This window comes from Pungitius pungitius, chromosome 16 (genome assembly GCF_949316345.1).
Source record: "Pungitius pungitius chromosome 16, fPunPun2.1, whole genome shotgun sequence".
Taxonomy (NCBI): domain Eukaryota; kingdom Metazoa; phylum Chordata; class Actinopteri; order Perciformes; family Gasterosteidae; genus Pungitius; species Pungitius pungitius.
Window position 1 is genome coordinate 14,170,466 of NC_084915.1, and position 140,982 is coordinate 14,311,447.

General features: G+C 44.9%; 3 protein-coding genes and 1 long non-coding RNA gene across 4 annotated transcripts; 2 read left to right on the forward strand and 2 right to left on the reverse strand.

Annotated features, from left to right (window-relative positions):
• Nucleotides 1–21,690: 21,690 nt before the first annotated feature.
• On the reverse strand, nucleotides 21,691–75,523 carry kctd16b (potassium channel tetramerization domain containing 16b). The gene is made up of 2 exons (XM_037467134.2): nucleotides 74,284–75,523; nucleotides 21,691–23,078 (listed from the first exon to the last, which is right to left on the reverse strand). The coding sequence occupies exons 1-2, from the start codon at nucleotides 75,119–75,121 to the stop codon at nucleotides 22,621–22,623; spliced, it is 1,296 nt and encodes a 431-aa protein (XP_037323031.1). The 5' UTR covers nucleotides 75,122–75,523; the 3' UTR covers nucleotides 21,691–22,620.
• Nucleotides 75,524–84,636: 9,113 nt separating this feature from the next.
• yipf5 (Yip1 domain family, member 5) lies at nucleotides 84,637–88,729 on the forward strand. The gene is made up of 6 exons (XM_037468145.2): nucleotides 84,637–84,769; nucleotides 85,601–85,706; nucleotides 86,013–86,188; nucleotides 87,147–87,292; nucleotides 87,400–87,581; nucleotides 87,779–88,729. Exons 2-6 carry the CDS (start codon nucleotides 85,609–85,611, stop codon nucleotides 87,939–87,941), a joined length of 765 nt encoding a protein of 254 aa, XP_037324042.1. The 5' UTR covers nucleotides 84,637–84,769; nucleotides 85,601–85,608; the 3' UTR covers nucleotides 87,942–88,729.
• A 14,877-nt stretch (nucleotides 88,730–103,606) lies between these two features.
• LOC119215710 (uncharacterized) lies at nucleotides 103,607–106,636 on the reverse strand. Its single transcript, XR_005120058.2, has 3 exons — nucleotides 106,381–106,636; nucleotides 104,548–104,784; nucleotides 103,607–103,931 (listed from the first exon to the last, which is right to left on the reverse strand). It is a non-coding gene; the product is annotated as an uncharacterized LOC119215710 (long non-coding RNA).
• A 320-nt stretch (nucleotides 106,637–106,956) lies between these two features.
• LOC119215708 (glucocorticoid receptor-like) lies at nucleotides 106,957–140,366 on the forward strand. The gene is made up of 8 exons (XM_062558207.1): nucleotides 106,957–107,737; nucleotides 108,383–109,617; nucleotides 131,355–131,524; nucleotides 132,310–132,336; nucleotides 135,903–136,019; nucleotides 137,709–137,951; nucleotides 138,707–138,851; nucleotides 140,129–140,366. The coding sequence occupies exons 2-8, from the start codon at nucleotides 108,392–108,394 to the stop codon at nucleotides 140,364–140,366; spliced, it is 2,166 nt and encodes a 721-aa protein (XP_062414191.1). The 5' UTR covers nucleotides 106,957–107,737; nucleotides 108,383–108,391.
• The last annotated feature ends 616 nt before the right edge of the window (nucleotides 140,367–140,982 follow it).

The following is a 140,982-nucleotide window of genomic DNA, read 5'->3' on the forward strand; positions in this document are numbered from 1 at the left end:
TGATTAACGATTCAGGAAAGGGTTGAATGCCTTAAAAAAGATGGAAGGAAAGACATGTTTACTGGATGAATGCCTCCCTCCTGTTTTTCAGACTCTGTTCTTACACACTCCCTGGTTATCTTTAAGCCACTAAATATTTCATCTATTCTTACAGGAAGTAAATTACTGTAAAAGGTTTTTCTTTCACATCTAAATGTGAGCCAACACTTGTATTACGTTTGTTTTTCTCTCAGTTATGGTCTATCACACACCTTTTGACCATTCTCAGCGGAGGGAATGGAGTCCACCCGGATCTTATATTTCTACAACAATAAATCAACATTGAGGTATTACATTTTCTATACATAAGCCACAAGCAAATTCGGAGTCACTTGAACGCTTACTAAAATGAGATGAGGGGAAATGAGACGGAGAGAGAATGGTCTACCGTATGATTAATTGTGGCATATGGACTCCGGACGTGTGCACAACTCCTTCAAATCAGGAGGAAGAGAACACACAACAGAGACAGAATATATAGTAATGGAGGGACATCTGTCTTTGGAAGGGAAACACTAGGTGTAAGACAAAGGTAGACGGTCTTGAAGAGCAATCCGCTGGTCGAGTAAATGGCTCAAAGACAAATTTCCGGTCAAGGGGTCAAGTAAACAGCAATTTGGTGTCATACATCTCATGGTGATATTTAGATTTTAGAGGTGGAGATATCTACCAAACCACTACCTTCGTTTCCTTTAGAGTAGTCCTTCTTTTCCTCTGGCATTTTTATTCCAAAGAGAACCACTTACAGCTCGGTGGCCAGAAACTACCACGTTATGAAGTCTCTAATATTAGGCAATCTATCACTAACATTCGTGGGATGCCAACTCCCAGAGGAAAATGATCCGGATACTATTAAACATTATATTCGTTCTGCTTGTTTAAGTATTCTTGGGATAAATTGCAACAGCAAATGATAAAATCTCCATTTACTCTATCCATTAAAGTCTCCAGTCGCACCGAATGAACACGCTGTTACGTCGACGACGTAAGGCTGAGATTTATTACACTACCTCTGTTTTGAAGCAACACAGTCAATGTCCACGCAGATTTGAACCCCTCTTACTAACTTTAATTTTTTTTGTTGAATTTCCAAATATATTTGGCTGAACTGCAGGAACAGCCACTACTCGCATAACACCTTGGGAGCACTGCGATCGCACCGTGGTTGCAGGCTTTGTTCTACACCAGGCATTTTTACAAATTTGGTTCATCTGTCTCTTTCTCTCAAGGGTGTAAGCATCATCTTTGGCACCCAACTTTCACTGGATGAGAAATGAGAGATTTATTTGAAGAAATACAAATAAACTGAAAACAAATTACTTTTCCCAGTGTGATATTGTAATATAACAGTAATATATAGTAATATAAGCTGTATGAGAGCGCAAGACCAGCGGGGACGAAGCAGAGAAAGAGAGAGGACCAGAGAGAAAACCCCCGAAAATGAAATAATCTAATAAATCATGTTGGAAAAGTATGATTCAGACTGATCGCAAATGTGATTCTTTGGCGTTTTGAAGTTTCAAAAACAATTCAGGGACAAAAGATGAGAGAAGAGACGTGACCAGAGAGAAAAACGTAGCGTATTCACGCTGAGGTGGCGCCGTTGTCTCTTCAGCAATCCCATCTGACTGAAGAATCTATCCAGGCCAAACCTGACTAATCAAAAGAGACATGAAAGCGTTGCTCCTTTTTGAACCGAGGGGGTCGTTAGCAGCAGGCACCTCGGGGCCCTCGGGGGCCTCGGTGGGATCGCGGGTGCATTTAACCCGAATCCACACCAGTCCACACCAGTCCGGTTTTGATCCAGAGCTCTATGTGGCTCTCTGCTAAGACAGAGGTGCTTTTTTTCAGGAGGGGGAATTCAATGGCACAGATGAAGTGGAATTATTCAAATGGAAGATAAAAAGGAATAATAAATACAATTCTTCCGACAACAAAAAACGTAGTCGTTAGGCTTCAAGCGGCATCGTTATGAATGAGCTACGGCTGAGAGTTTGTTGATGAAAAAACCTGAGAATGGCCCATTTGCATTAGTCATCACTAACTGAGCCGAGCCAGCTGGCATTGAAAACGCAGATTTGATCAGTTAAACATGAATTCCGATTCCATCCTCACCTAAATCTGCTGTTGCGTGTGACTCATCTCCAATCTGGGCCTACAACAGCTTCCTCTAAGACGGGCTTCAACGCAAGTCTGTTTCAAACCTCAGGCCACCTCGCTCGTCTTCCGCACCCTCACTGTTGTTCAGACACGGGGGGGGGGGGTTAGGAAACTAGTAGCTGTGTGTCTGCACAACCTTGACCTCCTCTGTGGTTTCCCACTGCCGGGCTCCTTGCTTCTTCACGGATGGTCGTAATTGGGCACGTGCCCTTCATTTCCCAAAGATCAACTTTTTCATCCACCATTAATCGGTGCAGACGTTCCTTCCAGTGAGACTTCTGTCCAATTAGTCACAAAGGATTTGTATAATTTGTCATTATGCCTTTTGCCTTCCACCTGTTACTGGCCCTTCAGATGGAAATCATTTTCGCACCATTTTCACCAGGTCAAGTGGGTTCGTGTGATTATGGAAATCCCTTTTGGCAGGGTTTGAATCGGGAGTTGATGCTGCTCAGTAGGTCAGACGGATCATGTGTACTGTAATAGTCAGATTTCGTGATTTTTTTACTATTACAGCGAGTGATGAAATTGGTATTTCTGCATCAAGGAAAGTACCATTTTAGTCATGTTTAAAATGCACCGTGTTCAGGTACTGTCGAATCGTTGTGGAAGGGAGAACGGAAAAATATCTGCACTGTGTTGAACTCCATTTAGTTGGTCTGCTTCTCAAGTTTTTGTATCTTACCTTTGAGTTGCACAAATTAAAAGTTTCAACTTTTAAAACTGTGTAACTGTCACCGTCCAAGTGGAACAAATAGTGAAAATAGAATATGAGATTTTCGCAGATTTTTATGCTTAAATAAAACTGGAGGTTCATTTTAATGGGAGGACATCCTGATAAAAAGGGTTTGAAGTGCCTGAAAAATGTGGAAAGCCACTTTAGGAAAGTCCCTAAATCATTTCCCTGTCTACTAGGAAACGGCTGACGTGTCAGGCTTCGATTCTGGTTCATTAGTTGAAAATAACCCCTTTGCACCCAGAGCATCAGTCAAGCTTTATCCTGACCTACACGGCTTCAATGTTCCGTTAATTGGAAATCCCACTGCTTACTAAAAGAAGAAGCGGGAACCTGATGATGATGATGGGAAAAAGCTTTGAGATGGTGATATCATGCGGAGCGCATTATCGGTTCATTCCAAAACTATCATCCCACTAGTATACGCAGGCGTAGGGTCTCAATGGAAACTACCTGGAGCAATCAGACACCTAAAACTAAATTGTCTTTTTGTTTACCGCAACAGAGCAATTCATAGCTACACGGCGTGCAGGTCCTCCGTGTACCGCGCGTCACTCCCAGTCCACACAAAGCGTACGTGGGAGCTTTGAAGTAAAACAGCACTGTAGCAGTGGCACGGATAAAAAAAAAAGAGAAACTGATTGTGTTTTATCCTTATTATAGGTCATGGATCAATGAACCAATCCAGTCCCGGTTAAAATGATAGAAAATGACTGGTTTCTCTTCCTTGCAGCGACGAGCCAGCCATTGTCTTGATTGTCTCATCTGAATCCTCGAGATATGAAATGAAAACCAGTCTTTTTCTCTCGCGTTCCTTCACCATTCCAAGGAAATGACGGTACTTTCTACCCACATGCATCTATTGTTTCCATGACCACGCATGTACAGTACACAGTTTATTTCCTTCCTCATTTCAACCCGAGACATGTGAGATATTACAAGACAGCTCTTGATTGTTTATCCCAAAAAGCTAGAGAGATGTCACAGGTCGGCTCCATTTATTTTACACCAGGTATCAGATTCTTGAGGTGGCGGCTGTTTTCTATTCCCAATGGAGGACAGGAACAGGAAAGAAGAAACAGATCAGAAAGAAAAAGAAAGAGAAGAGAGGTGGGGGATAAAGGGAGAAAACAAAATCAGGCGATCAACGAGAGGAATTTAGAGCTGAAGGCAAAAAAAGGGGAAACAAGGAGAAAGAGAGGAAGGTCGACGTGCAGATGCAGAGAATGGGGGACACAATGAAAGGAGAGTTGATGGATGGAAGGACTGGAAGGGGTCGGGAAGGATTTCTCCGTGTTAACAGAATACCTCGTCACGTCTTGTTTGTCCGAGGGTTAAGACCAATCACGCGTCCAATCCTTCATCAGCTGAAGAAATGACCATCAATTCTGCCCCAGCTGATGGCAGTCCAGTGTTTAGGTAAATCAAGGTCACAGTGAACATGGGAGAAGAAGTAGGAAAAATGTCAACAGGTCTCTATTTGCACAGCATGGCACAGGTCCTTCTGCCTCCTCAAAGCTGCTCTTTTAGTACTCAACGTTGGGGAATATTGCTTGTTGAGACATTGTTGAAACAGTACGTCTTTTTCTACAAAAAGTACCAAAAGAAAAAGCTTGATCATTGTGTTGCAGCGCGGCTTCTGCAGGAATTACAGGCAAATTGCTATGAACCACAATGTTTCATTAGTCATAACATATTGGTGGATTTAATGATCTTACATGGTATAGAAGCACCTAACAGCATAATGTTTTGCATTTTTGCCAAATTAGCTTAATAAAAGCTCTATACAGTAGGACCTAAACGTTACCTCAATGTACAGAAATATCAAACCAGGTCTTCCCTTTTAAATAGTATAATATCATCCACCGTCAATCACACCCATTCACATTCCCTTAAAGCAATTAATGTCACTAGTTCCATCACTGCAGACATTCCTTATTCCGAACACGACCCGGCTCCAATGCGACCAAAGGTGTGTGTGTGTGTGTCCGCAGCCCTAAAGCAAACTTCTAAAAGCAGCTAATTACAGCCTAGATGAAGGCCCAGCGGGGAACGAGCCAAGGTTAGGCCCCACCTGGCCCCGTTTCACACAGATAACGCATGCGGTGGGTGTTTGAGTCTCGACTAAAGACGGCTCTGAAGTACGCACACGGCCCTAACATCAGTGGCATTCATCACATGCCACACAAATGGTCGTGATGGTTGCTTTGCTTCCTGTTTGCTCCCAAATAGCTGATCGAAGGAGCCACAGACATTATACAAGTTTACAAAAATGATGGTGGAATATGGAACCCATACTTCTGCTTCCACACGTCTTCCATATCTGAATCCTCTCTACGAAGGGACAGTGTAGAGAAAGACTCACATACACACTGGCATCCTAGACTGAAGACTTACCAAAGCACTGCAGAGATTGGAGAGCTTTTATCTGAAAATTACAGTAGCGCTCTATAAATACTTGTCGGGCCGGGAGGAGTAAATCAAGCCAGACTGGCCATTTGACTGGCAGGCTGGAATAAAAGAAGACAGAAAAATAAAAAAATAAATCCCTGAGACAGCGTCCAAGTGACCATGACAAATACGCAATCTGTAAAACAAGAACAGCGGCGGTTTTTATGCCGGTTGTTTGAACGGGGCGGCGGGGGGGGGGGGGGGGGGGGGGGAACACATTTGTGCTCCTGCCAGAAGGAGCTGGAGTTCTCTCTCGCAGCCAGATGGCTGGCGCCGTCTTGATTTGTCTTTCCCGGGCAGCTAAAACAGATAATTACACACCTTGGTGCCAGAAACTGGCCGCACGCCGCGCATCACTTGAAGTGGCTGAGTACTGTATTGGAAGTGAACCGAGTGACATGTCTGGCTCGAGTGTTTTTTCAAGTAAGCGTGCGTTTTAGCCCATTGCCAAACATTCCGTGACCACCACCGGGTCCGTCGTTATTCACATTACAGATACAGAGCATTCCAAATGTCCAAGGGTCACGCGACGTGTTCGGCTGCTCATAATTCGAGGTTCTAATTTGAGGTGACTAGTATGTGGCGGATGAAATCCACAATGTCTCATCGACCGACCGTGTCACCTCTCCGTATGACCTCCCTTCAACAGAGGCAAACGTTCACACTGCATTTCCCTTCGGGAAGAAGTGAACAACTGCCGAGCCGTTAGACAGCACGTTGCAGGGGTCCTCACTCATCACGCAACATCAGCGCATGAAAACCACAGGATGATGCTGTTTTCTTATTTAGCCACGATGAGCTGGAGATCAGGTGCTTGGCTCACTTTCCCAGTGGGGGGGGGGGGACTGAGGAGAGCTTCATAAAAAAAGACCCCCCGTTCGCCAAATGAGGGAAAAAAAGGGGAAGGAGCAAGGAGAAAAGCCACGGAGTTCACACGAAGAGATCGCCATTCTATTCATTTCGATCCCGAGTCGCAGAGAGCACACATCAGTCATCGGCTCGGCGGCACAACAGGTCCAAGTTTGGTTTCCCCCCCCGCTCGCGCAAGCGAGGCAGCGTCTGACACGTCGCCGTTATGAAAACATCTCAGACGTGAAGTCGGCAGAAGGGGGACGAAAGGCTTCCAGCGCTCACCGGGGTCGTCTGTCTCGCCGGGTTTGGCTCACGATGATTTATTTCATGCCTCACACTGGGAAATAACTCGGCTAATGTGTGAGGCCTTCGAGTTTAAGCCCTTTGTACATTCTAAAGATGGCAAAGATGCATTTGAACCCATTAGAAACCCTACTTACATGCTTTTTATTAAAGCTTTAGCAGGTGAATTTAAGGAGGATTCCTGCATTTGCTTCTGAAGGCATCTGAATCGGAGCTCAGTTTGATGTGCTCTGGTACACTTTTTTGTTTCAGGTTTATTATTGTGTCTAATGAATCTCTATTAATGATAACGGGTATATGCAGAGTGGTATAATTACCACACGTTTTGCATGAATCTAGCTTCCACAAATTGACTCACATTTCGGTTATTTGCACTTATTTGGACAAAACAAAACTAAAGTTCTAAATTGAACGTCCACTCACTTGTGTCCTGCACAGCTGTCCCCCGGCGCGGCTGACTGGAGTCATACAGCCCGCCACCACGTTGTGCTCCGGCATCAGCCTCAAGCAAAACTTTGTTTTTGTGAAGGAATGAACTCAGAGCCGTGCTGTAGACTTGCCCCCCCCCAAACGCCAAACGTATCCGTGACACCTCTAATTCACGTACCCCGTGGTGGTCTCCCCGAGGACGTCTCACTTTCTCTCTTTTATTGATATTTATGGCGCCCGGTGCGGGGACTGTGACGGCTCACTCTCTGAAGCAGCACTTGATTGTTTGCTGCTGCGCGCAAAGCAATAACGTATTTGTCACCCGCCGCCAAGCGCCACGCTCACCGCCGTTCATCTTTTTCCCCGCCCATCCACCGAGAAAGAAATATGTCCTACTGTCTAATGGCAGCTAGGCGGATATATGGCATTCTGAAATCAGATTTCTTTTTTTTAGGAAAAAACTGCAAGCCATTATAGCAGAAATAATTGCCTCAGTAGGGCGCTCCTGAACGAACTGGGACGGGACAGAGCGCTGCGATGCTCCTGGAAAAAGACGTCCTGCGGCGGCGGCGCCAACAAGCAGCCACAGAACAAACTATATTCCAGCGGCTAATCTCTGGATTAGACCCCCCCCCCCCCCCCCCCCCGACTAACCGACTGACTGAACTCAAAGTGACAAAAAGTATGAGGCCCACGGTGCTTCAAGGCATAACTTCACTCCTACTGTCTCAGTCCAAGTCCCCTCCTCCATCCGTCATCTGGGAATCGGCAAACGAGGGACGAGAGATGAAACCATGAGGGCGAGAGCGGTCCCCCCCCCGTGGCCGGCTATCCCGACTCCCGCCGCTTGTCGCAGAGCTAATCTTCAAGGTCCAAAAGCAGATCCGTCCGACTCGGTTTGAAAGAGTAAGGGTGAATCTCATTTCTCTGTCTTACCCCTTCCCCTTACCCCTCCCCCTCGGTTTTGCGCGTTCATGTGAGGGGAAGTGGTGTCTCGATTCTCATTTTGATTAAGGGGTAGGGCCAAGGCGTAGGGCTACATAGCCCTTGAAACGAAGTTTGCGGAGGACCACACTTGAAACAGAGGGGTAACTTAACAACGTAGGAATTTCTCAAAAGTGCCGGCATGGCTGAACGTCGAACTGTGAAGGAGTCGCACAAATGTAAGTATTTTCAGCGGTTTAATTGATATTATAATTATGACACTCGTGTTTTATGATCCTTTTAATAAAATGTTCAAGTGGTTTTAATTGTAATGTTTTTTTTTTGAATCGGTAGTAAACCGCTAGCTATGCGCAATCGATATCACGACCTGAGACGACGGCATCTTCGTTTATGTCAACACTTGTCGCCTCTGTTGACGTAGCAGCCAGCTAGTGGCAAGGGATGATGACGCAACCAGTTATCGAGTGGTGTCTCATTTCTTAGAGGAACGTTCTCACCCCTACCCCCTTTCTCTCGGTATCGAGGGGCAAGGGGAAGACACAGACGAAGGGGTAGGGGAAGGGGAAGGGGTAAGACAGAGAAATGAGATTCACCCTAAGTCTGAGGGCGAAACCCTATGCGCCGTTTCCCCAGCAAGCGACTTCACAACAGCATCAACTTTGCAAGTCAATGACTTGCCACAAAAAATCGGAAGACTACTCTACCAGTTGTGGGAGACATATCCAAGGTCTATATAACCTGCACATGCAGCCGTAGCTGAGGCCAAGAAGGTGGGCCGTGTTGATGTCAGACAACGACGTAAATCTATGAGATCCTGGAGAGTTTAAATAGAGGCTTATTTATAGAGATAGCCATAAGAGGGCTATTCTCTCTTCTGTGTGGCGTGCTGCGTTAGCCTCTAACAATAGTTGAAAGCAGTAGATTTGCCGGAGCAGAAAGACTTGGGGCTCCCTGTGTGTGTGTGTGTGTGTGTGTGTGTGTGTGTGTGTGTGTGTGTGTGTGTGTGTGTGTGTGTGATGGCTTGAAATGGAGTCAGAGCAGTTACCCAGGCGTTCAGATGGAGATCAGAGGGTTGCGCCTTGTTAGAATATTTCTCCCCCCTAAAAAAAAAAAACAGACGCCCTGTCAACAGAAGTGCCAGGCCCGTCCCCCGCCATCTCTTTAGGGTACAGCTCTAATCACTGAATATATTATATGTGAGTGGCTGGGTTTTGTGGCGATGCGTCTAACCCCTATTACTTCTCATTCCTGTAATGACTGTGCCAATTAAATTGGATGGATGAAAGCAAGATCTTTGCCACAGTAAACTGAGCTTTTACGTCCTATTTGTCAGCCAGTAGCAGCATGAGCGCATCGCGCGTTGAACGGGCCTGAGGTCGCTAAAAGGCTTTCTTTTTTATCCAGCTTTCTCCGTGAAATTATTAAGGGGAAAGGACATAATTGGGGGATTAGAGGGCAGAACTGTGCTGCACCGTAGAGATCCACATTTATCTAAATTCAAATCGGAAGACAATTTCATATTATATGCCAAAAAAGTTCCGTTCTTGTCTGAAATGATTAAAAGTCAAAAAAAACACTAAAGCAGTTAATCTGTTGACTTCTTCTCTGTTGTGCTTTTTTGAACACAAACCACTCAATTTAACAACTAATGAGTGCCCCTTTCTTTCTGGAATGAAACGTTTTTCCACTTTCAGTTCCAGGTAGTCTGAGCGTGGGTCTTTTATGTGACATTTTAGAGTCAGAATGTAGTGTGTAAAATACATTTTCACTCTTCTGCTATTTTTTTTTCGTTGGCTGCTAATACCTTTTTGGGTATGTAATATGTTATAATATGAATATAAGACCGCCATCTCAAAGCAATCCTTAAGACTTATTGTTTATTTTAACACAAGTGCAGAAGTAGACACACTGCAAAGAGTTAGGTGAAGGTTTGGATTGTGCACGATGACAAATCAAATGCTACAGTATATGGTTGACAGAAGCAATTAGGACATGTCATATGTGCCCAGGTAAAAAAAAAAAAAAGTGTTGTTGTCAAGGCGCGGGGTCGAGGGCAAGGAGGGAGGACTCAGATGCGGAGTATTAGAAAATAAAAGGACTTTAATAATCAAAAAACTCAAACTCAAAATCACTCCAACCAAAAAAGGGGAGGAAGGAGGCAAAAACAAAACGGACAACAAAACAGGGACCTGGACTTGAAAACATAGACTTGACTTACGTGACAGGACACAAGAACGTCGACATGTAATGACGCCACACAAGACAAGGGACTCACAGGGCTTAAATACACAAGGGAGGTGCAGGTGATTGAACACAGGTGGAAACGATCAGGCACGACAGACAATCACAAGGGAAGACAGGACAAGGCAGGAAGTGAAGTTACCCAGGAACACAAGAGACATGAAAACTATAAAATAAGACATAGAGCAGACCCAAACCGTGACAGTTGTATTGCCTTTGTATTTAAAAGTATTGTCACACTCCTAACTTCAGTCCATAAGCTGAAGACTTTCTATTACAGTGTTAATATTGACTGTGAATAACAATACGAATCAGAAGGGAATGAAAAGAAATGCTGTTCTGTTATCTCCTCTGTGGAGATACCAGCTACTGATCTAATCTACTGACAGCTGGCAGACAGGATTCGGGAAGGTAATGACGGATAGACTCACGCCAGGGCTGCCATTTTGGATATAAATGTGCATATCTTCGGTAATTCTTTTTGCAGTCCATTTTTAAGACGGACAGAATATTTATTTTAGATTCACAACCATTCAATCCTACATAAAACCATACTGCTTGTGAACCTCTCACAATAAAATGCCTTAGCTGCTGAGGTGTGTGTGTCAATAGCAAGTCTAACTCAATGCTGTAATGGTAATTTAAAAAATGCACTTTGTGTGTGTAATTCACAGCAGAAGAAACATCATCATGCGGCGTCTTATTTGTAGGAGAACCGTTTCCTCGTGTACAGAGTCTGTGAGAATTTAAACGTGACACGGATTGTGGATTTCACACCACTGTATCACAGGTCAGGGAGCCAGCTGCACTAATGAGCTCCACGCATGAGGAAGTAACTCATTTGTCTTCTCGCACCTGTCCGCCCCGAGCTGCCGACCCCTCGGTTTGATGCTCTGGGATTTGAGCGTCTCTTAATCTCAACATCACTCACCTCGCCGACCTAACACAGGGCCCCCCCTCGCTCTCCACGCTGTCAGGCTGCATGCACGAGAGACAGCCGGGCGTCCATGTTGAAACACGCCCCTGCAGAGAAGGCTGAAGAGGAGGCGGTGTCCAGGTTTCTCCATTCAGGCTCTCTCTAGTGCCTCTTTCTTGCTGTAACATGGCGGCTTTCGGGCTTCACACTTTGAAATGATCGCCTGGGCCGTCCCTTTGCCCAGGAGAGGAAAATAGTCCAGGTTTGAAGTTTTTAGGCATTTGGTTGTTTTTTTTTTTTGGTTTCCAACACTGGGATTTGTGAGAGGAGTTTAGTCGAGTGATGGATCAGGGGAATGCAACTAACAATTTGTGCAATTAAGAAAGGCAATTATTGTGAGGATTTTAAACACTGGAACTTTGGTATTAAATTGTGAAGACGTGGACATCTGTAAACTGCAGATGCAAATATGCCCCATTGAAACACAGCTTGACTGCAGTGAGGCTGGCACTGCCTACGTGGTGCCAAAGCAGTTCTCTCGACGACGGTGGACTTTGGTCCCAGAAACAGTCCCACGGCCCACAGAAAATGATTTTGAAAGATTTTTTTAGACCATGTGACCTTTAAGGCTGCCATCAAATGTCTAAACCCAATGTGCCATTTGCAAGTTAATGAGCGCAGCCACGTCCCGAATGAAACAAATGTCAGTTGTGCAACTCTTTCAACACTCTCCCGTTCACAGAGAGCAATGGCCTCGATGGTTGGAGCTGCTTTTCCTCTTCTTTGTCAAAACCTTTTTGTCTCATCATTCAATCAAATAGTACACTTCCACCCATCAGTTCTTTTATATTTGTGTTTATTGTCGTTTTTTCGAGTCGCTCAATGATTGGATCACATGGTGTGTCTTCAAGAACATTGTGGATGCATTAGAAAGCTTCATCACAGTTTGGTTAGCCAGAGCAATGATGATCTCCCAATAGTTGGAAAATCCCACAACTTCACACTTCACGTTATACAGTTTAAGTGGTTCAGACCTCACGGGTAAATTAATTAACGGCTATTGACAGAAGTTCTCGGCCGACCTTCCCCCGCGTGCAGAACTGGACCAGCCTGCTTCAGCAAGTGACCAACAGACGGATCCACGAGCGGTCCGCGCTGTCCACCCGAGAGCTGAAGCTGAAACAGCTGGTCCCGACTCCTCAGCGCAGGAGGGAAACTGAAAAGTATAGTAAGATGTCGACAGCAGAGATCTAACATCATTTACTGCGTCTGATTACTGGTGTTACTATATTTGCCTTCCAGCCTTGCCATATGTGGCGCACTCAGTCACAGCGCTTGTATTAATGAGCATCCTCGATTCATCCGAACAAATTGAGACAGAAATAGTCGCAGCGTTGCATCGTGCGATTCACCCCTTGCTCACTTAAGAGGTGGAGAGATTTTGCACCGAGTTGAGTGAGCTTGTTACATTTTCACAAAGCACCATAATTAACACATTAAATATTACAACGTGGTGCCAAATTAGTCTCACGTATTGCTCCCCCCCCCCCCCCTTTTTCCCCCCTTAATGGCGTATGCATGAAGGCGGACAAGGTTTGTGTATTCATGCATACACTGTATGTAATATGTTTGATTAGTATACAAACTGCTTTTGAGCATCTATTTTATTGTTCAAATTAATGAGAAGAAACGCGTCTCCCCCCCAAGTCAGAGCTAACTGCCAAAAGCACAGTCGAAAAAGGCAGCTGACTTTTCGTTTTTTTGGGGTTTTTTTGGCACCTGTGAACGTGGCGTTCTGTTTTGGGAGGGAACAATAGACCACATTTAGCGGAGTAACAATACGCTCCAATATCCACGGCCTTCAAAGAATGCTAATGAGCCGCTCTACCCCCCACCCCTCCCCCCCCCCCCCGTGAGCTGACTGGCTTCGTTCATTCGCCATCAGCAGCGACGATGCACAAGCTGTCGATACACCGCAGGCAGCCAAATATTGTGAGCGAACATGACTAAAAATAAACCGGGTCAACAATGAGATCAAAATAGATTAGCTAGAGAAGTCTTGCTGAATAAATCGCACTCTCGCAGTGGCTCCAGGTCAAGGGGGCACGAGTCACCAGGTGTGGCGTTCAATCAAGGAAATCAAAAGCTGAACGTTAGTATGACGCAGCTGGAAAACGCTTTATTCAATTACAATGTAGGTTTGCACGAGCGAATAGAATCAAGTTACTTTATATAAATGACACTAAAATAAGTTTCTCACCTGCATTGATTTTGAGAAAGGAACATTTTCTTTTTTGGGGGGCAAATCAATGCGTAAACCACCCATTGATTTTGGCTTAATTCAGGACCACCGTGCAAACAGCGAGGTGATAAAAAAAGGACAAGAGAGAGAAAACCTCCATCTCTTCCTCTCCACACTGAGCTCACGACAAGAAGACAAAGAGAGAACAGCAGCACCTCAGATACATTTAACACTATCACATCTCCGCCTGTAATTAGCACTTGAATATGAACAACAGCAGACTAATAGACCGAGGTTGTGACTCTTCAAACTGGAACTGGCCTCATTTGCAACAACACACCTCTGTATAAAGAGGGAGGAATGATCCTGATGGAACAATATTCAGAATTGTTAGAAGTAATGGATTTTTTCTCAATGAAAGCATTTAAAATCAATGCCAATGATCTGTCACATAATTAATTTTACTGCCAGTGATTCTCATTACTGGATGAATGCTATAAATAAAGGCCTTTTAGAGTTTTCATTTTAACCGGCAAACATTCAAAGTTATTGTGAAGTCTGGAGTAAACCACTGAAATCACTTTTTCACTGAACAATTATAATAAATCGACAAATTGACAAATCATAAAATGTATTTAGATTCAGCAATAAAACTAAAATGTATTTGGTATTCTGTTTTTGATTGATAAATGATCATGACTTAAATGGAATGAATCTATTTAACATTCGCGCTAATTATACTCTTAGAATTAAGTTCCCTCACATTATGAATGAAGTTTAAGTTCTTTTCACGTTGCTTTAAAGACGGCTGTAAGCAATGTGTCGACTCTGAGTGAAAATCTCCACCCGGCGCTAACGGCAGCTCTACAGAATTGGTCAAATTGTCCTAAATGACTGTTATGCGTCTACCGTGTTCCCTTCTTTACCTTTTGGGTCCACGCGTGTTTCTGTGAGATGCGTCTTGGTAGGATGTCAGCTACATACTACATGCAATCAGAGCTAAACATATCACTCATGAATATGTAGAAATGAACTCGCATCTCAATTCAAGAACATTTCCTCCAAGAGCGATAAAGACACATATAATAATAAATCTGAATCCTGCAGTGGAGATAAAAGGCATATTTAAGGCTCCCTGAGGAGTTTTTTCCTGTAAACAAACACTGTTATTTGCGTTGGCTGTTTCTAACCGAAGCACAAATCATTAAGACTGAAAAAAAAATGTGTTTCTATTCTCATAAAAGATTTTGCAGAGAGGTCTCTGCATTTAAAACAGAGCCTTCCTCTTCAAATACTAAAGTCCATTAGCTATAACAATAAGTCGTCCCGTTTCATAGTTACAAGTAATCTCCAATGGATCTTCATGATGATCCTGATGAATTTTTAAAAGTTGTAATCAGACAGGTCTTTAGGGAAATGGCTTTGGCCTCTGAAGGGCCCTGTAAATGTCCTTGTTTGATTGACAGTGCAGCTGGCGGGCTGAGCTCGGGCTGGTGCGCGGAGAGAAAAAAAAAAATGAGAAAAAGGCTCTCGCCCCAAAAGCCACGGGAGGACAGTGGGGTTTTTTTGTGTTAGTTTTGGCACATCAGCATTTGAAACTCACTGAAATAACCTGTGTGCAGCGCAGCTTATTGGCCCTCCAGCGGACTGACGTTACCAGCAGCCCCCCTTTCCCCCCCGCGGCGTGTAGACAGAAAAGCCAAGCAGCAACTCCAGGCCTCGTCGTCTTTTTTTTTTTTTTTCTTGTCCGAGAGATAAGAAGGAGGAGCGTTTTATCGTTGTTGATATTCATATTCTGTCACTTTGAGGTTATGTCCCCGGTTGCCACCCGGTTTACAGTCAGCGTGAGATTTAGAGTTTAGAGTTTTGGGGTCGAATCAAACGTTTTAATAAATACGCAGGAATGACCATATTTTAAAGGCGACAAAAATAAAAGGAAGTAATCCTAGACAACGTGTTTTTTACCTAATTGGCTGATTTTATCAAATGCAATCTAGTCTGAGTCCTGAGTTAAGGCTCCTCTGGTGTAACACCATCATATGTGGCTGACAGGACTAAAGGTCTTGCTCCGCCTATTGTGTGGCCTTCGTAGCACAACTCGAGTAACGCTTGGCTCGCTTCAGTTGACAGAAAGAAAAAAAAAAAAAAGAAAAAAAGCGTTAACGCATTAAACGTCCTTGTACTAATCTTGTCGATGGGATAGTGGCTCCGGGGACCCATTTAATGCAGGATCAGCTCATTGTGCACAAAGGCTTGTGTCATTGTTCACTCCACAATGGCTGGCAGCGTGCGTCCTTCTTCTGTGTCGTTGAGGAAATCATCCCGGCGCCGGCGGGGCAACAATGGCGTCGCGCGCGGCCGATCCGATCGCCCAGCCTGTAGCGCTCTCTCTCTCTCTCTCTCTCTCTCTCTCTCCCTCCTTCTGGGATGCTGGAAAACATATCGTGTTGCTTATCTCGGAGAGACGGACGCTGACAGCTAGCGCACGCCGTTTCTTTTTGGCATTTTTCCCCCTTGTACCCCGTGGAACCCTCGTGCTCCTTCTCTGCCCACCAAATTCCTTATGCTGAATTTCAAAGTTTCTTATTTTTCCCTCCCTCTAATCTTTCTACTATCCACCAGACCGTCTCATTTTCCATCTATCTCCAACACCTCCCTCCCTCCCTCCCTCCCTCCCTCTGCCTCCTGCTTCCTTTCGCTCCCCTTTTCTCCAGTTTAATCCTTATTTAATACCTTTTCCTCTTTCTACACCCCTTTAGCACCACTCTTCCATCCATTCATTCCCCATTTTATCAGTCTATTTGTTGCCGGCTCAAAAAAGCCCTGTGTAACCCCCCCCCCATCGTCTGATCCAGACAAGATAGCTGATCCCACTGATGCTATTTTAAGCACGTCATGCATACTCTGCCTCCCCTTCCCTTCGACGGAGAGCTGGCAGCTACAACAGAGGGGACTTGAAACATTCCTCGCTCGCAAACCAGACTTTTTCTCTTCCTGATTGTGACTTTGAAATTAGTATAATTAACTGTATTGTCAGGAGACAAGCCAGTGGGACAGAAATAGCTGATATCTCTCCATATGCCATGGTAACAATTGAATTGTCTTGACATTTTTGTTAGAGGACTTAGAGGCATGCTTTTTCTTATGGTTAATGTGGATTTTAATCTGCATCCTTCCTTTATTTGGATCACCTGTGCTTGACTAGTCTCTGGTCCTATTCGTCACCATAATGACGTCAAACTCAGTGACTTAAATTGGCATTATCTGCTTTAAGTGGACAAAGGTTGCCTATGACGATTGAATCTTGGGATTTTTAAATAATTAGCATGGAAAGAGTATTTTCCCTTGCTAGCCAGGTGCATGACTCACAATGTTATTTTTGTTAATTTGTCTCTCAATTGAACGATTGAATGTAATGTCACTATTTGACACAATTGGGCCTTTGTTTGACAATTACCAAAAGAGCTGCATGCTTTGATGTCTTTCATCTGGTTTTTGCCTGCCTTTTAAAAGAAGATTTCCATCTCAGTGATTCTCCTCCTCTTCGTGGATCCTCCGTCTTGCCTCGTCTGTTTCACGCTTGTGGATCCTGTCATATCCCTGTGACAGACATAAGCCCACCGAGCTCAACCAATGACGCACACGCTACGTATTAATAATACACATAATACTGGGCTCTGCCGCAGTGTCCCAAAACCCTGCCTTGTTCACTCGTTATCTTTCTCTCAAAGGGAGCAGAAGATCGCGATTTTGTGTCATCTGCGAACGAGCACGGATGAAATGAGGATCGTTGCGTTGTGGCCACAGAAAGCAAAATATAGCCTTCATTACGTTACACTTTATTTCTTGTGTGTTTGTATGTAGTCAAAAAACAACAACAATCAATTGAATGATACCTCAACAATATTCATTGCATTCATCAAATTGAACTGGATTAATTATGAGTAATGAACACTAATTATGAGTGAATTTTCTCCTGTGAGTGAACATCACAGCACATGCAAATGGTCTGTGGCCCCTGGAGCCCCGGATGTGTTGTAGAGGCTCGGAGCAGATCGGCTCATCCTCAGATTCTCTCGTCTATATTAAATATTAATCTCCAACGAATGATGCGTTTGAAGGATCTCACTCGGCGCCCCGATGATGCGAGAACCCCAGAGACCAGTGACCATCATCAGGAAGAGAAGATCACAGCTGTGAATGAAGGCCAGACGTTGGTCGCTGTACAGAAGGTCTTGTTTATTGTTGTCGTCGTCATACATTTTTTCCAAAACCGCTATGCGCTTTGTATCTAAAGACTCTGCGATTATTCAAACTTCAATCCAAAGGTGGACGAGGTGGCAACACCTGGAACACAGGGCGACTCTCACCGCAGATGTTTGGCTGTCAACGGAAAACATTTCATTTCGACATAAATCTTTGTATAATTTGATTGGACATGTTTTCACAATTCCATAATTACCAAAAATACTATATCATGTTTCCTGAAGGGTTCATGGTGAAACGAGGTTTTCCATGAAGGATTTTCAGAAGGTGAGAATAACTCTGTTTTGCAGGAGCTCCGTCACGCTGCAGACCTTTCATTTGAAAATGTTACACACCTGTGGAGGAACAGCAGACACTATCAACACATTTGTGCTTATCTTTTTTTTTTCTTCTTCTTCTTCTTTTTGGAAAGTTCTTTTATTCTGTTAAATATCAGCTTTTGACATAACCTTTTACACAAGAACAGACTAAAGTTAAATCTGTTACGTTTTGAATACCAACATGCTCACAATGTATCCGAACCCCCCCCCCCCCCCTTTTTTTTTTTCTCATCCTTTTTAGTGTCCGAAAAACTTTAGGTAAAAACAAACGCCCCTTTGTATCAAACAGTGTGTGCCAGGTGGAATCCGAGTAGATGGTTGTGTTTGTGCTTCACAGGCTCATGAAAGACAGGAGGGGAAATGACGGGGGCCTGTGGCCGTGAGCGTCGGCTTCACTTCAGCAAAGAAAACCCCGTGGACGGGCACTCCAAGATCACATTAATTCACGTATTTGACATTAATTCAGTCTCTCTTCTGTTCATACATCACATTGCACTTGAAACCAAAATTAAGTCGTTCTTTTACAATAAGTTTTACATCCCCTTTTTTTTTTTTTTTCAAATAACTTCATCGTGTTCTCTGAAGGTGAAAAGCGTTCCTCCATCTCTCTCATGAAAGACGCAATATGTGTGACCATGTTGTGCATGGAAGGTGATTATTGATTTTTGATCATCTCTTTTTGAAATACTTGTTTGTGTTTCCGTATAACTTTATACGTTGTGCAAAAACAGCTGTATTCTACTCTAGAAGGCCACCGGGTGTCTTGCTATGCACTTTCACTACGTGTGTTCAACAGCCTTCCTGGAGACACGTTGGAGTTTGAAAACGCTCTCAGAGAGACCGACCTCGATGCTCATCCGTCTCAAAGTAAACAAACCCAACACATTTTTTTTTTTTTAAATGGCAGGCAGGGTCAAGCAAATACGCTCCCTAATATCACTTTGCTTACATTTTGACTCGATTAAAAGCGGCACACCGATAACTACTGCAGATGAAAAGAAAAGAAAAGAAAATTAGGTTATGCAACGATTCTGTCTTGACAATCAGTGATCTTTTATATGACTATATTTATTTAAACTGTTCACTGGATCAGTTGGCCAGATACTAGTTGTACTAGCCGCTCAGAAACACAATTTACAAGTAAAAGAGAAAAATCTTTATACAGTATCTTAAGTCAGCATGCCGTTCTCAGAAATCAACCAAAGGCCAACTATTGCCTGGCCTGATGCTCGTATTCAGCCATTTCCTCCTGTGTTTACAGGCTGTTTGAAGGCCAGAATGCATGGAGCCAATAACCATGAACCCCGGTGGCTTCCTACCGTGCTGTGTGCAAGTCCAAGAATGAACATTCTGCCCTTTGGTTGAGACCAGGAACACGGAACAAAGAACACAACACCACTACAATGCTTTAGGACAGTGCTTTTTGTTTTGTTTGTGGCGCACACGAGACTTGCCTTTTAGTTTGGAATTTCGACTCGTATAAATGTTTACCCCCCCCCCCCCCCCCCCCCCCCCCCCACACATCTTGTTGTGGCATTCCGCAGTAAAAACGTCAGTCGGATTGAGTTCAGAATACAGAAAATCAGTTGGATTCCCTTTTTAAGTTGCAGCTGAAAATACAACTGAGCGACTGATCCGATGAGTGTTTGTCCAATCAAACAACCCCCCCCCCCCCTCCTCAAACACTGTTATCAGCTGAAAGTCGGGCACCTTTTAAGTTCATAGTTGATGTTTCGTCTCAAATCCAACGCCCCGGAGTACAGAGCCAGAGCGACAGCAGCAACGAGACACAACGCCGTGTGACCGCAAGCGATTCAGTGATAGATTGTTCCTTTAAGGCTTGAACGTACGTCTCTCAGATTTATCGATCTTTCAATTCAGGCGTTGCTGAAACGTCTTCGGGCGCCCGCGACTGCTTCCGCCGCCGCCGACAACCAGTTTATGACCATGTTTTCTCGGAAAGCGAGTTGCTTATCATTTGTTATAGTGGTAAATATACGCTATAATATTTTATAGGTGTGTATTATATTTCCCTCATCCCTGATGGGCCAATACTCTAAAAGATAAAACAAGAATGGCTGTTACATTAGCGTCAGTCTACTGTATCACTAAAGCCACACCTCATGGATTTGCATGTTATATATATACAGGTAGTATAATACATCATTCTGGTTGGATGTGATTCATGGTGTTTATTTACATACAACGTGTAGTGTGCATTAACATATCTCAACTTCTCCTTGTAAGATAAATTACTTCGAAATGAAAATGTAATATCCCAGTATTGTAGAAAAATATGTCATATTCATTGTATGGACGTGAGGGAAATGGTTGGTTTATATCAGCACCTATTGCAACCATATTAATGTATACTATAATAAACCACAGTAAACACATGGACACCACTGAATATACATACAACTTAAAATGTTACTACCTATGAACCACTTTTCACAGGAAATACATTTTATGGGCAACTTAAGGGCATTGGATAATCTATTAATGTAAAGGCCTTTAGATAGAAAAATAAGTAGAATAGAACATTTTTGAATTGGGGTTTTTTCATTTTATACTTATATTATACTGTACATATTTGATATATGCATGACCGTTTGTGTGCTTTTAATTGAACTTAAAACTTTGTGCTCTTGGTGAAAGCTTTGATTGTTTAGAAAAAGCTAAAGTAACTTTAATTATATATATTCTTCAGGAGAAGGCCTTTGTGTAATTTTCTTCATTCATTAACTACTACAAGCAAGATAACCTTCCTGAACTTTTATCATTTGTATGTATAATTCTCTATCACAAACTACATCTGTCATCATAGTTGTCTATCACACTATTCACAAATATCATCAGTGTTTTGCCAAAAAACTGGAACCAACAAACAGTTGGTTTGTTGGTTCCAGTTGTTTTTCAGCTAATTCTTCATAATATCTGATCAAATCTTCTTTTTGCCCCCCCCCTGCAGCACAGGTTTCTAATGAAATATTTTGTTGTGTTGAACTCTAATTCTCACTGAATCATGTGTTTGTTTGGTTTAGATGTACACTACCCGTCCAATCCTTTTTTAACATGTGCTCTTTCACACGTGTCTCTCCTATAACAGAGATTTGGATTTCGGTAACACTAACAATGGATGTTTTTGACGAGGACTGCGTTAAACGGCAACGCCTTTGTGCTTTTTCCCTTTGCAGTGGTCAACGAGTTAATTTGCAACCTGAATTAAGAATAAACCCACTTAGGATATTAAACCAGGTTTTGGAATTGCACTCTTTAAAAAAAAAAAAAAAGACTATTTAAAGACAGTCCGCCATCTTTGTTGATTTTGTTACCACGGCACAACGCATCACACTAACTAAACCAGGAAAACATCCACGTACACATAAATGATGGTTAAACACATGACCGGCGTGTCTTTGTAAGTTACCCAGGGGCTTCGTTTGATTACTGTAAACAAGAACCACGTCTGCGAGCTCCTTCCTTGCACCCCTTCAAACGAATCGCTATCAATCACCTTGTCGACAGACGGGGTACAAAGCATCTGTTTGAGCTGATGGTTTTAGCGCAGTGCAGAAATCCTGTCCCATTCATTTACTGCAGGTGTCACAGTCCGCATTGGTTTCAACAGCCTCGTAATTGATGGCCTTGTATGTGCGAGTGTGCGGGGACGTGGGAGTCTCCATATGAGTGGAGAGAGGTGTGTGCGTGCACGGGCGCGCCAAAGCCCGACTTCTCTTAACGGAGCCTCTGTGTTCCCACCCCCCCCCCCCCCCCCCCCCGCCCCCCCCAGGTTTGACCGTCAAATGTCATCCTCCACTCTCATACCGCTTATCTGTCGCAATCGCGAAACCCGGGATGTCGCTCCGCATACAGCCAACCACGCCGTGCGAAGGTGGTGTGATTCACTTTGGGGTGCGTTTTTGTTGTTGTTGTAATTTTAACTGATATTAGAAAGAAGAAAATGAATTGTGCTGCTGATGAAATCCTCCTAGTTCAGAAATCCCAAAATGTTGTCTGAAAAGTTGGGGAATTGACCCGCCGGCCTGGCAGCTGAGCACTCGGAGTATTTATAGTGATAGTCGGGACAGCATGAATTATTAATGGGTCCTGATGCAGATGTATTCATGACCTCGAGGCCACCTGGGTGCAAACACACACACACACACACACACACATTAACACACGGTCAAAAACTAAATCAGTTTGTCTCTGTGGAATAAAATTGTAGCTCCGGTGATGGTTTTCCATTAAAATGATGGCAGAGGACCGGGGGGGGGGGTTTCAACCAGGAGCCCTCAGTAACCCCCTTCTGCAGCCTGCGGTCGCTTGATCGGCTCGTAGAGGTTGTCTTTCGGGGGATAAAATATTCAAGGCTGTAAAGCATTCTGCAAGTACGGCACATGCCTACAATACATACTGTAGGCCTAAACTACTCACACACACACACGCACACACGCACACACGCACACACACATACGTACTATGTAAATAAGTCTGTTTTTTTTATGCTTCTTACTAGCTTCTGTGTAGCATTTAAGCCTACTGGCATGAAGGTGACCTTTCTTCCAGTGTCTGGATTCTAAAGAGTTCGGTGGTTTTTCTCCCTTTTTGTTGCAAAAGTCACAATAAAAAAAAAACATGTAAACTGATCCTTGGCCTCACGTGTCTGCACACTGGGTCCCGTCACCCCCCCCCCCCCCCCCCCGCCGACCCGGGCTCACACGCGGTACTTTCTCAGCAAGTCGGCCTGCCACATGTACTTCCTCTCGGGGAACCTCTCGGGGATCTTGATCTTCTGGAAGTCTTGAATGCACTTTTCCAACTCCTCCTCGGCCGTGGGCTTCTCCTTGGCCGGCCTCTTCTTGCACGTGCTGGTGTCGCGGGAGCTCGCCGTGAGCGTGCGCAGCAAGTCGCTCTTCCGCCGCTGTTCGGAGTGCTGCAGCGCGGCGACCGGGCCCTTCTTCGGCGGCCTGTCCAGGGTCTGCACGCGGGGGTGCGACTGGCGGCTGACCGGCCCGCAGATGACCGTCCCCTGCGGGGAGCCGGCCTCCGACTGGCTCTCGGAGCTGGAGGTGGAGAGCTCGTTGAACGAGGTGCCGCTCTCGCCCTCGCCGTCGCCCTTGTGGTTCTTGCAGCAGCAGTCGCACGGCGGGGAGGACCAACGCGACGAGCCGCCTGGAGAGAGAGAGAGAGAGAGAGAGAGAGAGAGAGAGAGAACGGGCTTTAGAGATGAACACCACAGCGGCACAAGGAGAGCGGCAGGGGAAGAGTCAAAAGGAAAGTCAGAAGGAAGCTCTGCTGCAAATACAGCGATCAGAGACTTCTGTTTTTCGAGAACTGCCCTCATAGATCCGTGCTGAAAACACGTGATGGAGCTAAAACCAATGACAAGCGCACCACAGATGTTCACATTTACACCGGCAATGGTACTTCAAGCAACTTAAGCGACGTCATGGGGACATACTTTCAGCAGCCCTCAGATTACGATTAGGGGAGAGCGGGGCATGTTGTCTCACGGGTAAGTTGTCACACTCGTCATAACTCCAACACTAGAGGGGCCATCTCAAAAATCAAATAGCCACTTTGTGTGACTTCTTCTTCTATAGTCAACTTCTAGTTCACATGTGGTCAAGGTCACTCTAATCTGAGGTTAGCACAATTTTCTTATTTTTCTGCTTAAAAGTAAAAAAATTGCACTTTACATTTTATGCAATACAACATTGTTATATATGAATGTTAAAAATAATGATTTTGCACAAAATAGAGGAGACATTTTCGAGTCTTTTGATACCTTAGCTAAAGTAGTATGTTAAGCTAACCTTGAGATGTAGCCAACATTAACACACATGTCAGTTTGGGGCAAGTTGTCTCACTGACTTTGGGGCAAGTCGTCACATGTGACAATTTGCCCCTGTACAAATAAACACATTGAACATTCTCAAAAAAATGTGATATTAGGCTAATTTATTTGTAATTGCTATAATGTTTTTGAAGGCTGGAAGTAAGGAGCAAAGGAACCTAACCCTAAGCCAGCAAAGGAATTCTTACTGACACGCCAGTGAAGCAGCAACTAGAAATAGAAAAGAATAAGGATCACTCTCTCAAAAAGCTGTTCCAAAAGAAAGGGAAGCAACGGGGACAGTCAAAATCTGGACCTACAAAGAACAAGGCAGATAAAAAAAAGAAAAAACCAAGAGTCATCATCAGATGACGAAGAGTGCTTCTGCCTAGTCTGTGTTGAGCCATTTTCTAACAGTCGTCCAAAGCAGACCTGGGTGAAATGTGTTAAATGCAACAATTGGGCATGTGCTGATTGTACCTCCGGCCAGGCAATTTATGTGTGCCAGAATTGTGACTCTGAAGATGAGTCTGATTAGTCAGATATAGGGAATCTGTTTGTTCAGAGGTTAGGTTAATCAAGTTATCTCCAGCAAAGTTAAGTGGTGCATTGTTTGGATTTGAATAATTGTTTTTCCAGATTCTCCAGGGACATTAGTTTATGTTTCTAGTTCTGGTTTGAAATAAAATAAAATAAAATAAAAAAAATCTATATTCACAATTAAGTAGTTGTGCTCATTTTTAGATAATCTATTGTGACAACATACCCCCCCGATGGGGCAAGTTGTCTCAAGTGCACTCTCTCTATTCTACAGTATACAACTCTATAATCAGATAAGATATGAAAATGTTATGAATACAACATATGTGCCCAAGACTTCCTTCTTTCATTTGGTATGACATTTATACCATTGTGTTGTATGGTGCTCAGTAAATGTTAGACAGTGTGAAAAGTGTGACAACATGCCCCGCTCTCCCCTACTTAAGTTACATTTAGTTATGGTTTGAGTAATCATTTGACCCGTACGTAGCTTGACAACCTTTCATTTCTAAAAACTGTCTGGATTGCTCCCCCGTCACCTTGTATTAACAGATTATGTATCACACCGTTGGAGAGTTTGAGGCAGCTGCCCAGAGGTTACGGCCTTCGCCAACGAGGACCAAACAGCAGCGATGGAAAGGAACCTGTGAAAGGCTGCAGCTGCAGGGAGGAAGCCATGTATTTTTCAAGCTAACCCTCGTGAATAATTAAACGGGTATCCGTTGCTGATGGACTCCGCTCTGTTTGGCGAGGAGAGAGATCAAACCCCACCGAGGCAAACACACACACACACACACACACACACACACACACACATGCAACGCCCCTCCATTCCCATTTTGAGACCTGCCCCTCGGACAAAAGCGCACGCTTCTGCTTTTGATGCATCCTCTACTCATCGAGTTCAATGGCACCGTTGTTTCTTTTCATGTGCTGCTCAGCATTTCACTTGAAACGAGATCGAACTATAAATAATGCTGCTTAAAATACACGCTTTTTACTTTCTGTCCTCAGCGACGTATTTGGCTTGTTTACGCACAGGCGGTGGGACGCAAATCAGTTCATGCAGTTCATTCCTTCCTGTGAGTAAAAAACAGCAAAGTTATATTCATGTATAAGTATAAATAGAAGATATCAAGCTATGTCTTGGACGACTTTGACACTTTGACTCTTTGAGTGACATCATCTCTTATTGTAAACATCAGGAGGACAGTATATGAAATAAACATGACCGGACCAAGCTAATGATCTTATCAATTACGGCCGACCCTCACAGCTTTCACTGAGCTGGAATAGCAGGATTTAGTAGAATACGTATCGCGCCCCCCCCCCCCCCCCCCCCCCCCCGCTGCACGTAACCTTGCGGTTGCTGCACTTGAGTTTCCCTCTGAAACCTTTGTTTGGGGGGTGTGGGGGGGGGGGGGGGGGGGCACGTGACTTAATTTGTGTCACTCCGAGTGAACGCGCAGCTCTCTGATCGATGAGGTACACACCTCGTAATTGGTGTTTTACAGAATGGCCCCGGACTCTGGTGAATTAAGTCTGCCAGCAGCCAATCTGCCCCCCCCCCCCCCCCCTCCGAATAACATTAACACGATGAGACGGCTGAAGCTGCCGTAACAAAGGTCCTAAAGAGCCTTGTTGGCTTGTTTTGTGAGTGTAAGTGTGTGTGTGCGCGCCTCTACTTTATATGACATATACTCGGGGCAGTTGGTCTTGACAGAAGCACGCTGCTTTCATTTACAGATGATATAGCTCTTAGCCTTACTACCGCTAAGGACTTCCAGGGAGGGATCCGATCGATCCACTTAGTTTTCCCGTCAGAACCTCGAGCTTGGTGACATATCGGCCAATAAAAATCATTCAATAGAGGACAAAACATTCAGGAATCCGAGCAATGACAACTGAGTAAATAAGTAATTGAGTGGCTCCGATTCTCTCAGCTTCACAGCGATACTTTAATTAGGTTCCCATGAGGCTTTATTTGATTGATGTTAGTGGTTAAAAAAACTGGTATTTGTATATTTATGTGTGTTGTTTGCACGTTTAGTGAAAAATTCACGCATACATGATTATTGGTAAATAACCACTTTGCGGGTAGTCACTGCCTTGTTTTGTCATACAAGTCGTCATGTGACTCCCAACAATGTACAGCCCGTATAATGGAGGATTTGGCTTCACCTTTGACCTTCTTAATCTCTCTCTACTAAGCATTTACTATAACTATAACTATACTAAATATCCAGAGCGTTCATTTAGAAGCAGCAAAGGCAGTTCTGTATTAGTAGCTGAATGCGTGTTTGGCCAAACTGTAAAAAAAAGAGGAAAAAGAGTTTTATTGTTAGTGACACAACTGAAATGTTAAGCTTTATCACCAATATGTGTTTAATATGCATTAATTACGAATCGGTTAATGTATCAAATACATCAAACTACAAAATAGTGCAAACAAGAACTTGATGATGCTGATGGTGAGAAGAATGCTGCGGACAAACATGTCTTCTCAGATAAAAGTAATAATAATAATAATATATAATAAATAGCTGGAAGAAGGCCAGCTCGAACCTGGACCCCTCCGGCTGTGCCTGGAGCTCCTGCTACCGGGACTGTAATGTAAATGTTATCCAAAGTATACGTTGTAGTAATATACCAAATGTGGCATCCTGTGCTCTCGTGTGAGAGTAAGGTCACACTTTCCTTTAGGGCTGAGTGCCTGATGGTTTGTGTGTGTGTGTGTGTGTGTGTGTGTGTGTGCACATACTGTGTGTGTAGTATGTGACGAATGAAGCACCATAGGCAGGCTTGTTTGTGTTTTTGTCACTTCCACCATACAGGTTACATCATTCATGTTACAGTGCAGTGTGTGTGTGTGTGTGTGTGTGTGTGTGTTTGTGTGTGTGTGTGTGAGAGAGAGCACGCCTGTGGTCATCCCTCTGTGTGCAGGTGACATTGGCCTTGGAACTATTATCTGTATGCCGTCGGGCAGTGAAAGGGAGGCCGGTGTCAGGTGGGGTTCCCATTCGTGTCACCGGAGGTGTCAGGCAGCCTCTGGCCAGCATCACTGAGCGCACACACCCTTTGTGTGCGTGTGTGTGTGTGTGTGTGTGTGTTCGTGCCTTGTATATGCAGCCGTTCACATGAGCTCACGTTGTTTCTCTGAAGTGGGCCAGAGGTCTGACTAAAGGTGTAATGGCTGTCCCAAGCTATTGGGACACACACACACACACACACACACACACACATAGGGAATGCTTCCTGACAGGTGCTGCGGGCTCCGATGTATCGATCTTAGCGGGGACCTTCACAACTTGTGTTAGTTCAGGCCCGGCCGACTCACACTGTGCTCACAGTTGAATAAAATGAACAAACGGAATTTTCTATCAACATGTCCACAAGGTATTTTGTCGACTCATTCGAAGGTTATAACCGGACAAGGTTCATGCTTTTGCCGGCCTGGTTCTGCACTCTTCGGCGTGAGTTTCTCCTGGAGCAACTTCTGTGTCCCCTAAGATTGGCCGTTTCATTTAGCTTCGACCCCCTGAACACCGGCAGGTCATCTCCTAATGAACATCGGTGGACACTCCAGAGGTGTGCAGCAGAACGTAGGGAGAGCTTCTTTAATCATCTTCCCCCGTCCCCGTCCCCGTTCATTAAACGCCAGCAAACGTTTTTTTACATCGAAAATGTCTTCAAACGACTCGTGCACTACCGTTCTCTTTTGTCCTGCCTCGTGGGGTACATCTTCAAACCTAGAAACGGCGCTGTGTTTGGGGATCACATGAAAGGATCGCCTCCCCCTACTCATTTATTCTATTTTGGTTTTCATTTTGTTGTTCTCCATTTTATTCGGCACTCTCCATCTTTCTGTCCGCCCGCGTCTCTCCGGCACCGTTCCCCTCCTAATGTCGGTATCGACGGGTCGGGGGCATCGCAGGAAGTGCACGGGCGATTGGCCTCTGATTGATTTCTGTCATACAGACTCTCGGCACTGGGAGGCTGTTCACCTGAGATAAATGATGCTGGAACAACAGAAGCAAATACACCTCTTCTATCCATCACTTCCTCGCCCTCAGTTTTTTTTTTTGTTGTTTCTTTTTCTGTTCTCCATCTCAACGCTGCCTTCTGCATCTCTCTGCCACACACTCCTTCTCCTCCCTCCTTCTCCTCCTTCCTTTTAAATCCTCCTTCCTTAGATCGCCTTTCCTGTTTTCATCTGACATTCATTTTCCATTTTTCTCTCTGTTAACGTTTTTTTTTTTTTTGGGGGGGGGGGGTATTTTCTCTGGCTAAGTTTCTGTTCTGTTCGCTTTTACTTTAGATTTTGGCAGGTCAGCAGTCCTAGTGGCTGTTTCTGTGTGTCAGACACGGCTACTCCCCTTTTATTCTATTCTGTCAGTTTAATTCCCCTGGTGTAGTTGGATTTGTGCTGGACAGACAACAAATTGGGCCGTTTATAGTATCTGGAAATAAAGCCAATTAGCAAAATGTTATCTAACAATCGGGCCAGAGATCGTCAAGAACCACATACTTACTGATAGTAAAAAGCTTAAATCCTTCCAGCAGTGACGATTATCATCTGATTTATGCTACATAATGCATGAATCATACACTCAGACACTTATATTGTGTGATTGTTGCAAGCTTACTTTAGCAAAACACTCAACTATGCACCCAATGAGAATAAGTAAAGCGCACACTTTCCCTTAATAAGCCCCAGCTCATACTTCCTACTGCATTTTACTTATTATTAATGAACTCAACTGCCATGCTTTTACTACAATCCCCCAAAAAGTTGTGATTTTTTGAGCGAGTGTTTAGTCCACCCGAGTAACAACAAAATGAAAGAGTGTATTTCTCTTCTGACCATCAGACCGATGAGAAATCCATCAGAAAAACGGCAAAATGATGCGCTGGCTTTTTGTTTTTCTGGGAATGTGAGTCTATTTGTGAGTCTATTTTCTGGTTCAGTGCTGATTTTGAAATGCATTATATCTTTGTTCAAAAGCTCAGACATTGTATTTTATTGTTAACTAAGGTACAGCAGCAGTATTGAAAATGTGATCATCTGTGTATCCACACAAGGATGAATGTTTCATTTGATTAAATCCTCAGTGCAAAGTGAAGTCACAATGACACCAACTAAAGTGAGCAGTAATGCAGCCTCGCCCCCCGGGACACTTGATGCTGATCAAGTCGGACCCTGCAGGAGCTCCTTTACGTCTCAGCTGTCGGGCTTCTGGCTGTGGGGAGAAGCCCGGTTGGTCACTTATTGATCCAGCTGTCCCTGGTCCCTGGTGGATGTGTTTCCGGGACCGAAGGCATCAGCTGCCAAATGTAATTCCCGCACATGCAGAAGGCAAAAGGTGTGTTTTTTCCTCCAAGCAGGTTGTTTTGTTTTCTAGGTGTTTGGCATTAAAGACGATGAGTGACACATTTATTTTCCCTCTTCCTCACTCGACGCAGCATCATTAGTCCCCCCCGAGAGGCGGCGGGACTGCTCAGCTGCTCTTAACCAGCCGAGCGTGTTTCCACCCCTGTATTTAAAGGTCCCGTTCCACGCCGAGGCCCTCTTCGTCACGCACGTTATTGGGTTTTGGGTGTCTGCTGAGTGAAAATGTCTTCTCCTCCACGAGCAGGTGTTACATTCCTCTCCTCAGAGGGGGACACTGTTTTGTCGAGAGTTCATTTCTAGCTGCACGTTTATTTCCCCTTCGCTGTCCTTCCTTCTTTCATATCGATTGATTTTCTCCTCTCCTACATGCCTGGGGTCTTCACCGTGAATGTAGGGGTGACTTTAATCGCCTCAAAGTGCCTGTAACACGTGCCTCTGCACCTGTAATTGCCCACATGTTCCACAAACACAGCGGCAGGCTTTTTCCTTTGAGTTCACAAGAGGTACTTTGGCTAAATTGGCGCGAGTCCCGCGAACGAATGTAATACCGAATGTAATTGTGCTCGCTTTTAATGTGGTTTCTAGTCGAATGTGTGGAGGGAACTATCCGTATCAGTAGGGGGGGGGGGGGAAGTGGGGATGAGAAGAATTCAAACAAGTTGCGGTTCGAAAATGAACCATCGATGAGTAGCGTAGACCAGAAGTGGCATGATTGTCCCAATAGAGACGGGGGGGGGGTGAGGGGGTATTAAGCAGGGAGACATTTTCATCTTAAAGTGCAATCCCACTGATTACCAATCAAGCCTCTTCTCCAAATAATAGAGTTTTTTGGGGGAGTGGGCACCGTCACAAATTGTTCCCCCTTTTCTACCCGCCGCGTGCGGAGCGCTGTCTTCAAAACATTCATCATGATGCAAATGAATGATCCATCTGTGAAAAAACACCAACTCGGGGCCATCAGCGCTCACGCTGTTGCTGCTTATATAGAATTTATTCATTCATCCATCATGCTTTCAATCAATACACTTTAGATGAGAAATGTTTGGAGAAAAAAAAAAGAGAAAAAAAAAAAAAAAGCCGTAGCATTTCTTCGATAAGTTGTACAAATGAGACAATAGCGTTGCGCGTTCCTCTTCTGGTGTGATTCAGATTATTATTTGCTGATTATTGGAAAATACTTATGTTGTTTGTTAACTTTTTCCAACTTCCAGCTCGCAATGTTATCTTCAGGTCTACTTATTTCACATTATTTCTATATCTTTGACGCATTTATTAATCATACCCCACTTTTTATTTTTAATGAACTTGAACAGAAAACCTCAATGTTACTCAAAAAGTGAATTATAGATCGACACAGCGTCCGTGCAAAGGTTAAACCTGGCCTTTGGATCGAACGAGACGCCGGTAGAATTAAAAACTGAAGGTGAGAAAAAGCAATTAATAGCGTTTTTTTTCTTTTTTTTTTACAATTGTGGCTCCTTAGTGCTGATCTCAAACATTCCCGTGTGAATGTGACTACGTCCCCCAGTGGGTAAACACGGCTGATTAATTGGATCCCACAACCAGGTGATTCTTTACAGTGAGAAAATAGAGTGGTTTTTAATCTGAAAGCAACCAAGCGAGCAGCCCGGAGCGGAGTGTAACAACTAAACCCTGCAGCCGAAGGGTGGAGGGTGTGCAGAAGGGGGAGGTGTAGGGGAAACTACTGGTGTGACTATTGGAGTTTCAAACTGGAAACTGAGGTTAAATGGAATTCCGTCCACCATTATCATTATCTGAGGAATGATGAACCATTTTACATCTTTTTATAACGTTATTTCACTTCAAAATCAGGCCTTTATTGTCTCTCATTTTCTCCTTTTCCCTCGAGTGACTGTCCATCTCATTTTTGCTCCGTTTTCCATCCGCTTCTTTCGTAGATTCTCAGTCAATCTCCACCCTTTGTCTCCCCACCAATCTGTCACCTGACCCCTTTTACCCCTTGCTGCCAACATAATGGAGTGCCTCTGCAGAGTTTTCCCTCCCTCTCTTTCTTCCTCTTCGTCTGCAGTCTAACTTTTTAGTCGTCTTGCTCTACGTCCATAGTTTGCCGCTCCATCCTCGATGGTAATTGATATTTGCGCTTCACTTGTCATTCTTTTCTGTGGTCTTCTACAGCAGCGATTAATCTCCCCGGCACTGTCAGTCATCCGTCTTTGGGGCGGGCGGCACTTAGTTCGGGGCGCTGCGACGGTGCCCTTGTAAAGTGGAGTGCACATGTGTGATGTGACGCAGACTCAAACAGTATTGCTGCGGTCTTTCAAAGGGACCACTGTTGCCGTGATGCTGGATGCATGGAGCCCTTGTGTGTATTGCTGCTCGGATCCTTGAACCAATAGCCAGTGTAGTCTGTAAATGATGCAAGACTCTACAGCTGCATTCAATAACCCACCAAATTTGACCCTCCTTTTTTCTTTTTTTTTTTTACCTGCAGGCACTGTGGAATAGTTTGAAGCTCGGATTTGACAGAGTCCAGGACATGTTCAATAACTATCCCTCCTTCCCCTCCTCTGGTGTATCATCCTTTAGATGTTTCATCCCCCCCCCCCCCCCCGACTGCCACTGATGTGTTGCCGTTTTGGTGTGTTCTTTGGGAGGCAAAAGATGTTTTCTGGCCTGCCGTTTCTGAGCGGTCATGATAACAGAATGTTCAAGGCATGTATCTTAAGCATAGTGTGTTTGCTGGGACACACAAATAAGCTAAGCTTAACTACAAGGAAGTGAAATGTATTTGTCCCAAAGCATATCTCTTTCTACTTATCTGAAAAGTGCATAATAACTCGATGAATGAATGGATAATGATTAAGGACCATTGTGTATCGATTGCTTACTTTCAGACAACCTGTATTGATGATGTGTTTTGACTAAATGTGGGAAATCATTAAATGGGTCGCACAGAATGAGAACGATTGGAAGGCAAGAAAATAAAAAATGGGAAAGTAAAGGAAAAAAGAGGCTGTCGAATGTGACACAGAGAGATGGTAAAAACGGAGAGAGATGCTTCTTGGCAAGATCTGGAGTAGGTTGAGTTAAAGAATGTCGCTTCCCCGCAAGGAACACCCTGGTTAACCTAATTCATCAGCAGGCCTTGGCATGTGGTGGACATTATCAGGTGAGGGATTGGACACTCCTTGGTGGCGTGATGCAGGTTTTTCCCTTATTTATCAGACCTTATTATGCGCTGCCAGAGGCATCTTTGTCACATTTATACGCATCACATAGATCACACAAATACAAATACACATGCTAATGTATCATTGCTGGTGCAAGGAGTTCGTGAACATTCAACACACAGCCCCATGTGACCACTTGAGTTTAACAATTCACGGGAACTGGCACTGATTTCCCCCGAGGAGCCTGCAGCGAGACCCCTCAAGTGCCCCGGGAAGTAAACCGCGTTGTCCATTCCGTGGCCTGGAATGCGAACATGTGAGTGACCGAGGCCCAACTTGCCGGGGAAGCGGTGGTCCGTCGGGAACCAATCCGGGGGCCCGGATGAAATACAGCAGAAGCAGAAAATAATGAGCTCATAAACCTTATCGCGAAAAAAAAAAAAAAAAAAAAAAAAAAAAAGATTTCTGCTGCACCTACAGCGAATAAGCGTCAAAAAACAAACACGAAGCGACGTCTGGGGCGGGTGGTTTTCGTGATGAAAGGATTGACCGAGGAGTAAATGAAGCGAAAGATTAAGAAGGGCTGTTGTTGGTTTTTTTTTTCCCAGGGCGTACAGAATGAAAAGCGTCTGATCAATACAACCTTATCGTGGCGTTAAATCCCCTCACATCCTGGCAGGACTCTCTGTACTCGGCCTCTTTATCTGCGGTACCATCGTGCTTCTTTTTGTCGATTCCATTTGACTCTTTTTTTTTTTTTTTTTTTTTTTTAAGCGGGCGGCCACATGCTCGGGAATTGCTTTTTCCTCGTGGTGAGGGAGAGCTGAGAGAGGAAACAGATGCGATGAGCTGTGGAGAGATTTGGTCTGAGGCCCGGCAAGGATAATTTTCAATTTAGGCCATTTAGGCGGAGCTGTAACGCAACTTCCATCTTCTGATGTTGTGAACCTCCCTCCTTAAGTCCTTTCCCTCTGGGCAGGTGGCTGCAAGAGTGCACGCTTATGACAGTTTAACATCTCATCCGCGTGAAGTCTGCAAAAAAAAAACACTACTTCAACTCGAGAGCTGCTTTTCCCTGTGTGCGCTCCACTCAAGTGCCTCGGTCTCAAGCATCATCTGAAAAAAAAAAAAGACTCCTTGCAAGTTGTCCCATTTTACCTGCAGTATTCCCAGCAGGGAGCTTTTAAAGAAAACATTAAAAGACAGGATGTCAAGGAAAAGGCGTAGTTGGTGAACCAGAAGGAAACGGATGTTCCCGGAGGGGAAGGGACATTCTTCGACTTGTTGCTTCTTTCTCTGCAGCACATTTGCTGCCCCTCTTCTCCCCCTTCGTTTGGTCTCTTGTTTCTTCGCAGCTTCCCCGAGTGTCACGTCCGTGGTGGTTTGGCCATTTGCGGGCGGACATTCTTCCTACTTCGTTCTGTTCGTCATCGCTGATTCGACCCCGAGTGACGGGTCAAAATAAACAGCTTTGTGCAAACAAGAATCCCCCATCGTGCAAGTGGCCCCTGAGCTGTTCTTTGCCCGCATCTCTCAGCGGTTTCTCACTTTTTCTGAAATATTTGAACGAATGGGCGTCCAACATCGTCATGTTGGCCAGATCTGATAAAAAAAAAAAAAACATGTCAGTAAGGAAGGACGGCGTCTAAGCGTCGGTGGCATTTCAAAGGCCGCGCGCTGCCTTGAAGAGAACAGCTTTGAAATGGAGTCGGAAAAAGGAGCATTTTTTTGGGATAACCACAAGCCCTGCACAGCCTCCCAGGGGCCTCATTAAGGGCCGTGCACGGTGGGTACGTAGAGGAAGTGGGGCACAGCCACCAAGCACACACACACACACACACACATGCCCCGCGCCCACACACGCGTTCGTGCAGCACGTGGGGGTGGAGGGGCCTCGGAGCGCGACAATTGCAAAAGCAGTTGGCAGTAAAGTGATGTGTCACCAGCGTCGCGTACACCAAGTTTGTACTGACGTAAAGCAAAATAAAAAGGATCACGTCACTTCAAATTTACTAATTGAAAGCCCCGTGCTGAGAACGCCACAATGTTTTGTTACTTTGGTTAATCAATTGTGCTTTTGTGCGTGTTCACACACACACACACACACACACACACACACACGCGCACACACAACGTTGGGTCATTAACTTAAACGGCTTTGGCTCAATGTGACTTTTAGGGCGTCACCAGACTGGATCTCAAGCTAAGTGTCATCAAGCCACTCGTCTTTTCACGCAGCTGGCGAGCATTAGTGTGTGTACTTCTCAATCCGCGTGTGTGTGTGTGTGTGTGTGTGTGTGTGTGTGTGTGTGTGTGTGCGTCCATGTACCGGGAGCAGGCTGTCTTCTGACACCCAGCATTTAGCTCTTCCACAGCTCACTGATGGAGCTCCGTATGGCGTCTCTCAGTCTCCAGCTCCACCACCCTTCACAATGTGTGATTTATTGTTTTTTAAGCAGGCAGGTCCGAAACATAGACAGGAGGACACACAATGAGGCAAAAGAAAAAAAAGAGTCACGATATTTCGGGATTGGTTGGCCCCAAAAGAAATGGACAAGTGACCACATGTGCATCGATGACGAGTCAATAAAGTGAGCGAGCACCTGCTACTGTGAATAACGGTTATTCTAATGAATGATGTGAGCTTCTGGTGACTGACATGAAGTATGAGTGTTCTGTACCATTGGCCCAGTATGTCGAAGTTTAAATCCATCCCACATAATCATCTGCTCTCCATCATACATAATTCAGTCTTCACTGAGAGGCAGACGCTGTAGAGAGGTCAAGTATAATTCTATTTAAGGAACGGAAACACTCACCATGCTGGAGATATGCGTCAAGATATTTTTACTCATCGTTTGTATTCATTTTATTATTTGTTTTGACGTATTTAGATGGAATATATTTTCTTGTGTAAAAATATATCAATGATTCTATTCAAATATATTAAGCATTGTTTTTAGTTATGTAACTCACTAATGATTCTCAAATAATTGTGTTTTAATATATAATTAATTGTCACACATACGTCCACATCATAGTTTATTTTTCATCTTCACTGGGTGTTCACATCATAGTCTATTCATCTCCACTGCATGTTCACTAACTCTCCTGTCATTTCAGATCCTCCCACCTCGTCACCTGATTTCCTGCACCTGGTTCTCCTCACCCTCACCTGTGGTGCCTTCCCTCGTCAGTCACTCACTATTTAAGCCAGTCACATTCTGTTGCTCACTGCCAGATTGTCTTGTGTGTTCTACCAAGTTTTCCAGCGTTTCCCGAAGCCATCCTGTTTTTCTCGATTCCGACCTCGTCTGTTCCTCGACCCCGATTTACCTGCCTGCCCCGTTTTGGATTTGTCTGCCTGTCTGTGTGCCCTCCTGATTCTGACCCTGCCTGTCCTCGTCTACGGATTACCTGCCTGCCCCTCTGGACTTGTTTGCCTCCTGACGGATCTCCCGGTTTTGACCCTGCCTGAACCTTGATTAAAACCCTCCTGTCTTGTCCATCGTGTACGAGTCGTGCATTTGGGTTCTCCCGTACTCCGGTATCAGTAACCGTGACATTAATCAAATGATATAAATATACGTATATACATTTATATTTCGTGAAACACGTTGAGCACTTGATTAAAACCTTTTTAAAGTGTATGCTTGTTTTTTTGTGTATTGACACATTTAGCCAATCCGACAGCTTCCAGCCACGTAGCATCCAATCACATTTGCAGTGTAACAAAGACACCAACATAGACTGTATGTGCAAATGCACAAGAAGTTACTTGTGGTACACAGATGAACACACACACACACACACACACACACTCAATCCCATCAGCTCCTATTAGTGCAGTTCAATAACATATGGCCCTTTTGTTGTAATGGGCCCTGATGACACAGTGGGGGTGTCTGTGTTCCTCTGTTTCCCACCAGGGGCAAATAGATTTTCAGTTCATCATACGACGCCCGGGCAGCAGCAGGAGAGGAGACGGTGTCATAAAGGAGAAGAGGAGAGACTCATCTTCCATGTAGGCCCTTCTACACTGAAGGCATTTTGACATTGAGAACCACAGGTGGGAATCGTTAACAATGCCTCCGGGTCCTCGGTCGCATCCCTGCATCTAAAGTAGTTTTATTGATACAGGCTAAAGCTAGAAGGACATATTCCACATTAACATGATGAATACATGATTTAACATTATCTTTGGTATGAACTCGGGCAAAAAAAAGTGAATGACTTATTTGAATATTTGATCTTAATATAAAATTTCATACCAAATCGTCATCTTATCGTAATAAAAGAATTCTTGATTTTTTTTTTTTAATGGTGATATCTACTATTCAACATTTTAAACCTAACCCCATGTGGTGCAAAATGTAAAAATGACAATATATAATTTTCCCCAAACCCTTTTTTTTTCATACGTCGAGGCAGAAAGCTCCACTTTAGTGGCACTTACATACACCCAACTTCCCATTTGCATTCTGAGGGTTGTTACGGTGGGATTGGTCTTCATGTATCATTCATAGCGTGATTCATATTGATGTGTTTGGTTCCGAAATAAATGGCAGGAATGTGGCTGCTGTCAGTTTTGGGGATTTATGGAGTAATACACAGAGATACCCAGAGTCCGACTCAGTAAAAACCTTTGACAAAATGTCAACAAATTGAACACGTCTTCATCCAATGCTTAGATTCCCTTTCTGGAAGTGCATGTGCACGTCATAAAATCCTCATCTTTGCCTGTAGTGGTTGAATGGCAACCAACTGAGGAATTATTACCACCGCCAACGGGTCCCCCCCCCAAATCCTCATATCAATCATGCGACCTATGGATCTACTGATTTAAAAAATAAACTTTGGTCTTCATGTGCTAAGCCAAGGGTGTCAAACTCATTTCAGATGCTGACCGGTTCGACCGGACGGGGGGGGGGGGGGGGCCTTGCGTTTGACACGCGTGTGCTGAGGAGAGGAAAAGATGTCGGCTCCCTTGAGCAAGCCGTGTGACTCAGCAGGACGACGCGGGGTACGGACACCTCCCCCCCCCCCCCCCCCCCCCTCTCCTCATCCTTCACCATTAGACCCCGTTGAGCGTTCGGATGTCCGATTCACTGCAAACCTCACCCTCCCTCAGCCCCCCCCCCCCCCCCCCCCGCTCCCCCGCCACTCTCCAGACATCCAGCAGTCCGTGCGAGACGCAACCACGTCCCTAATCTGCTCCTCGGTGGGTGGTCTCGGCCATTACCTGAGCGATGGGTGGAATCGATAGAAGGCACAATGCTAAACGCTGGTTCCCGCTGTCGCTCTCTCTCTCTCTCCATTATTCTCTCTCTCTCTCTCTCTCTCTCCATTATTCTCTCTCTCTCTCTCTCTCCTCTTATGTGTTTGAATTCATCGTATCCAAGGCAACGGACATTCAATCCCAACATAGCGGTGCAATGAACACCCATTCCATTTGTCTTTATTACTGCCCCTTTGTTCTTTTCTTCATCTTTTTTTTTTCTCCATATTTCGTACGTACTCAACATAAAACAGAGAGGCGAGTATTGCAAAAGTTGAAGGTAGGTTCTCAATGGCACTAACTCGGCAGTAACAGCCTCAAATGATGCATCATTCAGTGCGTGTCGCTGCATGACATGGATGAACAATCCTTTAATGGACGTTGATGTAAAGAGAGGGAACACAGGGCTTTAAAAAAGAGAGGGAAGAGGATATTGTAAATGAGGCACAAGGTTCCGGGATCACGTGCATTCACGGAAAAATGCGGATACTTGGTTTTAGACGGAGACAAACTTGACAAAAAAGGAGAGATGAAAAAAAAAGGTTTATGAGCTAATTTCAGAGTTGCTCATCATCACCCCTTCTTTGATTTTATAGTAAGCCGATTAACATCATCATCATGAAAGCCGCCGTCGCCATCGTGCAGTTTTCGTTCAGTGTGAGTAAGCATTTGGCTGTCTTTCTTTCTCCATTTGACTCTTTACACAGTGACACAATGAATGAAGGCTCCTTTGTTCCAAGCTGTGTGAATCGAGTGCGACTCTCACATCTGAGCTTCTGGAATACGCGCATGCACACGCAGCAGAAAATGAGTAAATTCCCCCAAACCAGAGCCATGCAGGGCTGAAAATCTTATTTGAAGCCCACGTCCCTGCCTGATTATTCACCTGAGCGGAGCAGGAAAATGGAGACAAAGTTATTTTCAGAGAGCAGGACAGAACTTAACGTAATGTTCTCTCGTGGTCGAAACAGTTCCAGGAAGCAAAGCAAACAGATGATGAAATAGAGTTTAAGTTTATTAAAAAGAGGTCGTTGTCCGTCATGTGTGACCTGCGAATAGTCACAGAGTAAAGGTTTTGATGTGTCTTTGTTTAATTAAATCTGGAAATTAATTCATGCCATTAACGTGAACATGATTTACTTGTTCTGCTCCTGCTTACTTAATGTGAGACGTAGTCGGTCAATCTCCTGGTAGGAGACGGCAGCCATCCGTCATTGCAGATTGCATTACATCTGCTGACAAAACAAACAAGCCAGGGGTGAAAACATGTATTCAGCTCTCTGTTTGAGACGCAGTGGCTGTAAAACGAGACACAGCTTATCCAACGTTATCACCACCAGGAGCACTTTTAAACCTTGCATAACATCTCCACGAGCTAATATTAGTAGCTTCTTTATTTGGAACAGACGGCTGAAACTCCTGCTCGCGTGTTGTCTTCTAATTAGGACATTGTCTGAGTTTCAGCCTGGTAATCTGTGAATGTTCCTGAAAGGCTCCCACTGTTCTCCAGACCAATTAAAAAACAGCATGCAGAACGGCCCCGACGGGCCCTTTAGGTAGGCTCGCCTGGTGCTCGACAGGCTCTCTGTCAAAACTTATCCGGCAGAGCAGAAGATATTTACATATCGAGCGCGGAAACGGGTGTCGTTGCACAGGCAGCAAGCCAGTACTTCTGTTTTGAGGGGGGGGGGGGGGGGGGGGGCTGGTCACAGCAGCTGGTTCAGCCCGGACTCACTTTGCAGCTCCTACAAAAAGCCCGTACTCCACTTTCAGAGCACTGCGGCTCTGATGCACCGCTGACAGAATGTGATGTTCGGCCATTCAAGCCTGTGTTAAATCGGGCTCCGATCGCTTTGTCGAAAAGGTGACAGGGAATAAACGTTGAGCTGGGGGGGCGGGGGGGGGGTCGACACGTTTGCTTTTGAATATGGTTCATTTTCCACTGTCTGCTTTGTTAGCTCAAAAGGTGTAAATATAAAAAAAAGCACTTTTTTTTTTTTTTTTTTTACTTTAGACATTTCAATTTCCCTGGGGACAGTTCATTATTTTGGGCAGCATGCATTCACTGTTATTCTTACAGTGATACATGATCGACTCCTGCTGGCAGGTGGAAACAGCGGACCCGCTACTAGCGACGCCGCAAACTCATTTTTATTTCATCTTTGTTCAACAAAGAGAGAAAACGTCTGATGCACAGAGCCAGTTGGTGGAAAATTGAATCAAAGCAGCCCCAAACCATTTAGTTTGACCACAATCCGAAATATATAATAATTGCGCGGCGTCTCTAATGTTTCATGGGTAGCGGCATCCGTGGCACGCGGCAGGAAGCCCTGAGCTGGACCCCGCGTTGGAAAACAGGGGATTTGAGGTGTGTCGCTGTGATATCGGCATGCAGGCACACCTAGGCCTTCCGGGCTGATGGATGAAATGGTTTTACAGAGGACACGGGCGCTGTGGCGTTGATGGACAGGCTGATATTGCCTCCCTAATCTCGCCCTCCACTCCGTCTCACACGCACTCACACATACACACAGATTCCGCTCTCTCTGCATCAACCCTCTTTCTTTTTTTTTCTTTTTTTTCCTCAGCTCTACTCTGACTCATTCTTCTTTTTTTTTCATTATTTGTCCCTTCATCATCTCTTTGCCCGGCGTCTCTAGTCGAGTCCGTCCGGGGTCTCTCATAACGTCTGGCTTCTCCGTTTTCTCCATGGCACTCGTTCGTCGTGCCTCCCCCCCCCCTTCTCCCCCGCCTCCGGGTCTGCCCAGCCGCTCCCTCTGTCCTTGTTTGCACGCCGCGACACCCTCACAAACACGTAGATTGCTGTAATCATTTCACAAGATCAAATAACCGCTACTTTGTGTGAAGGACGCGGCGGCGGAGAGAGAGAAACCCCAAAAGGGAAACTACAACGTGCGATAAAGTGGCATCTCGTGCAGTTCTGCAATTCAGAACCCCCCCCCCTGAGACTTAAAGGAATCACACCTCACCTGTCTCCCTGTCTCCTTCCTGGCTGTCTGTCCCCATTAGCTTTTTGTCTGTTTGGCTACACGTCACATCTGGAAGCAATTACAGCTGCACTGAGCCTCCGTAATTTGGCGATAATGTATTTACTGTTGCAGAATGGCTGCGTGCAATGTCAGAAGCGTTGTTTGTAGTAAGAAGCCCGTAGAGGATGCCAAGTCCTCATGCAGTATATTTGCTACCCACCCAGCACCAAAGGGCCGACACACAATGCTGGCAACTTGCAGGTGAACATGGATATTTCTCTCGGGGACTTGGTGGAAAATACAACAGAGCTGAAGAGAAGTCACTCAATTGCGTTTTGAAACCCCACAAAAGCACTCGGTTAGGTTTGGCCAACAAAGTGCGGGTCCCCGCGGGGGGACGTGAACGGCAGTCTCTGCTCTTGTCCCCCGCGTGGACCATGTGATGCATCAAAAGCTATGACGTAATCAACATCAAAAGGACCGACGCCCTTTCTCAATGCAATTCACAATGCCTCTGCGTCGGATGAGAAAAGTATTTTATAGGAGACCGGGCCGTGTCATTTCCTCCTGTTTTCAGCCCAAATGGCACATGGGAAGTAATGGAGAGAAAAGATGGTTTGGTGCCATTGTAATCCTCATGAGACGAATCTTTGACTTGCATTTCAGCCTCAGAAGAAAAACCCTTTGTCCGTCGTTACAAAAAGACAATGCAAGCTGTGTGTGTGTGTGTGTGTGTGTGTGTGTGTGTGAAATTAGGTTGCCATCCACTGCTATTCTTGTGTCTTTGAGCTTCCTTTTATCCATATGCCAATTTTCCCGCCCGAGTCGAGTGCAAAACAGTTAAATAAATAATTTCCCCCTCAAATTTCCACTCGGCTTTGGATTTACTTTCATGGAAGTGGGTGGAAAAGCTCACGGCTGTCTCTCCTGGCACCCACCGCCAGGCGAGAAGAGCACAACAACTCGTGTACGAGGTTGTTTTCATTTGGACTCCTGCCTTGTTTACCTGCGTCTTTACCATTTAAATGAAGAGAAAAAAAAAGCAGCGTGAGTGTAACCTGAGCCTGCAGGTCTGAACGTAAACCGTCTCCGCTGTGAAGCGCCTCGTCTTTGCTCTGACTCCGTATCTGTTGCCTGTCTGCCAGGTTGTCCCTCTGCCAGCCGATTAACCTGCGTGCACACGTACCGTCACTGACGGGAGGGACTATTTCCTTTTCTTTCTTTAAGAAGGAAGGAAAAAACATTGCATTATGTGACGGAATAAATCAACACATGGCGCATTTGCTTCCACTCTCTGTGTCATTTTCCCCCCCGCCACCCCAACCGTGCCTGGTGCCACTCTTTAACCACTGCGAATAGGGGGGTTATTATCCGCCGTGATGTTTTTTTTTGTGTTTTGCCATTTTTGTTTCCTTGCTTACCTGCGACCTCATTCACTCCGTGACCTGCTCGTGCAGAAAAAAAAAAGAAAAAAAAAAACGGGCGTATTCCGACTGCGGAAGTGGAAAATAGGACGGCACTCTCGTACGACCTGGCTACAGCCTCCTGTTTGATTACAGCAATCAATCGAGGGAGATAGAGAGAGCGTATGCCTCTGTGTGTGTGTGTGTGTGCGTGTGTGCGTGTTCGCATGGGGAATTGTAGGTCAGACAAAGCAGAGCAGACAATCACAGAGGACTCTCCAACACACTCTTCACTCCACTCTTTCCGCTGATCTGAAGAACACGTGGGATGAATATCAAAGAGAAACACTGGATTCTCCTGAAGGGGACATAAAAGGACGACAACAACAACAACAACAACAGGAGCAACAAATGATGTCCTTACTGGACCGCCGTTTGTTCTGCCTCGTACCGGGTCTGTCAGGGTGGGAGGTTTGTGTTTGACGTGTTCATGCTCCGGTGCTCCCTGCAGACGTAATACACGGGTTCCTGTTCCAGCCTCTGTGTGGAACATACACCCATTCAGGCAATAAAACCACATGTAGTGCCGCTGGGCCGGTTCAGGATGATTGGATAGGATTGATTCAGAACAAAAATTCAGTTCCGGCCGGGATGTTCCGGCGGCGTTTCCTTCAGGTTCTGTCCTCAACGGATCTGTATGCCAAGACTCTTTTTGAAAGGCAACGGATCCGACCAAATGACTTTGTGAAGCATGTCGACGCAAACTGAAGTTGCAGAGGTGAGATGAGCTACAGGGCCCGGTTAGCATTACTCTCCCTGGAAGCAGCGGCAGCGGAATAAGAATGACTGGATAATGATCTCGGGGAGTGAGGGATTGATCCAGTCTTCCATCACTGTAATGAGAGACGATAAGACACCCAAACCACTCCGATTGGGCTCCCTGAAGAAGTGGCGGCAAATGTTGGACAATTTCTCCCTCTGACTCTGACAGAGACATTACAGGTCCCAGCTGGGGGAAAAATGGAGGGCCGCACATTAACCGACGAGCCCCTTTCGTAATGCGCGCACCTTCTAACTAAGAGGTGCACGCTGGCACGGATGAGGCGAGGGATGGGCTTTTCACATCAAATTACTGCACCCACATACGGGTTCAGCCTCGAACCCAAAATGCCAATAGTGGTGCTGGATTTCTCACGATAAATATACTTATTTAGTAGGAATGTAACAATTGCAAAATTGCGAACTTCTTCTGATCGCAAGACTCTTGTCAATCGACTTCTCGGATCAAGTGAATGATAACGACAGGCAGAATAGTTTAGGGTTGTAGTTGTAGTCGTATTCCTGTACTACTGTGGCTTTCTTTCCATTGCATTACCGGCTGCCTACCAGGGGGGAGACAAACCACGGCGTCTCAGAACAATCCCATGAACATCTTTCCATTTCTCTCTCTCATCACTGTATTCTAATTAGATCCCCAGCCTCAACATGCTCTGTTCATTGCCTGAGCTTCTGCCGCCATCGCCTTCATCGTGGCCAACTTTCAACCAGCCAGAACCTCATAATTGCTTTGCAAACACCTTTGTCACCTCTATAATTGATGAACAAAGTCCCCCCCGCCCCCCCCCCCCCCCCAAAAAAGGAGCCCCCTCCCACTGGAAGTGATTGGAAGCCTCACACATGCCGGCACCAGAACTTGTGATATCGCTTTGTGTGAAGCTAAAAAGGGTTTCGGGTGAGTTCTTCATGACAGACACAACTACTTTTGTGCGTTACGTCATGCGTCCCGGTGAATGCTTTCTCACCACACACGTTTAAGGCTGCGTAGGCGTGTGTTACTTTTAGCTTCGCGGTGTACAATGTGTTTTGCAGAAGAAATTTCACACACATGCGAACAACACAATGTTTCCTATTATTACACAACCCCCTAAAACCGCTCACTGTGTTCATATGTATCACTTCATTCACAACCTCGCTATTTAATGCACCTTCAAAAATCTGCAGAGGAACACGTTCAAGGTTGTGCAAAATGTTGATCGTCATTGGTATGGTGGTATGGTGTATGGTTTGTGTGGTGAATTTTTTAAAAAGTGTTTATAATGGAGACTTTTGAGCCATCTACTTTTGGTCTGACTCTGATTGTTGACCCAAACAACATTACGCACAGTTTATTAAAAGCTTTTCCAGCAGCTTGGCATTCAGTGTATTTGGATGTAATTGTGAGTAGCTACATGGTAAACATCATCTGACTGCTGCTGCGGCTCCATTTGTTCTGAACGAAAAAAAACAATTTAAAGCCCACTAAAAGAAATCCAACATTGTCTTGTTGATTCACTGAATTGAATGCATAAGTTAACGGCTTACCGGACAAACTGCCTTTAAAAGATGATCCAACAACCTCATCGAGTGTGCCTCTTCTCTGCTTATTTTAACCTTCATCACCCCCCCCTCCCCCCTTCCTCCCCATCCCCCCTCCTCTCTCTCTCATCTACTATACTGTCCTATTCCCTTTGCTCCCCATTACTCTTGTACGCTTATGCATCGTCCGTTTCTGATCCCACGGAACTGCAACGGGTTATTTATCCAGAGAGAACTCCATAAATCATGTCAACCTGACCAGCATGTGATGGCAACTGAAGGGGAGAGAGCGCCGCAGAAAGATGAACACGTGTGTGTGTGTGTGCGTGTGTGTGTGTGTGTCTGTGTGTGTGTGTGTGTGTGCAGAAATTCCTTTTGCCTCCCCCCATGGGAACATTGTGACACCCCAGATCATTGTGACCGCGTTGAACTCCCCTAACTCTTCTTCTGGAGGAAGAAAAAAAAAAAAAAAAACTGTGTTGAATGTTGAACAGCGTGACAAGGACAAGCGTTAAAAGTTTCATAGTTTGCACTTCATCAAACTAGGCCAACGTAAAGAGCACATGCAGTGTTATAAAACAGTTATGAGTGCACGGACATTTTTAATTATTCAAGCGAGGTGGTTTAATTCAGGCAAATTCAGACACAGTATGAGAAAAGAAGAAAAAAACGCAGCTTTAGCTGAAACCCAAACAAGATGAAAGCATGACCCTGAGATTGAGTCAGATATGTATCATTTAAGGTTCTTTTCAAACTGGATTTTCCGCTCATCACCTCAAAATGTCTGCGACAGAATTTGAAAATCTCCGGCTCTCCGGAGGTTGTCTTTTTAAAAAAAACCTCAGCACAAGGCGAACTAAAGATGTCAACGAGTCGGCGCCGGGTGACGAGTGGTGACAGTGCAGCTCCTCCCGTGTGCTGCCACGCGGCCTGGGATTTTTCTCAGTGAAGGTGCGGTTTGGGTTTAGATTCACGCAACGGGGGGGGCGGGGGGGTGGGGGGGGCTTTCTCCATCACCTGCGCGCATCGACTCAGATGGGGAAATAGACTGAGAGAGCTGAAGAAAAAAGGGAGGAATGGAAAAGGTGTCTAGAGGCGGATCTAGAGGCTGCTGTCATTCAAACTGAGGAACGGATGAAAGGAAAGAGAGAGAGAGAGAGAGAGAGAGAGAGAGAGAGAGGGAGAAGGCACTGACTTCGGGAGCCAAGCGAGAACACGGCCATTTATATAATTGTGGCCATTACCATCATTAGTCTTGTACTCGGATTCGCTTGGCTCGCACTCTGCCTGCACTCTTGGCAGCCTGCAGAATGCCCCTAAAATAGCCCTGTGTTTTAAATTATTCACGGGGACAGAAATAGACAAGTTGCAGCAGGACAATCCCGTTACCTCTCACCAGCCAATTGCCGCGTTACAAAGTTGGACAGGAAGCGTTAAACTACCTTTTAGTTTCACATTTGGGGCCATTACAGGACTCACTACGATGCAAAAAAAAAAAAAAAAATAGTTCGAGTGGATAAACTCTACATTTGATTTATTACAGGTTGAGGAGGTCGAGGCTTCCGTCCTGGTTGAATGAGCTCCAGCAAATGGGGTGAAAATACATTTGTGCAGGAGATGATGGAATGTGGGACTGTTGGATGTGCCCCATCTTGCCAGAACTATTTAAAGTAGGAGGGCTGTAATTCTTCTACAGAGCAGGCCCAATTGTGTCATTCCCACAGAGGAGGATACCACTACATCCCTATGCTATTTATCAAATGAATAACCAGGAAGATAGGGTTCTTTTCAGTCAAATTAACAATATACATTTTATGAACCTTATTTTTCTCACTACTACAAACATGTCCCCATTCTTTATTCTTTGCTGTGTTCGGTTTTGCATTTTACGACAATTTCGTTAGCGGCAACGAATCTCATTAAATGTTTTGAAAATAATATAATAAGAAATGTAGGACATCTTTAAAAATAATTCTAGCTAGAGTTTTCCCCCGGAAACATCGAGGGATTTTATGAGGACTTAACATTCACCATGTTTGAAATAATCCTCTAAAATAAGCAGAGAAAAGAAGCTGTCATTACTAAACTGAATTCTTGGAATGTGGATTACCTGCCACTGTGCTGGTTTTTCTCTACTTCTCGACTGGTTTCCCCCAGGGCCGTGTGAACATGTTGCATCCTAAAGGCCAGGGTTACCGCGTTGGAGGCCTCTGCAGCACGTTCACACAGAATGGATTGTGACCTCGAAGTTTCACAAGAACTATTGTGCTAAATATATTACAGCCCAGGTTTTGCAGCTGAGTGGAATCCCTTAAATGCTAACGGTGTAATGTTTTGACGGAGAGAAGCGATATCCGGGATTGAATATGGCACCATTGGTGGAAAGTGTGTGTGTGCGGCACCGTTTATGAAATGCACTTCACTTCCGACCAACTCACTGCAGATGCCACTATTGTCGCTGCAAGTGGCTGCTGGCACTGAACTTCTCAAACGCCGCTGTTTCGCTTGCTGATAAAAGGGGGGGGATGTTTTTTGTGCTCATTGGATGCATATTACCTAATAGAAAAATAATGCTCTTTGCTCTGTGGCGCGGTCGCAGGTGCTTCAAAGGTGTCTTTTGTACAAACATGTGCAGGTTTAGCGACTGCAAAATGAGTAAATTAGTTTGGAGACGCCAATTCAGGTTAATGTCAGCCAGAAAGATACAACAAGAATATTCTCTAAGCCTACCTCCTTTTAAATGGTTGAAAGATACCTGCAATTATAAAATTGAAAAAATGCATCTTCCCCCCCCCCCAGGAAACTCATTAAAGAAGGGTTTTCTAAAAGGGCAGGCTATTTATTTTTTTGTTTGTATTGTGTTTTTTGTTTTGTTTTTTTAATTGTGCTGTAAAGGCAAAGTGACTCATTAAAAATGCATATAACGCTCAGTTCACTTCAGCAGCTAAGAGAGCCCTGAATGCAGGAGCGAGGGATGAGGAAGAAGTGTTTTCCATATCCAGTCAAAACGGAATGTGTGAGAGAGCATAAAAGGAGACGGGGAACAAGAGAAAATGGAAACAGACGTAGGGGGGGGGGGGAAGGAGCATGTGAGAGGGAGGGGGGGGGGGGGGAGAAAGTGGGGCAGAGCTCCCCACGTGGACCAGAACACGCCACTGAGAGTGTTTACAGTGGCGGCGGCTCAGAGGCGGAGGACAGATCTTTTTTGTGTTGGGGACGGCGGCCCCTGAGTTTAAATGGCTCAAGGTACGTCACATTTAGATGTAGGTTGTAGGTAAAGGAAAGTGCTTCATCAGTTCTGAGGATTTCACTCTACTGTTTGGTGCAGTGTTTTCACTCTTCATGCACACACACACACACACACTATATTATTATCATCATCCTATTATTTATTATTGTTAGTATGGTTTCAAATGTATTCCTGCTGCATTGCACGCCGCATCTTTCCCCTCAGGAGCTGATGTTTGTGGCATTCCATATTTCAGAGGCACATTTTTCATCTCACCACATCAGCCAGATTGAATTTACAGTTGCACAATACCTCTTTGTGAGCAAGGGTATGATTACAGTAATCTATTTTTCCATTTGCAGGTAATGGGGTTGGACTTCTGCATACTGCATAATTAAAGTCCCTCTGCAGAACAATCCTCGCCATTTAATGCGTGTACATTTGTGATGTCTAGGAAACCGTCGAGTATTTCATCATTTTTTAAATGCCCCTCAGTCTCTTATGGAATTACAATTCTTGTCGCTGGTGGCATGTTGTATTCATTCACACTCATCCATCCATTTTTTATGCCTCTTACGTATTTCATGTTTGCAGGGAGCTAGCGTCTCAAGCTTGTTGAAAACCCCCGACAGTCCCACTGATCGCCCGCCACTCTTCACTCTGATATCGACAAACTGACCTACAGAAATGTTCCACAAACATCTGATCTTCAGATTTGAACAGCGCCAGAAAAAAGGCCCCTCGCGAGCTGACTTTGAATTAGGATTTCAATTTGCGTTCATTCCCAGCACAGGTCAAGGCATAGTGGGTCATTCAATTCGGGGGGGGAGACGTATAGCAGCACTAATTCTGTAAATCAAGCTTTTAATAAAAGTTAGGAAGGAAATGAGCAAACTTATTTTCTCTCCACCTCTCCATCGCTATTCACTGGGCACAATGTAGTGTGTATCGCTTACCAATCTAGTTACGTCCCACATTTCGTGGCTCTCAGCGAAGCAGTGCGTTGCTGCTGAGTATTTTCTGACTAAACCGCAGAGCAGCAATAATGCTCCATTCAATCACTTTGACAGTAGTCTTACTATAAAAAAAAGAGGGCCAGTCTTTGTCCAAACCCCCCCCCCGGTGTCTTTGCTGTGCCACTGGATTTCACAGGACACATGCTGGACGGATTTACACAACGGGACTCTGAGCTTTCAGTGCACTCAACACTGAGTGTTCATCACAAAGACAGATAGAAATGTGAAAAAAACAACATTTTTGCAGCGGGTTTATAGAACAATTTAAAAAAAATCCCTTTATAGGCTTTTTTTCTTCATTTTAGGACAAGAAAGTGTATGTTATTGGTCTAGATTGTGAGGTATGGGTGTTTGTGTGTGTGTGTGTGTGTGTGTGTGTGTGTGTGTGTGTGTGTGTGTGTGTGTGTGTGTGTGTGTGTGTGTGTGTGTGAACTTACCTTCCAGGCCTAAGCCATTAATCAGAAAGTGGTCCCAACTCAGAACAATAATGAGAACATTTGAGAAATGAAATGAGCTATTCCTTCACCGGTATCTAACGAGAAAATTGATTCTTGTGAGGCACCTACTGCTGCTTATAATGATGTTTTCACTGCGGGACGGGAGTACGGGAGTGTGTGTTTGTGTGCGAGTGTCCAGATGGAGCAGTGTGGGAGGGGGGCTATTAACTGGCTGCATAAGACTGAGTTTGTGTCTCCCTCTTTCTAAAGTCTTCCCCAACTTTGTCTTTCCTTCCTGGCTCCTCTCTCCCATTTTTGTTGATTTGTTTCCTTCCCTATGCCTTTGCTCCTCGTTTTTTTTTTTTTTTTTTTTTTACCAGCTTACTCCCTGCCAATGGAATAGCAGGAACCTTGGGTTTTCTTTCTTGATTTCATACTTTTACGGGGATGCAATTAGTGACGAGAGGAACGAAGAAACAGCCGAGCGCAACAAGAGCATCGTTCAACCAGCTGCTGGAGCAAAGCTCAATATCGGTGTTTACGTAATTGGAACAGCGCGCCTGTGTAATTAGCTTTCCTTTCTCAAAATACTGCAGCTAATGGAATCTTACTAAAAATACAAAGTGGAAAAAAAAGTAATAACACAGTTATAATGCTTAGTCGCATGACTGTTGAATACGGGGTGTCCTTCACGCTGCAAGACTCCTTGATTGACCCCTGAGACCTGATAACAACACAAATTTCAGTGGGGGGGGGGGTATTTTGTCGCTTTCAAATGTGGATTCTATTGTGGAGCGTAGCTGCCTTATTGTAACGCTGTTGTCCTCGGGGCAATGTGCGTGTTGAGCAGGAGTCTATTGAGCCCACAATAAGCTCGGATATGTACTTTACGCGGTGGAAGCGGACACGTTCGGGTCAGAGAGCAGATCGGTGCAGAGATAAAACAACGCCGCCTGGGGTCCCGGCCCCCGGGGCTTCATCTCTGCTCTCCGTAGATAAAAAGCAGCCGCAGACTGCGTTGGCATACATTACAATTCAGACACCCGCCTTCCACCTTATCTGCTGTCAAAACACAGGCACCTCCAACTTTCACCAAGAAACCCTTTGACCACACATCAAAGAGCAGCCTCCTTATCATTGGCCCAAACAAGCTTTGGTGCATGTCAAACCCCAGGACCGGCGGTATGGGAATGTGCCTCACACATCACACACACACACACACACACACACACACAGGGAAAGAGGCAGTGAGTGTGTCTGACATTTCTAGCTCTCCTATTTTGCTTTATGAGAAGACCTTGAGGGAACGAATTTGAAAAAGCCGTCCGTTCCCCTCCTCCCTGCCCGCGGACACACTTTTCCTCTCTATCATTTGTTCCGGTCACCTTTGCATTGGCTCGTCTGGACCATTAGTGCACGCGGGGGGGGGGGGGGGGGGACTTGTCATGGTGTGGAAGAAGAACAGTGCAGAATAGCGAGACGGAGAAAACGATGCGAGAGAGAGAGAGAGAGAGAGCGGGGGGAGAAAGGGAGATACGGTACGAGCGGCTGAGAGCTTGATGCACACATCTCCTGTCGCCGCGGGGGGCGGTAAAAGCGCTGTAGAATTTGTCACGCCTGTTATTGGCAGAAACACTCTGTAAACATTTTTAATTTGAAGTTTATAGTCTTAATCGCCAGTTTTGAGCCTTTTCACTACATCACGGTGGCCCCCGGTTAGATTCTAATGGACAGTTAAACAGGGCGTGTCTGTTATGGGTTCCAATTGATCGACAGGTTGCTATTTTAGTGTCCGGACCGGTAGTTGTTTTTCTGTTTTTGTCTTACAACCTTCCATCATGTGTTCTCAGTTCACAGAAAAATTGATTCTCACCTCTTTGGTGGCCGAAAATACTGTCTGTATGACGACAGAGCTTCCAAACTGTAGTCCCTAAACCAACGGGTGATGTCACACTGGCTATTTCTAACTCTTATCTAAAGTCCATAAGCCAGACAAACACAGACTCTTAAGATATATCGACCGACAACAGGATGATCTAACTAACTAAACAAAGGCAAATAATGAAAATCCCGTGAATGCTAAATGTTTGCTGGTTTCTCCTCTCAGTTGATGCTCGGCTGTCCAATTCTATCATCTCAGCAGCCCGCTGACAGTGATCAATGGGCGCCGGCGGTGAACTGGCCCTCGCTTATTAACTCTGGCCTGTGAAGCTGCCACCTTCAGTCCGGCGCTCTGCCTATGCGCCGTATCCGCAGAGTAAAATATGCCGGCGGTGATTGAGAGTTTAAAAGGTCACCCACAGCCCTCGCAGAGAGATTGATTTTTCAAAAACCTTTATTTTCTTAAAAAAACAAACACAAACAAAAACATATTCCATGTTGACATTAAAGGTCCAATGAACACACAGAATGACTCTGCGAAGACGCAATCTCCTTCCAGCCAATCAGCTCCAGATTCCTCTGCAGCACCGACGCACACAGAAATCGTCCACTTTGTCGATGGACCGTAGGTTCGTCTGGTCACTGGCTCCTCCTCTCAGCCGGTACTCCACTCAATCCACGGCAGCCCTCTCGTTGATCCTCTGGACGAACTTTCGTAGCCGGAAGACCTCCTGCTGGGTGTAGCGGGAACTCCCTCGTTTACTTGCGCCCTCTCGAGCAGTACGCCTGAATTTCTCCATATCAGGAAAGTAGTCCTCCAGCTGTATCCCCTTCATGTTCTTTGTGGTCTTCAGGAAGAGTTTCACCCTCCCCACGCTGTAGCAATTAGTGGCCGTCCCGCCAGAAGAGACGCTGTCCGCAGAGTCTTGCTCCACAGCCGAATCGGCTACTGCTGCTCCCCCTGTCCTTCTGCTCCCTGACCCCTTCTTGGCTTGAGAGCCCCCTCTGCTCTCCGTCTTTCTCTTCAGGAGGGGGATTTTTAAACTTTCTTCTCCCCCCTCCATGTCCATTTCACTATCAGTAGACAGTGTCCCTTCAAAGTATGTCTCCAGACACCCTCCAGTCTCTTCTTGCCTCCCTTCACCCCCTTTTCTAACCTGCTGGACCCCAACTATTTTCTCATTCACTCCGTCATTCGCCTGCCCCACTTGCTGGGTCTCACTTGTCCCTTCATTCACTCCATCATTCGCCTGCCTCACTTGCTGGGTCTCGCTTGTCCCTTCATTCACTCCGTCATTCGCCTGCCCCACTTGCTGGGTCTCACTCGTCCCTTCATTCACTCCGTCATTCGTCTGCCCCACCTGCTGGGCCCCACCCGTCAGGTCCTTCACTCCACCAGTCCCTCTCTCCACCAGCTGAACTCCACGTTCACCCCCCTCACTCGCCACACTCTCCTGGACTCGATCTGTCCCTTCTTCCCCTCCTTGCTGGACCCCAACTGTCCCCTCTTGTCTTTCATGCCCCCCTTGGTTGTGACTAGTAGATTTCCTCTCTGGACATGCTCTGCTTTGATGTCCCTCCCTCCCACACCGGTAACACCTTGAATTGTCAGAGTTGGCAAAAACCAAATAATCAAAACCATCCACCCTTACTTTAAACACCACATTGAGATCCTCGTTTTTTTGGTTGAGGAGCATGTACAGCGTCCTCTTGTGCGACACCACGTGTCTGAGGAGAGGAGATTTGCAGCCTGATGTCACTTTTTTAACGCCAGACACGACCTTCCCGTGTCTTGACAGCTCTCTGGTCAGCATCTCGTCTCCGATGAACGGGGGGACGTTAGAGACCGTGACTCGGGTCGCTGGTGTGGCGAGAGGCAGAACGGGCACGCGCGTCTGATTCACCACGATCCCCTTTTCCACCACCATGTTAGCTTTGTCCACACTGTCTACAAACAACACCACCGCGTTGTTCATGCGGGCGGCGGACTTTACGCTGCCGTGACCGACCATCTCTCCCACGGCCAGGCTGCAGTCCTCTACCGAGCAGGAGAAGCCCGGCGGAACCTTAACGCCGTGCTTCCGCGTTAGTCGGGTCAGGTCCATGGCTGCGTTTAGCACGCCAATCAGCGTAACTTGATCGGCTGCAAAAACGCGCACAACAGGAACACTACCCAACAAAACACTTCTACACAAAACTTCTAAATTCAACGCATTAAATATTAGGCAGATCTACACTACAAACGCTATCGCTCCCACCTCCACGCTCTGCACGCTCGTCACTCACACAGAGAGAGAGAGAGAGAGAGAGAGAGACGAACTGGAGGGCTAAATGTCACGGCGAGAACAGGCAATGTAGCCAATGCGTGGCCAGAAGCGAGGTCACAAGGTCCGATGAAAACAAATCCATCACTTTGAAGCCCGGGTAACAGGCCAGAGAGCTGGAGGCCTACATGGGGGCACAAGGGCTCCGGCTGGGACGCGTTTGCAAATACGATACTTTTACCCCTCGATTGTTGAATCTGTGTTTTTCGGATGGACGGAACCATTAAATCGTTCCAATTAGAGTCCTGTTTTTTTGTTGTGTCTGCAGTGCACGAAAACACAGTTTGTTCTCCCAGCAAAAGAGGAAGGAGGAAAGTGGACAGCGATTGTTTGAACACACGAGCCAATGGCAGCCAAACGGACATTCGTAAAGAAAATCGCTAAACGAAGCGGGAAATGCTCTACGAGCCGTAATTATGGGACGTTGATAGCGATGAAAGAATGAATGTTTGTACGACTCACGCAGGGGGCACATTGATTCATTTAATACGCTCGTGGTTTTTGATGGTATCAGACAGGCAGATAACAAAACATTGATTACGTGTCTCACGCGAGCCACCTTTTGCGAGGCGGTCTGTTTTGCGCCGGGTGCTTCTGAGAATTCGATTAAGCCCGTGCAAGGACTCGTTCTGCATTTGTTCAGACAACGCATGACTGCTTAAAACAGAGGGAAAATTGTACCCTGCGTCGTCTCGGGGCTTTAGAAGCCCCGGGGGAAGAGGCCCCAACCGAAGCGCACTGGGAAACGGCTTCTCCCGGCATTAACTCGTTGGTCGAGAGCTCTGACTCCATCAACAAGCTCAAGCCCGGACACCGCGATTTGCTAATCGTTGAAGCTTGAGACACGCCTAACAAGGCTCGCCGGGCACGTGCCGTTCTCTCCGGCTGTGGGGAAAGCGATACGCTGTCCCCAGTGACCAGGGTAATGTACGTCTCGCTGCAGCTTCTAATGGGTCTAATGGGGTGGGGTTGGGGGGAAAGAAGAAAAAAAATAAGGGAGAACCGCCTCCACAGCGGATAGACTTTGGTCGTGGCGGTGAGAGGAATGATGAGAGAAGAGGGAGAAGGAAGTGGAGACAGGATAGCAGAAGTAAACGTGAGTAACCGGGATGAGAAAGGAAAGGGGGGGGGGGGGGGGGCGAGAGATGGAGAGGCGAGCGGTAATTATGAAGATGGAGGGCGGGTGAGGTGAAAAGAACTGATACAGGCCGTTTGGCGTGGGGGGGGGGGGGGGGGGGGGGGGGGGTTGGTGGGGAGAGAAACCGACAGAGCGCTAAGAGGTTGAGCGGAAAAGCCATTTCGAGCTCTAATCAGATTGCTATTGAATGCGCAGGAGTCAGATTTGGCCCCAAAGCCGTCTTGGCTACAACAAGACACGCTCGGCATCCAAGGCCCCCGAGTGCCGTTGGATCTGTGTCAGCCAGACAACACAGCAGCTAAGAACACCCCCGAAACCAGTCGTCTTCATGTGTGTGTGTCTGTGTGTGTGTGTGAGACCTAAGTGCGTGAATTCGGGGGGGATTCATGTGGGATTGTAAGGTGAATAAATGCCGTTTCTTTGTGAGTTTCTTCTTGTGAGCCTACGAGAACACCGCCTCCGCGAGATTAGTATTATTGTATGGTTAGTTTTGCATGTTCGTAATACCTAATGTTGGAGAGGAGACGAGGTGTTAGTTCTGGAATGCATTGTTCATAAATGTGCAGGAAACAGCAAAAGGAACATGGAATCCAATTCATTAATCTCTCAGGGTTGTAATAATAACAAAAGGGAGTCTTTGCGCACTAAAGTGAAGGCTGAAGCAATGAATTCAAAACAGACATCAGGTCATTTAGCATTTTCTAGTTATTTCTAATGACCAGAAATGATTAGGCAGAAACCTTTTCTCGGGGCGCACCATTTGCTTTGCCCGGCATAGATTAGAAAAATTGATTCAATTCAATTAATTCAACTGACGCGTCACAATATTTATTTTGCTTATTTTATCTGTGAGCTCCATTTGGCCAAAAGTACAACCAGTTGTTCCTTAGCCTTACTTTGCAGATCCAGCATTTCAATCAACACGTTTTAGTTTAATATTTTGTTGATTGCTGGTTATGTGATTGCCGACCGCACCAAAACCCGTTGATATTTTTTTGTGGGGTTTTTTTTGGCACACCTCTGGCCCCCACTGCTGCAGCCTGAATGCTTTACATATGCCAATGAATGAAAAGATCTGAATCCAGCCGTATTCTGTTGGCTAAATATTCATTTATATCTGAAACAACAATGGCTGCAGATCTCCACCCATCAGTGACAAATGATGAAGGAAACAAGCATGCTCCTTTTTTCCCTGTCCTGTAACATTAGCTGGATGGGTCATTATATTTATTGGCGTCCTTTACTGGCTCTGCGTTTTCCCCTCAACGTCTCGGCTGACGGCCCTTCCAGTCCCTTCCCGTCCCTTCCCGCCCCCTCCCGTCCCCTCCCGTCCCCTCCCGTCCCCTCCCGTCCTTTCCCGTCCCCTCCCGTCCTTTCCCGTCCCTTCCCGTCCTATCCGTCTGAGCCTCAGCCCAGGACGGCGGCTCAGCCAAAGGGAATTACTTTCGCCTCAATTCGCTGTCAGGGCAAATTGGTGCAATGGGCTGAACTTCAGCATCACGGGTGATGGAGAAAGGATAATGAGGAGATGGACGCAGTGTGAAAGATGGTCAGACAGAGAGCATGATGGGATAACAGAGCGCTGGAACGAGGGTGCTACTCTGTGCAGAAAAGAACAAACAAGAAAAATGACATTAGGAGAAAAATCGACAAAAGATGGGGCTGGTATTGGAGATAAAGATGGGGAGATTTCTAAATGGGAGGCTTAAAAAGAAATGTAGAGGTGTGAGAACAAATATTCACAAATGAGTAAGCACTTTTGTTGATTCTCGTTACTTGTAAGACAGTCGGAGATGTTGACTCTCAGCTATACTTCATTTCCACACTAGAGCCGTTGAAACGGGTTGGCACACGTGTGTGTCTCTGTGTGCGCGGGCGCGCGTGTGTGTGTGTGTTTGTGCATGTGCACGCGTGCTTGTGTGTGTCTGTCTGTGGAGGAGTGGATGGCGGAGGAGGAGATGTGCACTTCCTCAGCATGTGAGCGAATGTGGGAACCAAAATACATCCAACTGATGAGATCTGTAGTACGATCTCTCTCTTCCTCTCTTTCTCTGTGCTATCTGCTGCACTCTCTCTCTCTCTCTCTCTCTCTCTCTCTCTCACTCTCTCTCTCTCACTGTCTCTCTCTCTCTCTCTTCCTAACCTGACTTCTTTGATGTGCATCAGACTCTGAGGAAAAAAATACTTTGGCTCCTTCCGAAGGCCCCAAACAGTGAAGGAAGCATTTGAAGAGTGAAGGCAAACTTGCCTAATGGTGTGTGGGTGAGTGGAGAGCACACATCTCGGCTACAAAAGCATAATGATTTATATTCTGTGTTATGAATGCACTGAAATCCATGATCCATGATGTGTAACTGAAAGTAATTTTTTAATTTAACATTAAGCGTCTGTGTGGTGGCGGTATTCAATACATCGCCCCCAAAAACAAAGATAAAGAAATTCATTGGGAATGCTTAGAGGCAGCGTTTGAATGTTTCAGAACCATGGAGAGAAACCGAGGAAGAAGATAGCTCTTCACCCTGCACCCCAGTTCCAAACCTCAATGAGATTTCAAATGCACTTTAAAGCACCCTGTGCATTCATGAAGAATAATAAATGATACTGTGATGTTGGCTTCCTATGTGTTCAGTGTGAAAGGCACAGTAACTTGCTCGGAGTGGTTTCTAGCACTCTACAAGTTGCTGGTAAAAGAAAGGTGGAAAAAATAATTAATACTCATGCTTTATATTGCATCACATTCTAAATGTGTCTGAACGTATATTTCTTATATGTGGTCCCAGTCAAATGAACTAAATAAAAAATAAATAAAAAGGATCAGAATTTTTTACAGTTTATTAATATGTCTACTAGTAGAAAAAGGGCTGTAAGAAGTACTAAAGGCAAGGCGTAAACCTAGAAGGGTTGCCTTACTATTAACAGTGACAAGATCCGCAAGTACAGCACCATAAAATAGATATTATTCATCATCTAATGCAGCAATGAAGTATTCATTGGAGCTTCAGTCTCACTGCTTTCTGCCATGACTCAGAAATAAATAAACAAGTAAGATATTAAGGATCCCTGTGTTTGGATTTCTTCTCTCTGGTTGTTAAGTACTTTCCTTTCCAGGGATTCACTGCCGTTTGTCCCCCTCAGTTCAAGTACCCATGAGTCGTGGTAACTTTAAGTTTCATGCCAGCTGGCGTATGTCCAGGTTCATTATGCAGTAATCCCGCGTAGGGGACAATTTAAGGTGCTTCTGCCTCAGGGAGTGAGTGTACTCTTCTCCTGTTTTGGTCAGATTGTATATTCCATTTCATCCTCCTTTCCCTCTTCGCCTTACTGGACGTATGCTTGGAGGCAGCGTCCCAGAGAGCACTGAACTGTCACTGAGGAATGCCCTGCCGATGTCCATCCCTGTCCATCAAAATGTGACTCCGGGCTCCTGCAGCGCTCTGTCTGGTAACTCACCGTGGCCATTTACCACTTACCCAAGGAACTAACTGGGGGTCTAAAAGAGAATGAAAAAGAGGATTTGTTTCAGTAAGAACTGAATACTTTTCCTTTTCAAACTCATTTCAACAGCACGCACCCCCACTTTTTCATCATCTGTTCGCTCCTGGTCCCGAAGGAGCTACAGTGACATGGCACAGCCACGCTAACAACGCGCAGGTGACCGAGTCAACAGGGTTCACCCGTCGGGGGGGGGGCGGGGGGGACCGGAGGTCGGTTGCTACCCATCCATGACGACGCTGCCGGTCCGGGAGGAATTATCCGCCCTAACCGCTGCACGAGCACACTGATGAGTGGCAGCCTTGAGCCAGCCAGTGGGGCATGCTAACGTGCACGAACATGGGAAGGAGGAGGATGAGTCATTCTCATTGGTCCATTACATCTTTACACATGTTAAACACACAGAATATACATACTGTACATTTATAGTATAATTCTAGAGACCAGAGATGACTCTGGGCCTCCGTCCTGTGGCGTAAACATGTCAATGAACAGCAACAAAGATTTTTGCAACTGTTTTTTTTTTTTTTGTTCTGTTTAAGCTTTTGCTTAATAATTATAATGACAGCCACACAGTTGATATTTATAGTTTGCTTCACCTGGAGGTGCAGCCTTTGAAAGGTCACTTGGGCGGATGCACTGAAGGAGCAAGGCGCGCAGCCTGCAGGGACGCTGCTCAGTATCATGTTGTTTTTCTGGGACACTCCCTAAGGGGGTGATACGAATATAAAGTGTGTTGCTGTAAAGAGGACGCTTGAAGAGGAAAATTAAGATTAATTTCCTGGATAAATGAATCTCGCTGATTATAAGGGACAGCGGCTTTGCTTTACTGTTTGAGGGGGAGGGTTCCCCCTCCAGTCGAGAAGGCTATCAGTGGCTCTTTGTTTAAGGAATTTAAGCTCAATGCCTTTGCCTTTGTGTGTCTCCCTCTCCCTCTTGTTGAGCCAAGTGTCTAATTAATTATTAGCATGCAGCTGTAAAATTGCTTCCACCCAGAGTTTTCTATTGTGTGCAATGCCAAGTCTCTGTAGCAATTATAATTTCTGAGGTATTGTCAGGGAAGTGATTGAGCAAAGCTTCCGACTGCAGTTCTAACATGAACCACTTTCTCTAATGCTCTAATCATAATTCTTGCTCAAATGCATCTTCAGAGCCTTAAGTGTGTGTGCGCGTGTTTGTGCACATGTGTGTACAATAATGCACAATTCTTAATGAGTATTGGCAACATGGACATGTGAACATGTTGCTTATTGCAGCAGATATGGAATGACGTGCACTTTAGTCCACCTAATGAAGTCATCTTCCTTTTAGTACTATTTTAGTCTCTGGCTCCTCCTGAGGGACATGTCCAGCCCTTGGGCTGCTTTATTACTGTATTGCCCAGCTAGTTGCTGCTGCTGCTACCAGTGCTGCTAACATTGGATTCATTTTTTTTTTGTTGCTAAAAACAGTTGCTGACAGAAAGCTGTGACTAGAGCCACGAGTGAATCAAATCATTGAGGTTGCGGTTTGTCTAACAAATTTAAGGAAAAAAGTGCACTCGGTAGATCTGCGCCAGGTGTGTCTGCAACAGCCCACTGCTGTGAGGCCATTCAGTGAATACAAACCACACGTCAGGGTGTGCTCTTATGTAACACATGCAGCTGCCGGGCTGTGTGCAGGTAAACTGATGCTTCCTCCTTCATCCGATCCTAAATCTGTCAGTCCCGCTGCGTGTTTAGTGGAGTTGGTCGTTAGCTCTGTTCACCAAACACACAGTACGAGTCCCACCGGCTGCTAACAGCTAACTACATCTCCCCCCCCCCCGCTGCAGTCACGCTGCGTTCATGGAAAGAAAATATCTTCAAACAGGTGTCAGCAGTGGCACTTCTTTAGAGCGCATGTAATTGACTAACGTCAGATCTATTTTTAAGATGTCATCGATTTTTGAAACAGGCTTGACAGCCTGAAGGGGCCCACTGTCTGTGGTCTTTTCTGCCTATGCATGACATTCTAGTGTCCTCTTTTCTTTTGGAAAGGAAAAGGGGAAAAGTGCATGAAGTGCATTCCTCACTTAGGTATATACTGACATTGAGCTGCGATAGAACTCAAGCACAAGGTCAAAGTACACGCAGGAGACGTGAAACAAAGACTTGCAAATTGCAGGCCTGTGCGAGTATGTCTTTGGCAGAGCTGTTGTGAGACGTTGTCACTTTGTCCTCACATCACAGTGACAAGGGGACAGTGGGGTCGGACTGCTCTTTAAGAGATCTGCCCAACTGGCCTTCATCAAGTGTCAGAAAGACACACTCTCTCTCTTAAGATCAAGATTGTCGGATAATTGCCCCAAAATTCTGAATTGTATTTTTTCTCGGCGCAGTAGACATAAATAAATTGTCGCTTATTAACAATCAGGCAGGCACATCCAATCATAAACTTACATGCAAATTAGTTAGGTTGGTGCTTCTGTAATTGAGTTTTTTTGCTAACCAAGTTCACGTGAAATTCATTAGTTGAACCAACATTTTGGTTCATCAAACATTAAGAAAACCAGTAAATGTGGAGCTGAGGACACATACAGTAATTACAGCATGCATGTTTTTTCTTAATGGCTTTGACTGACTGAGGTTTATAAATAGAGGGGAAAAAAACACACGAGGGGAGGAAGTGAAGTCAACACGAGAAGCAGGGAAATACAAAAGAAAACAGTAAAAAACCTGACACAAAGTTGATATAACAAGATGCATTTATCTGCCAAAATCCTTCAAGGGATGAAATATCAAAAATCATCAGGAACTGAAACAACTCTTTTCAAAGGCGTGCTCGCTTGATCCTGGAAATCAGATCAGAATAATTCACCATCTTTTCCACTTGATGCTTTTGAGCCGTAGAGCTCAGAGCCAAAAGAAGACGTCCATTCAGGACCAAACATTTCCTGGAGCCCTCGGCCCCGCTATGAAAATGTACGAAAGAAACAAAGTCCATTTCAGACAGAACAACCCCAACATCAAAGCCCCCCCCCTCCCCCTCCCCACCCTGAAAGCGACTGTGAAAAATCATTTCCAAGCAGACCTCAAGGTCACGTCTGAAAGGTTTCGTACTGAAGAGGTTTCTGTGGATGCTTTCAAGCTGCCTTAAAAAATGAATCCTGGTGAAAAGAAGACTCATTTTCTCAATGGGCTACCGGGTGCCTGATCATGTGGGGGGAGCCTTCGGGGTGAAGGAGTCCAGGTAGAAATAGAGAAAAAGCTAATATACTTCTTTCACATGTCCAGCAGACAAGTTGGTCTTTCTGTTGTTGTTTTAGACTTTGCAAACATGTTGAAAAAACTGGGAGGATGGTTTATGTGCTATTGTCTAATAGAAATTGAAATATGTATATTTTTTATAGATATCCTGCATTAATCCACATTTGTTGTTATTATCCTTTCAACTAAACATGGCGACAACAGAAAGATTTGTTTGAAAACCTGAAGCTTCGAATGCGGTAAAAAAAAAAGCCCTTAATAATTAAATTTTACTATAGTAACTTTTTTACTTTTTCAGTCTCTTTTTCAAACTCAATCTCACTGCTGCTCACAGCGGAAGAGTTGTGTGTCCACCCGGGTGACACGTTTGATTTGGTGTATATCTTCACACGGCACTCGTACAGCACTTTCCTAACTTAGCAGAGCGGAGGCTTTGCAACGAGCCTCTTGTTCACCGATTCCAACAGATGGCAGCGAGCAACGGCGCGCCTGCCAGAAACGGAGGATTTCAGCATCGCGCTCAAGGAAACATCCGCATATGGGGGGGGAGGAGCCGCCGATCGAACCATGTGATTAATCTGCAATAACCCGCTCAGGCGGGTTAGAGAGAACGCACGCCACAACAAGCGTGCCTGTCATTGCCCGTTAGCGCATCTGCATTTCTGTCAGTAAGTTGGAGCGGTGGATTGGTGGTCTCCAGAGGGGCCCCCCCGCCAGCCAATGGCTCGCCTGTCAGAGCGCTGCCTCATCTGCTGATCCACGAGCACGTGGAGCAGCAGTGAGAGGCCGGCGTGGAGTGGAGAATATCGCTTGATGAAACCAAATCAGATCCCCACTTTTCATAGAACGCGACCTTGCAGTTTATTGGTCGTATAATGGGAGGCCGGGGGGTGGGGGGGGACTTCAAGGAGAGACCGAGACTATTTATGAATTGGCTCGGCCAGATGTTTTTGTGAACTAGGTGCTTGTGAGAACGACTTGTAACTCCTAAAAGCCCTCAGTGGAGTGTCAGTTTGCACCCAACAGCAAACAAGTGGATGGTGGTGGACATAGACTCAAGTGAATGGGCACAACTTCACTAAAACACACTTCACAACCCTGTTTTTAAATGATTTGTATTGGAATTGCAGGCAGTGAAAAGCAGGCTCATTTCAACCACAACCAAGCTTTTACCTGAACCCTCTTTAATATTCTTGAATATAATTCATGTCCAAAGAGTTGAAACCAAACTTCTGTTTCAACTAAACAAAAATAAAAGTCACTACATCTTCCCCCCCGCCTTCCCAGAATGAAGTCGTACCGACTCACATTCGATCACAGGAAGTCCTGCCCGGCGCCGATGCCGGCTGCATGCAGTGAGCGAGAGGCATCAGTTCACATTAGCGCCCCACACACTCGCGCCACATCACTCACACACTCTCAGGTCCACTGGATAATGGATTCCAGTCTTACCGTAAGCATTAGGGTGTGTGTGTGTGTGTGTGTGTGTTTCTGTGTGTGTGTGTGTGCAAACCGGGGAAAGCAACGTGAGCCCAAACGACGCCACATGTTAAATGTTGTTGATTTTTAACATCTGAATGTCAAAAGGCCTCCTTCTGTGGTGATGAACATGTGCAACCACAGGCGAAAACCGGAGCCTGAGACGTGGGCAAATCCAAACAGACAGGCCTGTAACGTGACTGACGCGATGTCCGATCTGTTACTTAGCGTGTGCTGCAGACAGGCACTTGGGATGACAGTTTCCTTCTGAGATGGAAATGTTCCAGTAGAAGGCCTCTCTATCCGTGCTGGGGGCAAGGCAGGAAGAAATGATACAGCCTACAGTCTGTGAGACTGAGAGGATGAACAAAAAAGTGAAACTTCTTGGAATTCAAAAGACGCGCCATTAGCAGAACAAAATACACATAGCACAAACATGTCTAAAGAACAAGAAATGACAGAATACCAAAGGATAACATTGGGCTTTGGCTCTGAGCCATACAGCGCTGTGTGGGATCAGAAATCGTACCAATACATCGTACATCATCATATCATGTGTGAGTTTCCTACTATGGAGATGTCAGCTATACGTCTTTGGGATGAACTGTCGATTTTAGGGATTAAAACTTAAACGGTTCAAGGCCATTGCAGAGTCACAAGGTGGCCACGCTCTAAAGGAAACTCGGCTTCACCGTCTTTTACCCCGAATGCAACGATAATTGAGATGAACATCATGCTGTAATTGAAGAAGAAGTAAGAGTAGGCCCATTATCTCATGCAATGATGTAGTTCCTGCCCTATAATCTCAACATTTGAAGGTTTCTAAAACATTGGCAGTCTTATAATGCAAATAAAGTATAAAAAATGTTAAAGCATCATCTTTTATTGTTTTGTTTACACTTACATTACCCACAATGCAACTGGCTCCGAGATCCCTCCCCCACCCCCACACTCTAGAGCAAATGCTCCAGCTTTTTTTTTACATTTGCCGTACTGCTCTCCAATACCAGTAAATAGACACGGTATGCAAATTGAGCCAGATGAGGTTTGCTGATGTTCGACGGATCTTTCAAGATTCATCAATGGATAAAATCCAACTCTAAAAATGATAACTACACCGGGAGGGGGGGGGGGGGGGGGGTATCCACTGTGAGACCACCGCACACCGTGATGCAGTTCAGTTTGTTTTACAGGACCCCGGGGATGACCCTTCAGAACAGGGTGAGGAGCTCAGTCATCCGAAAAACAAAGCTTGGAGTTTGCCGCCTGCTCCTTTTGCGGTAAAAGGAATCAGTTGAAATGCTCGGATGTGATCGGGTGCCACGCGCCTCCATGTGGAGATATTCTGGGCACGTCCACTGATAAGAGACCCTTGACCCGGAGCATGTTGGACGGATTGCATATCCCATCTGGCCTAGAATCACCTCATGGTTCCCCTGCAAAGGGCCGGAGAGCGTGGGTGGGGAAAAGGACGTCTGGGCTACATGCATAGTTTGCTCCAGCTCCGCTGGGTTGCAAGTTAGGTGTTGTTGTTGTTGGTGTTGTTGTTTATCAGTGTTGCAGACGAATCAAGACAAGAGTGTCGTTGAGATGGCTTTGTGTTAAAGAAAACCCCGTGTCTTTCACAGTGAGCAAGACGTACACCAGCTATTGGACGATTGCGGCTCAGAGTTCACAAAGACGGCTTCATGTCGTCGACAACCAGAGCCGGTGATGTTATTTTGCAATGGAAACGGCCTAAGATTGCTAATAAGCTAAAAAACAATAACATCAACTTTAAGTGTTGGTAAAAGGACATGAAATTGTTCAAAAATGTCACATTTCCTTTCCAACTTTTCTCTCGTCACACTTGGAGAATATATCCAATAGAGGAACCCAGCCTCACTTACACAGGACTCAAAGTCCCACTCATCCTTCTCATGGTGACCTTTGGAGGCTTATTTTACGGTTCCCCACTGAGCTGTATGGTCTGTTAGGCTGAGTATTTATGTTGTATGGGTTTGGTGTTGGAGCACCATGTGCCCTTTCATTGGTAGCGGCTTTAAATAGAGAGGAAATGGGGAATCTGGTGAAGAAACAAAAGGAAAACTGGGGCCCGATAGAATTTAGAATGAGAGGAACAGAAAACATAATGAAACTAAATGGAAATCATCAGTAGTTCGGTTGTTTGGCTTGATTTTACTCCTCTGGTGTTTGGAGAGAAACAAATAAAGAGATACACAAGGATTAAGATACTGAAATGAAGGTAAAGGAAGACAGGGATAAGAGGAGGGTTAGTATGACCAATGACTATTGAATGAAACTGAATCACGGACACATAAAATAAAAAAAGTCAAAACATCTGGCACCCCTGGAGAGATGTTTGAAACATGGGTTTGTTCACGGGAGACACAAGGAAGCGTTCTCTGCGCAACACCTTGATGCTTTAAATGCTCCAGAGAAACACCCCCCAAAAAATATATCCGATCCACCGGACTGGCAGAGAATCAAATGCTAGAAGCAGCGTAAGAAACAGAACAGGAAGGTGGGACCCAAGGAGAGAAACAACAACAAAAAAGAAAAGAAAACACGCTTGTGGCATACACACTCGACGCCCACTTGTAGATTTCAATCCCAAACATATTTCCGCGTTGCCAGTGAGCCAAAATATGAGCGACTATTAGCATTCTATCAGGCACAGAGATACAGTGACACCACCACCACCGGAGATTAAGCCCCGTCGTGCTGTTTCTGTGTGTGTGTGTGTGCATGTGTGTGTGTCATTCGCGTTCACTTGTTTCCCTCCATGTGCCTCTTTGGTGTCATACACTATGTTACATGCTGCACGTTGGACACTTTGTGCACTATCACGTGTGACTCTTGCACTCCGCGCAACAGCGTGAACACGGGGGCACCTGATGATTAAAACAAGCTGAGGATCATAAACAGGGAAAAGCCCTCAAATGCCCTCGAGAAGTGAAAGATATTAACAGGCGAGAGGGAGAGAAAAGAAAAACATTGAAACCTTTTGAATATCCACAGCAAACCTTCGTCGACTTCGAGAATCTTCAGTAGCTCAATATGCTGTTTTCTTTCTCCGACTTTTTTTCCATCCACATTTACTTATTTTCAAGCCGAGGTAACTGTGTACTGGAGGGAGACGTGTGAAACGAGAGCAAGGAGCCTCCCCCCCGGTGGGTGAGTGACGTCTCCGGGTGGAAGGCAAAGTGACACTCGTTATTGGGTGGTGTTGCATGAAAACAGGGAACGTGCGATCTGGAAAGGCCAGTGTCCCCCCTTTCACCCCCTCACACACACACACACACACACACACACACACACACTCCATTACAAACATGCACATGCAACCCACACAGCATTCCCCATCGAGATGAATGAGATCCCCCCCCCCCCCTCCTCAAAGTGAACATGTCATTACATTATGAGACAACTACGTTACTCCTCTGATCCCAGCATAAAGTACAGTGTGCGTGTGTACGTGTGTGTGTGTGTGTGTGTGTGTGTGGTTGCACGTATGGGCGCGGAGGAGAAAACCTTAACGATTGGACCTAAATGTCGGCCTGTAATGGATTTAATTGGCAATCGGCTGAACGTGTTTCTGAGGTGATGGATGTTGATAATCGTCTCGCTCCATTTGCTCTGCCCCTCGCCCCAGCGCGCACGAGCGAGGCCCGCCGCGCTCCAGACGTCAGATCCAGCCACACAGTGCTGCGTGTTGGTTTGCGTTGCCGTGGACGCGCGCCGCGCTGCTCGCTAATCCTTCCAGCGCTTTGGACAGGTTAATCTCGCAGTAAGCGACGCGTCCCTTTGGGCCGGTCCCTGCTGTCTGATCTTATCTGCATAATGTGTGTCTGTGCGTGAGGGTTTGCGTTTGTGCGCGTGCGAGTTGTGAGTTTGTGTTGAATGCGCGCACCCTAAAGCGCTCGCTGTTGTCCTGCAAAAGCCAATTTGCTAACAAACCCCCCGTCTGCAGACACTAAATCACACAGCTTCAGAGCCAGAAAATCATTATCTACACACAGTTAGTACAGGCGTGTGCAGTCAGGAGGCCGTAACACAGGTAGCACGTGCACATGGATCCCCAGGTAGCAACACACTACTCTCTGTGTGGCTGCCGTATAGTGCGCAGTCCTGTGTGCACTACTAGCGCTCAATTATTCATGCATTAAGAATCGTAAACAGGAGCGCAGGGGCGAGAGGGCCTCAGCGCGAACTCTTTCATTTTCCCATAAATCTGGAAAAAACACAAAGCAATTTGCCGCTAACTCTTCAAACCTCACGGTTTTGTTTAATGAAGCACAGCCGGGTGACACCGACCGACCTTTCCTCCTTTATCGGTTACGATCAAAGAGGACTCAGCCGTCAAGATTTTCATCCTCACGAGTGTAACGCTTTTCTTTGCAACGAATCTGTTGCATTCATTGCATTCAGCGTGCATTTGAGGCAGAAGCTGGAGTTGTCACGATGTGAAAGTCTGTTACGCAATGTAAGTCTCAACAAATGCCCGGAAAATGACACTACTGCTGTTGTCTTTGCAAATCCTAAATGAAGAAGGGCCATAATAAATGGAAACGGTTTTAAAAATATATATATATATATATTATATATTAATATTTTGACCTTTTTTTAATGACATTTTTTGACTGTTTTTCCATTTTCCAATTTTTTAAAACTTTTTTTCACGTACGTTCTGTCTCATGCGATGTGTTGATATGAGCACAATATTGCGTGCTGGGTGTGAATCCAGAACATTTAAACAAAATTGAATGCAAGAATGCCTTGTAACAGGTAAAAACTCCTCCCCATCCCCTGCTTTATATTAAGAGATGGAAATCGCTGATATGTGTGCCCGCAGATAATGTGTCTATAGATCTAGTATATTGTCTGTGTGCTTTAATGGTCAAAGAGCTTCGCGGCCACTTAGAAATGAAATGGTGACGGCAGTGTGCTCTGGCTCTCGGCTGAGCACTCTGAAACGACACCGGGGGATAACTAATGAGGGACAGTATTAAGAGTTTGGAATAATCCTCTCTGCAGTGGTGCAACTTCAGGTACGGCCCGGCGTCATTTGACCAATGCATCCCAACACGGTTTCCGTTCCCTCCCGTGTAATTCCGCTATTTGTATCACTACCTGTGACAAAAATGAGGACATATAAAGTTAGAGCCAACTGCCTCTCCTCCTTCACGAGTTATGAGGGAATAAATCAAGATATTCCATTCGTATGAAACATCAGGAATAGGTTTTTTACACGATTTTAGCGCCTCCAGCTTTCTTAATGGACATTAGGACTTCATTGCCACTTAGAAAAGAAATAACCAGCGACATTCTGCCTTCGAAAACTATAAAGCACTGTGGAGTGAAACTACAGCAGTGTGACCATATGCTCGATCAAGCTGTGGCCCTCTGCTGCGTGAGTGACAGTGTGTGATCCTAATGAGGCGCAGTAATATAGGAAAACATGATGAAAAATGTGGAGCTTCGTCTCCATGTTTCAGCACCCCGTTCAGTACTGTTTCACCAGAGTCGCGCCGTCTTCAGACTGAAGAAGAAGAAGGAACAGCCTGGTCGAGGTGAACGAGGCACCGAACCAATAGAGAAAATCTTCCAAAGCGACACTACAAGTCCAAAGTATCTGAACCGATGTCATTCTTAGTGTATGGTCCCACTCTTGCATGATATCTTTCTTTTTTTCACCATCACCGCCAGCCCCCCCCCTGAATTGCGTGGCGCACTCCCACGGTTTGAAGCCTGCCTTTGGCGTGATTAGGCGACGCAATTACTGACGCGATGGGAATCGTGTGCATCCCCCTACGTGGAGTTGGGAGCCAATCTGCGCCCGGGCACATCGCGGCGCCATTAAAGCATTGATGCATTGCAGCAGACAGCCGGTGGGTTGAGCGGGGGAAAAAAAAAGGCTCTCCAGCTGCAGTTTCTGTCATTACGGTCGGCGCTCCACACCTCGTCGCGCCGCGGAGCGCTTATTCCAACGCAACGTGGGGGGAGAGCATCAGCATTATTTCGACTGTGCCCAACGCCACAGAGAAAATCGAGTGTCAAGAGTCAGGGAGGAGGAGAAAATGGGCGGCGGGGAGAAGGGGAGGCGCGGAGGCCTGAGAGGACCTTGTGTTCCCTCTCTTTGCTTCTCCTTATTCTGTGTGTGTCTCCTTCTCTTTTTATTTTGCGTTCTCTCTCCCAAAGCCCTGTAGTTGACCATGTCCTCCAGAGGCTGGGAATCTACACGGAACTACACTAATCTTCCAGGGGGGGGGGGGGGGGGGGAGGTCAACGAGAGGCTAAACAAACATGAGCCACTTGCCCTTTATCCATTATTTCTTTAGTCCTCCACTTACCTCCATGCAATCCCACCTGCACCTCCAACTATGAGCTCATGCAAAATAAATAAATGAAAACAGCAGTATACCGGTAAACAAATATATTGTTTTGTTTCCCTAAAAAGATGTATTTAATATTTAATCAGCAGTTACCTGCTTCAACGCTGTTAACGAATCCAGTGCTGTTTGTTCAATTTGAAGAACATCCCCAGTGTGAAGAAATATTTCATGTTTTGGTCGGTAGGCGAGAGGGTCACCTGTTCTTTTTCTACACAACCGTCTTTATTTCTGACTCGGTGAAAAGTCTCTTCCTCGCCTGTAGCTTGTACAAAACGCAGCAGCAACGAAAAGATGAGCTCAAACCAGTTTGATCTTATTCTCCCAACAAGCATATCAAGATGAAATACAGCAAGGTGATGAAAACAAGAGGTGAAAAGAGACTAATGCTTGATTACCTACCACACATATGTAAGCCGTCAGCCGGGTTTGTTGCACAATCGGCAAACATTAAAGGCTAAATTTGATAATGAAATTTTTTTGTGAGCCGTTGTGCACAATGTGAACAATGTTTGGTCGCTACGGCGACGCCGGGCACTTTCTCTCTGGTGACTATGGACAGATACTGTGACCACAAGAGCACGGCAACCGTGCAACGGCTTTATAGGCGTGTATTTACGATCAAATGAAGGCCGACTTTGAAATTAGCCGTGGTCCGAGCCACTGGGGGGGGGGGGGGGGGGGGGAGCGGAGGGGGCCATCGCTGTGCCAAGCATTCGTTAGCAGAACTTTTAGCAATTGAGAGGTATAACAGTATTACATATAGAAGTACTAGAGTTAACAAAGCAACTAGTAGCATCTACAACTATAGTAATGCAATTAGGGTCCTGATAGAGAGGTAACAGTAGCAGTTGAAGAAGAAGCATCACCTGTAGCCATAGTAGCAGAAGCACTAGTAAGCCGGCTGTTGAAAAACAGCGTTGCCCACGGGATCCCCTCTCCTTCCCTTTTGTCTCAGCCTGAACCACTGCAGAGCTGAGGTGTGTGATGGTGGTGGTCTCCCCCCCCCCCATGGAGCCGAGGCCAGGGTAGCAGCTGTCCCTATCAAGACTCTCCTCACAGCTGTCATGGCCTGTCTGCTCCTCGGCTAATCACTTCCTACAGGCCTGAGGCAGGGGACCGCCGCTGCTAATGTCGTCAGCCACGGGGCCCGAGAGCAGCGCGCAGGATGTGAGTGTGATGTAGTTTCGTATGGGGATGAGTGTGCGTGAGTGTCTACAAGTGTGTGTGTGTGGGGGGTCGGTTGGTGTGCTAGTGTGTTTAGCCATAAGCTCAAAGGGTGTGCAAATGCCTCGGGTAGTGCAACATGGGTGACACATTGAAACACACACACACACACACACACACACACACACACCTTCCCACCTGCCAAAACACATTTGCTACACAAGGAGTTACCCATCTGTGTGTAACAAGCTAATGGCAAAGGATGTCACACACCAGCACACATGGTCATGAGAAATTGGCGATTTGTAATGGAACACACTTCACTCTGTCGTGGTGGGCCGAGTAAAACAATTTGATTTTCTCATCCTTTCAGCAGATTATAAAAATAAATATTTTGTTTCTTTGCCGCACGGATGACACGTTGCTCGATGGTTCTGTTGCAGTAGGCTCCGCCGGGCCCTGCGGTGAATGCCACAGAACCAACTGTCAACAGTGATGATTCATTATCTTTCACTCCAGCTAATATCCTTCGCCTTCTGGGTCCTTCTGAGGCCGTCTTGAATTTGAATAGCCAAAAACCGAGAAAAGAAAAGATTGATGGTTCTACTCAGAGGGATGCATGATCTAGGGAATCAGATAACAAGCAAAAAGTAAAAGAACATTAAGTACTTTAACATAAACATGTGTGGCACAATTATAGAGGTCACATAAAGGCATCAATGTATCTAGATGTCTGTGATCTAAACAAACAGCAAGGTTTCGGTCTTATTGGCTTACAAACTGTTCAGGTGGCCACTTAAGAAAAGCATTGTAAGGGTTAATGACAGATGACAAGGAGCCACTAATGTCGATGACAGCTTCTTGTAGATGATGGTGTCCACTTTTCATCACATTGAATGTGTCAAAAGTATCAGAACAGATGTATATTACACCCATGTGGGGTTTTTTTGCACATCACCAAACAACGACAACAAATTGGAGTCTGGCCGCAAGCATTAGTTAGCTTGGCCGACAATTTTGTGATGGGGCACGACTCGCAGCTGCAGTTCCAATTAACCATAAAATGAGTGTGAGTTCAGTGAGGTTAACGTCAAGGGGAGATGGGAAAATGATATATTTATGGACCCCTCTTTGTGCAATAAGAACAGATCTCGCCCAAAAGCTGAATGTTGTCTTAAACATTCCCACAGCCTTTAGGATGCTAGATATGGCCAATAGACAATAAGGAAAGGCGGGAACACGAGGCAGACAAGGGACTAGAATGTAGCATGGGAACGGACGGAGATGATGGTAAACAGACAGTCGTGGAGATGGACAGATACGAGATGCGAATGAGGAGCGAGGTGCAGGAGGCGTGACGGAGCTGGCGAGGCACATAAAGGCAACTGGTGCCGCCGCGCTGCTCCTTGGGCCCCCCCCCCCCGGCGGCGCGCGGAGACGGAGGGCGGGAACCGAGACGAGAAAAAGAAAAGCCTGGTATGATTGACTGGAGCAAAAATGAGAAGACGTGAAAAAAGAGGGAGAGGGAGACGGGAGACGAGACGAGGGAGGTGAAGAAAGAGGGAGGACTAGATGACTGGATTGAATCCACGCACGCCGAACCCTGTCTTCATGTTTGTGTGCCGCTGTGATTGTGCTTGAGCTTCTGTGCACACTTTTGCCTCCGTTCTCGCGTTTGGGGACCAACACATCTGGCACGGTGCCCTCGCCTTTGAGAGTGCGCCCTCTAACAAGCCCAACAGTTGTCAACAAAGCCAGGGAACACTTGTTGTTTGCCGGTAAGCAAGGAGAGGCCTGCAGACACACTGCTATGTATTGAGTCTGCGAGGTGTGGGTGTGTTTGTATGTTAGGTGTGTGTGTGTGTGTGTGTGTGTGTGTGTGTGTGTGTGTGTGTGTCAGGGGCCTCCACCAACACTTGATTGGGTCCAGACAGCAACCGCCCCCAGGGACCATCTGGATTATTCGCGCTCATCTAATTTATGACCAATCCTTTTCACAGTAACATCAGGGAACCGATGCATTACACCAGTCATTACAAAGAGAATTGGGAAGAAGATGAATAGTGAGTATTTTTTTTTGGCAATTTATTTTTGGAGGATTTCCAACATTATGACATCATGAACCAACTACACATTTTCTTTTGGAGGATGTTTGCAGCAAAAATGATTTTACCTGCCAAACATCTGGACGCTTGGGCACTGAAGTGATGCGGCAAAGCCAGATGTATAAACAAATAAAGGGTCAGATGTTCTTCTCCTTGATACCAAATACAATAATACCAAACGGTACAAACCACAAAGGGAAGTTACCTATGGTTTTTACATGCAACCCAAGCCTAGTTCAGTAAAACAGGTGCTACTAGAGAGAAACACCTGTCACATTTTCTTATGCAAATTGGGATCTTTAAAGAAAAAATGAACCATATTTTTTAAATACAGTGTAATTTTGAGAGAAGAAAGGTATTAATGAATATAATGATAGCTGCCTCGAAGCATTGATCTCCGTTCCAAGGGGGTTTAGTGTATTACAGTACTTCCATAAAGTCATGTAAGTTCTACAATGACCATCAAAAAAATGATTTATTACTTCTGGGTTAGGCATGGAAAATAAGTTTTGTTTTTAAGTATTTTCTTAATAATGCATGGCATCTAAAATTGCAGATTCAGGGGTTAATGCAAAGAAAGTCCAAGCACAATGTCACAATGTCTATGTAAATAGAGGCAACCAAGTTTGTGATAGATGATATCTCAAAATATGGATTTCTCTTTGCATCATAAAATCTTACGGAAGCTAATTCGAAAAGTCACGATTTCTTCCTTTACGCAAAGATGGACAAACTCAACCAATCAGAAAAGCACGAAGGAAAATCAAGAAGTTGAAAGGATGGAATGGATGAAAGCAGACAGGAGGTGGAGTAGAAAATTGCACCAAGATGAGAAAAGGCAAGCGTTGACAAATCATTGCTCTGACTATTGCCATGTCCCGGATGGGGGTGAAATCATCAAAAAAAAAAAAATCAGGTTAAATTTCATGAAATATAAACTAGCCGGCAAGAGAGCACAGAATGCTGCAACATGCTGTAACACATTTGAACACACGGTGATCAGAACATGAAATAATCCTTCATATATGTTCACTGATAAGGTGCTCAACCCCCTTTTTGTTCCATAATGCTCTGGCCCAACTTATTCCGCTTAAGGAGCGTTCCAACTTGACTGCGTGTGCATGCAAATGTAGATTATTGTTACTTTTAAAAGGGAAAAAATGACACAATTTGGCTTCATCATTGGTGAAACGATGAGGTTGAAGCAGCTTTGATCGCCTTGTCTCCAGAAGTCACCACACCAACGCACTCACTACACCCACATGGCTCCAGAACGGGCGGAAGGGAGGGAGGGGGACGGAGGGGGGACGGGGGTGATGTCCTGTACAAGAAACAAGCCCTTCACTCTAACAAAATGTCCCTCTCTCTCTCTCTCTCTCTCTCTCTCTCACACACACACACACACAAACACACACACACACACGCGCGGGCGCGCGGGCCCAGCAAATCAAGCGCGCCTCCCAGTGGCGACTCGCAACTTTGGGTGCGTCCACGTGACGGATGACCTGCGGCAAGAAAAGAAAAAAAGCAAAGGTGCCACTCACGGTAGAAGACGTATTCTGTGTAGCTGGACCAGATCTTGTCCTCCGTGTGCTGGCTGACGAACGAGGCCGTGACCGACGAGTTGCAGGCCACCATTTGGAAGCCGCACTCCGACAGCATGTCAAAAGACCTCTCCAGGTGCTTGAACTTGAGGTAAAACCGGGAGGTGTACCGATCCGGGGTCCTGTCCGGATCCCGGCTCTCGTTCAGGGTCTCCCCGAAAACTTCTTTGGCGAGAGCCACCCGGCCGCATATCAGTATCCGAGGCACCCTCCGGAACTTGGCGTCGGTCTGAGTCTCTCGACCCGTGGTGCACGACCCCCGGTAACCCACCGTGATGAAGCCGCTCTTTCTGTCCGCCGGGACGAGAGAGGAGGGCGGACACTGCCGGCTGTCGCTGCCCTGGGACCCGTCTTCGTAGTCGCTGTGGAAGTAGTCGTCTGGGCTGTTCTTGGCGTCGTCAGGGGTCAGGAGCTTCACCAAGTCGGGCAGCTGGAAGTACTCCGCCTCCTTCCTCAGCCGCCCTTTCTCCGGGAAGTGGTCCGGGAGGACGACCTGCCGGTCCCGCAGGTAGTCCAACACATACCGGAATAAAAAGCCGTCTCTGTCGATGAAATAACGGCCCTTGGGGTCCCTCGCCAAGTCGTTCGATGCTTCTTTTCTGGAAGAGAATAGCTTGCCGAGTAACGAATTCGGGGTGCCCACCAAAGTGGAGTGACGCGTGTAATAAACCTGCCCCCCCACGTTTAATTCAACCACATCTGGGAAACTGTTCTGAACCGATGCTTGCTCTTTGGTGTTAGTCCTACAGTTGCCACTCAGCGCCATCGTTTCCGTCATGAATAGCAAAACAAAAAAAAACAGCCTATACACCTATTCAAAATGAGAAGGACAAAAAACGATGAATCAGGATATAAAAGTTCCTAAGCTGTGTCCTCCGTTATTCTGGGTCGATCCGGGCCTTCCAACTTTACCCCTCAACAATCTGCATATGCATTCTTCATCGATCCATGGCCATTATCAACCTACCAGCCTTCTGCAGTTGTCGGAAATGGGGGGAAGATGGCAGTCCGGGGCGTCCCCCTGCGAGTGCTGAATTAAAAGAAGGCTGAGATGGATGAGGGGGAGGAGGAAAGAATCAGTGCTGCCACAGAGAGGAGACGCATCCGGGCGCACCAAAGCCTCGCATCAGTGGCAAATGTAAGAGCAATACAGGGTGTGTGTGTGTGTGGGGGGGGGGGGGGTGTGGAGGGGGGGAGGGTTGATGAAGTCCTACTTCATTAACAATAGAAATCCTTCTGCAAGCACGAGAGTAAAGTCCAACAACTTGGCACACAGTCCAAACTGGAGACGGTGCTGATGTGGTCCCACTTTCTCTTCAACTTCCCCCGGAGCAGCGGCCGCTGTTCCGGGGCTGTGCGGAGCAGCGGGAGGGTGGCGGATCGCCGTTCAGTGGCGGAAACTTGGCAGAGATTACACGCGTAACGACCGGTAATGGTTTCGCTCTGTAGCCCGTCCCCGCGAATATGTCACCGGATCCCGACTGACTTAAAATTTAAGTCCACTCCTCGAGAAAAGGCTCCGCATTTTCAGACTTCAAGAGAAGTTAGAGAAATTTCTTTAATTGTTTCTTCCACAGCAGCGCAGAGGACCGACCCGCTGCTGCTGGCTGCTTTTACCCGGAGCTCTCCGCGGTGCTGAAACGAGCATCCCACCCCCTCCTCTCTTCTCATCACCCTCCCTTCCACACTACCCTCCCCAACAGAGCTGGGTGGTGTCTTCGCGGCTGCTGCCCCCCCCCCCCCCCCCCATCCCTCTCTCTCTTTCTCTCTCTCTCTCTCTCTCTCTCACACACACAGCCTTCTAAAGGCTTATGAAGTGGTTCCAGGCTGCTGGGTGGTGAAAAAAAGAAGAAAAAAAGTCCAGAAAATCATCGCTAAGAACCATTGAACAAAAATCAGTTATATTGTCAGAAAAAAAACTATATCACACACAGGTATAATAATATTAGTTTAATTTTGCCACCTACAACCTATATGTGTAAGTTGTATGCTTTAACAGCGATATACGTGCATACGTCATGGAAGTGTTGCATCAATTTTGGTGTCAAATAAGCTAAATGCTCCCAATGCTGTAATTTTACCACCAGCTTGAATATATTTTCATGGCAGATAACACATGGCACTTACAGGGAATGTTTGGGTTTCTAGGTGAGAAACTGTTCATATTTTTCCCAGTTTCAAAAATACATCAACGAAAATACTATCTTTCCAGACCCAGATAAATGGCTGTAACTGGCAGTGAGCTGTAACAATATATGACGATTTTGTAAAGGGAGCAACAGCGCCTTCTTCTGGTTGTGTTGAGTCAGACCTTTTTTTTCAGCAGCATGGACAGGTACTCACACTAAAAAGGGATATAATGTGCCTGTGAGCTGTCTTGTTATTGACCTAATACATCTGAAAGAATATACTAATTATTCATTTTCGACAAAAATTTGACTAAGATTGATATTTACATTTAAAACACACATTGAGCACAATGATACAACAGAGAACAGGAGATCCTGATTCATCGGGTACAGGATACTCTGCTTTAGAATAAGAAGCAAGATAATAAATTGTGTATTCTGCAGTCTCACAAACATTCACCATCTGCTCCAAATGCAGGGTATTTCACAATATGATGCAAACGTATAAAATATACAGTATGAAAAGTATTTTGACTGCTTGTCAACTAACCTTGCCTCGAGCAACAGAGCATTTTTTGGCTTTCCTTTACTAGATTTGTTCTACCTCTGACGCCGTGATGACACAGCTTTTCCCTTTATTTACATTGATATTCTGTGCACTGCAGTTTACAGACACAGAGCCGCTTGGGCGGTCACTTGTTTTTTTTATGTTACGTCATGACTTGCCATGGTCTTCCTCCGAAGAACTTCAGCCATATTGAGTATCACGTGCATTTTAGAAAATCTGTTTGTAAATAGAATCCCAGAGTTAGACACTAATTTACATAAAAAAGGCTGTGATGTTTATTTTAGTTGGTGTCTCTTTCAAAACTTTCTTTTTCAAATTAGCCAAGAAAAATAAATAATGAAATATTGGCTCCGAGCACAGTGGCGATATTGAATTAATTAAAATAATGAATGAATGAATTTTTCAATGAGAGAGATGCGATATCAGGGAGATTTTTCATTTTCATTTGCAAAAGAAATCCACCTTTTCCTTCCTTCCTTGACACAGATCATATCGCGTCATTTCTCCTTCCCGTGCAATGGAGAGAAAACTATTAAAGTGAATTTTCAGGCTGGTCACAGATGGTTGAAATAAACAGAATACTACTTCCACTTCCATCTCTCATTACAGCCACGCTGAATTATGCCAGGCCTTAGATGGGAAATCTGCAAATACGACAGCAGCAGACATGCAATGCATAAATTCAGTAGACTCATAGATGATTTACGGAAATGAGTTAGCTATCCCTCAAACTCGAATGTTTGTTTCTTCCTATCTAAATGTAGTAAGTTATTTCAATCTTAAATGTCAGTTTAGACATTGGTTTTGATAGTGATGACAACAAAGAACATCATGCCCAGAGCAATGTGTCAAAGCGTTTATTCTGTAACTCATAAGTGCATGTGGGTTTGAGGGCGAGAGAGAGAGAGAGAGAGAACATCAACACACACAAACACACACACAGAGCAGGGGTTAAGTGTTTTCTGCCATTTCTTGGTTTTATGAATTTTCCCCTTCTATAAGGTGTCGTTATTGCTTCCAGCTTTTGACAAAAAGGTCGGTTGGTGTAATGAAAGCTAGCAGCAGACCGCCCGGATTTCTCTGCCAGGGAGAAAAAACAAAAGCTTCTCCCTTTTCTTTTTTATCAAAACCGGATCTCTTAAAAACATTTTTAATCAGTTCTTTTTTGGGGTTGAGACACAAATAACCTGCTGATGTTCAGTACTCCTGTGATCTTCGATGCAGGGCGGCGACCGGACTGAGCAGGTATTCAGTCCTCAACCTCAAACGTGCCTTCAAAGGCCGCCTGGCAACGAGGTTTTCTGCTTATTGCAGAAGTCTGCTGATAAACTCATAATCATCAAGAAGCTTCTCGTCCCCGGAGGAATAGATCTTCAAACATAGACGCCACGAAGTCCTTGTGGGAATCAGCAACAAGTCCCGATGCCCCAGATTTGGTATCAAAACAAGATATTTTTAGCCGATCCGAGCAAACAGCGAGCTTCTTACCCCTCTCACTCAGATGTGTAACTGTTGCTACACCTCATCACACCTCAAATGATGGCCGACAAACAGTATTTTAAAGGAAAGTTGTGCGCAGAACGACACGCTCGGGGCGTTGGTGTTGCGCTGTTAAGAGTGTGGCATTCTCCGGGGTACTGAGCGCTATAATATTACAACATCTCTACATTCCCGCCCAGGACTGAGGGGGGGTTGCTGCCCCTCAGCCCCTCAGCCCCGTCCAAGGCCCGCTTTTCCTGCTAAGCTAGGTTCACCAAGACAAGCGTCTGTGACCCGGAAGCCAACTGAACTTTAAGGAGCTTTTGGCAGCCGAGAGAGCGCAGGCGAGATGTAAAGGAACGGACGAGTGCCTCCCGGAGCCAGCGTAAGTTATAAGGCTGAGATCCGGGAGTTGAACGTCTCGGCTCGTCTTCTGGCCAGAAACGCAGCAGCAGAGCTGTCATCCAGCTCACTACCGCCGACCCTTCAGGTGTGTGTGTGTGTGTGTTTGTACTGGGGGGGGGGGAAAAAGTGTCAAGAAAGAGGGTTTATCCTCGGAGCCACATGGAGAGAAATGTTGATCCAAAGCTATTTTGGATGCAGCCAGCTGAGCTAGCTTGTGTTTCCATGTTACTTTTAGCATGTGCAGCTCGGAGCATTTCTCGAATGCTTTGATTGTGGACTGAGACACAACAGAGAGCCAAAATAATGATGTTTACATATTTGCTAAGTGGACAGTAGAAACAATCGTCAGTTCTTAGAGTTAAATATTCTGTTCAGTGTGTTATGAACATTCGTATTATTTCTTGATTTGAATATTCCGCTTGGTTATTCTTTTATGGCCTTTCCGTCACGTCGTTTGTATTTGCCATTGTGCATGTTAGTAGCCTCTCGTTCTACTCAGATCGTTGATCTAAATCTGGTGTCACGTACACAGCTTTTCTCCTCTTAGAGTTTTCAAAGCCTGATCCAAGAAAGAACGAAGTAGGTGCAACGCTCTCCCCCCCCCTCCTTGCCTGTGCACCAAGTCCCTTGGATTCGTCCTTTTTTATTTTTTTGAGGCACATAGTTGTGATCAGTTAGCCTGTGTGTGGGCTCGCAGCACTTGAGTCACAAGTGATTGTGTGAAAGGATTGCAGTGCCCATGGCTCATGGATTGTAGGCCCACAATTGGACCAAATCAGACAGATATTCTCTTCCTTCCACTGACAAGACAATTGTGGGTTTTAGAAGTGAAATAGAGACTGACCAATCACCGAAATACGTCTTTATTTCCACATAGAGACAAGCACTAATGTGGCCGGAAAAGCGAACGGCGAGTAACAGCCAGTTCCTCTCCACTGTTGTTACAAGGAAAGCTCCTTTGCACACAGAGATAATCAGACAAGGAAGTAGTGTAAAAGCTGGAAGGTTTTTGTGTGTATCTTACAGTACAGTAGCTGGCATTTCATTCAATTTGCACCATGTGGGACTCAGAAAGCAGTTGGCCAGGATCAAGCTGTGGGTGTAGTGAGAGGATGGGAGGGGGCGGAGGATCTGACAGCTCCACAATAGAGAGGGAAAGAAAAAATCTCTGTTCGCTTATTTAAAAAAAAAAAAAAAAGACATCCATTAACTCAGAGAATATAAGTGCATATCAACTCCTATCTGGATTGAATCAGACCCAGATGAGCCTTGATGAGCATTTACAGCGTAACCATTAGAGTAGATCTTTGTCAGATCAAATCAACTCACTGGACATTAAACTCTTACTTAAACGTGGAAAATGTCATTTGCTCAACATTGGGCTTTTAGGCAACGTGTCACAGAACCTTATTGATATAAAATACAGTGTACTGGCTTCAGTATGCATTTAACAGCATACAAAATGTTGATATTGTGGTGCTAATTGCGTATTATCTTACCCTTGTTATCCTTGTTCCCCTTAAAATGCAATTATTATTCTTGAGGCGCTGCAAATTTTTCAGTATGAGTTGAAAAGAAAACGTTTGTGTTGTGCAAATGTGGTCATGTTGACTTGTTGTATTTTATTCTCGACGTGTGGATCTAAGCAATCTGAATTTTCTACTAAGAGAGACTGTACTTAAAACAGATGAACGGATCCCCTCCCGGTTTCCTGTTTGAAGAGGAATTAACCTTTGATGTCTAAAGACCATCATCAAGAAACTTGAGAGGTGATTTCTTTTTTTCCAGCCCTCCTCCGTGCAACTCTCTCCATGCACGGCGCACTACTATCTTGACCCTGCTGATTTTGGTAAAGCATGCAGATGAGAGGTTGCTAAGCACCTGCTCCCCCCCCGCCCCCCCCCCCCCTCTGCCAGCCTAAAGGCCACGTGGGAACACTGTGGAGGGGTAGATAGCTGTGCAAGTTTCCTGCCACAGTCAGCTCTCATGGGGTTTCTGCCTCCCCCCCCCCTCTCTCTTTCTATCTCTCTCTCCCTGCGGTATTTTTCGAGCTTTACTCTCTGCCACTTTTTAAGGATTAAAGGGTGGTTTCCACAGGTCCTCAATGTTTGAAAAATCTCTTCATGGAGCATAATCTCCAAAAGCCCTTAGAACTGTAAAACCTATTTAAAGGTATAGTGTCCATTTCTTTCTTTTTTATACTCTTCGGTTAATACCGTCAGCTGTTTTCATTTTATGATTCAAAGGGTGTTCAAACGCAAACACACAGGGTCATGTACACACTCACCTTACACACTTATCGAAGGGATACGGCGTCCTTTTATCCTCAACAACATCCTCAAGCTGAGATTCAACACAGCAAACAGACCCATGACTGAAGTGCGCCATGGAGAACTGCGTGGAGCTCTCTGCACACGCAGGGAAGTGAATCATTCCTGTCAGCACGGAGAAAAGTGAAGGCGACAGACGGCGAGTAAGCGCAGATGATGCATAATTGAATGCTCGGTGGGCCTCGAATCAGAGCAATAGCTTCTTTCCGGGCTGATCTTTGAGCAGCGGTCAAGGGGAAATCCAACAACACGGGACATTTATTCTCCACCTACAAGAGAAGAAAAGGCGGCTAAAGGGAACCAGATCGCACCGGTTCTCAGAGGATTTCCAAAAGTAGTTTTGGGAAAATCTAGGATGAGGCAGAAATGGAGGAGGCAGTTTGATAAGGTCGCGGCCCTATGAAAATCACAAAAGAAATTGTGCCACGTTATCATAAATTCTGAAACTCCTGAAATGTGTCAAACATCATTACATGGTAATTTAAAAACCGTGTGAGCCAATCTGAAGGAGGATCTTTTTATGGCACTCAATGCCCAGACTGATGATCACATTCACTGTAGTCCCAAAAGAAATATGTGCCTCTTAGTCTCACCTCTGTCATGTCATTAGTTTCAGTTAGGTGGTCAAGAATGCAAGGAATCCGCTTTGTAAGATGTAGAGCTCCACAGATTGAGAGTGACTGAATACTGATTCATATAACTCATATAATTCAAATTTTAAATCATTATTAAAGTATATTACGTATTGGAAGAAAATATTTCTTACCTGTAGTTTTTTTAGGAATCAAACTAATTTGCCCTTGATGTAGGCATAATTTCAACTAGACAGATGTGCATACTACAGATTATAAACATGTTTCAGATAAATATCAATATGGATGCTTTAAGACGGAGTGTCGCCATCTTTTTCTCATCTGCCTCTCGGTCGGCATCCGGGGGGGGGGAAAGCTCCAGTGAACCCACGAGTCTTCAACATGTCAGATGACAGATTTAGAGCTTCCTGAGATAAGTCTCGCATAAACAGCGGCGTGACCCCGGCTCTCCTTCTTCATCCGTCTCAGCCTAACAGCCACTTTGCCGTTGCCGCCAGTTCCCTTAACTTTTGCTACAAACTTTCGCAGCGTTCCCTGCGGGACGAGTCACGGTGGGCATGGATCGGCTTTGGCTCAGTGGGTCAAAGCCACAGCATTTTGTTGTTGCAGATCAATGATAGGAAGTCATTCAGGGTTTTTTATTTTCCCCCACCTGAGGGCATTTAAGGGTTCGTTGTTGGTGTTCCATCACCATTTCACAATTATGATATTGAAGTTCTTGATGCAAAAATCAATTGAGACGTAGCTGTTGGCATTAAGGTTGACGCCGGGATCCATTTGTTTGGATGGAGAACAAATGTTTCTCTGATTTCTTGGCAAAACAGTCTTACATTCAATCAATTGCACCCTACTATTATATATTTAAATGCTTTAGTATTGCCAGTATAGTCACCAGATTCCAAAATGAGATGTATTTTCATATTGACTATAATCTCTTAAATCTCGAGTGGGAGGAAGGCTCATTTTGGAACAAACAAACTTCACACACTCTTCATCTGCTGATTGTTATTTTAGTTACCGTGCAGCTCACTCACACAGAGAGAGGAAAGCTGCTTCAGTGAAAGCCCCCTGCAAGTACCAGATGCCAACTCATTTATGATCAGTGCAGCTGTCGTATCAATGGTTTAGCAGGAAATTGAATTAAATGAATTAAAGGAATTATTTCATCTTGTAAATAAATGTCCTGAGGAAATATGCACATCCCTTTCTGCTGTGTGTGTTTTTTGTGTTTCGTTTTTCAGTTTTTTTGAATGCAGCAGGAGGACAATAATCTTCTATGTGCATCATTTTTGTGTCCGGAACGTATGATTTAGATTTGCTCGAACCGTTGCTTTTCCCCTTCGCCCGCAGCCATGAGGAAAGACGCATCTAAATTGAAGGTACAGTAGGTGGTTGGAGACGAGGGGTTGCGGATGGGTAGGAAAATGAGTAGTTGTAATCCACAGAGGCAGTTACAGTGGGATTATGGCAAGGACTTTATTAAAGAAGAGAATTATGATGGCGTACTACTGCCCTAAATTCAATTACCCTCCCTGGAACTTTTAATTCATTAAATAACTGATATAGAAATTCAAGTTTAGAATATTTTTTTAAGATGAGAAGCAATAGGGGGAGGAGGCTAATTTCTGCAAATGATTAATCATGGGTGTTCATGTCGAAATTACGTTTTTGGCTCATCAATGGTTTTGGTCTTCATAGGGCTCCTCTTCATAGAGGAGTGATCTATATCAGGCCTGAATGGTTGAAAGACTTGGTAATGACATTTCTTATTCATAGGGATTGTTTGTTTGGTTTTTCTCATCCAGCCTATTTGTCATTTGTTATGTGTTGCATTTGCATCTCCTTCAGCTTCAAAATATGCCTCTAATAAAAACTCTCTTTGAGCAAAATTTGTGCCGCAAAGCTGACCAAAAGGCTTCTTTATGCATTGTGGCCGTGGGACCAATAACTCATCTCTCATTTTGTAAAGAATTCTGTAACTCCAAGGAAGGGAGTAGGGCTGGATGATTTAGTTCATTATCAAATTGTACCAGTCAATCGAGTTAATATAGACAAAAGTCAAACATTTCATTGTAGTGTTTGCTGGAGGTGTTTTTGTTTCAGCACTAAGGCGGATAGTTTTCAAAAGGAGAGTGGTATACATTTTATAGTTTTAAAATGTTGTTGTTCCTGATTCTTATTTTTTATCAAAGAGTATTAGAAGGGAACAGGGATTTTCTTGTCATTAAAGGTCAAACCATCATAGATGTTGTCTGTCACTCTTTCACTCTCCCATCCCTGCAGGGTTCCTCAGCTTATTATTTTATGTCATCAGTCATCATCAAAGAAGATGAATTTACCTGCATCGTAGGTGCAGTTGTTCTGCAGTCACTGGCAGTGATTTATCTGCTCCTCTGCATCCAGATGAAAGAGACTACCATAGTTCTTGCCAGGGTTGAATCATCTTCTCTATTTGCTACTACTAGACCATGGTTTTATCAAACTGTACGTTTGAACATATGATGGTTTCATACCTAGCTGTGGTGTCAAAAATAATAATAATAATAAATAAATAATAATTTACATTTGAGTTGTTTAACAACAACAAAAACAAAAGTTTTTCATTGCATTTGCAGAATTAAAACAATCTTGCTTCCATAATGAATGAATGCAAATCAGACAAGACAATAGTTAATTGTTTATAATCTATGATGTTATGTTTTTTTGTAAATATATTTTAATATATAATTTGTTTTGCTATAATGTAATACCACCAGTCGCCTTTTGGACAGCGCCACATTTACAGGCAAAGAGCAATTTGCAAATGTCCCTAACGGCTTCCCGTCCGCTACGTACCAAACCGGAAGATTCATCGTTATCTTGACACGTAGCAACCACAGCCGAAGTTGGCAGTGCTCTGGTTAGATTTGTCAAACGCGGCGGGTAAGAATTTGCATTCGCTATAAAACTGTGAAAGAAAAGTTGATTGGAATATTATTGCCACTGCTGACGTAGTGCGCGGGACATGCATGCCTGGTCTCCTCTACTGTTATAGCTAACGTTAGCATTATTCAACCAACTAGCCGTTTCGTTAGCCACCCGAAGACTGCCAGCTAGCTTGTTTTATTTTTGCAGCATATTTGTCGAGTTATCCTTTAATGGGGTTGTAAGTGTCCAGCCTTCTCATATATAAACCAATACAGTTAATTATAAAGGTCGACTAAACTAACGATATCTAACAATGTTATTTGTATCTTTGTTTTTGTGACCATTGTCGCGTTAGCATTTGATGCTATCTTAGCTCATAGTTACAGTTATATTAACGCTAGTCCAAATGAAGATAACGTTAATGTTTAAACTATTAACAGTCCTGTCGGGAGACACTCCGAAGCCTTTGATTTAGTGGTTGGAAGAAATCCTTTTAGGGTTTTAACGTATTAGCGTAAGCTATTGCAATCTGAGACAATAATAATATGATCGTCTCTTAAGAATACAGAAGTTTACAACTCGTAATGTTACGTTAATTATGACGAACGTTGACCATGGACTGTTTTATATCAAAACTAATGTAACCAAGGTTATTCATTGCATATTGTTGTTAATAACATAAGAAGGCGTCAAGTCATAGATGGAAAAAAATGTTTGACTCTGTATTAATCTTCCTTTCACAGTAGTGTCTCAAAAAGTAGAACGTAGTGTAATGTGTTTTTGGACACAACCTGTAGATGAATATACTCATCCTAGCTGATATGACGGTGGTCCTGTTTCCCACAGAGTGAGAGATGTCGGGGTTTGACAATTTAAACACTGACTTTTACCAGTCCAGCTACAGTGTAGATGACCAAAACCAAGGCTACGGCAACGCTGAAAACCAATACAAGTAAGAAAGCCCTCTTTAACTTATGTTCCCTCTTTTATTTGACGTTTTGGCTCCTGAAAACATGCATACGTAAGAATTTGTGGCCTGCCTGAATACCTTATTTGACATCCTTTAAGTGCATTTGTGATTAATGTGAAATACAAGGTTTTGTTTTACTGACAAAAAATAAATAAACGCTAATGCGGCATATGTGAAATAACACCATTGGAAAGTGGATATTAGCATTGTGGAAAGCTGTTTAAAATATTCTCTGTCGAAGAGAACTATTGAGCATTATTATTATTAATATCATCATTTCTTTTTCAGGCAATATGATGGTCAGTACGACTATTCCCAACCCATGGGCTACTCTCCCCCAGGGATAATGCAGCCCCAGCAGCCGTACACGGGACAAATCTTCCAGCCCACACACACCTACACCCCATCCCCGTCACAATCTTTGTATAGTAGCAGCTTTGATGACGAGCCGCCGCTGCTAGAAGGTAGGCACACAACCTGCGATCTATGTCTTCTATTTGACAGTGGAACTGTCAAGTATCAACAATTAAGCATATTAGCAATGTTTATATTGTTATACTGTGCTGTTATGTTATTATCATCAGGGGATTACTATTCCTAATTTCATATGTGATACAACATTTAAGTTGGAGATCATCACAGCAAGTGAATTTCCGCTTTTAGACAGGTCATTTGGAGCAAAGAGTCATACTGTCCAGCAGAATCACGTCTCGGCCATGGACCCAAAATCCTTTCTTGAGGCGTGAAATTAAAGTTTGCAGCCACTTGCTGAGAATGACAGAAATAGGCAGTATTTTCCGTCCGGTTATAAACGTGAGAAACCTTTCATTGGCCTACATGCTGATGCTGAGAAACTTTTGAGCAATTCAGGCTTCCATGTACGATACTTGCACTTCCTGTTTCTCACTCACAGAACTTTTCTTTGTTTCATAAAGATGAGAACACTCTGACCTAGACTTCAATCTCCATTGCTCTCATTGTGTCCGTCCCTGGGGCTTGTATACATGTGCGGCACCGCCCAGCTATGTCTCAGAGTTGGCTTTACAGCCGAGCTGTGGCGGTGATCGGAGGAAAATTAAGCTCTTTCGACTAAAATGAGTTTGGCCTGGAAAGGGGAAGACATGCATCAATGCTATTCTTAGAAGAAGTTACACTTTGTCACAGCAGAGATCTGTCCACATCCTCATGCAAAGCGCTGACTGAAACCTCTGAGCATTTCTAGAAGAGAGGCAGTTTATGTTTTTAACTGTAGCCTAGTGTTTACGTGGCAAATCAGTTGCATAAACTCTACAGCATTATAACTCTTCCTATCCGTTTTGAATATCCCATCCAACTCATTTGTTTGTGTAACAATTTGCCACAAACTGTTTGAGCATAGCGCTAGTATTCGATGTTGCCAATTTGGGTTTTCTCTGTTTTTAGAATTAGGAATCAACTTTGACCACATCTGGCAGAAGACTCTGACAGTGCTCCATCCGATGAAGGCAGCAGACGGCAGCATCATGAACGAGACGGATCTGGCGGGTCCCATGGTCTTCTGTTTGGCCTTCGGCGCAACGCTTCTCCTGGTAAATCTTTTGGTTAACCGTGGGGGGGGAAATAGACCAGAGCACCTAGACTAGTAAGGCTATCAGCCTCTATGGATTATATATTGCCTCCCCCTCTCTGTTAACAGTCGGGTAAGATCCAGTTTGGCTACGTGTACGGGATCAGTGCCATTGGCTGCCTTGCTATATACTGCCTACTCAACCTGATGAGCATGACCGGTGTGTCCTTTGGCTGTGTGGCCAGCGTGCTGGGATACTGCCTCCTCCCCATGATCCTCCTCTCCAGCTTTGGAGTCATCCTATCTTTACAGTGAGTACACAGGAAAACTGCTTATGCACATTGAAAGAACTTGTAAATCTGGCAATGGCTTTTCTTTGTCACTGTTTGAGAGGACTTTTGTTGCCAGTTTTACGCAACGTAACAAAACTGATTTGAAGTCCGTCTTACTACTGCTAACTGTTGAAAGAGTGAAAGGTAACCTCCTGCTTCCTTCTTGTCCTCTTTAGGGGCATGGTGGGAATCATACTTACATCAGCAATCATTGGCTGGTGCAGTCTCTCGGCCTCAAAGATCTTCATCTCTGCATTGGCCATGGACGGACAGCAGCTGTTGGTTGCTTACCCGTGCGCTCTCTTATATGGGGTCTTTGCGCTCATTTCTGTCTTCTAACAAAAGATATATCAACTGTTTGAATGAAACGCTCCCCCAAAAGGCACCAAGATTTTCAGCTCTCACTACATTCCGACTTGACCATAATCAGACTTGAGGGTATTGTCTCACTCGGTCCCTCATACACCTTTTTAAGGAGAGGACTGTCAATAAACCGGGTGAAACCGAACTCTCCCGTGGACCATGTTGAGCCTTCCAATGAATTTTTTAAGGACTTAATGACTCAAGGACCCTAGCCGTTGGTAATAATTAACTCAAGGGAGACCCAAGGAGATTTAATTTGCACACCAACAGGGAAAGGTTCTCTATTAATATTAAGGACTGGTGATAAACGACCCTCATCAAACCCTGCATGGGGAACCTCCACTTTACTTCTGCGGAAAGACCAAGGTAGCTCATTTTTACTTCACCACCCAGAAATCTTCTTTTCCACCAGGACTGAGCAAGTAATGAGTCATTTGCTTATCGCAGCATGGATCTAATCTCTGATGTAAAATCAGCAGCGTTGCTACATCTATTGTTTTATTATATTCTCTTCAAAGTCATTCGACTTGTGCTACCCTTCAAGAAGAAAACCTAGTTTGCTCAAAGGCAAATGTGATTAGATGGTGAGAATGACCATTCCGAGAGATATTGTACATTTCCAAGCACACACATGTCTGAATAGGTCGTTGCTATAGTTTGCATCATTTTCTCAAATCTTCATTTGAGAGTCATTGTGTTGATGCTTTGATTCTTCATCTGTTGTTCATGTCTTCTCATGCACATTAAAGTTATCTTTGAAAGTGTTTTGCCTTTTTTTAAATTAAAAAACACGTACCGTATTGTGTGGTCAAGCAGCTACTTGTAAGAAGACTTTTTTTTTCTTCTCTTATGCACGTGCATAAGAGGAAAGGCAGTCATGTGCTGGAAGAAGTCAGTGCATGATGCACACTGACAGCTTTTTAACAGGCTGGGGCGATGTGTTCCTACCTGCTCGTTAAGTCACAGATACCATCATGCATGCTTTGACCCTCACTATTTATTCATTCCTCCTGCTTCTTGGGTCTGAAAGACCTTGAAGGTTTGAAACGAGATCTCTAACTGAATGCTAATGTTTGGTCAGGTGAGGGCAGCACCATCCACACGTCAGCAAACCTGCTTCTCCCCTAAGAACATTTTTAAAATACACAGTTGGAAGAACGCTTGAAGGCCATCTCCCTCTTACGTATTGAGGATGGGTTAGTTGTATTACTGGGTGCTTCTCATTTTTCACCTGAGAAAAATTCCTAGTGTACTTTTTTTCCCTTTATTTTATTTTCCCCAAGGCAGCAGTTATGTACAAATGCGGTAAAACCACCTTCTTCAACCTCGCTCCCCTGAATGTGACTCTGGTTTACCTGAGTGTGTTGGCCTTCAACTGGAAAACACCAGGGGATCAAACTTTAAGCAAAACCCACCAGAAGATCTCATCAATATCACTTAAAGTTTCAGACCAGATGATTATTATTACCATCTTCTTTCCTTCTAACGTGTGTGGATCTACTCGCCCTCAAGGACAGTTTTATTGGCTACGGTCACAACTCCAACCGGATGGTTTGTGCAGCAGACCATCCTCAAAAAATCTATATATAGATGTTTTGTATAGATGTATTGTTTCCTATATAGATATATTTTTTCTATATATATATATATATGATGGCAGGAACATTGCTTCCCACAACCCCTCAGCTCCTCAAACTATATGTTCAAAAGTAAAGCTAAAGAACTCGCATAATTTAAACTTAATTTATTAGAATGTCAGAACCTTTCTTCTTTTTCCTTCTCCCTTCCGGGTTTTCTGTACATACACCGAGGGACTATTTAAATGCACACTCCCCACTTTCCCCCACTCGGGAGAAATGAATAATTCCAAAATTAAAATGGAGTCCTTTTCGTTCTCCATCAAACTCGACATCACGGAAGATTATTAGCATTTTGGCCGCGGCCTGCTCTCACAGGGCCGAGTGTGTTTACCTTCTGGATTATCCAAAATCAACCTGTCCTTTAATGTCTTACATTCTCAATGAATAAAAGTGTTCGGCGTCGCTGTTGACGCTTTATGGTTTCTCTCTAAAGAGAAAGTTGCGTCACAGGCTTTCCCCCCCCCCCCCCCCCCCCCCCGTTGTTTTATGAACACGCCACCTGTGGCCCACGTCTCACGTGCTCCCAATGTTTCTGCAGTCTTTCATCGGAAGGAGATGTTGGGGATATGATTGAGGAGAGAACGTTGTTGACATTCTTGCACCGTGTGTGTGTGTGTGTGTGTGTGTGTGTGTGATATCAGCTTCCATCTGGTGTGCAGTGGTCTTTTGCATGTCTTGCATCTGGACTCACTCACAATCGTATCTCACTTTCTGACATTCATCCCTCTCGGGCCTACAGAGTTAATTCCCAAACTCCCATGTTTAACTTTAAACGAGTCCTCGATCCTGCTCGCTATCTGGTGGTTTTTAGGATAGTTCTGAGAGACAAATATTTGTCACCTGTCAAAAGAGCCGTTGGCGCCTGTTGCTCTGGTTCTGTAGTTGATTGATTTCACGAGGCCAACACGCTCTCAGAATGTGCTGCTGTGAGCCAGACCTTTAACAGCTGCAAGGCCTCTCATCCTCCATGTTTTTGACACATTATTTCTGTTATTTCGGCGGCTGGATTCAGCTTCAGAGTCGACGAGTCGACGATTCACCGGACGCAACAGCAGAAGCTCTCCCCGAGCCGCCTGACTGTTGTGACGTTTTCTGTTGTGGATCTCCACAGCAGCCAGGTGGCTGTTGAGCCCACGAGGGGAGTGTGACTTCCTGTTTTTCTCGCCGCCCCCCCCCTGAAACGTTTACACCCGGGCGCCTCCAGGTGACGGTGTTGAGTCACAGTCCGGTCATCCTGAGCTGAGTGAATGTTGTCACTGCTTATTGGGTGCAGCCTGACATCTCCCCCCCCACCCCCCCCCCTTCTCCAACCCCCCCTGGAGAAATAACTAGGCCCCCGCATCTCTCTCAAAAGCTTCCTTAAAGTCATACTCATCACATGTATCGCTCTGCTCAGCAGATCGGCTTATGATCAGATGTGTTTTTCTGTAAACACTTTACAACACAACACAACACCACCGCTGCTCCTGAACATGTATGATTTAAGTGACACCAATAGGGTAAACTACTGCAGAATGGTGTGGATACATCTCATCAACATCAATCATGCTGCTCCACCCGTCTCCACCTCTTGTAACCCCACGAGCCGTTTAAGGTGTAGGCCCTCTAGTTGAATTACGCCTTCGCGGCCAGCGGGCCACCGGACCATTATGTCATGTGATGGAGGATAATCTCACCTCCATCTGGCCCGGGCCTGAGCCGCAGTCTGCTCTGCCCAGTAAACTGGCCCAGAGTTGCGGCGGCTCGCGATGCGGAAGAACATGTGAGGCGAGCTGTTTGGATGGAGGCGGAGCAGGAGGGAAACAGATGGGAGTTGTATTAAATGCTAAAAAAAGACAACAAAAAACACACTAGAACCACATTTGCCCAAATTATTTTGAAATCAGTCATATAGGGATGCATATTGTTATGGAATATTTCAATAAAACTAGTTCTGGAGAAGAGAATGATTTGTTTCTTAGGTGCATCTAATAAATTAAGAGTCTTGATGAATGATCAACGTTGCAAAAGTCCCTTTATTGCTTGAGGTCAAATACACAAGCACGTATTACGATGCTCTGTCTTCTACATACACACATGAAGGCCATCCTCAGTGGCAGGTATAAAATATTGCAAATCAAAGTTGAGATAAGAACCAATGTTACGGTTAAGTAAGAGTTCCTTTGTTTGAGCATCTGTGACTTTTAAATCTCCCTTTTCTTCTCCCATTACTTCAATACAGACAATAATCTAATCTAATGTTATAACATATTTTACCATTACAATATTTTAACTGTATATAACTAGCAATACACATACAGTCTATAGCTTGACGTCATTACATTCGATGAACATGAATCTCTTCTGCATTTACAAATAGAAGCTGTGGGATAAATGTTTTGATGACATTTATTTATTTTTGATTCAAGTTTTGAGCTGAAAGGAGAACTGTCCATTTTTACCATTTAAACATGTCATTCCCATGTTTTAGGACAGTTCATGGACATGTTCTCTTAGAAACTCATCACTCAAAGAAGAAAACGATTGCTCTTTTTTAGAATAAAAGCATCAATTCATCAAATAATAAAATGCACTTTTAATGCTTGTGACTTTGGTCATTTAGAGATTACAAAACGTGCAATACAAAGACGCTAATTCAAAAAATGCATCAGGCAGATTTAAGGGGATTTTTAAAAACAGACAGGACCTCTAAATTGTTTTGAATTTGCTAGATCACATAAAAAGGTAATAAACCTAACATTACAAACATCATCTGGACAGCAGTAAAACAAGCAATCGGTTTCAACTCATCAGCTTCATCGTTAGTGGAAGGTGAGAACGTCTGTGGTTTTAAACAGCGGACCTCAGCAGATGCATCCGGGCGGCATAATGAATGTGGACTTTGTATGCGACGCGCTCCAAAAAGCTTGACAGCAACGAGGCTGATTAGGACGTTATCTTCACACGGCGAGCAGACGAGCCACAGGTGGAAATGTGGCGATTGGTATTCAGCGCCGCCTCCAGATGCATCTGCAAAGCCAACAGCACATGAATATTCACCGAGCAACTGTTAGCATAGCACTGAGTGTGATTTTCCCCTGCACTTCATTAGGCTAATTGTCCGCCCTCGTTGCACTGCGGCCTTTTCCAACAGTTGGCTTCAGAACTCAATGAACCAACGCAAACACTGCAAGGGGCGATCAGCAGAGTCCAGATGAGGGAACCTGTGTGTCTGTGTGTGTGTGTGTGTGAGAGAGAGAGAGAGAGAGAGAGAGAGAGAAAGAGAGAGAGAGAGAGAGAGAGAACGCGACATGTGCTTAATCACATGTGACTAATCTGAAGATGTCAGAGGTCACAAATACACGCAGAGATAGGAGAAAAGGGACATGTGTCACCCGTCGCTGTCTTTCCACACGCGAACGCACAGAAAGCGATGAATGATCAATGAGCGACGCCTACGGTGGGCAAATGGTGCAGAATGTTTTCCACATCCTTTTTCATGTAAATGGACAGGGGACATGTCATTCTTATTTTTAGCGTTTCACGCTTGCGATTGGAGCTTTGTTCTTAGAGCTGTGTACTTGGATATGTTTGCATGCTTTAATGTGCACAAACGTGTGTGTGTGTGAATGCACCTGTATTCTCTGTGAGGCCCTCCATCCTTTGCTCTGATTGTCTGCATGTGACCGAGGGGGTGGAGCCTTTTCTTAATGGATCACATGTTTTTTGATCTCACTGGTTTCGTCTGATTTCATCCCCCCACTTCCAGTCATCAAAGTGGATGTTGCCTACGCACACAGCGCGACGTCGCATGCGTGTAATAACAGAGATATAACTGATAATTCGAAAAAAGATACGGCTTGCATACCTAATCGTGGTTTCAGCATCAATGTGGAGGAGGACTCGGAGAAAGATAAAGCCACAACATCAATATGATGAAATTTGTTTGAGGAAATCTAGCGTTTACTTCAATTTAACTAAAGAAAAGTAGCAAAAAACACATGACTGTGAGTTAATTATTATTAGTTTGCCATAACTTACGAAAAGAAACCAACTATACACACCAGGACGTCTGTGTCTTGGAGTAAGAGTGAGTCATTCTTTAATTTTCCGGTCCAACGAATGTCTCATTGATAAAAGTGAGTTGAGTTGTTGTAAAATGAGTAAAATTCCAATGCGAGTCCGTTTTTCCTCGTACACCAGTAGCGGCTAGGAGCCACGGCGGTGACGCTGCTATTATTTTGTACTTGTGACTACACGACTGACTATGACTGTCTGTCACTGTGACAGCATCGCAGCAAGATGCAGCCAAGACGCCTCGCAGGTGCGTTGCTGGGCGCCGTTGCCCTCCCCCATACAGCTGTTCAGAGTCCCAGCGAGCTGTATGTCGGGAGACCATTTGGCTGCATGTTCTGTGTTCGGCCTCCCGTCAATCGGGCTCCATTCATAGGGTTCCACCGTTCATGCTGCACAGCTCCAGATGAGAGCCGCTACAGACACTGGAAACCCCTTGTGGCCTTGCTGGGTTCAAGGGTCAAGGCTTCTTATTCGCTACGCATGACATTAAGCGTGATCATTCAGTAACGTCAGCCATCCGCACGGCGAGGAGCAACTCCGCTGACATCACGACGCATTGGTGACAAGTAGAAACGTGACTCATCGTGTTCCGTTCCTGTGTTTCCTTTCCACTTAATTAATGAATTAAGTTAATTTGTGCTGCACATTGGCATGCAATTTATTTAGTAACATCTGCCTTTTCTTTTCTTTCTTTTGTGTTGTAAAAACGATGTTGTTTTTAGCCATTTGTTTTCATGTGTTTGTCATTGTATCTGTGCTGTCTGGTCAAAGGTCAAATAAATAAAATAAATCTATACATAATACACCACTATTACAAATCATCAATATTTCAAGCTTGTAAGCCACAAACAATGGCGTTGTTTATGCCGGTGCCTCCTTGTGCTTGCAGCTACCCATCTAATGAAATATAAATATACCTAATCATCTTGTCTTTTTACTTAATAATGAAAGCTGTTGCTATTCATTGATAGAGCAGTGCTTCCTGTGTAAATCTTAGGTATCTGCTCAAAGAGAAGAATGAACTGGCTAAATAAGTGCTGATTGAGCCCTCAGTCAGTGGATCCTGTGCTAACTCAATGGCAATTAAGCACAAATGGAGTGCATTGAAAAGGTCGTAACGTGTACCCCATCCATGCATTACATGCAAGTGTGCACATTCATTGGAAACACTTTACCTCCCAAATGTATTTCAACAAATAACATAAATATACCAAAATGTATTTGTTATAGAGAATATAAAGGGACTCTTTGAGCACATCCTGCTTCAACTCCATCCGTTCTGGGGTCTGATGTTCGGAGTAAGGGTTGTTGGCACATCATGCAATGAGAACCCATTTAAACCTGTCATCAATGTGGGTCTCACATACAGATTGTTGCAGATAAAATACAATAGTTGCATATCCCCTTCAGAACTCAACAAATCCCTGAACAAGTGTTTTTTCTTTTTTTTTCTAATTAGAGGAAAACTGTAGCTAGTTCTAACAATTGTTATCCAGTCTCAGGTCAGGGGCGTCAAGCTTTAGAATTTGTCAACCAATCAAAGCCTGCGGCGCAGCATATAGTGCACGATGAATGGAACGATTCAGCTCACAAACAGCTTAGTGTACCTTACGGTGCACTAAGGTGCACTTCTTCTAATCTGTACGTAAGATATTTGTATTCATCAACGGCACGTACGCACTGAGATCTGCTCTCCATTGTTTGAATACGTACTGATGAACACTCAATGGTTATCTCAGCTCTGATATTGAGCAAATTGCACTGCTTTTAACAATGAGTTATTCTTCTTCCTGCATTCCACTCAACCTGAAAGAGGCCACGCAAGGTCACTAATTAATGTGACGAGGCAGTGCTGGATTAATACCAGGCATTCATCCCGCTATATTATGCACTAAAATACTAACTAACACTAATGTGTTTTGTGCAGCAGGTTACATGCTTGTCATGGCGTAGTAAGTAATAGTTTCATTTTGTTTTACAGTTTCCATCAAAAAAGAAGCTACGACAGCAGTAAAAACGTTTGTGAAAACCGTAAAATGATGTTTTACTCCCATCAAATTGTCCCCCAGCTTGATATATGTGTTTGTTTAATATGTTCCAAATCCTATTGCAGTTGCAGCGTTGGTTTTGAAGTTGTTCTTGATATTCATTACAATACGTCCTGTCGTGTCACTCGTTTGAATGTGCCGCCCCCCCGGTCCTGTACACAGTGGCCCCTCTCCGGGCTTCGGGCCACGCGTACATGATGCACAGCTTCATTTCAAATGAGATCACTGTGCTCTTTCTGTTTGTTCGGCCACTAATTATACAGAGCCTCTAAAGCAATGCAAAGCCTGTTAAATGTGTAATCGGACCAGGGGTAGGGTGGGGGGGGGGGAACAGTGGGCTACGCGATGAACTGATCGTTGCATCTTCAAAGGTGTGAGTGTTGATTTTCATCATGTCAATCATAGGCAAGTGCATGGATCACATTCAACTCAAAGGCCGCTTTTTGAATGACCGACTCCTCTTACTCCTCTTTCTTTGTCTGTTATGTATTCTTGTAAAATGTCTTAATTGTATTACATTTTTATGTTGTGTTAATTCCACTATATATATATATATATTATGGTTTAATGTCTGCCAAACAATTTTACTTTCGAAAATCTTCATACAAATAAAGCACATTGTTATAGTTTGCCTGGTAGTACTGTAATGCATGATTGCAGACAGCTCTTTTGTACTTGTGGTAAGTCGTGTGACACACATCAACAACGATAGAGAGAATGCGCTGCATCGCATAAGACACAAGTGTGTGAATAGAGTACGTTCATTTCCAACCAGCAGATACGCTGTATGTTCCCTGCCATTGATGGAGCGGCTATTATTTCTCACTGAATGAATGTTTGCAGGTATCAACTAGGAAAGCCGATATGAAACAGCTATAAACAAGTCTGTACATACTTTATTCCGTGTTCAAACGCTCTATTAATATTTGGACGTAGCACTCCTCCTTCTATCTTGGGGCAAATTGTGCAACGTACCCCTCTAAATAACAGTGTCCCACCTGCAGAAGGCATGGGAACATTCTCTCCGGCTGCATCCTGATCACACATTTAAACGCTATGGGTCTAATTGATGCTAATCAACACGACTAATTTCTCCTCCTAGATAAACAAGCTTCTCGTTAGTGTCGCAATTAGACCGTTAATGAAACCCTTGTTTTTGGTTGACTTCTCAATGCCATCAATGACAGAGGAGGGACAGATCAAGATACAATTCGTAGAAAACAAGGACATCTCCTCACAAAGGGGCGAAGGAGGAAGATGCCTCGACTGTGTAAGGACTTGTACTGTTGAGCAAGGCATTAGTCTGCTCGCCCTTCAGGTCCTCCGCACCACTGGCAGCCTTAATTAGGAAGCAATAGGGAGCACACACACCGAGGTCCGCCTTCAAGAAGAGGTCACACAAGCAACCTTTAGGTGCTGGGTTGCGCTTGATTGTCAAAAGTGTCTCAGATGGAGAATAAAAGAAAAGTCGATTTTGGCCCATTTGTGTCAGGGGGGACGTGGTCGAGGGCAAGGAGGGAGGACTCAAACGCAGAGTTGATGAAAAATAAAAGGGCTTTAATAGTCAAAACTCGAAATCAAAATCGCTCCAACCAAAAAAGGGAGGAAGGAGGAGAAAACAAAACAGACAAAAACAGGGACCTGGACTTGAAGACTTGAAAACACAAAACAGACTTGACTTGACTTACTTGACACATGAACGCTGACATGTAATGACGCCACCCCAGACAAGGGACTCACAGGGCTTAAATACACAAGGGAGGTGCAGGTGATTGAACACAGGTGGAAACGATCAGGCACGGCAGACAATTACAGGGGAAGACAGGACAAGGCCGGAAGTGAAGTTACCCAGGAACACCAGAGACATGAAAACTACAAAATAAGACAGAGCAGACCCAAACCGTGACAATTTGGTGCAGAAATGAATTTCTGATCATGTGCGCTTCGTCACGTGGAACGCTTTGACCGTGCTCCTTGTTAGATGAACCCCAAGTGTTTCAAGTAAGAAGAAACCTTTGATATGGATTTCACACAGAACCTGAACTCTTCAAGAATATGCCTAAATATTCTATAGATCATTTGACACGTTGTCAAACTTGGGAGCTTGTTAAAGAAGATCATATCTTATATTATAATAAGATAATGAGACCTTTTTCTCTCACTGTGTGTCTCTCTGTGCTCTTTCTTCTTCTACCTGCAGTTGTTACTTTGCATTTGTTTGACGTCGTTTCATTTCTGAGTATATTCCCGTTTGTTGACACTCTTTCTTTGATGTTTTGGAGGCCAGATGACACTTTTGTGTTCGCTGTGGAATGTTTCTTTGATTTACGAAAAACAAATGACGCTAAAAAAGAACATCGAGTGGTTGAAGCGTTCTTTGTCATCGGTGTAGAATAAAAACATCGCCCAAGGTGCACAGCATTGTTTTCTCAGAGATGATTAAAAATGAATAAAAATCACCAAACAAAGATTCCACCATCAGGATCATCTTCACACTGTGTTTTTCTGCTCTTTTGGGAAAATATACATTGTAATCGTAATGTACATTGCTACGTGGCCAGCCTGCAGCTCATCTCTATGCAGATGATGCAACGGCTGTTGGTGGTGAATAAACAGAACAAAAAACATTCCAGCAGTTGAATTTTCCACAATTTACAAAAACTGAACAAACAGTTAGCGCCGTTTGACTCGTCCCATCCCATCACCATCATCCCAGAATACCCTTTTTCCCATTGCGGTGTGTGCGCATGTGCAGGTCTGCCGATTCAGTGAGATGTGCACATTTATAATGCAACAGATTGCATGGACACAGAGGCCAGAGGAAACGGGACATACTGCAAGGCGCCATTGACCTACTTTTCTTTTAAAAAAAACGAGAAATCTAAGTTTGCATTTGAATCAATATGAATATTTTAAATCCTACAAACCGAAATTTCAGGTGCTTGGTTCGGCACTGAAAAAGTATGCTGCTGTGGATTTATAAAAGTGATGAACTTTTCATTTAAATACATTTCTGTCCAGTAAAAAAAGGAAACAGGACGATGTGGGCCTGTGGCTCACTGATGAAGGCCGTCGCATTTTCAGTGGTACAAACTGTCTGTGGGAAACTTTGTGAGGAAAAGAAAAACAACAAAGCAATGTGCTGACTTATTGTTTCGTTATCATTATTTTATCGGAAACCGTCGTTTTGCAAATGTCACTTTGCTGTGAAATCTGTTATAACTGCAAACGCTTTGAAACACAAAATTATTGGCCCGAGCCAGATGTAGTAAACATATGGGGGTCGTCCCGGGCCTTGAAAGGCTGGGACTGCATGCTAGATGATCATGATCAAGAATCTAAATGCCCCAATAATCTGGTCTGCTTGCAAGTACCAATGCAAAATAAATGTGGCTTTTATTCTGTGAATTGACAATTCACTACATTCTATTTTTGCATAGTAGTACTTCCATAGCTTGACCTTGACACAGATTGTATATTTATATATTTGTATTTATGCTTTTGAGACCAATTTATGCTTTTGAGACCAACCCCCCCCCCCCCCCCCACCCCCCCCCACACACACACACACAAACACACAAGTGTGTGCTCAGGTGTGTGTTTGTGTGTTCCTTTGGGTGAACACAACTCTACACTAAGCCGTGTCCTGAGCGCTTAGTTTACACCAACCACTTAGCACATGATAGGTTGACCCCAGAAGGTCACAACACTGCATGTCTCCATGGCGACAGCTTAGCCAGTAGAAAAAAAGGAGCTGGGATCGGAGCTGCAAACTAAACTCAACCGGCACACAAATCAACGCATACAACCAAATGAACACACAAATGCATGCACATCACTGTCGGGAATGAAGGGAAGGGAGAAGGATACAAGTTGGAGGAAGAGAGGATGAGGGTGAAGGTAGTTTGAAAGGAGCTGCTGAGATCTTCCACCCTCACTGAGATAAACCCGCGTCCACTTCATCGCCACATGATTTTTAATAGACTTTGGTGAATGAAAGGATGTGTCCAAACCCTCTTAGTCTAAAATGACTCGTCGCTCTGAATACAGTAAATGACGAGACAAAGACGGAGATCGATTTTTAAAGCTTTCAGCAAAAGTGCAATTCAGGGTCATGGTTATTTTTTTTTATTATTATTTTTTCTTTTAAGGTACTAATTCTTCGTCCTGAAAAAACTCGCAAATTTTTCGTTGGGACTCAGTTCAAATTCTGCCCATGTTGTATAGGTTATATAACCGTATATTACAGATATTTGACAGTTATTACCACTTCAACACCTTGCTCTCCTTACTGTAACACAGTTTACAATCAATCCCTTTTTCCCACGAGGAGATCGCCTCTATGAACACACAAGTATGTTTTAGCGATTAACGAGCTCTGACAGGAAACGCTTGCCAACAACATCGTCCATCCACAGGGGCAAAACACGACGCAATCCTGGGTGTGAAGTCACACCGTTCAAAGAGACACAGTTATCAGTTTGCGGCGAACTTATAAAGAAGAATCATTTATTCTGATCTGTACACAACCTGTCGTTCATGTCACACCACGGAACATATCGAATGGTGCATCTGCAGTGTGTGCTGTTTTTTTCGGCGAAAATCCTTTTTTGAGGTAGGTGTTTTGAAAGGTGCATCTTTTTTTAGCTCGCATGGGCTGCGACACAATAATCCATTTACATCGAACTGAGAATTTGTAACCCGATCCCCGTTGCAGTTTTTTTTCTCACTTGCATAAAAGGAGAAGAGTATGATCTCTCTCTCTCTCTCTCTCTCTCTGTCACTGTGATTGCCAGGGGAATGAGTCACCCTGTTAAATAGAACATCTGTGTTCCGCATATCATCTGTGAAAACAACAGCTGCCTAAATCATAAAAACAAAATAATTAAAACGAAATAACTTCAAGCATCAAATAAGACATTTTCATCCAAACGATCAACAAATCCCGTTCCCCTCTGACCAAATGTTCGCAGGTAGTTTTACTGATCAAAGTCGGACTCGTAACAGAAAGCGTGGCTTATTATGGGACATCTTAAATATATGTACATGGTTCATGTCTGTGCTGTTTTGCCAGAAAACAAATCACTTATTACCTATAAAGCTGATGCATGTTGAAAAGCATTATTATCCACCGTCTTTACTTGAATTATTCAAAGATGAAAACAAAACGGCAAAAGTTGCCACAGCGTCAAAAAGCTATTTTTCTTCGCCAACCAGTGAACATTTACACCTCAGTATCCACACTATGGCAATTTCAACTCAGCACATTTATGATCTAATTTATCCTGAAATTGTATCACTTTGCTCCTTTTTCCATAAACCACGGCTACAAACATACATTTAAATGCAGGCCTATGTGTAGCTAACTTATCACTATTGTTGACTATGGCCTTAATGCGGCTCACATACTCGTTATAGCAGGCCGACTTAATATTGCGTATTAAAACCGCTCAGTGAAACGTATGAAAACGTGAGGGCAGGTGATTCCTACTCCAGTTCATCACTTAAATTTGAGAGTTTTCTAGAGAACATTTTCACAGTCAAAATGTCAAATGGTACAGAACGTGTAACGTTTTTTTTAACAGAGCTCATGCATTTTCCAAAAACAAAATGTGTTGTGCGACGCCTATTGTTGCTCCGGAGGTGGCTGCGTGGACTGTGGATCAATGGAGACGGTGTCACCTGAGGTCACCTGTGGGTGGTCGAGGGCCAAAGACTGCAAGTCGGTTTTTCAAAGGCAGCAGCTTGAGTCCACATCAGCTGCTGCCAGCACAACAACAACAACAACAACAACAATACCATACCTCCGCGTCAATCTTTTAAATGTCATTTTTAAACTCTGCGTTGTGGAGTCCGCTCTTCTGGGAAAGTCAACGCCTTTTCGTCTGACTTCATCTCAAGAAGATGGCAAAACCTGGCCACTGGTGAACGGCGTCCATTCTGCAGACACTTTGTGTGTCGGCTAAACTTTGTTTGAAAGGCTGATCTCTTCTAAACCCCACTTTAGCAGCCGATAGATCCCATTGCCTCATCAGCTGTCCAGTCCAAAGGTCAGTGCGGTCAGCTCATTTAAAAGTTGGGTTCATGCCTCCTGATCCTGATGCTTAGGATACTTATCTCAGACATGGTTTTTGTTGTGATACTTTTGAAGCTGAGGGTCAACAAGCTTTTAAAAGAACATGCATTATATATATCAAATGTATTTAAAAAGTTAGGGTTGTGGATTAGTTTGGGATTTTTTTTTTATTTCTGACAGTTGCAATCATTAATATCTTGTCATTTAACTATTTGGAGTAAATTGATGTTATTGATAGAACTTACATAAGCCTAAAAACACTTGTTCCAAATTCCATTCAGACTGTTGAATATAGATACGTAGCATGAGCTCTAATGATTCCATCTGCAGAACACACAAGAAAATAATACGCATGATTTAGACTATTGCCACTCTTAGTGTGCGTTGGGAGAACATGCATCTCTTTTATCTTCTATCCTCTGTCCTTTAAAGCTTTGGTGAATGCTTCCATTCGCATGCTATTATTTGATGAACCATGTGGTCAGTTCAGATAACAGCTCAGTGCGTGGAATCCGTTCTGATTAAACCACCGTGATTATATTTGGGTCGGATGAGACCTCGACATCTTCACTGTGTTTGGAATAACTGCTTGTAGTTTGTCTGGAAATCCTTTCTCACTGTGTGATTTTCATCTTCTCTCGGTGTTTTGTTCGGCCTTCTTCTGTTTCAGACGAGAAAATAGCGAGGGGTGTGAACTGCCTGTTCACTTTTAGAAGGAGCTCCGTCCTTCCTGTCTGTACTTCCTTCTCAAAATAAATTCTTCCTTCCTCGTTTTGCTTTGTCCTCATTGTCTGACAAAACAGTCGGTGTTAGTTAAGTCCTCCTGTTTGAATATTACCAATCCCCTCTGGGGCGGGGGGGGGGGGGGGGGGGTGTGACTGGTCTAATGTGATATAGAGAAGAGGTTGAGAAACATACTACTATTTGATTTGGTTGATATTCATTCATTTTTGGACATTCATTGTTTTACAGATCTGTCTTAGAGACACTGGTTATTTAGTGCTATTTAGTTTTGGACTTGTGCCACAACCTCTGTGAACATCAACTACTATTTCTAACGTTTAAGGGCAAGCAGATTGCACTAAGAATAAAAAAAGGGCGTCATGAAATGACTAAATGTAATGAAAACCCACACTGGAGATGACCTCACTGGTGATTAAAGACGAACTGCGCAGGCTTTCTTCACAATAATAACTTTAAGAATAAAAGTGGCAGATACTGTATAATGTTGTATGTTATACTAATAGCATGTAAGAAAAGCGGAGCTCATTCATTGGACCGTTGGGTAAATGGTCATCCTGCGGCGTTAGAGCCTTGGGTCGAGGGGGGGGGGGGGGGGGGTAAAACAAATATGTTTCCAGCCATTACCTTCATTGACAGCAAAGTAGCAGCTCAGAGAGTTTGGACGTGTTCCTGTTTTGGATTGTATTGATGATATGATGCCCCCTCAGAGGCCTGCAGCAGGCTGGCTTCAAACAGCACACACAGAGTTTGTTGTTTCACTGTTCGGCCTCCTGTCATCGTCATGGCCGAGTGGCAGATCAGACTACTGAATCTCTGGGGGGGGGGGGGGGGGTTAAAAATGACTTATATATATTCCTCAATTAAGTTAATGAAGACTAAAAGACACAAACATCTGTCATTGTCAGCAATCATAGTTTTTCGTCACCGCGACTCTGCACTGCTGCTCGCTGACTTGTGTGTGTGTTTGTGACAAAGAGAGGTGCTGCAGTGTCACAGTAAATTACACTAAAACGCAAGCGCCCCAACAACGCTGCTTACCAATTCTAGCGTGCCAACATTTTAGGCCCCGGAGCACGTTCAATAGCGCGTTTGGTACCCGTCCTACATGTAGGCTTGTGAAAGCAAATAAAATGCCTCATCTCTGGCTGATGCTGGTGTCCAATTTCAAAGGTTATGTATGCTGACGATGTAGCACTCCCTAATGGGAAAAACACAATGTGTTGATATGAATGAGTTTATTTTCTATGCATTACTACAATCCAATGTAAGAATCCCATTGGGGTTTGGTGGAGAGATGCTGATCTCCTTGGTTGGCCTTCAAAACGACGTCCTCTCTGCTGCAGCTGCAAAGACCTACATGTTCCTTTCACCGCTGTTGTATTTGGGGTGACGGCAGAAGTGTCTGAAAGATAAATCAAAAGCTCAGCAAATACAACCAAATGGATGCAACCTCCACGCGACGTGATGGAAACCACATGCTGACCTTTACTTGTAATTCACTCAGGTTCTTATGAAAGCAAATGGACAGCTAACAGTGCGCGCGAACGTGTGTGTCTGTGCGTGTGCGTAGACAACGTGTAGGCCACCTGCCTCTGCTCGGGGACCAAAAGGTCAGTGTTATACCCCGGGACATTTGAAACCCAAACTTTGGCCTCTATCAGTCATGTGAGTGCACATTAATGAATATTCACGTTGAGGTCCCCTCCGCAGCGCAAAAAACCACGGATGCCCACGTGAGCGCGTCGTACTACACAACCTGCGTAGCTCTCAGTCTGCACGTACACAACGCGCACGTGAAGCGCCACGCGTCCAGTGTTTTTCTGTCGTTTATCGCTACGCGTCCAATTAAAAACTCGCAGTGTTCCCTGCGATGTTTTGAGAACAGTGTGGTTTGCCCAGGGCCCCTCGGGGAGCTCCCGCCTCTCTGCGGCCACGCTGGCTCCTAATGAGAGATCCACATGCACGGGACACTCTGGGCTCCTTCTAATCGAACGACTTGCATGGAGGGCCTAACCTACCCCTCCCCTCCCTTCCTCCTTCTTCTTCTTTCTTTTTCTGGCCTGTTGGTTTGCAACTACCCATCTTTGTTTCTTTTCTGGAAGATGGAACAACACGGAGCGTCTGGGCTGGTCTGCACAGTCTGGACTGTCCACGTCCCTTCCTCTCCATCTTCTTCTTTTTCGTCTTCTTCTTCGTCACCCCAGGTTGACTCTGCATAAAGGCAAAGCTTGAATGCCTGCTTGTTCTGGTTCACTCTGCCATCATAAAAGAAAATGAATGTCAAACTGAAGACCTTGTCTTGTTGAGGGTGAGCAACAGAAATAAAATAGACTTCATTTTACTGATAGGTCATCCGTCCGTTCACGTTGGACTCGAGGAGGTCCTTTAAATGCATTAAAGGGATTTGGACCAAAATATTATAACTGAAGCTGCAAAGTCACATCATTCAGGATGGCTCTCTTTGCCTCTTATATTTGTAAATATTGTGATTTGTCATTTGTATTCTGTAGTTCTGAAACAATAAGTTGATCATCCCTGTGCCGATGTGAGGGTTTCGGGACAGACGATGTTGCATGTGTACAGACTGTAAGCCCTCTAGGGCAAATATGAATGAATAAAATTCATTGAATTTAATTGATATAATTTAATTTTTAAGATGAGTTTAGATAATCCATACATTATTTGAACAATGCAAAACATTTCATTTAATGTCATTGTATATTTGTTTGAAAAAACAATGGACCTATTGACCTGCACATTATGTATGGGGGGGGAGGGGGACTTTTCATTTAAGAGATTATAAATCATGTTCATGCTTGAAGTTTCAGCAGTGCTTGCTGACCGTCCACTTGACCTTTGACCCCTCACTCCCAGGTTGCGCTTCCCATTTTAAACTCAGAGAAAAGAGCAGAGAAATATCTTCCCTGAGCGGTTATTAATGTCGTTGTTCTCTCCCCGGCGGGGTGTGCACTTTTCTCCGTTCACGGCTAATCATCTGCTGCTAAAACACGTCATAACATTTTGGGTGGCGAGTTATACTCGCATGCTTAAGGATCTCTCAAGGTGGCAGTCATTCACAACTTCTCAAGTGGCTCTCAACCAGCCCTTTGGTGAATCAAGACCTCTCGGGACCAAAAACGATTCAATCGGAATACGTGGCAGATCTCGAGGGAAACAGAGCTGTATTTGTTATTCATTTCAGAGTTTAGGAGATAACAATCAAGCAGTTTATGAAACTTTGGATTCTATTGGATAACCGTGATTACTTTCTTTAGCTGGATTAAAAACAGCCCCCCTCCCCATGTTCTTTATTTGACCGCTAAAAGGGAACCCAAAGCTATAATGGGTTGTGTGCTAACTTAGGTGGTCGCAAAGGCCTACGGAGACACGTTCTGACAGATTCCTCAGCAGAGAGATTCAATAGGGAAAGGGGCGTTCACAGGCAAGTGTCAAACTAACAGCCGCGTCAAGCTGCCACACACACAAGACAAGGGGACCGAAAACAGAGCTATTTCTGCTGTGGAATAAAAGCTAAAGAATGCGCGCATTAAAAAGCTGAAATTATTAGAAAAACGCAAACGTTCCGGCTGTTGGGCCAAAACTGACCTTTAAGGTAAAACCTTCGCTTAAAAAAAGTGCTCAGCCCGCTTCATTTTTCACACTCTAACCGTTTTACTCGCGTCGACGACGGCAACGACGGGGCTTTTATTCTGAAAGACCAAGACGGAAGCGCTCAACTCGCCACCTCCGGCTTGACGGCGTTTCACTAACTGTCCGCCCTGCCCTGCCTGAGTTTTCAGTTGAGTGCGCCAGGGCAGCGGGGCTCTATTATATAACTTTGATGTACTCACGGGTTTAATGGCGCAAGAGCAGAATATCGCGGCGCAGATCCGTGGAGTCATTGCGGAATAATCCTGATATCGCCATCACGTCACGCCGGTGACTTGCGTTAAAAGTTCCCGACAGATCGTCCAGAACGGCGCACACCGTGGACCTCGACAGCGCCAGCTAGGTCAGCGACGTTGTTGACTTTAGTTTTTTTTTTTTTTTTTAAACAGCTGATATTGCTGGGCGATGTTTTCCTGTCGCGCGGAGAGCACGGCGGACACACACCCAGATGACATTTCCCCGCGCAACATTGCTGCAAGGACGCGGGTTTAATGAAGTGTGTGAGTGTGTGAGCGTGTGCGTGTGGACGTCGCGTCATTTCTCATATGTTTTCCAACTTGGACCGACTGGAGACCTAAACGGGGTGTGTGTGTGTGTGTGTGTTGGGGAGTGGGGGAGCATCCTCTCGCTACAGGTACGAACTGCATATTTACTGCGACCACTTGTTCCGCGGCTGGAGAATTATCGTGGGAGGGAAATGCTGGTTGTCTTCTCTTCCAACTCCCCCCCCCCCCCCCCCCGCCGTCCCCAAAGTAGGCCGACTATGAGCGCGCCCGGTGCTGCGTGGTAGGCGCACTGACAAACCGCGCTCTGCGCGACCCCGCCGACTCAACCCCACCAGGCGCACGGAGCAACCGGCTTATTTTTCCTGCAAGAGAGAAATAGAGGTAGAGAGGTAGAGAGAGAGAAGCGGTTTGCACATAACGGCGGCTTATCTGCGCCTGTGCGCATGCGATCGGTGCAATTTCCCGCGGTAGCCAACAGGTTGCACTAACGCTGTTAAGATGTGTCATGCTCGTTCGGTGGGGGGAAAGAAAGTCTGTTAAAAAAAAACAAACTTTTGTGGGCGGGGGCTTCGATAAATATCTAAAGAACGGCATTACCTTCCATTAAAATTTCATTACAGCAGAAATCTCAACTAGGAAATATTGCGCTTGGATTGCCTGGATGCAGTGGTAACATTACGCGTTACAAACGGCTCCTCCAGGGATATACATAAAACAAACTATTTATATAAGTTTTGCACGGGGCCGCTGTTTGGCGCAACACACGCGCACAGGAAATGGTGCGGCCGTATTTACCTTTCGTCAATGCGTCCATTCGGAGGCGACGTTTGTTTAAAATGAAAAGTTGAGTTTAACGTGCGCGCTTTGCAGAAGTTCAGGTGAAATATGGGCTCGTGTTGTGATATTTAGTCGGCGGCGCTGGCGCAAACTTTGAAAATGTGACCGCTTGCCTGGCTTCTAATGCGCATAAAAGGAGGCAGCCGCAGTACAAACACCGCGCAGAGCGTTTCTTTGCACACGCTGTCGCCACACGGTATGCGCTTGCGTTCGTTTAATTGCATTTAAATGTCCTCTCGACCGAATTGTTTATTTGCGCTCTTTTGCACGTGCAGATGGACAGCTATTGGTGGCCGCCGCAAACGCCCCAGAGACTTGTGCGCTAATCTCCCTTTGACAGATGTGTGTGTGGCTCCACACACGCTTGTCTGTACGCGGGATTGTCACTGGCTGTTACATAAGTGGTGTCTGGGCCTCGTTGGCACTTCACGACGCACGAGATGATTCGAGGGCACAGTTCAAAGAAATAACATGAGCATTGTAGTCATGTTATGTAACGGCTCTTTTCCCTTTTCCTGCCTCCGCCATGTTTCTCCAGTGTGGGTGAAATTTAATAAACAGGACTGCTGTCATTAGTTTAAAATTATAAATAGAAATAATAAGAAAAAGGCAGATGCGTAATTGGCCATTAGTGCAATGCCGAAGACGTATGTATATCACAGTGAATTAACTGAAAAACTGATGTGTGTGTGTATTCATAAACGTATCTTGCCGCTCTGTATGTATCATCTTATATCAACTCTTTTAATCTAACAATGTCTCTCCCTCTCTCTCTCTCTCCCCCTCTCTCTCTGTGCATGTGCTCTCTGCTGCGCACTCCTTTCACTCGCCGTCCCATCAGGACAAAGAAATGGATCAGGGTGAACTGAAGCGCACCGGTAATCGAGACGACAGCCTGACATTTGGGGGGACGACAGCCGCAGGTGACACAGCTGGTCCAGCGCTGCAGCCCGCCACGCACCGGCCGGGCCAAGGGTCCCTGGCCCAGCCCGCAGCGGGCCTAAACGGAAGGTGTGGAAACAAGAACCGGGGGGATCCCGGAGGCCTCTTTGACTCCCCTCAGCACCGTGTCCCGTTTGAGGGCTCCGACCCCGAGGAGGGCAAAGCCATTAGCATGCAGAAGCAGCACCAGGATATTGTCCGATTCAACGCCGAGGGCACCGGGCCGCTGCCGAAACACGGCGTCCCCGATCTCGACCAGGCGGCCACCTCGGTCATAAGCGCCTCGGTCTCCTCCATCCTCGGCAACCTCCCCCTGCCGAACCTTTTCCCCCAGCACATCAAGCAGGAGGCAAATTTTTCTCCGGATGAAGACCTGGAAACTTACCGCGGGCACACGGGCCCTGGTTCCTGTGATTTGGATGGCAACTGCAGTCGCCAAATGGAGGATATCGAGATTTGGCAAGACCTGGACCTTCCCAACACCCTGCCAGAAATCAGCGATTTTGATTTGGATTCAGAGGTGGCACACTTGGATAACATCCTACATGACAGCAGGGGGGCCGGTGGTGATGGTGGGTCGGTCAGCGGCTTGCTGAAGGAGCCAAACCTCCTCGTGGGCAACGAATTGAACTCCACCGGCGTCAATGGCTCGGATCCGCATCACCACCCGGTGCACCATCGGCACCACCTGCACCAGCAGCATCAGCTCCAACTACAGCAGCAGCAGCAGCCCGCCTCCCTTCTCTCCAGCGTCATGATCAAGGAAGAGAAGGACCCGGACGACTCCTTCATCCACATCCGGACCCCCGGTGTGGTCAAACAGGAGAAGCAGGACAGCGCTGGCTTCTGCCAGGAGCAGTGTCTCCAGAGCAGCATGAGCTCCCACCACGGGGGAGGCCCCATGTCCTCGCCTCTGGGCTTGGGAGTAGGATCTAGCTACCACTACAGAGCCAGCCCGTCCTCCGCCGTAGGTCCAGCGGACCAGGAGCCTTTTGGACTGTACCCGACCCTGCCTCTGGCGGGGGAGAGCTGGGCCCGGGGGAGCAGGTTCGGAGAGACGGCCGTGTCACAGAGGGCCGACGATGGGCTCCCCTCCGCTGCAGCCCTGTCAACCTTTTCTGTCGGCTTCTCCAGGTACGTCTCCTCAATCGGCCTTGTTTTCTGTGGTGGGATAAAAAAATATATAAATAAAAATGTCCTCAAGCTGTTAGCAGTCTGGCCCCCAAGGCCACACTTTAAATGGGATTCTTCGCTTTGACTTGATGGTTGAAAACTGAAATCTGTGGAGTACATTTTAGAAGGGCACCAATCAGAGTAAAAGGCATTTGATTTTCTTTTGATTAAATAAAATACCAATTTGGTAAACGAAAGCAGTCTGTGCGTTTCAGAGTTCATGCCCAAGTCTGTGTGATTCGAGCACAAAAGAAACATCCTCTCAATAAGCCCCCAGAGTTCTCACAGGTGTTGTTGTGTATTTTCTTTTGTGAGGGAAGCGCTAGCACCCCTGGGTCGGGAGGCACAGCAGGACGCACATTTCTCCAATTCAACCACATTTCACGAGTGCCATGACGAGTGTATTGCAGAAATAAACAAGCCTTTTATTTACACAAATATATTCAGAGAAGACGCATAAGGTGATTAATTAGTTGCCAGGTTACAAAGAAACTGTCGCTAAAAGAAAATACAGTTCAATACAGGAAGAGACTATAATTAGTTCAGTTGAAGTGAAGCTGTTCTCCTACACAGTATCTCATCATCATTTCTCAATGCTGCGCCCTCTGGTATTTTTCCAAAATTGTGTAGTGAAACGGTGCTCGTTGTAAAGATATCACAGTTGCGTAACTGTGTTATTTCTACAGGAAATGACTCATTGAGAAAACATGATATGGGCATTTCTGAGGATGCAGTATGGTGATGTTTAGCGGGAGGGAAACGACAAAAAAAGTAGTGTTCACGCAGCACGTGGACGGTGAGAAAATGTCTGCTTGGACACGCCTCGCTTCAGCTTGGATCTGATAACTTGAAGAGAGATATGTACTTGCTGTGTTATGAGCTTCTCTGTGACCACGGCTTGTTGTGCTTGCGGCGATGTCACACTTGTGAGCTGAAATAGCAATCACTTTATGTAGTGCTCCTTTCTGGGTGTTTTGTAAGTTATCCAAACAACAAAAATGTGGTTTGTAGAAACACGTTCAGAGCAGAGCTGGTATGGAGATCCTTGTTGCACCAGCATGTTGTGTGTTTTCATGCTGTGGGCCTGTGGTGCGGGGCGCGGGCTCTCTGAAACGTTAAAAAACCCCACTGAAGACTCGATTATCAACGAACTACTGAACAACGCCCCACCATAGAATTACCGTGTTCTTTAAAAACTACTTTTAAAAACCCTGCAGCTCAAATTATGGTAATTATCCACATATACCACAACATAACACGTGGGGTAATCTGATTTATTGTTTAAGTGAAAGAAAACACTCTGGGTTGATTGAAAGGCTTATTTGTTTCAGCTCTGCGTGAAACGTAGTGTTTTTGTATATTTCAGATGCAGGCTGTGAGTACTGCTGCGTGAAGGTGCCTCTAATATACCGTAATGCAAGTCAACAAAATCACAAAATCTTATGACCTCTGATAAAGGCTGTCAATACTCGTGATATGAGTACAAATGGAAGTCTTTACAAATACGCCTTTTTTTTTGTCCTGAACTGAACATTTTCAGGCCCGTTGGAGCAGAATTTGGCTCGTTGGTGTTTCCCGGGCTTGAGCTTCTCGTTGTGTGACGACCAATCAAATGGACAAATGTTGCCCCATGCCCTGGGTGAAATTAGGCCTTGACACATTGCCTGGGATCAATAGGATTGAAAATTAGTATCACGGTATAAAGAAAGATTCAGACGGTATCCCGGTATGCGACGGTATTGTTTTTTCAAGTAAACACATTCATTAATTGACCCCCGACTGGCCAGTGAGTTAGCGGGTTAGCACGTTAGCTTGTTAGCCTGTTAGCTTGTTGTGGCTGCTAGTGTTGCCACCAGAGGCAATACGAGCGGCTCAACCAACTTTGCAATATATCGTTTTCGAATGTAACAAAAACCCAAGTCATTCATTGTTGTTATAAAGTTATTTCCATGACTCCATGTCAACACACTTAGGACTTAAGTAGCTCTGACCGCTAGGCGCTCCGGGATGACGCGTAGAAATAAAGTCTGCTGCCTGCCCAAGAGCAACGCCAGTTGTTTTGGCGTAACATCGGCATGAAAGGTATGTGAAAAATTCCATCGAAAAACTCCCTCCATTTCAATGCGTTCTGTTGTGGTTTTTTTTTAAATGCTCCAGGGGCCGTTTAAAATGGCAAATGGACTGAACTTTCACTGCACTTTTCTAGCTTTTCTGCCACTCAAAGCGCTTTAACACTTCATTCATCGTTCCACACACTAATGACACAGGCTGCCATTTACCGTTTAACTGAACAGTACCTTGAATTCTGTAAGTCATCTTTTCATCTTAGTAAACGTACCCATGCCGAAGGGTAAAATGTTAATTCAAACCCCTCTCTGCTGCTGACCCGCGTCGGTGTGCGCCAGAGCAAGACCGATTTTGTGCGTGTGTGTGTGTGTACACAGGGATCCTGGAAGGCCACGTGTACATGTCTATTCTGGTGTTAAACAGGACCCCAGTTGCCTTTTTTGTTCACACCTTCTCACCCTTGTTGACCCCTCGGAGCCGCGTCATATTTCACAAATGCATACAAATACTGTAAACAAGAATATTTATCTAAATCCTTAGATTTAGAACTACACATATTTATATAACCCTGGACCATTATCGCCACCCTGGATGATGCACAGCCCTCCATTAAGGATGGCGGGGATTATGATCATTTATTGGGTTACATTATAATTTCCCCTTGGGACCATCCTAAGCTTGGTTTCAGTGGTTTGAGGCTGTACGCCTGGATTAAATCATCACAGTTGCCTTTTTCCACCCCATGTTGTTGCTTGTAGAAACTTGAGGGAACAGAGCTATTATCGTGAACTTGTTACCTGCGGCAACGGTTTTGACGGCTGTGGGTGCTGGGTTACTATGGTGATGGGCACGATTGGGTCACTGGACTGAATGTGATCTGGGAAGTTCGGGCACTTTCTAGTCTTCTCGTCAACATTTGTGAACACGTTTCTATTTTTACAAAACCGTATTATGCAAATAAATAATTCCAAATTACATTGCAATTAAAAACGGTCCAATAGAGGAACTTTGAAAGACCTTTTCTTACGAGGCGATCATTGATAGTACTATATTGTGATACAAAGTTGGTCCTTTTGACGATCACAGCATACATTTCTAAACAAGCAATGTGTTCAGCAGTATACAGGGATATTATATTTCTCTTCTCATAACCGCCAGTTAAACAACCCTTGGCCAAACAAGATCAGATTAATGTCTGTTGACTCGGTTTCCTGAATCTGTAATCTCTAAGATCATGCCAAAGTCAATGCACATTGTTTGTTTAAATTCCTGTTTCCTAATGGGCTTACTGAAAAACGTTGCTGTGTGCAAATTTTCACTCTTCTTTGGCTCTGACTGATCTTACAGGTTCAATTCCCCCCCCCTGCAGACGTCATCAGTCCCAAAAACGTTTCACTTTGCGCTCAGCGTTGGCGGGAAAGTCCCAACGCGTCCATTCGGGACACGGGAGACATTCCTACTTCTTGTTGTGGAGCGCGTGGAGATGTCCCGTGATGCCTCGCCTCTGTGTGAAGTAGCCTGCTCTTCAGGCTCTTAGAGGCTTGCGAGAAGTCTGCTTTTAAAAAAAAACGGTGTTTCCAACTGGCTCGCCGTTGTGGAGCTCGAGAGATCGAGCGGATTGCGTATGGCTCCTTTTCCCTTTCTAAACAGCCGTTGGTGCACGCGGCCTCTAGCAGACATGTAGGCAGGCAAGCCAAGACGCATTTTCCAACAATATCTCTTTCATTCCCTCTCCATCTCGTCATTCTTCTCCCCTCAGTCCGCCCCCCACCCACACCCTCAGTGGAGCGCTACTGTCCCTGCTCTTTGAAGTAGGCTTCGGTTGGGGTCAGTGTAGTTCACAGAGCCAAAGGAGGTATGGGCTTCTCAACAGCCAAGATGTTTCTTTTTTAAGGCTGTTTTGGTGTCTGTTGGTATGTTTATGCCGGTGTTGGGTGTCGTGAACATGTGCCTCTGTATCAGTTCACACGATGGACTTTAGCATCGATTTGCAAGCCAACAAACTAGTGATTTTAGTCAGTGCAGAGTTGGAAAAGATTACAAAAGGAAAGAAAGTAAAGGAGACTAGTAGCACTATAGATGAGTGTTGTCCTGAACACATTTGGTGTGTGATTTAAAGCAAAATGTGAACTTGGAGACTCGTGGCCCACCTCTTTTTCTGTCTGGATCTCTCGACCACTCTTCTCTTAATGCTCCTTTTAGTGGCTTTGAGGTGCAGACCAAGTTCCTAAGCAGAGGGGAATTTGCTCAGTTGTGGTGGAACCATCTGACTAATTTAAATCATATGATCAAATGATGTTAAACGTGGACAGTTCCACTCATTATGAAGCTAAAGGTAGCCAAGGTTACGTTGAGTCACGTTATGGTAAGTTCTAGCTTCCAGCAAAATCTCGTTCAACTTTGTTGTGGATGAGAAACTTGAATAAAAGCACTTGCCTGAAGTGAGAGGTTTCAAACAGCAATTCATGGCCTTTTTAATTTAACAGTATATCTAACCTATAATATACATTTAAAACTACTGAAACTTTGTTTTAATCCAACTAAGAATGTTTTTTTAGATAGTGGCATAATAGGTAAATAAAAAACTCTTGTGTTCTAACTTCTGTGTAAATCAATAAATAATATTTCAGACCCCCAAAATGTTTGACATGCAGACACCTCTTGCAGAAAGTGAAAGACCGCAACTGCCCAGAACAGGCAGCGACACCTTTAAATCACAACCGTTGGTGACCTTTATCCTTTATCTTAACGAAGAGACGCAGCGGAGCCTGGTACCGGGACGAGGGGAAGATCCCGTGACTTTCACGGAGTGCCGTGTTCCTCTGCGAGTCCCGCAAAGCCTGATCTGTCACGACTTGTCCCGCCAATCAATGAATCAAGTGTGTGGAATTTTTCTGCCTCTGCAGCTTTCCCGTGACGGCCTGTTACCGTTAAAACCCTGAGAGCATATGGGCACGGAGCCATTTCTCTGTTCATCTGTCCACTTTGTCGTCAGTTTGCCTCTAACGTTGATGCAGCCATCTTTGACACGGCCTCTCCAGGTCGGTCAAGGGGGGGGGAGGGCCCGTCATCCGCAGAGGGGAATCCACGCGTCCTTCTGTCCACACGTCCCTCGCCCCGCTGGAGGTTGCTGATTGGACTAGAGGAGAAGTCGTCCGGGGCGTGCCCCAGGGTTGATTGCCATGGTTCAGTGACCACTGTTGGCTCATCTGTTAATGTTCATCAAGTAAGGTACCTTTTTAGATTTGGGCATCTCAGCTGGTGAACATATTAACTACATAAATCTCTGATGAAGGTTGTCAATGCTCGTGACATTTTACATAGTAAAGTTTAAATGAAAGTCTTTACCAATACCGTTTTTAAAGTGGAGTGAATATGCAATGCATTTTTTTCCTGTTTAGTTAAAGACCTGAACGGTGTCAGCATGACGTGAAGTTTTACTACTCTAAAGCAACTGATAAACCCCCAAATACTTTCATACAAGTTGTAACTTAATGGCTACCAGGAGCAAAATATTTGTTATTCATTTCGCTTCATGGGCTTTGTCTGCCTCTGTGAAATGGCACCTGTCCATGAAGACTCATGGAGTAGAGGCCATTTTTTTACTGTAATCAAGCAGAATAAAAATCCCATGTGTATTTAATACTGTCTTTTATTTAATCTGCCTAGCATCAAACTGAAAGTTTTGCATTTGATACTTTTTTTGCTTAAGCATGTGTAGATATGCCTCCATGTCCACACACACACAAAATGATCCGTGTGCATCTTGGGGCGCGATTGCTGCATGTGCACAGCTGGCTTCGTCATAGGTTGCCACCAGACAACGCAGGGAACCTTGGGCCATGACCGCTCAATGATTAACCCGATCCAGGTTACTGTATATGTGGAGGCAAACATTCAACACCCCAAAGATGTCATTCAGATTTACACCTCATGTAATCTTATAATCTCTGCCAGCTGGTACCAGGGGAAATTTGATAATGGCCTCATTTGGCCTTGGTCAAAACACCGTTAATGACATTCGGTATGGGTTCATCCAGTATACTTACAAATACTGCTGCATACTTCTATCAAAAATGAAATACACTTATGTTTGAAGCTGATGGCTGGGCTGGTTGTAAAGCCACAGTTGTCAACCACGTTGACGTTAGTTACATATTAAACAATGACTTTTCCAGGAAATTCAGTGACACTTTGCCAACCTTTTTTTTTTTTTAACATTCAGCATTCTAGGGTTGCTTCCTCTATGACACGTACATTCATATTTCATTGTTTAGTTAAGAAGGAAAATTCTAATTACCAAGGACTTGATTTATTCAAATAAAGTGGCTCGACCAGGCCTCAGAGTGCTCAAAGTCTATCATCGACTTGATGGATATTTTGGCCATTGAGAAGTTGCGTCCACTTGATCCTGATCAACTATAGGAAAGTCGCCTCAAAAGAGAGAACAAGAAGGGACCCATTTGTCTGGATCGGTGGTGTCTTGCCTCAGGTAGAACACGTGTAGACTGTTTTTTTTTTCTCCTTCCTGACTAAGCAAGCAGCTGGCAGACATGCTGTTTGGTATCTGTGTTTGTCACAGACTGGTGTCAGTGCAGTACACATGGGGTGCACCGCAGGGGTAATGCGCTGGTAGATCCCTCTCTCAATCTCTTTAACGTACTACCCCGGTTCGGATTTGTTTCATCGGAGTCATGTAAGGCATCTGATACGTTTATCGCATCCTGCCCAGCTGCTCTGATCTATGTTAATTTCTCCCCCGGACAAGACACTTGACCTTAATTTGCTTGGGTAAGTTGCGCCTACGACTGTGACTGTTAGTTAGCGATAGCACCTTGCGCGTTAGCCCCCACCATCGGTACGTGAAGGGGCGAATGACCCAGAGAGTAAAAATGATTTCCGTGGTCGCAAGACTAGTGCCGTCTATTTATCATCTCTTATCCTGGGAAATCTGATATTGATTTAATAACTGCAGAGAGATTTGATTAATTTCCTTCAAGGGCTGTTCAGCCACTGCATCGACTGAAGTGAAAGTAAAATCCCCACGGCACCACTTGCAACGTCCTCGTTCATTTGTCTGGGAATATTGACCCACCTCTCAGCCACCGTGTGGTCATTCTTTAAAATAGAAGCCCCTCTAACGTCGGGAGCTGGTCTATTTACATTGGGGCTAGTGCAAAGGCCAAACTACTATTTTTAAAACCGCTTCGGCTTGTGATGATGAGGCGCTGCTGTTAGTTACCGTGTGCCGATTTGTTTATTGCCAAAGCAATGTTAAAAATAGACCTGAGTGGCAGACGAAGCAACGGGTCAGCCAGATTATATTCATCGCTTTTGGTTACTTGGTTGGCCATTCCTCAATAATATGAGGATAACGCTTGTGGCATTTGAAGCGTGTGCCGCTTTTAAGTTGTTGTGAGGGTTGTCCCTGATGCTGCGGTGTAGCTGAGGTAAGAGCTGCTCTTTTTTTGTAAGCAATATACCCCCCATGCAAAGCTTTTCGATGTTACAGTTAAAGCCTCTGTCTTTATCTTCAATTTTGCTCCAGCAAAGTTTCATTTTGAGTCACGCAGGACCTCCGTGGCCCGCTCAGATCGACGTCGTCTCATGGCATTGTAGTATATTACCAGCCATGACAGTAAGGATGGTATTGTTGTGACTTTGTAACTCTGTGTGGGTTTGTGGCATCGTGTCCCGAGGACACCTATTCTAGCTGGAACAACCACAGAGCGGTTTTGAGCGCTTCACAGTACATCTGTTCCAAGATCTGTCTTTCCCTGTGGCTGTGGACTACTTGTGGGTCGTTTAATTGTTGTGCCCTAATCTGTGCTGCACATCTACCACATCCACATCAGCAGAATGTTTTCTGCGCCTGTAAGAAACCAAACCGATAATCAAAAGTGAAGGGCTTTCTTGCCAGCACACACCCACACACCCACACACCTAACCCTCTTCCTTTTCCTCTTCCTCCAGACTACCTCTTCCCTCTGTCACGTCTGACTTCCGCAGCTCTCTCTCGCTTTAATAATCTCTGCTTCATTGCGTTGATTCTCTCTGTCTCTCGCTGCTCACCCGAGATGTCGCATCATAAATCCTCTCAGTAACGGTAAAGACGAGTACCGGTACTCGTTTTGTCTTTTTTCGCCTATGTCAGTGTATTTGACTTCTGTAAAGTAGTGGTGAATTGAATGGTGGGCAGGAAGTAGTCAAAACAGACTCGTAAACAAGCGCTCGATGCTTTGTGGGAGGCAGTGAGGACAGTAGGGACTAGATTACTTCAGTCACCACCACTCACTTCTCGTTACTGACAAACGTGCTGAACGGGTTTCCTGATTGCCAGGCGTGAATCAGCCTGTGCCCTCAGTGGCCTCTTTACCTTACTTTACCCGCAATCTCATGTGGCGAAGAGGGCAAGCCTTTGGGAGATGAAGTTGTACTGTAGGGGACTTTTTAAGTAGGGCGCCACTCTAAATGGGACTATTGGGTCAGATACCGACAGTGAATGGGCTCTCTTTTTGAGAAGGGTATCCTGGTTTCCCCTACCGTGGAACCGTGGCCTATTTCAGGCACCCAGCAGCCAAGTTGGCTGACCGGTGAGTCCAAAGGAACGAATTGTTCCAACCCGAACCATTGGAATCGTCTAGATTGACATTCATAAGGCTACATCTTTTGGAGAGTTTCCGTCCAACACTTTGGGGCTGTTTGAGACATAATGTCGATCCATATAATTCTTTTTATTGTAGTGAAATTGGTTCATTTGAAATTACATCCGTTCAGGATAGTGATGAAATGTCTCACTGAGCAGCCTCTTGGTGTGCATGTAAACTGTTTAATCTGCATACAAATATGTGCTTAAAGCTGAACTGCAACTGTGTGTTTGAAATTCTCCTCCATTAGCAAATTATGTGAAACATTTATTTAAAAAAAAAAAAATAGCTAAATTGTTTAGAGTTGTAAAACTTCAGATTTGTAACTACTACTGTATACTTCAACAGAAGTCTCCCCACATAAACCCACTGAAAGGCTTCCCTGTATATAACATGAATCCTGGTATGCAAGCTGTAATTCTACTGAGGCCCAGTGACGACAGGGCAGTAAATCTCCAGACATTTGCAAATTGCCTCATGAACTTACAGAAGTGTAGCATAAGTCCACGTAGAACGAGAGAAATGTCGCCAGTAATATCTATAAGCGCATATAGAGATGTGTTTACACATATCCAAATTGCCTCACAGATCTAAATAGTGGTGTGGAAGGTTTTGTTTTTACATATACAAGTTGGATTACACCCACTGGACCACAGAATACATGTTTGCAGAGTCCTTCAGCAGCTTCCTGAACTTAAAGACCCGGGTCTGATCCCCCTCTCATCCGGCTGCCACCGTTATCCTTTTGGACCAACAACTGGGGGAAATGCTTTCATACAATGAGATATAAAAGTATTCAAAATCTGTGTGTATTCATTTACAGGAAGTCCTTGTCTGTGTGGGTTTTTTCTGTGCTAAGTAATGGCAGGCCGCCAGACTTAACGTAGTAATGGGCGGCGTGTTGGGCCGGGCGGTACGGCCAAAAATTCCTATCACAGTATTTAGAAAGATTCCTATCACTTATTTTAGAAAGTTTCCGGCGGTATCACGGTATATGACAATATACACATTAATTAATTGACCCTGTTAAGGACCGCCATTCACCGCTCGCAACTGGCCTGGCGTGTTAGCTTTTTAGCATGTTAGCTTGTTAGCTTTTTAGCATGTTAGCTTTTTAGCATGTTAGCTTGTTAGCTTGTTAGCCGGTGTGGCTGCGGACTTTCCAAAACCAAAAACCCTCCAAACAGACACAGCCCCTCTCCTCGTTGTTCCTCCTGTAACGCTCTTTTCCGAGGTTTTCGGGTAGCAAGTTAGCGAGTTTCTTCTTCTTCTTGTGATAGCGGGTGAGCTGTACTCAGCATGCAGTTTGGTAGGGTAATTTTATTTATCAGTTTGTCACAAACTGTTGGGTAATACTGGTTTAACCTGTTAGTGTTTGTTGTGGGTTATTGTTGTTATAAAGTTATAACCATGACTCAATCTCAACGCACGTAAGACAACAAGATAACACTCGTAAGTGAGTGGCGCCCTTAAAGGTGACCTCAATAGATATTTTCAGTATTTGTCTTTAGTGGCTTCTAGTGAATTCCCCCCCTATAATTAAACTAACTGCGGTTGGGTGAGTTTGGCTCTTGGGTTCGCCGTTGGGCGCTTGTGACACTGCATTCCTGGAGTCACTTTCAACCGAGCCCGGTGACATGAACCTACAAACGGACTCTTCGGACACTATTCCCGGTTTGACGGGTGTGGCGCTGCACTAATAAATGTTTTGCTGGTCTCACCCGTTTGTCAGCGCGCCAATGACAACCCAACCAAGGGTTAGGGTTAGCTGCTATTAAACAACTAAACAACGTAATCGTGCGAACGAGCACATGATGTAAGACTTTTTTTTTACCAGAGCAGTGCCATCAAGGGTTTATCTGGCTGAAGTTGTGCTGTGGGACAACTGTGAGATTTTCATCTCCTCTCTGGGTTTCTCATGGCTTAACAAAAGAAATGTTCAAGTCCGATTAAGTCAGGTGTTTACAGCCCTTCAATGGTAGGTAATACAATGTTAGGCTACTTACATTGCCCCACACCACATGCATACTGAGACCTTAAGGCCTATATAACATAATACCTAATGTATTATGGACTGTGTGTGTGTGTGTGTGTGTGTGTGTGTGTGTGTGTGTGAATTCCAAACAGTAGAATTCCCTTAATCAGTTTCAGAAGTGAACGCAAGCAAGCATGTTTTCCATTGCATATAGATCATTACAGACTCTTGAGAGGTGGATCATGGAACTCGTGTGAGAAATCCCACGTCCTCAGATTAAGGGTCACAAACATGTTCACGTTGAGGCTGATATCAAATTTCTGCTACCAAACAACCAACTGTCGACCAACGAGTCGTTTGAAGTGCAGCAGAAGGAAGTTGAGGCAGGAAACAAGTTACCTCAGAAAGCGCCTGTACTGTAGGTGGCTCTGCCATCAACACTGTCTTATAAAAACAATGAAAAATATTTTACACACACACACATTGTGACCCAGCCAGATTTTGGGGAATTTGCCAACTGTCTCCAGCGAGACAAATTACGGCTTGTTCCTTCTGTGAGAGCCGTCGTTGTGGAAGAAGAGGAGAAGGAGGAGCAGCCTGTCAGGCTCTACTGTAAATAGGTCATAACCCAGCTGGGCCTTTTTTTTTCATTCTCTCATCTCACTCTTTCCCCCCATATCATACTCCTTCTCTTTTACTCATTTCATTTTGTTCGCCGCTGACATCATCTTCTCGGAAACTTCCCTGCACTTTTTATTCAACTTTTGTTTTTCTCCGTTCCCCCACTAGCTGAAAGTGGGCCAAGACTTGCCCGTGCAAGGCCCAGCTTTGGTTGTGTACTGCGTGGTAGTGTAAACAGTTGTGAGATTTTATATCCGTCCATGCATTAGAAGTCCTCCAAGACAGTTGTTTGGGAGGAAGGCCTTTCCTTCCTGACATGCGGTATGTTGTCTGTGTGTCTTGTAACGGTTACATTGAACGGAAATCTCTCGTTTACAGAAGTACAAGCTTTTGATTTTCTCACTCGGGTGCTTGTGTTAAACACATCTGGATTTCCACAGCCAATACCTTTTTTTAAATTTTTTAATCCTAGTATATGGCAAACAGGTGGGAAGAAGTAGCTGGCGGCTGCATTAGGGAAAACGTCTCAATACGTTGTCTCAACGTTGTTAAACCGGTAAATAAATCTGCACATTTGGATGATCGCAAAACACCTCCATATTATCGAAAATAACTCTGCATCAGCCGGTCACACTCCCTTTTGAGTTATTTCTTAGTTACATAACGATTTGGATTAGCAGTTGTTTATTATGAAAGGTCACAGGTCTGCAATGTTTCGGCACGCGTCATCTTGACACGCTTAATTAGGGAGGAAGACAAACGCCGTCTCAGTGCTCTGTAATTTGGACTGGTACCTTTTTATTGAGGCTTCGGCATGTGGGTTTCATGAGTCCATTGTCCATTGTTGAAATGCTAAGTAGCTGCCTTGTCATCTATCTTTAATGGTTCCGTATTAAGAAAACCACAGCAAAGGCAATCCGACACAACGTCCGCCGCCGCCGCCCACCGAGGTGAACTGACATCAGAAGATAAAGTGCAGCTTGAGAGAAGAAAAAAAAGGGGGGCTTGACTTCCATCCCACCTGTTGTCCATTAAAGTACAGTCAAATGGAAAATTAAATTACAAAAACAGTAACCCGGAGCTCGTCAGTTCTCCAAACAGTTTGTCAGATCCAATGCGGTTAGTGGCGAAGGAAGTCTTCCCTTCAATAGATCTCGACTTAGACGCTTATTCTCATCACTCGCTGTCTCTGAATGAGGTCTTTACAAGGAGAGAGGTATTTATAACAGCTCCACTTGTGAAATCGGTGAAAGTAATTGTGCAATCCAGATCTTTCCCTCCCCCAATTTCTTTCTCCAATCTCATTTTTGAATGTGTTTTTTTTTTTTCTTCTTCATCTCCCCGCTGTTTTTTAACGATACAACTTCCTTCGTTATTCTTCTCGGATCACAGCAAAAAGAGAAAAGGCTTTACGGGATGTTTAGCGCACTTCTCCAAGTGAATCATTGGCCTATTTCGTCGCCTGCATCTCTTGTGTGGGTGTGCTTGTGCGATAAAGGGTGAGCGTGCAACTGCATGTGCATTAAGAGAGAGACAGTCGAATAAAGGGCGTCCTGTGCCCTTATGGACTCCGGGTTGAAGTCTGCTTTGGTGTGATGCCACCCACAGAAATGTTTCGCGCTGAAGTTGCGGCTGCAGGCCGCTGGGCTCAAGCTCCACACATACGAAGATGCAATTAGTTCAGGAAGAACATAATCCGAAAATTAATGATTTAGTTTGTTCTTTTTTGTTAGTTTCTGTGGTTCGATACTATTGTTTTTCAGTATTTCTACTGTTCCATTCTGGCTGGATCTCGCTTCTTCTCTTTTTTTTTTCCCTGGCACTTTGACAGCTTTTATGAACAAACATTTGCTTTAGGGTTTTAATAACTATATTTTAACAGAGCCTGCTTGTAATGCAGTAAGACTGTGCTGTTTTTCCCCGCTCCTCCAGCACGGCTGGAGATGAATCAAATGCACATGCATTCATTTCCATGCCGTGATACAGAACAATATGTGATTGTTAAGGGATGAGGAACCACAGGTGAATGACGTTTTCTTTCGGTCCCTGTTTTTCGAGGACATTTCTCTGTTAAATCGATGGTTTTGTTTCTACCACACAGCTTCGCCTGCAGGCGGTTTGGTTTCGTCTCTATCATGTTGAGACTGCTTACTCACTCTGGCCTTTATTACTGTCCGCTACAAATAAGTCTGTTACAGAAGAGACAGTAAAAAAATAAAGGTAATAAATACGATAATAATCAAAATAACATTTGATTTTATTTGCCATGAAGACACATTCCGTTGCTCCTTCACTATAATCCCATCAGTTAGGATTTTGTTTTCTTTGTAGAAATGAAATTAGATGATGATGTCTGCATATATTTATTGATTCAAAGCGTAGATTACAAAACAATCATCTGCCTAGAATTAGTGGGAATGATCCCGCGTTTGCCATCATGTAAGAAGAAGTAGATCACACAAAGAGGTGTGAACCATTTTTCAGAATCCATTCCACTAATGGACCTTTTGATTTATCTATCATCGATATCAAAACGGCTACAGTGCTCTAATATTTAAATCTAAATACAGAGACCGACTTTTAGGCATGAAAACTGTACACCTCCTACTGTAGTTATGCCTCAGTGAAAAGTTAAAGCAGTGCAGTATTGCAGTATTGCAGAAAGGCAAGATTCAGCCAAAGGTGAGATTTTAGGTTTCATTGAAAAACTGCCCTTCAGACCGATCACTGCTATTTTTGCCTACATGTGTGTGTGTGTGTGTGTGTGTGTGTTTGCCCCCGCAGGTAGAGGTCGCTAATCGGTACATGACCAACCCCCCCGTGCACTCAGAGACAAGCTATCGTAAACCGGCAATGAATGTGAGGCAAACAGAAGTAACTCGGCCCCATTGGCTGCAGCACAAAAAAGAAGGAAATAACCACAGCAAACATTTTATTACTATTCTATGTAATTTACAGTAATGGCCAATGTGTAATAACCAATATGAAAAGCTATTCCAGCGGCGGGGATGGAGGAAAGCCCGCCCCAACGCGGCCGCGCGCTGTCTCCCAGCAGTGATTGGGCTCGGTTGTGCTTTTTTTTTGTTTAGCAGACGCGGGTGGTGGGCGGCGTATGTAGGACGGAGCCCACCATTAGTCAGCGTCAAAAGTCACCGCTCTCCTCCGCTGATGCTCCTCTGCACTGTGGCCCTCAGACTCGTCGTCTCACAGAACCCCCCCCCCCGCCCCTCTCCGCTGAAAGCCATTGGCCCGTTCCACGCGCCGACCCCTATGGATCTCAGCGGCGATACGTTACAGTGGGAAAAGATCAATTTTGGTGAAATTGGAATTTATTGCGTTGGTTGGTTGCTGGCGGGCGGTGTGAGGTCGATTTTAATGAAACGATCCGACGCCGTCCGTCCACTCGATGCCTCGCGGCCGGCGGCGTCGGCCCGGTTGTCGTCTCCCGTTTCCTCCGAATCGAATCACTTATTCGAGCCGGACCTCAGAGGGAACAGATGCTCTGTGTTTTTCAGCTTCTACTGTATTTTGTGTAAAGAGGACTGACATCCAACGCTAGCTGCGTAGGTTTTAAGCTTCTACACGTTTTCGTCCAGTAAATGGAGGCCAATCTGCGAAAATGGTTTGCAGAAGTTCCTCAGATCTTTTCCCACGGCAAAACTACCGCTTTCCACTCCCTCCTTTATTTATTCTGCGTTGTTGCCAGGTAACCAAATCTTTTAAAATGTCTCTTCTTTGTTAATTTATTTCCTCGTATCGTGTTCCATGGGAATTTGAGTCTGACTTTTTTATTGCCTACATGTACATGTAACCTCTGTTTACGTGCTGCATGTCACTATTTGACACTTGTTACATTCTCTCTATTGAGATATTCCCTTGAAATACACTGGTGGTAATAGATGATGCATCTATGTGAGGGTAGAGACTGGCCCTCTACGCCGACATGCTGTTGTGAGGGAGCAATGGGAAGAGTGGGCGAAAGGGGGAGGGGGAAACTTTGGGGGTGCTAAGTGCAAACTAATTATATAAGAGCAGCAGGGGAAACGGGTGCTTTGTGCCCCCCGAGGCCCTGGCCATCTATCTGATTTAAGACACACAATGTGTCAGCGGCAAATCGAATCTGCAGGGAGCAATTGAAGGTTCTCTCTCTCTCTCTTTCTCTCTTCTTTCTCTCTCAATCTTTGTCACCCTCTCTGAATAAAAAGGAACATTCGTGAATTATTGATAACATGATTGAATTGGTCAGTGAAGTTGATTATCTATTCCCTACAGTCCTCCAATGATAAATCCAAGCTTAAACGCTGGTGGTGTTCGTCACCATTTTGATCTCCTTTTTGACGCATCGATGAAAATCAGTTTTTCATTTATTCAAGCAATCAATAGACAAAATGCTCTCTCAAATGGAACGCACGTGGTACGTGTTGCTGCCGTGGGTCCCTAATGAGCCGCTACCTTTACCTCCATTCCGACAGCATTGCATTAATAATCCTGCCTTTTAGGGGCGTGACTTCGGAAGGAGGCCTGGAGGTCGGGGCTGTCGACTCTTTGGAGTCAGTGCTGCTGGCGACTTTCATCGTAGAAGCGACGCCGGCGTCTCCCGTCTCAGTGTGTTTTGGTCAAACACCTCGCAGTGGCCACTGGTCATGAATAAACTTAAGAAAACATCAACAGAAAGGGATTCTGAGATGGGATAGGTTTGGTCTTTTGATACGCATGGTCCTATCATTTTAGAAGATAAATAATGATTGTGTATTATAAGTGTTGTGCCGTTGCCCTTCATTTAGCTCCCTGTGGTCTACACATTGTGGCCCAATTTCCTGTAAAGCTGCACATTCCAGTACGCTCCAGGGATTGTGACCTCATCTCGTCCCAAACCGTAACCCTCCCCATGACGAGAACAGTAGAAGTTGTGTCTCCCGCTTTTGCGCCGGCTCTCCGTTCTGTTCTGGACATGAAATGAGGAAAAGGGCCGGCTGTGCATCCTGTTAGCGATGTTGTCTCGGTTGACTCTCCTCACGGTGATCTGTTATTCTCTGCGATGTCCTGCCCACACACACACACACACACACACACACAGTCTTTTCTCAGTCTCTCTATATATATCTGAAGCTTGTGTAGAGTTGAGCCTCCTGCTGAACCTCTGCTGGCTGATGCTGCACGGCTGACATCAACAGCCCGCTCATGATATTTTTATCAGAAACACAAGAACACCCACTTGTTAAATAACCACATCCATACCCGTCCCATTAAACAGGAAATAAAATAATCCCACATCATATGGACCAAATCATGAAATGTGTTTCGTAGACATGTTTTATCAGTATTTAAATCCCCTGGTTATTGTCTGTTTTGACAACATAATCCGTTTGTCTCGCAATATCCACAACATCCTCTAATCATCACAACATGACCCCCCACCACCCCCCCCCCCCCCCTCCGAAAGGAAATAAAGCGATTGCTAGCCTTCAGGGCCCGGTCACTCCTAGTTATGAACGCTCATAAGCTGAAACTTGACTTGTAATGTCTGTCGTCTGACTTTGCAGAGTTTTCGTTCAAAAAGAGGCAACGCGTGTTCGCGCCTGCTGCAAAGAAGGGGGCCGAGCAGACTGCGGTAACTCGCTGAATTAAGCGTCCTCTGGTTCGCAGTGGAAACTATTGTTAATGGCGTGTCACCGGGGCTTCCTTCTGCTAATGAATCTTTACGAGCATCTGTGGCTGCGTATTGTGTTAAAAACACAAACGAGATGGACGGACAGAACGCGCTGCGATGTGAGCGGGGAGAGGGATAAACTAAGCCGCCACTCCGTGGGCGAGAGGAATTCAAAGTGTTCGGGTTTTGGATCATCAGCACAAAGTGCGTTTTCTAAATGATCTCGTGCACTCGCGTTGTCTCCCAAATGGCAACGACCATAATTGTCCTCGGACCTCACCTGACAGCCCCCGAAACTGTCCAAGTGGAGGGGGAGAGAGAGCCTGAAAAAAAGGGGGCCCACGTGATGGGAGCGACTGGCCCTCGAAGGAGACGCGGGGCTGAGGGCGCTGAGGGGGGGCGGGCGAACGAGGGGGGTTCAGCGGGAGAGAAAAAGAGAGAAGAAAAGAGGAAGCCATCACATGATGATTTCTGAAACAAGGGTAGCTTTATAACTCTGCTCCTCTCCCAGCAAAGAAAGGCCCCACTCACTGATTCAAAGAGCAAATTAACACACACACACACACAGGCTTTCTATTGGCGATACACACCGACAACACACACGCACGCCGTGCACGCTCGTCTCTGGGTAGGTGAGTTGGATAATCCCATGACTCGCCTGACTTCCTCCATACTTCCTTCCAGTCGTGACATTCGATTGGCTGACGGGCCGAGTACGCCGGGGGAAGGGAGGGGGGGGGGGCTATAATAATACGAGTATTACATAACTTTTGGCAGATAAGGGTGGGGAAGAGGAAGGAGGAACGGGGGGGGAAAAGAGTTGCAAGAGAGGACGGGGGCGAGGGCGTTGGTGAGAGGGACGGATGTGTTGGAGAGAGGAGAAGTGAAAGTAGGGGGAAGGCAGGAAGGGACAAGTACAGTAAGAAGTGCACAACACAGATTCTTGAGTCAGAGGACGGCTTTTCTTAACGTTCAGGTGGTTGTGATGCAATGGGGTGGCAGCGTGTTGCCACATAATTGTACTGCATTTAGTTAGTCAAAGTTCATTATACAACATTTCGTTTTGCAATTATTTTGAGAGAATAGCGTGGAGGCTGTGAATCACCTAATAATAAGATGGAACTCAATATTGAACTATGTGAAATCAAAGCTCTTCACACAAAAACACCGCTGTGTTGAGTGTTGCAAAACTAGTTTAGAAAAAACAATACATATTTTATTAATGTGTTTCTGACATCAATAGTGATATGTGATACGTCAATAAAAGCCAGTTAGAAACCACAGCGCTTACGTTGGTTTTCCCAAATGTCCACTATGATGTGTTTGGGCTTATTTAGTCAGTTCCCTATTCGGGTCAAGCCTCGGCTCTATGAATTTTCTCATATTCTGCTCCCACTTGTTGGCCCAAAAAAGCTTTTATCTCAATGGAAAAAAAACAACCTCTCGTCGGTTCCCGCTTTAGTCACTGGGATACGAGTCCCCAGTGAAACGGCAGCTCCTCCCAGTTCAGACTGCCTCCGGCCAACAGGCCCTCTGCTCGCCGTGCGCCGCCATTCACGCCGTTCCCCTCCCTCGCCATGCAAAGCCCTCCGGAGAGAAAATGTGCGACGCACCGGTTTCGTACGTGAAGCCAGCGGTTGCCGAGCTCATGTGATCCGTTTAAGAAAAAGTCAAACGTACAAACGGAGGCGCTGCCGGATTTGGACGTTGTTTGGGGAGAAACTTTAGAAATGGAGATAGAGAGGTTTGCGCTGCACTGTGTTCCAGCAGAATTACGTTGTTTGTTTTTTTTGGGCCTCCTGAAGTTTCTGCACGTTCTCTCAGTGTTGACACATACTGTGTCTTCCTGTGTTCACACACAGGAAGAGGTGTTCGTAGGTAGAAGTAAAATAGCCAGCGGAAGGATTAGTGTTGAGCCTCAGAGCTGAAGCACTATTCACCCCCATCAGAGTCGAGTCTTCTCCTTTTTACTTTACAGTGACACACACAACCTTTCAGCGCTTTTGGGCGCATTACATTGATTTATGTACATCCTGACCTTAAAACTTAACGGGTAAAACACAGCCACCGACGCATCATTAAAACAAAGTACTAAACACACAAATAAACTGTAGATCTCAAAAACTGCGGCGCAGTTTAAATGCCTGAACACGCTTCGCTTGGTTGGTTGGTGTCATGTGATCTCTCGCCTCACTGGCCGTCCTCCTTTTTTTTTTTTCCCTTCCCGGTGGCCCGAGCGTTCCCACGTGAGTCGTCACGGGACAGGCGCTTCCCCGTAATTAGCGCGCACGGCATCTTCGCTCCAATCCGGGCCGCGGCGGCTTCAGGTTGCCGAGTAATGCGAGAGCGCGCCACGGCGCCGTACGGCTCGTAAGGCGAGGTTCCAGCTCAGCGGTTTCTATAAATACTGCACTGCTGCCTTTAAAGCATCAGGTCTGCAGGGGGGCCGGTGTTGCAGATGCGGTCACTCACGCGGTTGGGTTAGGGTACGGATTCAGAATAAATGAAGTGAAGATGGTTGCAATGTGGTTGCTGTGGGAAAGCCTCTGATTGTTGTTAAAACCATATTAGTGAAGCAGTCCATCTTGTGTGGTGCCGTATGTGTGATGAGGCTTGATTTCAGGGTCAACTGTCGGTTCGCATTTTGTAAAAAAATGTTGCAAGATCTGGGTTTGATGAGTTTAATAATTATTGGATTATGCAGCCTGCCATCTCTATTTGTCTTAAATGCATAGATTTTTCTTTTCTTTCTGAAGTTCTCAGAGCAAAGTGTCTTATAATTATTGCAAAAGTAACATGTTTCTGTGGAACTAAATGTGTTTTGCTTCTACGCAAATCCACATACGGATAATACCTTTTCCATTTCTACTCTATTTTGAACCCTTCCTGTTTATTTCTGTCTAAAGGACTAGTAAATGCTTTAATTTTTTTAAATTGGCCCACTATTGAGTGAGAATGTTTGGCTGCAATGTAATTGCGCTCTGCAATTCTGCACCATCATCGTCCACTGTCCATTGTTAACAGGCGCAGTGTGTTATTACAACACCCTTAAGGACCTTTTGAGGAAATGAACGGTCTGTTTATTATTCTGTCATATGACTTGTTGCAAGGTAACACAGGTGGGAACTTGAGACATTAGGAGAGTGGAGGGCGTAATTATTGAAAAGATTTTATAAAACCCCTAAAAAAAGATTTCGGAGCGAGACTCCTCTGTTCTCGGGAACAGACAGAATAGATCAACTGAGAAGTCAAGGTGAACCAGTTCCTCCCATTCAAAATAACCACTTGTGCTCAATACAGCCCCTGTTAGTCACTCGTACACAAGGCCATGGCAGCGTTTAGGGTCAACGTTGAGAATACAGAAGCAAGCCTTAAAGATATTCACAAAACGGCGTGAGAGATGGGAAAAAAAGGGTAATCTGGCATCACTTTCTGGACCCCGCCACTATTTAGACCGATCCGATTGTTGCCACTGATGTTGGCTACTTCAGTGTTAAGCCAGGGCTAAACTTCTCAGCTTGGAAGTCCTCCAAGGCACACCACCTCTACTCCCACTTGGTTGCACTCCAAATTACATAAGTGTCGTCTTTCTTTCTGCTGACCACGTAGCTCTGGCCGCTGTGAATGTGGGTCACGCTTCTTTGGGAAGAAAAGGCGCGCATGGCTACGTGCCTTTGAGGCTCAACAAGTGCCATTTTACACGCTCTCCCCTCCCGCCCGGCGAGAAAAAAAAAACGTGCTCTGTAACTTCGCCCCCGACCCTGTGCCACAGGGCGCGGGGTACGAGCGTTCGCCATGCAGAATGACTACAGGCCAAAAAGGCAAAGTAATCATTAAGCTCCGCGAACCCGCCTGTAACGTGACGCTAATGTGCATTGCAGTTTGGAGAGTGCCGCCAAAACAAACAAGGGAGAAAAGAATTAAGCCCTTCTAACGCTGTTGAATTCCTGTTATGGATTACACGCTAGTTTGGAGCCTCGTTGGCCTTTTTCAAACACTCAGTGCTCACGCTAGCTCCCGCTAGCTCATGCTAGCTCATGCTAGCTCACGCTAGCTCTTTGCCGTTCATTGGTCTCAGTTTCTGGGAGTCTAATTTTAAACAGTTGAGAATAAGAGAAACGCGATGTGTGAGTGTAGTAGGCAAGATTAAAACAAGGCTCAAATGTGTCTTTGGGTGAGATTTAGAGCTCTGTTGCACAGGAGGCTTTATCGGGTTTGACTTATTTGCTTACAGATCAGAAAACATCAAATGTATCAGTTTCAAGTGAGAGAGCTTCAAATAAACACAACCTTCTTAGCCCTTTAAATCAACATTAATGGTTCTCAAAGCCTGTTTATTTGCCTGTTTGATTTTTTTAGGAACCATTAAACAAATGAACATGACTGTAGGTTAACTTTTAAGACTTTAGGAATTACCTCTGTCGTTCCTAATATTCCAGCCCTTGTCCAGATCGCCCTAAGAAGAAACAGCGATCAGGGAAACAGCTGCACATTGTCTAAACAATGAATCTGTTTTTAGTTGACATATTTCCCTTAGTCTACTGGATTAGTCTACAGGGTTTTCATGTTTCTTAGCAACACAGAACATGCCATCGAGGCTGCAGATAAACCAGCCCTTAGCAGCCTGCTTTGGGTTTCTAACAAACATCTTTGCAGCTCGCTCCTCGTTACGAATCATCTCTGCTTCTCTCTCCCTCTCCGTAACACTCTTCTTTCTCTCTCTCTGTGCGCATTTCAGCTCGTCGCCGAGAGCTGGGGAGACTGTCGGTTCTGCGGCGGCGGGCCAATCGAAGCCCGGTGGGCAGACGCACAAGATCTGTTTGGTGTGTTCAGACGAGGCCTCGGGATGCCACTACGGCGTCGTCACCTGCGGCAGCTGCAAGGTGTTCTTCAAGAGGGCCGTGGAAGGTCGGTCTCACGCGCACTTACCTACGCCTGCATTCACTCACTCGGTCACGTGCACGTGCCAAAAAAAAAAAAAATGTGATGAGCATTTGAATGACCGTTTTTTTCAGATTCATGTTGTTGTGTGTTCTATATTATGCAGCCACAAACTTGTGCACCTGATAGCAACGGTTAACACACGTCACCTTTGTACTTTTCTGTCCCACACGCTCATATTTTTTGAGTTTCATATATTCAACACTTGAAGCTGTTGAACAACAATGAAACGACATCGCTGCTTCTTTTGTTCCAGGCACCAGAATAATGTTAATATTTGGCTGTTTGACCTTAGTAGATCCACGTATGGTTTATTTCTGGGGCAATTAAGCCTTAGTCCTTACCTTATACTCCTCTTTTCTTGCCTTTTTGACTTTGACTTTGATCTGACAAACCGAAAGGAACATTTCAAAAGGAACAGGAAGGGAATTTTATGCATTTGTGCAATGCATTCCGTTTCCTATCTCTTCTCTTTCCGCTTCCCGTCGATCTGAACCTGTTTTTGCCCATGGATTATTGCATTAATAACTATTTAACAATACGACAACCTCTCCCGCTTCATCACTGACCAAACACTAAGTACTAAATGCACTTGAATGAATCTCCTTTTTATAAAATGCCTAGTGTTCAATTGGAAGTTTTATTTTGAAAAGAGCTAACTGCGGTACTACTGAGAAAGTTATATCTGTTATTTTTGTTTTTTCTCCCCCCCCATCCCCCTCCATTCTCCGATCGTTGTCTCTATGGTGAAGGATGGAGAGCAAGACAAAACACAGATGGTAAATAAATGCACTTTCAACATAAAGTAATAAGTATAAAAAAAATAATGCTTTCACCCTTGATTTTCCCATAACCCATTTCGCTGCATTTCTTCAGCACTGACATAGGAGCAATCTGCTCAGAGAGATGCATCAGCCTCCTCTGCCAACTATCTGTTAATGCATGCAAGTAATGACTTGGTAATTCAAGTCAGTGTAAATTGCCTGTGAGTGATTTTGTGCTGTTCAATTTCTGCTTGGAATGTTCCACCCCATGATCCTCTCAGGTGGGGACTACAGTAATTGCAATCACAAACTATTTCTACTTAAGCCTTTTATCTTTCACTTAACCCTCCTGAACCCTTAATGACATCTGATGTCAAAAACCACTTATCAACTTTTGGTTGTTTTGAAATGACAATTGTAGCTGATACTAACATAACACAATAGTCTTGTGAAATCAATATATCTCCAAAATTCACGGGGTATTTTTCAGAGAATCCTGTCAGTTTTTATGTGTTTCTGTATTTATTTAGAAAGTAGTGTGATGAAATAGAGGATAATTTAACAATTACAACCTTCCACACCCAACAAATCAAAGGTCCCAGCAGCGATGAATGGGCCTCCTCCCCCCTTCTGCACATCAGAGGTACTGCGAGGACACAATGTGCATTTTAGTGACCGCCTGACACAACAATTAAACAAATACACATATAGCCTCTGTTGAATTTGTCAAGGCACGCTGTAATGTACATTTGCTTTTAACCACCAATGGCGATAAAAAGGAAACCGGACAGGTTCAAAATGGCCTCCGCTCGCCGCGAGGGCGACGGAGGGATCGCCGCTGGCCCTCGGAGCCGACGCCAGCTGCAGCCCTGCACGCTGGCGTTGGCCACGAGCCAGCCAGAGGCCTCACCAACCAGTTCAGGCAGTTGCTGCCAGGCTCTCATTAAGCGAGCGGGACAGGATAAGGGAGCAAGGGTATCGGTGTGATTCAGCTGCCACTTTTGACACCGCAGATGGCTTTTTTTTTTTTTCCCCGCGGTATCGGGGACTGCTGTCTTGCTATCACACCGCCAGCCCTGCAGAATCATTTCCAGTCTATTTGAAATACGATCATTTGTGAGGTTAATTATTTCCGGGGTTTTATTATTACGTCTAGAGACATTTGTAAGAATTTATTTCTCTACTGCCAGCAGTATCGCAGGGTGCTGCTGCTCCGAAGCATCATTAAGCTGAGCTAATCATTTGCTTGATGTCCCAGATTCAGTGTTTGCTGGTGTTCAAGGTACATGCGTTTAGTCCGCTGTATTAGGCCCGGCATTCACTCACTTGTAAGCAAACAGGAGTCAGGCGAGTTGCAGACGTTCAGACGGCTGCTCTGACAGACAGCGCTGTGGGTCTGAACAGGTGTTGCTCTCACAAAAGAAGTGGGGACTTGAGAAGGGATTTTTCTCAGCAATACTGTACAGATACTGACATTGAATAGAACCCTAGTCCGTTAGCGTTAATGCAAAGGACGATGAGAGGCACCGACCTGGACCTTAATTGGAGGCCTTTCTTTTTGGAAATGATATGACATCACCAGTAAGTGTCAAATGCCCTTTAGTTCAAAAAGCTGCATCAAACAAGTTCTATTTCAAAGAGCAGTGGCACCTTTAATGGCCCCCAAAGGGCATTTCGTCAAGGCCGTGATCTTGGTTTCAGCTGGTGATTTTCTCAGTGTGTATTTACAGTAAATAAAGTGCAGCTGGAAAGTGGCATGGTAATCAAACATGCCTTGTATTGTCCACTATGAAGATCTCTGCGTCAATTTAGAAAATAACGGCCACTTCAGCAGTTGGCTTAGGACACATCGTACCCTTATTTGTTGGATCTCAATGTGATAGCTGTGGAGATCTGCTCGATTATCTGTAATGCTGTTCCATACAAATAATGAGTGGACCTTTCACCTTCAACTTCCCCATACCTGCAGCAAGTGACAAATAGAGGAAACTCTGTGATTTAGTCATCCAGTCATGCACGAGCGGCATTGTGTCTTTAATAAGAGGTGTTCTTGAACTCGCCATTTTTTTCCATTTAAGAAGGGGTCACGTATCTGCGTGTTGCACTATGACTGCGTTTTTTCCTTCAGATATAGTTCATGTAGAAGCAATGCACAGCGCCTCTCAATTGGGTTTATCAAAGAGTGAGAAATCACACTGTCGCCGTTTTGTTTCCTTTGCCCTTCAGCGCCCTGCAGAGCGTCTTCACTGCCTCCCAAGGCGTCCTGTCGGACCCACATCTAACCTTTTGGAATCCCAACAGTTTTTTTTTTTTCTTCTAAATTTCAGTTTTCGACTGTAAAGTCAGCCGCACTTGTGAACATTGTGGTTGGTGACTCATCCGGCTCATATGAGGTGGTTCTAGTTTGGCAGTTTCATTTCATGGAATTACGTTCAAAGTGAAACTTAGAAGGATGACCATTGCATACTTGCCATGATGTTACAGGACGTCCCGTAATGAACTAAAAACGTTCCATTTAGGATATGTCTTTCGTACGCAATCTGTGACATTCTTTTATTGGAGCTGCACACAGTCTTAGGAATATAAAATGTATTAAACAAAAAGTATTTCCTATTTCCTTCTGTTCTATTCATGTTTTCAAACAACTACAGGGCTCAGCTGTTTTATATAAATTATACATCCTTTAAATAAAAAGATATGTACATATACTGCTGCACTTAAACATATTCAAACACCATTAGAAATTAGCTGTTTTTAATGAACAACTCAAACAAGAACTCAACACAACGTATAGGTGCTTTCTCCTAATTGACCTGATGCAAACCTGGTGCGTGGCCGCACGCCGGGTTCTGATGGCGTTCCTGAGGAAATCCTATGTCCCCGCTTCCTCCAGACCAGAGGCCCGAAAAGCTCTAGAACCCAGAGTGCCAGAACGTCTGTGGGCTGTCAGTATAGTTTGGAGCGCTGCTGGGGCTGACTCATCCTGTGCTTATTGGGTCAGTGGTGGTGCTCCGCTTGGAGTTGGGCGATGGAGGCCGTCAGCGTTTAGCGCGCCTCTCGCTGTGGAAAGTGAAACCTCGCTTACCTGCTGCAGTGACTGGAGCGATGCTCAGGAAGCTGGTGGCAGCTCGCTCTTTCTGCCACGTCCACGTAGTGTAGCAGGCACGCCTTTAACCTTTATTCTAGATACTTCCAACGGTATCTCCAGTAACATTCAGCCCCCCCCCCCTTTTCTGTCTTAGTATCTATTTTTTGTAACATTTTAGGTCTTTTCATCACATTTGTCTCCAACAACCGAAATGGAGCGAATCGACAGCTTTATCCTTTATCTTCAATAATTATATATCTAAAACGTTACATGAAGTTACCTTAATCTCTTCCCTCGGGTCTAACACATATTGCTGCCTCCTTTCCAATGAAATGGATCAAATCCCAGTTTAATCCACACTTCATATTCCTGCATCCAAACCATGTACGGCAGCCTGCAGAGTTACCAAAGTGTGGTAATAATACATACAGGGCAGGCTAATCCTTCTTACCCTTTCTCCCCCTTCTCTTCTTGTCCCTCTCCTCTTTTACAGGTCAGCACAACTACCTGTGTGCAGGGAGAAACGACTGCATCATTGATAAGATCCGCAGGAAGAACTGCCCGGCCTGCCGCTTCAGGAAATGTCTTAAAGCCGGGATGAACTTGGAAGGTAAACGGTCCTCAAATCACTCCAGGCTTTACTAAGACACTTTGGATTTTGGGAGATATCTTCTTTAACACATCGTGTTGGCAGAGTCTAGTTGCAACAGGGATTTGATTTAAATGATGTAGATGTCATTGGTCTGCTGAAATAGGGGCGTGGCTTAGTAAGTAAAGAGCGATATAGAGCTGTAGAGGACCACACCCACACCTAATGAGGATTTTTAAATGAAGGCCCCCACTCCTCCTACTAGGGCTTTACTTTAATAGTTACTTCGATCCACAATCTAACAACCAGGTAAGAGTTGTATTTATCCTTTTATTTGATGGGTGGGGTTAGCTCAAACCCCTGGGAATGCAGTGTTGATCCTGTGTCTTTATTTCCCTGCTTCAGGACTAATAAAGGATTATCTTATCTTATATCTTCTTTACTGTCTACTTTATTCTAACCAGGTTCATTATTTACTAGATGGACACAATGCTGTACTGAGGAAGGCATGTGATTAGTATTTGTAAACTATAAACTAATGTTTACTGAGGTCATACATCCGGTGAGAAGTGGACTTGTGTACAGAGGAGTCGTCCCCTGATGGGCTTTGGAGGGAGTGTGAGTTTAAAGCAAGATAATGATATAACAGGCGTTAATTCAGTCATACATCTCATATCTTTTGTCTTATTGTGTTGACTGCAATTATAAGTTTGATTTCATGATTTTTCCTATACGTTAAAGATATTAAAATGGAAGAAACGGCCTCTGGTCCAGCACAATGCCAACATTGCCCTCTTAAGGAAAGCATTGAATATAAGAACAGATATTTCAGGATGCCAACGCTTCCTCTGGGATTGGATCTGCTGTCGGTGTTGAGTGAGATGACCTGTAAATAGTGTGTGTTTGTCAGATGGAGGTGAATGTAGCTCCGTAAAGGGAGAGCCAGAAGGACAGGGAGGGAGATTTGATGGACGTCAATGCATCAGCAGACAGACTCCCACCGGAAAGGCTCTTAGTTGCCATAGTAACGCCAGGAGAGGAAATTAAACAGAGGTAGAGAGGAGGAAAAAAAATGTTTTTTTTTGTAGCCTCTCCACCCCGTGCATGTTTTGCACATTTAGTGGGAGAAAATGTCAAAAATGATGCGCATGTTGGTCACAATGTAGACTTACTGTTGTGATAATGCAAAACCCCTTTCATTTGGTCAAAAATGAGGTTTCAGAGCCCAGACTATTCGACATGTTGTTGTTGTGTGCAGTAATCTGTGTGTTCATCTTGTGGACCTGCCTTGGTTGGTACATTAGCTGTATGTGTTTAAGGAAATATGGCCGCTTTAGTCTTCTGTCTACTTTCACTAATGTTCAGTGACGATTCTTGATCAATCCACATTTGATATTATTTTCTGACAGATAATAGACAGCAACTGCTATGCATATGTATATATATATATATATATATTATTTTCTAATGGACGAAACAGGACATGCTAGTTATATGCTAGTTTTTGTTGGGTGTTTTCTTGTTCTATACAGAGTCTGTTTGAGTCACACAGTATATACGTAATAATCATCTATTAACCTCTGACAAACAGTCAGCTGCTTTTGCCTATCCCCAAGTCGCATCTCTTTTATCTCCTTTTGAGGTATTTATTATCACTCACTTCTCGTTCAGTTAATCATCTTTTTCATCATTCTCCCCCCCCCCCCACAGCGAGGAAAAACAAGAAGCTGACCAAGATGAAAGTCCCCACCATGCCCGTCCCGGTCATCCCCCGGGCGATGCCTCAGCTGGTGCCCACCATGCTGTCGGTGCTCAAGGCCATCGAGCCTGAGGTCATCTACTCGGGCTACGACAGCACCCTGCCCGACACCGCCTCGCGGCTCATGACCACCCTCAACAGGCTGGGCGGGCAGCAGGTCATCTCAGCGGTCAAGTGGGCCAAGTCGCTGCCAGGTAACGACGAGGCGCCTCTGGTTTCGCGGTGGGGAGTGTTCCTGCCGCTTGGTGTTGAGACGTTTACTGTGTAGTGAAGTGGGCCGAGTCGCTTGGGGGAAAATGAAGGCGTCTGTCACTTTTTCCACGTGATTCCCCCGTAGGGGGGTGGAGCCAAAGAAGAACTCAGATTGAGCAGCCATCCAATGTGTATCATCTGTATTAACTTAATTTGTAGTTACGGATAGAAGGGGATTATTATATTGGCTTATTAAGGAAAAGGCAGTTTAGAAGTCTGTTTATTTGTATTTACCTCGGTCCCACCCACAAAACTTAAATCATTGTTATAAACGTAAAGCAAACTCCGTTTTGAGGTTTGAGTACTGCCCGGCTCCATTCCCACAGAAACCAAAATGGATTTTAACAGGTGTCTGACCATGAGAATAAGGCTCATGACCTGATAATCTCTCCAAGTATTTGCCAGGAGACGAACCCTGGTCACACATTAGATGTCTCCCTCTTTTTTTTGCTGTAATCTCTCTGTGTTTAACTATTTCACTTTTATGAGTTTTAATGAGCGATTACTTATGAATTGTGTTTCTGTATGTATTGGAAATCTACTCATTCGAGTCAATTAGCAGCTGCAATAGTACTCATGAAACAAAAAAACAAAATCATGCATCTTGCGTGTTTTAAACGAAAAATAAAAGCAGCATATTAATTATTGTAGAACAACAATGTTTAAAGACCCAACCCACTCCATCTGACTCTCCTAGGTTTCCGCAACCTGCACCTGGATGACCAGATGACTCTGCTGCAGTGCTCCTGGCTGTTCCTCATGTCCTTCAGTCTCGGCTGGAGGTCTTACGATCAGTGCAACGGCAGCATGCTCTGCTTCGCCCCGGATCTCGTCATCAACAAGTGCGTAAAGAGCGGTCACTTTCTCCAGCTCGGGGGATGGGGGGGGGGGGGGGGGGGGCGACGACGACTGCTGGGAAAGCACATTCCATCAATTACATAATGAACCTTAGGAGTAAATAACCTTCTGTGCTGCCTCGAAGCCGCAGAGAGGCATAATTGCAGTTTGTTAATTACAAAGCCACATTTCTGAAAGAAAAAAAAAATGACTAACAGCAGAAATTGATTGTGCTTTGAAATGTTGGCGCTTACCGCAGAGGGAACGGGACGAAGCAGAAGCTCAGCTCTGTTCTTCGAGCGCGCTTTCTATCTTTCGGAGGTCAGACTTTAAATACTCGGGGAGGCGAGAAATGATCCCATTTCATTAATGATCTTTGCTATTAATCATAGCTCTGCACATCTCCGTTATAGGTCAAAAGGTGAATGGGAACATTCAGCCTCATTCTAGTTGTAATGCAGACGTGACACAGTACCAGCATCACTTTGAGGAAGGTTAACATGTTTGTTTTGGGTTTTTTCGCATTAATTAAACACCGTATACATTTTGGAGTCACGCTTTTCCATTTAAATTTTCACACACCTTCATACACGTTCTCTTTGAAGATTTGAAAATATAAAAGCCATTTGAAAATTACCAAATAAACCCTGCTCTATGGTTGACAAAATACATAATTAGTTGAAATGTTTTTCTGTTTTAATTCCAATTGGGATTTTAATTATATACCTAAAAAATGCGAAATTCAGTCATATTTACATTTTCAATCCTGGCTTTTCATCAAATCGATAATTACCATGATATAGGTAAAAGTGCAAAATTGCAGTATGGTATTTGTATTTAAATGTTGCCCCATTGGCCGCATATATTAGCAGCAAATGTGACACCTTTAGTGAGGTTACATTTGAATCTTAATGTAATCTGTAGAATGCTTCCACGGGAAGAATCGCCCTCAAAGGACACATTGAATCAGAGCGGGCTATAAATAGATCAAAAGAACGTAGAGAGGTCATCGCCAGTAACGGTGAAAATGGAAAATGAACAGAGGGCTCAGAACCTGAGGCTGAGCATCAGAAAGTAAGGGTGAGGCCTGACATGTTTTGCCTTCTTCACACTGTGGCTCGTGGCGTTCATTCAGAATCGAACGAGCCGGACGTCTGATCTCTTTATTCCTTTCCATTCCTTCCCCCCCCCCCCCCCCTCCCGACTACACCCACTCAACGCCCCCCCCCCCCCCCCCCCCCCACCCCTCTCTGCCCTTTCTCTCCGCCTCTCCTCCTTTCAGGGAGCGCATGAAGCTGCCCTTCATGACCGAACAGTGTGAGCAGATGCTCACCATCTGCAACGAGTTCGTCAGGCTGCAGGTGTCCTACGACGAGTACCTGTGCATGAAGGTCCTGCTGCTGCTGAGCACAGGTAAAGGAGACACGCCCCCCCCCCACCCCCCACCCCCCCTCCGTGCCTCGTTGATCAAATGCTGCAAAGCAGAACCTGAAAGTCTATTAGACCAAAAGAGGACATAACACGTATTTATTATACAGGGTAATTATCTTATTCCGTTTCTGTCAATAAAGGGCTTTGTGTAGCAACCTTATGCTCCACCCAGTTCTCTAAGCTTCCCTAAAAACAGTGAAAGTACGGTCTGTTCATCTACTGTTACAGTTAAAAAGATTTTTGAGTGAGCCACAGCTACTTCGTCTCCGCAGACATTTCTTATCCCCACTAACAGCGAGCTGCCTCGTCTTGTAACTACATTTTTTGCTTCAGTTTCAGAAATCTATCAAATGCTCCATCGAAGGTACTTAAGAGAGTTGAATATTCATCTTTCCGCCCCTCGTGTCAGTGGATAAGATGCAACTTGTTTTTTTTTTCTTTGCTCTGTGCAAGAGGCCAGCAGTCCTCATTGGTAAAATATTAGTTATTAAATCAGCTTATTTCAAAACCACCCTTAGAATATCCAGTAAGACTGTACACAGCACGATAAACAGATTTCCAAATCAAACTTCTCCCCCCATTATGTAGAAAAAAAAAAAAGTAGCGGCAAAGGGTGCACTTTGGAAGCGACGGGCTCGTTACGCAGAGGAAATGACATTTCCAGTTGTTCCCCCCCCCCCCCCCCGAGGAACGGAAACACTAACA

Coding starts and splice junctions, on each gene's coding strand:
- yipf5 (XM_037468145.2), top strand. CDS start 85,609: ATGTCGGGGTTTGACAATTTAAACACTGACTTTTACCAGTCCAGCTAC. Junction 86,189..87,146: donor CGAGCCGCCGCTGCTAGAAG/GTAGGCACACAA, acceptor CTCTGTTTTTAG/AATTAGGAATCAACTTTGAC. Junction 87,582..87,778: donor GGAGTCATCCTATCTTTACA/GTGAGTACACAG, acceptor TGTCCTCTTTAG/GGGCATGGTGGGAATCATAC.
- LOC119215708 (XM_062558207.1), top strand. CDS start 108,392: ATGGATCAGGGTGAACTGAAGCGCACCGGTAATCGAGACGACAGCCTG. Junction 132,337..135,902: donor AGCAAGACAAAACACAGATG/GTAAATAAATGC, acceptor CCTCTTTTACAG/GTCAGCACAACTACCTGTGT. Junction 136,020..137,708: donor AGCCGGGATGAACTTGGAAG/GTAAACGGTCCT, acceptor CCCCCCCCACAG/CGAGGAAAAACAAGAAGCTG.
- kctd16b (XM_037467134.2), bottom strand. CDS start 75,121: ATGACGGAAACGATGGCGCTGAGTGGCAACTGTAGGACTAACACCAAA. Junction 23,079..74,283: donor CACAGAATACGTCTTCTACC/GTGAGTGGCACC, acceptor CTCTCTCTCCAG/GCGGCTCGTCGCGTTGGTCC.